Source organism: Adiantum capillus-veneris, chromosome 19 (assembly GCF_014529385.1).
Source record: "Adiantum capillus-veneris isolate H3 chromosome 19, ASM1452938v2, whole genome shotgun sequence".
Lineage (NCBI taxonomy): Eukaryota > Viridiplantae > Streptophyta > Polypodiopsida > Polypodiales > Pteridaceae > Adiantum > Adiantum capillus-veneris.
The window spans coordinates 98664567-98808745 of NC_140949.1; the positions used below are offsets into that span (position 1 = coordinate 98664567).

Below are 144179 nucleotides of genomic sequence, written 5' to 3' on the forward strand. Positions count from 1 at the left end.
CAAGGGATTAGTTGGCTAAGCATGGGCGCCCAAGTGTGAATGGGGTGAGCTCATATAAAAGCCAACTAAACCTAAAATTCACTTATTCTCTCATTTGTGCAATAGAAGAGTGCTCTTGCTCCATCTCCATCTCCATCTCCATCTTCTTCTTCTTCACCTCCTCGTGTGTGTGTGTGTGTGTGTGTGTGTGTGTGTGTGTGTGAGTGAGTGAGAGAGAGAGAGAGAGAGAGAGAGAGAGAGTGCGATCAAGCATTGCGGCGGCACGACGGCGGTGAAGCGGTTGAGCGCGACGTAGCGGCGTCTCCTTCTTCTTCGCGGCGAGGAATCCTCCACGGCAGGAGCATAGAGCGGTGAGTGACACACCATTGCCCTCTTTTGAGCTTACTAGTTAAGCTAGTTGTGTGCTTGGAGCCGTCTGTGGCTCGCACACAGTGTTAGGCAAGTCCCTTGCTTCGACAGTGCGGCAAGGAGCGCACATTTTTGGCATCGTTGCCGGGGAATCGCCCTGCACTAAGCCCAAGAGGCACTTTGTGCTTCTCCTATGAGTTGTTTGTAGTAGGAAAGAAGAGGAAGAGGAAGAGGAATGAGTTATTTTTCTGCAAGTTGTTAATTTCTGTATTGTCTGCAAGTTCTGTGATTTCTGCATAATGTTGTGTTTTCTGTTTGCACACAATCTTTGCACAATTAGTAGTCGTTAGGTTGTTCGTAGTGAATGAATAAGTAGGAAGGCAGTTAGCAATTTCTGTTTGCACACAGTCTGTACACAGTTTTCTGTCAAGGTTTGCCTGCACACAGTCTTTGCACAGTAAGGCAGTGAGAGAGGAAGTAGGTGGACAGTTAGCCCATTGTCAGTAAGCAGTTAGCAGAGTGGTTAACAGATTAGTTAGTAGATTAGTTAGTGGTTAGCAGCACTGTTAGTAAGTAGATAAGGTAGTGAGCTGTCTGTGAGCTATTGATAGAGAGGTTAGGTAGGTGTTGACAGTGTGTGTGGCCAAGAAAGGGTCACCTAAACCGCGCGCGGTCGTCGCCCAAAAATAATAATAATAATAATAATAATAAACCAAAAATATTTAAGCATGAGTGACTGGGGGGCTACACTAAAATTTTGATAGGGATCAGGATCATTTTGATCGGGATCGGGATCATTTCCCCAAGCCCAAGCCCAGGCCTCAGTCCTCAGTCTTATGATATATACTAAACTCACTCTTATATATATACCCTACCCCCTCAAGAGGGAATGAGAGCATGTGGGGCAAGTCCTCCACTCTCTTCCCTTCTCTTCCACTTGCACCCTTAGACTTTCTAATTTGGGCCTAGTTCCCTACTAGAAATTGACGGTTTTAGGGATTCCGAGGGCATAAAGTGACCGAACGGAGGGCTGTAAAGCACGGCACGTCCCTCTGACCGAGACGCTCGTTTTGAGCTATCATACGTTCTATTCTATAGCTGGGTCAGAAAAAAAGGACCAAAAAATCAAAAAATAAAAAAAAATTTAAGAAAAGACTTGGGTTGCAAAACACCCAAAAATACTAGGTGAGCAGCCTTCACGGGCACTCACTGACACGTCTAGGGGATCCAAGTCATATGAACCTACACTCTGGACGAGTGTTAGAGCACGAGCATATTGGTAGTGCCTTCATTTACGCGGGCACCCATTATTCCTCCACCCTAGGTTCTGGACTTTCGGCCGGGACTCAAGGTAGCGCGACCCAAGATCCTCATATTGCATCTAGTGATTCTTCCTCTGACTACGAAGTCATGGAGGGGTATCCTACACCAAACCCTAATAGTTCAAGTCAAGACATGCATGCCATGGCCCACGTTACAAGAGATCGAACGCTATATGCAAGCAACAAGGGAGAGGGAAATTGAGAACCTACGGAGGCTAGAACAAAGTCGAGCCCTCAAAGCAAAGACTCCTATGACAACAATCATGCCAGCCGAGCAACCGAGTGCTCCCAAGGTAGCAGTCATGGAGGGGCAAGCGATGGGGAGCAATAATGCTTCCACTTCGAGGGAAACCTCCAGCACGCCAGGCCTAGATGGGATATTCCTAAACGAAAATTGGGAGTATGACCTACAAGCAGAAGCTTTAACTGATCGGTACACAGAACACACCTATCATGTGGGTTGGTTAGATGTTCTACAATCCACATCGGGTGCTACTAGCATAGATGAGCAACAACAGAAAGTCTGTGATGTCCTCCATAGGATTGTCGAGTTAGAAAGACAGAACACAGGGATCAGCATGCCTTCAACAGGCCTAATGATATTCTTGGATACGGGAAAGGCCAACCAACCAACCCTATTACAAATGGAGACTCCCTCAGTGAGCGCCATTGATCCTCCATATGTTGTTTCGCCAGGAGCCTCAGTACAATCTGAGCCCACAAGTGGAAGCTTTACCTTCCCATATCTAGCTCATCTTTCTCTTAATGACACTACGGCTACCATGCATATCCCAGTGGTGAGCATGACAAGAAGTACACCATGGAGTTCATTTGTTAGCACTGCGCCGATGCCTAGTAGCACAGTGCCCCCAACTATACCTACATGTATGTATCAATCATGTGCACCTGTCGTACCTCAGCCTCATGTAGCTCCTACACCTCCGATTATTCCAAGAGCTTACAATCCACAATGGAATTATCCAAGTGGAACCATGCCATTTAATAATAACATGCCATATCAGGCACCCCCTATGCCTAGGGCCACTCCTGTAAACTTTGGACCACCGTCTGGTACACCACCATACGAAATATGGGACCCAAGAGCCGCGCGTATGCCAAGGCCAAGGCCAACTCCCATCTCACATGTGGTTCCAGGAGCACATACACCCATTATACCTGCTCAAATAGGAGATTGGGCAGCATTTTCTCAAACTATCGGTCCCTCTATTGCGGAAAACATGCGTAGTGCACCTGATAGAGAGCCTAGGAGCAAGGCAGTTCAAGTAGCTAAGCTCACACAGAAATTCAGTGGAGACGGAGATGCTAGAAAGCATATGGAAGTCTTTGAACATGTGTGCGATTCCTTGGAAGAGCACAATGAGCTACATAAGTGTAAGGCTTTGAGTTTGACCCTAAGCGGAAAGGCTGGAGATTGGTATAGAACCTTAAGAGTAGAAGAGAAAACGATCTACTCTACTCTTAGGAGACTGTTCTTAAAAGAATACATACGAGAGGGAGTACTTTGGGGTGTAGCCTCTCAGCTCCAGAAAACCCAACGAGAAGAAGGTGAATCCGTGAGAGACTTCATTAGTCGCCTAAAGAATTTGAATTCTCGATGCAATCCAAACGAGCGATTCAACAACAACCAATTGCTCGATAGATTCATTAGGGGACTACGACATGAAAGTATCTATAATGGCCTAGTCATTAGAGGTATCACTACTTGGGAAGCAGTCACCATGAATGCAATCCAATTGGAGGATAATTTAATGATTGCAGGAGAAAGAGTGTCCGCCGAGCCGAAGTCTAGTAGCTCGCAAGCGTCAGGGCATGAGCCAATGAAGATAAAGCCAATCGTGAAAGAGCAAACGATATCTGAGATGACTTTGGCAAATCTCACCAAGGCCATCCAAGAAAGCCTTCGGGGTAATCATGCTCCACAAAACACTCATATGTATCCAAGAAGGGAGCAGCAATGGTGCTCAATCTGCTTGGGCCCACATACTACGAGTGAATGCCCTACTTTCAAAGTAAAGTTTAACGGGACTTGTAACGCGTGTGGTAGGTATAGCCATCAAGCGAAGGATTGCCTAATGCTTAAACGCATCATGGAAAATAGACCGCCTATAGCTTGGGCAGACTCACCTTGAGTTCCTGCATTGATGCCTACCCCACCCATGGAGCAACAGTTGCCATTATAGCACATGGTCCCTAGATCCCAAAATGTGGTCCAAACCACACCATTTCCACCTCCAGTGCTAGGACCGCAACCCCCTCATCCAAGAGTTACACCTATGAACCAAATAGGTTGCGAGTCATCTAGTACTTATGTAGATTGCGAAGAGGACATAGACTCTAGTATCACCTATGGAGTCGACATGCTTGAGGAGTGTCCCATGTACTATATGGAAGACCATTGGGGACAAATCAAACCGGTATATCAAGCTACTGCACTAGCAGCAAGAGGCCAAAACATTAATAGTTTTGCACGGAGACCACCTCTTCAGTGCTACGAATGTGGTGGACCACATCGAGTAGCTGAGTGCCCCATTAGAATGCAAAGAATGCCGCACGAATGCAAACAAGTCGAGGGAGTGCATTGGCAATGCCAATACTCACTTGTAATCATTGTGGCATAGATCATTTGATCGCACAATGTCCTAACAATCCAAATGCACAGAAAATCACACCATTGAACATAATAGAGATTGTTGATGGGACACCACCAACTATAAACATAGCACCAGTGAATGCACTTACACGGTCGATGCTCCAAAAGCAAAATTACATCCTCGAAGAGAGAGATGCTGCATCCATTGGCCAAGTGAGAAAGAAGAAAACACGAAGAAAGAAATCCCTTAATGCTTCTAGCTCAAAACCTAGTTCAAAGACTAACATAGGGACAGGAGAGGATCCCGTGTATATGAATGACCCTGAGGATGACTCAGATTCGATAGAGACCACGGAGACCAAAACTGTTACTACGAAGGAAAAAGCCAGTGAGGAGGATCACGAGAGGGAATTACGACGAACACCAAAAGAGTATTCAAAGTTAAACCACCCAGTTGCGAACCCCCAAGATAAGCCACGAGAGACAAAAAATGAGGATTGCAAGAGAAAGATTGGAACCTATCCAAACCCAACAGTGGAAATTGAATGAGTCCAACAACTGAGGGGTTTGGTGGAAGAAACTCAACGAACATTAGAACCTGAACCCAAACATATCCAGATGTCGGACACAGTGTTTCCCACACAAGTTCAACCTCACAAGAACTACAGGCCATTAGCTATACCCAGTATCATTCGGGAAGAGAGTGAGGGTAGGACATCTGAAAGTGGACACACACCTTTCCTACTAGAGAGAATGTTTGGTGAGGGAATGCCCGACCCCCTTGAGGAAGTGGAGATTCCATCTTCACCATTCTCTTATCAGGGTCCTACGTCCCACAAGATGCCATTAAATGTTGCCAAATTGATGGATTTCATGTATTCAGAAGTTAGAACCACCATCATGTCCAAACTATGTAAAGACCCCGAGCTAGTCTCAGCTCTTCGAGCCTTCCTCAATGGAGAATTACAGGCCGGATTACCACAGTTTGCACATATGAACAAACCTGACTCGGTAATGAATGATGAGGAACATTTAGCACCACCATCTGACCTAGCGGGACATGAATCTGTAATTGAAGTACCCGTTAACAAGTTGGGGCAATACTTTGAAGGTGATGAATCTAATGCTACTCTACCAATCACTACTAAAGGATTAACTGTAAAGGGGGTCCTTGACGGTGGTGCGGGAGTCAGCATGGTGACAAAGAGTTGTTGGGAGTCTATGGGGCGACCTCACCTTGAAGCCACAAGCGTAGTGGTAAAAATGGCTAATGGATCTATTGTTATGCCTATTGGAATGCTAAAGGATCTCAGAATCAAGGTCTTGGGACACAAGGTAAGGCAGACTTTCATTGTTATGGATTTTTCCAAGCATCCTATGTCATTTGAGATGATCTTAGGGCATCCATTCATGAGGGAAGCAAAAATGGTGCATGACTGGTCCAAAAACCACGTCTACTTATAGTTCCAAGACTCTGTCATTCGAGTTGATCTTTTAAGTGGTCAAACGCATCCTCTAGGAAATAAATTCATCATTGATAATCGATCAGACACAACAATTCACTCAGCTCCATTACAGTATTGTTACACGTGTAACGAAGACACGGATATTGGGGAGAACTCTCCTTATATGGATATCCTACCTGGAATGGCTGAGTCAGACAATGTCGATTGGGTGCACCTAGCGGCAACTATAGATACATGGGGAGCTAGGGGAACAACCTGGGTAACACCAGATGGGGAAGAGATACCACACATTGCACCAGTAAACATGTTAGGTGTAGCGCATGTAACATCCGATGATAAGAAAGAGGCACACCTACCTGAGAGTGAAACCGATGATTCCTCAAAGGCTTCAGGCCAATACACATCAGAAACGGAATCTCAGGGAGAAATGGATTCAGAACCTGAGGAAACATCGAGTGAACCAAGTATAGAAACTGAACACTCAAGGCCTAGTACGACCATCTATGGTAATTTATATGAGAGTGAAGAAGATACAAGCGAAGACCTATCAGGCGACTCAAGTTCAAACATTTACCAAAATCAAAACCTTAACAAGAAACAAAGGTCATATAAGAGACGACGATATCGAGTAAATGTGAGAGCTAGGATAAACAAGGAAAGATCTACTGCAGAATGGCTTAGCTATCTAGGGGCATGTGATGCTCATCGAAAGCTAGTAGACAATTGGGGTGAACATCTCTAGAGTGTCATGTGGTGCAGCCCACAACCCATTGACCTCGCTCAATTGGAGGTTACAAAGCCGAAATTGAGTCGAACTATAAGAAGACGTCAAAACCGAGAGTTAGCTCAACAACAAAAGGAGGCAGAACTAAAAGAAAGGTCTCTGTCAGGACAAGAGCCTGCTGACTTACATACAGCTCATGAACATTTTAAATCTTATACCACGGGAGAGCGAAAGGTTGTGTATGCCAAAGCCCAACGAATACCTACCAATGGAAGCAGTGGAGTCTATGATGGTCCAACGGTAGTTAAAGAGATAGAATTAGCAGAACCAGGTGAGGAGTCTAAACTAGTCTTTATTGCTCAAGACCTTACCGAAACTAAAGAGGCTGTACTTAAGGAGCTCCTCAAGGAATACAAGGATATCTTTGCTTGGACATATCATGACATGAAGGGCGTTCCACCTTCTGTGGTGCAACATACAATTCCCATGATCAACACTGCTAAACCCGTCCAGCAACGACCCTATCCAATGAATCCTAAGTACGCCAAAATTGTACAAGAGGAGATTGAAAAACTTATCCAATGTGGATTCATATACCCTATTGAGCACTCAGAATGGGTTTCTCCAATAGTCATTGTGCCAAAAAAGAATAGTAAACTAAGAGTGTGCGTGGACCTCAAGAAAGTTAATGCAGCTACTAGGAGAGATCATTATCCCTTGCCATATTCAGAACATGTGCTTGAAAGAGTTGCGGGCAAGGAAGCTTATAGCTTTTTAGATGGGTACTCTAGTTACAATCAAATCACAATTGCATTAGAGGACCAAGCTAAAACTGCTTTTATCACAGAGTTTGGAGTGTTTGCATTTCATGTTATGGCTTTTGGCTTAACAAATGCCCCTGCTACATTCCAACGATTGATAAACACTGCGTTTAAAGAATTTCTAAGGGAGTTTTGTGAAGCTTTCCTAGACGACCTTTGTGTTTATTCTTCTTGGGAGAAGCATTTGTTATATCTACGAAAAATATTTGAAAGGTGCAGATTTTATCGCATCTCATTGAACCCTTTCAGATGCCAATTTTGGGTTAAGCATGGAGTCATTCTAGGGCATATAGTGTCCAAGAACGGGATATCCACAGATGAGAGTAATATTAAAGCCATTGCCGATTTGCCACGACCTACTAACTATAAAGGAGTTCAAAGATTTATGGGCCATGTTGGTTATTATCGAAGGTTTATTTTAAACTTTGCCGAGATAGCGCGTCCATTGTACAAGCTTCTTATCGAGTTTCACTGGACGGAAGAATGTCATCAATCTTATGAGTTATTAAAGAAGGCCCTAACAAGTGCTCCAATCCTGCGAACACCTGATTGGAATGTACCTTTTCATGTGCATATTGATGCATCAAATTTTTCTATTGGGTGTGTTCTAACTCAACTAGGAGAACATAAATTGGACTACCCTATTAGCTTTGCAAGTTGCCAATTAAATGATGCCGAGATGAACTACACTACTACAGAGCGCGAAGGTCTAGCTATGATTTACGCAGTAAAGAAATTTCGCTATTACCTTCTTGCTACCAAGTTTATGTTTTATGTTGATCATCAAGCATTGCTATATTTGGTAAACAAGTTGTGTTCCACAGGTCGAATTACACGATGGTTGTTAATTCTTCTTGAGTTTGACTTCACCGTTGTTGTGAGTCCTGGGAGGAAACATGTCATGGCGGATCATTTATCTCGTATCCCTAATGACGAAGCTCCTACGGGGGTTGATGATGAATTTCCTGATACTCCTTTGTTCATTGTTGAGACAATGCCTGAATGGAGTGAAAAGATTGTTAACTTCTTAGTTAATGGTTTTCCACCCAAAGAGCTGCGAAAAGATATAGCTCGAAAATTAATCAAGGAATGCGAACCCTATTGCTTACTGCGGGAACTCTCTATAAGAGAGGAAAAGATGATGTTCTTAGACGCTGTGCCCGCGAGGATGAGTATTTATATATTCTACAAGAAGCACACATGGGCGTAGCTGGTGGTCACTTTTCAGGAAAGTTGACTGTCCGAAAGATCTTACAGTCAGGCTATTGGTGGCCCACTTTGTTTAAGGATGCATCACTTTTTGCAAAGGGATGTGATGAATGCCAATGCTTTAAGAAGCCACAAAGAGGGGATAGGATGCCTCTACATCCCATCAAGGTAACCCAACCATTTGAAAAGTGGGGCTTAGACTTTGTAGGACCGATTAGTCCGGCTGCACGTAACACGCAATCACGATATATCATTGTGGCTACCGACTATGTAACCAAATGGGCTGAAGCAAAAGCAACACGAAAGGCGGATGCAAAAACAACAGCTAAGTTCCTCTTTGAGAACATTATCACACGTTTTGGATGCCCCTTTGAACTTGTGAGTGACAATGGAACTCATTTTATAAATGAAGTAATAAAAGAACTCACATCAAACTTCATGATATCTCACCACAAGTCTACACCCTATTATCCCCAAGCAAATGGCCAAGCTGAGAGTACCAACAAAACTCTCATCTCCATTTTGACAAAGACAGTCGAGGCTCATTGCACTGATTGGGACCTAAAGTTTACATCAGCTTTATGGGCTTATCGTACTGCGTATAAAGTTGCTATTAATTGCACACCGTTTAAGATGGTGTATGGCCAAGAAGCAGTTATGCCATGGGAGTTTGTCATTCCTAGTCTTCGAGTAGCTTCTTAAGAAGGTTGGGATGGTAACCCCTTAGTGGAGTGATTATATATCCTGGAAAGTCTAGATGAAGAAAGGCAATTAGCTGTGCAAAATGCTCTAGTGGAGAAGGATAGGAGAAAGAAGTGGTTTGATAGCCATTTAAAGGATAAAGACATCAAGGTTGGTGATAAAGTTCTTATGTATGGGGTACGTAATGAAAAGAAGAAATTGAAATACGCTGGTAAGGGACCATATCGAGTGTGTGAAATTACCCCGCAAGGTACCATTCGTGTGGAGACTCTAGATGGAGTTGAAACCATTGGATTCCTTAATGGGAGTAAATTCAAAAGTCATTATGATCCTCTAAGCCAGGAAGAGTTGCAAGCCATCCATCAAAAGAAGGCTGCCGAGGAACAAGCAGAGCTTAAAAAAATCCAAGCAAGAGTTGAGGCTCGAGAATGACAACAACGTCTTAGACGCAAACGAGAGGCTAATCTGGGAATCACGCAAGCATTTCTCGAGGACACAGATGATGACTCATTAGAATCTGAGCCACCCCTACAATACCCAATTGAGCTAAATAGCCCCTATGGGAAAGTACTATACAATGCCTTATTAGATACGGGAGCTAAACACAATTTGTTATCCTATGGAGTTTGGTGTCAATTAGGAAAACCGACCCTATCCCCAAGTACGATGCAAGTCAAGGGCATTAATAAAAAGAAAACTACTATTCTTGGAGTCCTTCAGACCCCTGTTGTCTATGACAATGGAAGCATAATGCAGAGGTTTCTAGTCATGCCCACGGGAGCTATGGAAGGCAACATAAACCTGGGACGCACGTGGATGTTGGCAACCAAATGCACTATTGATTGGGATACTGGTAGTGTCACGACGCGACCACCGACTCTTACCCCTATCATTCAAGCAAAGTCACCTACGTTGCAGACTCTAGCAAAGTTGAAGGATAGCCAACATTCACAAGCCAAGGTGGTTAACTCGTCTTTGCCGGCTACCCATGAACCTAGCACTTCAACACTTGTAGTTGCAGCAAGCAATAATATTGCAAGTACTCAACCTGCACGACCTAAGAGTACATATCAATGGGTCCCCAAGGCCTTACTTCCAACTACCTCAACCCTCCCATCCATTCCAAGAAAAAATTCCCCTGGAAAACCAAGAGCGCGCTCTAGGAGAGTCAAGACCAAATCACGATGGATTCCAAAACGACTATTAGAAGCCCAAGGCTACTATGATGGAAATGAGCAAATCTGGGTACCTAAACGTAAAATGTGTCCTTCCCTATCGACAACAAACCCATATGAGGCAAACAGTGTAATGCTAAAGCGAATGGCAGACCGTGGGAAGGGAAAGATCACAGAATGCTACACACCTAGTCCAGAGCTAGTTTGGGCTCCAAGGAAAAACCAATTTATTCCACCTAGCTCAGGAAGGGGGGAGTTCCATGAAGCTTCTAGCTCCTCATGTAATACATCCATAGAGGTAAAAGCTTCTACACAGCCTCCACCTACAATAGTGGACCTCCATGAAGCTACAAAGGAATCCACACCTTCCAGTGTTCAAGAATCACCTGATGAACCACTTCAAGTTCGATCGTGGGAGAGTACCTTACCACCCTTGCAACTCGACGAGGCACCTAAGGTAATAGAAAACTACTGGCAAAAATCTTCACCTATAACAACTTGGAACAACTGGTTTCAAAGGGTGACGACATCATTTCAAATGGTATGATCTACCCAAGGAAGGGGGGAGTGTTTGTGGACATCCATTATTCACTTGCTTCCCTCTCAACCTTTCTCCCTGACCTCTTAATCTCCAATCTTAGGGAATGTATATATAAAGCCTTATACTCACAAAAACAAGATAAAAAAGTAAAAGAGCAAGAGCCATAACACAAATCATAAAAACAAATTATGCACAAGAACACGACCCGTGTAATATTTGCACTCTAACCATCATCTATTTGCGTGTACAGATAAGGCTAGTACGCTAGAGTCATCCACTCCTGCCTTGGGCGAGAGGTACCCTCGTTACTTTTCACAAATATTTCACATGGTCTTTCCAGTGCTTGCATGTGAATGGGATTTGATAGGTACGCTAGCATGTGAGAGGAATTTTGAGGAGTTAGAATGGCTGGTACGTCTCTTGACCACGTCTGATCCATACTTAGTAGAGAGCGTTTCTCCCATTGCACAAGCCTACCCTTTTGACCAAGATGACTATAGGCGTCTAGTGACCTTCTTAGTAAACATGGGCACCTATGATGAAGAAGAAAATTTACAGGACTACACAGATGGCACATATGGTCTCATGGATGATGACTTTGTTTATCTCGACAACGAGGATAGGGGTTTAGCCTTAGGGTTTCCCCCCAACCTCTACAATATCCTATTCCCTTGACTCTCTAGGGGGAGTGCAAATAATTAGGTTAGGGTTCCTTATGTTTTTTGTTGTGTTCAATAAGTGTTGGTACCTTTTCCCACTAATGTGCCTCCTGAAGGTATTCCTTTTGTTTCCTAGTGTGTACAGGAGCGTGTTGCTATTGATAGGATTTGGACCTTCATGGAATCTTTATCTCGACTCACTCTTCAAATCAAGCACGACCATCGACACAAACAGGTGTTTCTTGTCCATTAGCATTGCCCTTTATCTTTTTTGCATCTATGATTATCTGCTTTAATTGTGATTGGTAGGATAATATCCAGCACATTTGCTTAGTAACAAACATTTAATTCAATGTAATTTTTTGTCATAATCACTTGTCTAGGTTTAAAAATCAACCAGTCCGACTAAGCTAGTTTGACCAAGTTAGGTGTTAGAGATCTTCTCTTAATACCATGGGGAATGCCTTCCTAATAATCAATGGTTACTTAGGTTCTTAATCCGATTTAGGCAGCATTGTGTGAAATGTACTAGGGATTTCTAGTGGGCTTGACCCTATTGACCTTTCGCTTAAGTATTATAAAGGGAGTTTACTAGTGTGATGAGCCTGGGGAGGTGTATCAGTGTTATATGACCCCCCAAAGTTACAAAATTAAAATGCTGAAAATGAACAAACAAAAAATCAAAGTGCCACACTATAAAATCTTAAGCTGGAAGAGAAATCTCAGCTTGATTTGGTACTTCACTCACATGTATTGCCTATGGTACTAGAGCCCTAGAGGTTCCCAGTGTGGGCACTTTTCCTTGAAAAGCAAAAAACCCAAGGCATACAAATAAGCACACACATCAAATTGAATCACTGTGAAAAGACTTTGGGGGGTCAAAGAAAAAGTAATCAGTCAGGCGATGATATCATGAGAAATTCCTTTTATGGTAGCTTAACTACAAGGTCTTCTAGATATAGCCTCTAGTCACCCCTCGAACATGAATACTTGGCTCTCGCGATTAAACAACTTAATTGACCACAGAAAATTAAGAAGCTTACCCATGGTATTAATATTCGATCTCTAGTGCCTTTCGACCGTCAAATTAGCGACCCCAGACTTGTTTAATTTTTTACCTTTACATCTGTTTATGCATTTGATTACATTGCAATTTAATGTTCATTGCTGACAAATTGTTTGAAATTCTTTTACCAATCAATTTGTCTACCTAAAACTGCATATGCTTTTTAATCACTTATGAGAATGCAATTACTGTGCCAATGTTGTTTTATTTTGCAGTGACTAAAGAAGGCTAAGGACATTCATCTCAAATGCTCTTCCACCTCGACGAACGAGCTTCAACTCAATAGCTTCCGAGGACGGATTCTACATCAGGAAGGGGGGCATGTTAACCCTCACGGCTCACGGACACCCCATCACCTACGACGGACGTGTATTATGTATTTGGTAGAGTCAGGTACCGGGCTTGTCGGACCAATAGGAAAAGGGTAAGAGTGATCGCCGATGAGAGGCACACTCTAACTGGGACATTCAAGGGATTAGTTGGCTAAGCATGGGCGCCCAAGTGTGAATGGGGTGAGCTCATATAAAAGCCAACTAAACCTAAAATTCACTTATTCTCTCATGTGTGCAATAGAAGAGTGCTCTTGCTCCATCTCCATCTCCATCTTCTTCTTCTTCACCTCCTTGTGTGTGTGTGTGTGTGTGTGTGTGTGTATGTGTGTGTGTATGAGAGAGAGAGAGAGAGAGTGCAATCGAGTATTGCGGCGGCACGACGGCGGTGAAGCGGTTGAGCGCGACGTAGCGGCGTCTCCTTCTTCTTCGCGGCGAGGAATCCTCCACGGCAGGAGCATAGAGCGGTGAATGACACACCATTGCCCTCTTTTGAGCTTACTAGTTAAGCTAGTTGTGTGCTTGGAGCCGTCTGTGGCTCGCACACAGTGTTAGGCAAGTCCCTTGCTTCGACAGTGCGGCAAGGAGCGCACAATGTGGCATGGAATGGAAGAGTCGCTGCCATCAAAATGCTCATGGGCAGGGGGGCTGCACTCAAAGAGGGAACAAATACCCATCTACAATTGGCTACCATTTTCTAAAAGAGTACGATGAAGAGGCAAGCTCACTATGCATTTAGCTGATGATCAAGGCCATGGTGATGTTGTAAGTTCGAGGGGGTCACTATATGAAAAACCTATATATTACATGCACTCAAGTACTATTTATAAAACCCCTTAAAGGTGATTTTTTCACCAATAAAATAGATCCTTTTCCTATTCAATCTATATAAATAAAAATTGAGATAATTTTTTCAACGCCCTTCTATGTGTGAAAAAGTGAGAAAATATAGAATAAAATGATCCTTACTATTGAACCATATGATAGGCATTTTTTTAGTGTAGTGACCCCCCCCCCCCCCCGGAGATTGTAAGAGCAGTTGTTGGTGTTGTAAAAAACTCTTGAGCTTTTTTTGATGGTATAAGACATTCGGAACCCAAGCACAACTAAGAGAAATGGAATTCATATGAGACATTGTTTTTCCTTTCTCTCAATGCCAACCATCTACATTTTGTGGAGGAGCTTTTGAAGCACTAGGCTATTTTCAATGGATGAGAAGCAAGGACATCTCTCTAGATGCAATCATCTGTGGTTGCATCTTGAAGGCATGTGGCACTAATGAAAAGAGATGTAGAGCATAAGCATCTACTCCTCCGGAATGGGCACTATGCAAGACATGGATATGGGCATAGCAGTTCATGTTTATATTGTTAGTCAAAGCATGTTGATCGCGCTTGGCAATGCCTTGGTTAACATCCATGCCAAATGTGATATATTGCTCTTACTACTGTGAGAAATTGATCTCTCTTACTCTCATCCCTATGCATGTATGCAATTGGGTGCTTGTCAGCCTAGGAAACTTTTCCGCAAATATGTTCACAATCCATACACCCACCTCCATTTGAGAGCTTTACTAGCTTCCCAACTTTTGACTCTATCAAAACCTCCTCCTAGGCCCCTTTCCCTCTAGTGTTGCCAATTTCTCTTTGCTTATGTGGATCTCAAAATTTTCTCAATAGGCACAGGCTCTTAGAAAGCACTTATGCGTAGAAAGTGTTTTTATTATTGGATGCAAAGATGTGGAGAGGACAATAGTGAGATATGGTTATTGAAACATCATGAAAGGACTTGCAAAGAATGCCTACCGTTTGCTCAGGTTGTGCCCATCCTCATGCTGGTGCTTTTTGTCTTTCCCCTGCTAGTTCTCTTCTCTTTTGTTGTTTTATGCCCACCTCCTGGGATTTTATTCACGGTCAAAAGCACAAGGTTTCTTTTTGGCACGCTTCACTATTATCAGCCCGCTTTGCTCTTACCTAGTTGTGACACGTGACTTTGGCATGCTTTGCGACACGTGGGTCACTTAGCTTTTCAGCATTCAATGGAACACCCCTATAGAATCATGGTAACAAAAGAATATTTTAATGCTTTCATAAGAAAAGGTAGGTCTAATAAGTATAAAAATTAACGAGACAATATAAAGAAATGGACCATTGATGTGAGGTGATGTCCATTCAATACGGAAATTAAGATATTCTCTATGGATGTATTTCTTGTGTGCTCTTTCTCTCTCTCATATGTTTCTCAATGCCAGTGAATGGAAAGGAAACTTATGAAAATAGTTGTGGCAGCTTGCCAAGGCCCCTTAGCTCTCTCTCTCTCTCTCTCTCTCTCTCTCTCTCTCTCTCTCTCTCTCTCTCTCTCTCTCTCTCTCTCTCTCTCTCTCTCTCAAATAGGGTTCCTGTAGGAAGTTGTTGTGCCAGGAGGGAGCCTTGGGTGGAAGGACAGGGTAGCAGTGTGCCATTGGAGGCTCTTGTTGCAAGGGTAAGATTCTAGAGAGCTATTGGTCATGACCTGTTCGTTGGCATTGCTGGTTGTGGTCTATTGTTGGCAATGTTGTTGGTAGGGGCTGTGAAGATGGGGAATCTTACTGATTAACAAATTTATGAGGTAGTGATTCATTTGTCATTACAAAGAGGAAGAAATCAAGTTTGTCATCATTAAGTTGCCATGTGGCAATTGCATAGGGATTAGTTTTCCATTAGAAAGAGTAAGAAAACAAGGCCATCAATGACTTTCCAAAGATGGCACTACCTCAGAGAGAGAGAGAGACACACACACACACACACACACACAGAGAGAGAGAGAGAGAGAGAGAGAGAGAGGCCTTTCAAAGCAAAGGTGGAAGAAGTCAAAAATACCAATGAGAGCATTGAGAGGCATGCATAGTAGTTCATCCCCCCCGCTTACTTTCCCTTCTTCATACCCTTTTTGGAAAATATATTGTGAAATACAAAAGCCAAATTGGAGATCATAGCACCCATAAAACCTGTGAATTGCATGCTCATGAACAATAGCAATCACACACTTAAACTAAGCACCTTCAAAAGCTTGACGTCTTTCTCAGGTGAAAACATAAGGAGGTCAGTTGCCTCTTTCAAATGTGAGTTGGACAATAACACTCTTAGTGAAGTTAAGTTCTATTAAAGCCGCAAGACCATAGTAGACCACAACCTCCAATAATGGGAATCAAAGATAGATACATTCAAAGAAGAAAGTGTTTTCTGAGAAGGATGCGTGAAGCCAACATGTTGAAGGTAGGCTCTACACTTTTTATGACATATGTGATCGAAATAGCTACCTTAAACATGCTCACAATGGCAACAACATGGCCAATGTTGTGCGCCAATGTAATCTTACACAAAGGTTAGCCCAAAGAGCTATAAGTGAAAATTGACTAATTCTCAAAGAGTAATATTCTTTTGAAACCAAAGCAATTCTGCATATCTATTATTTTTCCACTTAGCTATGATTGTTCACAAAACGCAATCAAGTTACAGTTACACACACAATTATTCTAGCAATTGTTTTTTAAATGATCAAAGCCAAAAGCCTTCAATGTGACCTAAAACTTCCATGTAGCTATTTTGAATCTTTAATATGATGTAAAGCCTAGACTCTAATGTTTCAAAGCATCCACTCCACTCCCCTAGACAATCAACATATATGCACACACATGAATCGTAGACCACTGCTGATCTAAATAGCGATGTGATCCAAGCTAATACACTCTATATACCTGGCAATTACCCACTCGATACCAGATGTACAACTCAAAAAGTAATGTCAGCATCTCTATACATTTCTTTCCATAGCTTTGAATACATTTGTGTTCGTGCATGTCTCGTCTCTTGCTAACATGTATCGTCTCGTAAATGTGGACCACAAAAGCACCAAAGAGTAACGGACAAGTACATAGAAAGCATGGCGAGAATGTGGGGAAAAATGGACAGAGATTTCCCTAAAAATTTAAGCAAAATTGCAAAAAAACTCATCAAAACCGCATAGATCATAAACAGACACTTAGTGTCTCAGTAGAAAATCCACGTATGGTATATATAAACTGCCAAAATCTTGGCAATCTAGCTCACTCCCAAATGAGCGACTCTATGGACAAATGTACCTATCCAAAATCCTTGTAAACCTATGAATATGTCACTTGAGAGCTATAATTAGGTCACTCAATATCCGCATATGCATACATAGCAAAGATTGCACAAAATCGTGCTAGGAAACTTTCTAAAGTAACCTACATGAATGCATTACTTGTGCCGCATAAACCACACTAAAAAAAATGAAACTTATGAGCTTAGAAACTTCACCCGAAAATATCTCAATCAAAACATACACAAAAATGGACTACATTTAAGTACATTGTACAAAAGAACCCTGAAAGCTATACCACCCTATAGTCAGATGCAAGAAACCTTCAGATTTTCCTGAAGTTTGCATGAAAATAGATCTACAAAAATTTGATGCTATGTACCCATGAATGCAGACAGTCGAACCAGTCTACAACAAAATTTGGAAAATTTTCCTTCTACAAAGTTGTAGACCACGTCAAAATAGAGGGGTTTTGTAGACAAATTTTTCAGATTTTCAATCTACAAGGAGAAAAAGGATTTGCAAAATAGTGCTGCTACACACACACAATTTTTAGGGCACCTTCACCTACACACTATCTTCCACACTCTGTTTTGAGCTTCTTCAAGAGCATACATCACTCTCAACTGGGCTCACAAGATCCTATTTCATTCTCACAAAGCTTCCAAGATTTCTTGATCTCTCCACCACCGAGATCGAGCAAGCTATCGCCTCAAAGCTCTGGACGTCTCCATGCTCCTCACCATCGCCGTGCACTCTAATACCAATTGAAGGGTGCACGAATGCGGTGCGTGTGCGTGTGCGGGGCGAGAGAGAGAGAGAGAGAGAGAGAGAGAGAGAGAGAGAGAGAGAGAGAGAGAGAGAGAGAGAGAGAGAGAACATGAGACATAGTATGTTGGTGGAGCTACTCACCACAATGTGAGAGAGCCCCTTATTCTTCTATCTAGTAAAGAATAAGGTGTATACAAGTGATGGGCGGTCGGAGGCCTCTGACACATCCGACCAAGGTAAGAGGCACACCGCCTTTACCCCAACACACTCTTTAGATCAATAGCAGCTTTAGACGACCCTTCAAAAATGCATCTGACTTCCCCACTTCATAAGCTTTTGCGGATACTTTGAAGATTGTTTTATGTGATGTGCCAAGCCTGTCCTCGCAAGAGATCAAGCTCTTGCATGGCATCAGAGTGCCAGAAAGAAAAGATTTGCAAGCCAAGCTAGGCAAACCTTGATTCTATACACATACAACAATGCACATGTTTCTGAGCAAGGACTTCAATAACAAGTTGGATTAAGGAGTAATTTGGGTCAAGGTTGAGCTTTTCCATGGTACTGAGAATGATCCACTTGAATTGAGTGTCTCCCCCATCATTATAAAACTACTTGCCATGACAATTATTTGTTTCATATCAAAAGAGTTGTGTATGTAAGACATCTTCACAAGTTACTTGCATGTAGAAGTTGCATCAAAATGGCATATAAAGAACAATTAAATGCAAGATGCAGATCATAGAGGCATGAGTTTGACCTAAATTCATGTTGAGTGCTAAACAGTAGAGAGATCTCCAATTTATTTTACACACTTAGCTTCAATAATTTACCTAGCCACAAATACCAAGCCAGAGTCCCTTATCAAAAAAACACACCACAACCAAAATTCTTCTTTCAAGCATCATATCAAAGAGACAACAAAAACTCAAACATACCAAAAAACAAAGGGATCACAATTAGGATGCTGCTTGATCATGAAGGACCCAAGTTACAACATGTACAAGAGCTTTGCAAATTGAAAACTTTGATGTGAAAATTAGAAATGACAGGATAGATCATCATTGAAATGCATAGATAATTTACGAAATGCGTAGAGAATATACAAGTGCCCAAAAAAAAAAGACAAGGTAAGAATGCAAAATCCCAACAAGAAAATTTTCTAATTGCACTCAATTATGCCAGAAATCATGAACAATAGATTGGAAGACATGGAGCAAATGGCAGAAAACAAGCATTACCTTCTTCTACAACTTCATTCGATTTATCCCTACAAGCATCATGCTCTCTGTGAGTCCTTCAATCATTATTCCTATACTTGCTATGATCCCTGATATATTCATCCTCTCTGTCATGGTCCTATGCTGCTCTTGCTCTATGAATCCTTTGATAATGGTGCTCATGAAGGAACCCAAGTGGTCACAAAGCAGATGACAAACATGGCTTCTGTAGTCGCAACGCTAATGGAGGGCTAAGGAAAGATAGGGCAGGTGGTGTAGTGGGTGAGGGCGTAGGCTCTTGAGGAGGATGGGCATCAGTCAAAAGGTGAATGGCAGAGGCTTGGCTATGCAGATTGAGCTCGAACATAGGCAGAGCATCAGCATCTAAGCAGTGTGATATAAAAATGCGTTTCAGTCCTCCAAAACTTTGAAATGGCTGAAACGTTTTGACGAATGGGGGAGATTATTTAAGCTTGGTATTTTGATTTCAGCTCTCACCTTGTTCACTCTTGACTCAAGTCTCACATCTAGATTTTGGTATTTCACATGTCTTGACAAGTGAATTTGTATGTATATTCAATGTATAATTATAGGTACATACATGTAAAACAAAACTTGTGTTTCTCTTTCTTTGAGCTCAGAAACGAAACGTTTCAAAAACCCCAAAACCCCAAAACGTTTCATGTCACACTGTATTGAGGGGCTTGTAGCTAAGCGGTTCATAGCAAGGCTTTGCAATCAAGCAACGTGGTAGTTTGTGATGTGATGAAGGGCTTGGGTGAGTGAACACTAGGAGGTTCAATGGCTGAACTATATATATGTGTGTGTGTATAATATGTATACACACACATGTTTATATATATGTGTATGTATATGTATATGTGTGTGTGTGTGTATTTATTTGCCAATGCAAGTTTTTTTGGCAAGCAATGTTGAAAAGCATAACCTTAAAATAATTTTAAAAAGCCTTGAAAATGTGCACAAGATCGAATGGGCTCCACACCTATATCACTAATGTAAGCAAGCAGTGGTGTGTGTATGTGTGTGGAGGTTTTCTCTATTGCACGCGATCTCTGTTGATCATCTGCGCGATAATTCTATCGCCAGCAAGCTTTGTTGCAGAGCCTTCAGTCGTTGTGGAGCAATCATTTGCTCCATGTGCGCGCGTTGCCTTTTGCTGCTCGCCTGCGTGACCTGCAGATTTGTAGCCACATGTCACTCTACATTTCACGTTACTGCTGCAGGTTTTGCACACCAGTTAGGGTGTAGGTGTGTGTGTTGGTGGTCAACTGCTCTGGCTGCGGTATTCGTCTTCAGTGTGCACGTTTTAGACAACGCAGAGTTCTGCTTCGGTTAATTCTTCTGCAAGGTTTTTGGTCTTTGAAGATTTTCTGTCAGCTTTAATGGTGCACGTTTTCTTCATAATTTTGTAGACCAGAGTCCCTTTTTTATGTACAGTTTTGAGGTTGGTACAGAGAACGACGGACAAAACAAAAAACAAAGTGATCATTTTGTGGAGTTCAAGCAATGATTTTTAATCGAAGTAGTCTTTTGTCTATACAAAGGTCGGGCTTTCGTTGGTCATGGCAGAAGAGGCTGTATATAAGCGTAGGAAACATGTTGACTTGTCCTCCATGGATGCTGCAAATATCATTAAAGAGTGTTTGTCGAAGGATTTTGCGGATGCTCGGGATGCCTGGGAAGGTTAGCAACCTGCCTACTGAAAGAAGTGGTTATTCCGGTTCAGCAGTTGATGGACCCTGTTGCACAGTATGCATTGAATGCCATTATTTTGTTCTTTCCCGGCAAGATGCCATCAACACAAGATGTAGGTAAATGGATTGAATTTATCTTGAAAAGACAAGCAGCCCGAGGGGTGTATTTTGGTGCCGGTGGGTTTTATGAGGTGCTATTGGAAGACATGGATGCTTGTTCGCGTTGTTGGAAATGTCGCCTTTGTTTTTCAGCATTCAAATGACACATGTTCTACCATGGGCACTTACTAAAGATTATCAGAATTTGATACGACACAAGTGCTCGCTTTGGGTGGAAATAATTGGATTTCCACGGGCTTGGAAGCGTTTCTGCCTCTTTTGGCTGAACAATTGGGCAAAGTGATTTGCCCCCCAAACTTGGATACTAATTCCAATAGATTTTGTGTGTTGTGGGATACAGATAAGACGACGCCGTCAGGAATTACGGTTGACTCGGATGATCCAATGGTAGACAAAAGTCCATTAAACTCAAATGGGGGTAGTTTGCATGTGCTTGTTTTGGTTGTGGCAAATTTGGCCATATGCAGTCTGAATGCCAAAAGTCTTTGTTTAAACTGTCACCATCCGTTGTTCCGATGACTGGAGCTCGTGTTGCTCCTCCCTCCTCTTCGTCCGTGAAGCAGAAGATGGGGGATTCTAATGGAATCATGCATGCCAAACAAGGTAAAGACTCCATTAAGAATCTGGCTAATGCGCAGCCTGCTGTAAAGGCTGATACCAAAGGTAAAGCCAAATTGGAAGATTCTACTGATGGTTGGCAAACTCCCAAGAAGCCTGCAAAACCTCGTGTTTTGCCTGTCTCAAGGAATTATGTGCCTGCTTTGGATGGGAGAGGTGGTAGAATCTCTGCATCCGCATCCCATAATCATAAGTTGCTACTTGAAGCGTGGGATAGAGTGGTTTATTCATACAAAGATGCTCTGCTTGGGTCGACATATGCGTCGTCGCTAATGTATCAAAATCCATGGAGGCGGATGTGTCTATGGGCATGGAGGCGGATTGTTAGCATGGAGGCGGATGTGTCTATGGGCAATCCCACTTGAGTGTGCCTCGTGGTTCTCTTGTAAATATTGTACAGATGCATTCTTCCATTAGATGTTTTACGTATAATGTGTGCGGATTGTGCAACCATGACAAGTGAAAGCTGATTTGGCACTATGTACATACAAATAAAGCAGATATAGTGGTATTACAGGAGCATAATCAACATGACTTTGTTGATCAATCATCGTATTATGCGGGATTCTGGATTTCTTATGCTGGTACTGACTCTTTTTCGGGAGTTTTAATGATAATACGTCATGAATTGCAGCCGGTTTTGGCCCATAATGACCCGACGGGATGTTGGATGGTTGTTCAATGTATCTTGCAAGGCAATATTCTGGAATTTGCTAGGATTTATGCTTATACTGCATCGGCACAAAGATCTCGTCTTTGACAAGATTTGGTCAAATATCCCTGGTGTTCACATGCTTTTTGATGCTGGGACTTTAATAATGCGCCGGCAAACACAGACAATACAATTGGCCATTCGCATATGTTAAACTTGGAACATTCTTCATGGGATGCTATGGTCAGTGACACTAGTGTTTTGGATCTATGGGCTAGTACTCACTCTTTGGAGCGAGCTTACATTTTTGCTCATAATGCTCGCTCGAAATATAGAGCACGATTGGATCGGTGGTATGTAATGGGCTCTCCGCAATATGATATGTATGCATGTGATATGAGGATTGATCGCTCCTTTACTCTATCTGATCATTTTCCTCTTTGGCTCTTGATCCATATTGAGGCATTGGATGCAAATTCCCAGCTTCTCACTAAGTGATTGCTGCATATTATAATGCATATCTCTCGCACAAGGCATTTCAAACCTTGATTGAAGCAGTGATTCCTCCGCTTGTCTCTCATATGTTTATCGATGTGGATGTGGCTTGGTATCGTTTTGTAATGTGGATCCAAGCAGTCATACATGCACCAGTTGAGAGATAATGTACATGAAGATAAGGTGATCAGTCAAGCTTTTGAAGTCTTGCAGATACTAGACGGCTTACTTAGTCGGAACAAGACAAATTCTGTGCAGCTAAAGCCTCTTTGATACATAATAACAGAAGGAAGCTTAAAAAATGGAAAGTTAGATCAAGATAGTACGCTTTTATGGATAAAGGTTGTTCATCGAAGTAGTTCTTTAAGCATTTGCATCATTCGCGACTATCCGTGTCTATAAAAAGGGTTAAGATTGATAGTGGGCAATGGACGGCAAATAAAAGTCAATTGGCGGATTTCATGGTGGATCATTTTCAACGGGTTTTTGCTAAGCCCGAGGCTCCCTCCAGTGAGGTTTTGCAAGCTAGACAATTACTGGTGTCATTTGTGCATCCTATATTGACAATGAGTGATTCAGCTACCCTTGAGGCTAGTTTTACTCAGGCTGAGGTGCATGACAGTTTGTTGCATCTTGACCATTGGAAATCCCCAGGATGGACGGTCTTACGATTGAATTTTTCCTTCGCTTGTGGGAGTCCCTTAAGCAGCCTCTACTTTTCATGATCAATCATGCATGGACTACAGAGTCATTGCCTAGTCGTGGAAAGAAGGATTGGTGAAATTGTTGCCCAAGCAAACATTATGTGAATATTTCTCGCATTCGCGTCTGATCATGCTTATGCGGGTAGTTTATAAATTGTTGTAAAAAATGATAGCTTCTCGTATTAACGATCATCTGCTCTCAGGCATACATCCTGCTCAATATGGATTCATTCCTCACCGGCAAATTCTGGATAATATTGCTAATGCTTTCGTTGGGATTGAATATGCGAAGTATACTGGACAAGATGTACTTATCATGCAGGTCAATATAGAGAAAGCATTTGACACTATCATTGGGACTTTATTGCTTAGATTATGACGGCTTTGGGCTTTGGTTCCAGAATGTGTCGAGTGGTTTACTTCCTATATGAGAATAGTCAATTGCTCGAATTCTTGATGGTGAGCTGACTCAGTTATGGGATCTTGGTAGATTGGTTAGGCAAGACTGCCCTTTGCGTACTATGTTGTATGCTATTGCTACGCATCCTCTATTGCTGTATTTGGATTCCTCAACCGCGTCCGGGCGTTTATACGGATTGCGACTGCATCTCGAGATCATTTTGTGGCGCAAGCATATGCAGATGACTCCATGTTTTGGCCTAGAAATACACCTGAGGATGTTCAATGCATCACGGAAGCATTGCATCTTTATGGACTGGTTGCAAGTTTGCAAGTGAACTTCCGAAAATCTAAATTGTTATCGTTACATTAAATGGATTGGCACTCAATATTATAGCCAGGTGAGATAGTAAAGCTTGATCAAATTGTGAGACATCTTGGATATCCGCTGGCTTGGTCAGTTAACAATGCAAAATTATTGGATTGGGTTGAGAACAAATTGAGGTCCAAATTACACTATTGGAAATTATCCACTTGGCCGCTACATGTAAGACTCAGAATAGTGCAGTCCATATTGGTGGCATACATGCAATTTTTCCTACCTATGTTGCATTGGTCACCCCATCGTCGGGTCTTGATGTCTCGGATACTGGAGCAATTCTGGTCTACTTCCTCTCAGAAAAAGGGTCTGTGTTTGCTGGCGATGGATAAGTTATGTACTTTGAAGCGTTGTGGTCTTCTGAATATTTTGCATTTGGGTTCTCATGTTATAGCAAGAAAGGCCACTTTGTTGTTAGTGTTGGTTGAGCAAAAGCAGCCTTGGACGCAAATATTTGCATTTTTGTCCTCTCATGCAATTTCTACACCTGCTTTTGGCCATTGGCAGCCGTCGTACTGGGATGTGGTTTTTGGTAAGTTTGAGGCTACAATACCTGGATGTCCTTTTGCTTCCAGTCTTGTAGTGGACTGGAAATTAGTCACACGGGAATTGTTGTCGCATGGTAGAGATGATGCCTGTGACAACTCACTTCGATTAGAAAGTTTACATTGGAGTCGGGTTTTTGATCAACTCTTGTTCAACGCTCTCCTAGACAATCTTATTTTCTCTCACAAAAAGGTATTGACAGCATAATTGATGTGATGGATGCTGATGGACAGGTGCTCTCATTCAGACAAGTTGCTCTGATATCTTTGGTCTTGGGATGCACTATAGGCGCATGTGGGACACCATCAAAAATCTGGTTGACTCCATATCCTCTATTCCACCGTTGTTGTGGAAAACCGAATTTGTGATTGGCGCTATGTTGGTTCTTCGGCGTCTTGATTTCTGCAAAGAAAGTGTATGGCCATTTGTAGTTGTTCTCCTGGAACCATGAACACTGTAATAAGGTATGGAATATGAACAAGAGTGTTACTTGGTGGCGGAGTAAAGTCATGAAAGTGTGGCATGTGAAATTGCCTCTGAAGGAGAGACTGTTTATGTGGAGATGCATCGTTGGGGTTCTCCCGACGATTGGCAAATTTGTATGATCTAGAAGATTGGCCTCTTCGCGATGTGTTCGATGTCGTGTAGCAATTGAGACCATTCCACATTTATTGTGGTCTTGTTCTCATTCACTACAGTTTGTGGACTGCATCTCTACGGCTCTTCGCATGCGTTTTCCTGGCATGCATTCCGATAGGCTTTCTGGATCTTTGGAGTACTTTCGCCATCAATTCGATCGTACGCGTACTTTTTTGGCTGGGTCAGATTCTGGGTGTTTTGGACGAGCACGTAATTCCCTCATGTTTTTCAGCAGATGCGAGTGGACTATGTTTTCTTCTTCAAGACATCTCTTCTATAATCTCTCCGAGTGGCCTATGACTTGGATGAGATACGTGTTAGCCATTATGAGATCTGCTTTGACTATTTCTGATTTCCCGTTTGTAGTATTTTTCATGGGTTTTCCTCGTCTTGAGGTTTGAGGTTTCCCGTTGGTAATTCAAAATTTGACATTACAAAAAGAGTGTGTAGAGAGAGAGAGAAAGAGAGAGAGAGAGTGTTAACCCAATGCTACACCACACCGCTTTCTGTAGTGGTATAGCGATCAAAGCTTCTCTCTGCATGTAAGCAATAGCTTGTGGTGTTCGTCCCGTTCTGTGTGTAAGCTACAATATTAGAAAATATCTTTTGCATCACGTTATGATTTTCCTTTTGGGTGCACATTAGACATGATTTCTGAATCAGTGCTCTCTCTCTCTGTCTCTTTCTCACACGCACACACACGCACACACACACACACAGTTCAGTTCTGTGTATAGTAGTCTATAAGGGAATATGTTAATGGCGGTGCATTACTGTGCTGATAAATACTCTTTCTGACTCTGACTAGCCAATGGTCTACTTTGAATGAAATTGACTGAACATCCGCAGACATAATATACCTCCGATTATGCACCGCCGTATGACAATGTGTAGAGGTATACATCCACTGTATTCATGCTGACCTCTTTGGTAAGCTTGCATACGACGCAACTTGTAAGTATCTTGCACGAACTATTTGTGTCTTTTTCTTTTTCAGGACTCATGCATTGTCTGTTTGCAAGCATGATCAAGTTTGTCTCCTGTGTATGCTTCTATGATGCTCTATTGAGACACGGTATTAGAGCTTCTGAAGTCTGTAGAGGTTTATCTTGGACAGTTTCTCATAGCATTCTTGGGATAGAGAGACGAGAAGAGTACTTGGGACTGGAAAGATCGACTCTTCACCCGAACATCTGATTAACGTGAATTCTTCAGCCATGATAAGGTAGAATCTCGGATTTTTTCTAGGCAAAGAAGATGGCAAAGTGGTGGTGGGTTGAGTAGGTGGCTGCATTTGTGGACATGCATCTATTTTCTCAAGCACAAGGTAAGCGTATGAAAGCCTGGGAATGATTGCAGCAATCTCCTAAGCATGTTCGGAAGATTTCATGTCTGGAAGAGATCATTAGATTAGTTTTCAATAGCGCATAACCCTCTTTGCATAAATGGTTGTGGTAGATCTTGTTGCGTGTGTGCTGTTACACTTTGGTGGCCATCATGCAGCGTAAGCATGTAGCTCAGATCAAATAGAACGTGTGATTTGATTATTCTTTCAGTCCTTGGATACTATGGTCTCTCATCTTTTTTATATTTGTGCTTTGGAGGCTACCTAAACTTGGTTGTATTTGTGCACATCTGAGTAGTGGGCCAAGGTGGATGCAGGCATCCACTCCTGCCACGTGTGCACTCTCATTGGGATGATGATAGGACAGTCCCCCTTCACACTCCACCATGCAAGATTTTCTTTAGTTATCCTCGTCTGTTGTTTGGGGCAGGATCTTGGAGTTTTCTTCTCTTGAGAGGGCCTTTTTCATGGTTCACTTATCTGATGCTTTGACAAGTGCTGGCAGGCTATTCCTCACTTCTCGATCACTTTCTCCTTCCCTGCCATTCGGTTCGAGCTTTGACCATCAGAAAAGGACTTTGCACAGCATTGGGGTACTGTCATTCCAGGATTCACTGTCTATGACTCGAACACTATGCATATCCAAGTCTATGTTCAGGGTTCCCCCAGTATTTTTGAGTTCGATTGGGAAGGTCAGCTTTGTACTTTTTGATGTAAGCGACTGATCCATCTGATAAGTGCTAGTGTTCTCATTAATTTGGTCATATGGTATGGAATTGCCCTACCTTACCTTGTTTCCAACAGCAGTAGGGCTCAAGCTCTCTAAGCAGGCATCCTCTCCCCCATGGGGCCTGACTGATGACAGCCTCTCTCTCGGCGCCGTACCTCTCAATGGAAGACTACTTAGCAAGAGCTTTTTGTTAGTTGATGGTTGCTTCCCAGAGAGCTTTCCAGCTCCTTCCCATGTTTGAGCCTATTCCACCCAGCCTTCTCATCGGCAGATCACTTTTCAGCTTTGGGCACCATCCTCCACCGCCCCAACGTTTGCACCCTAGTGATCCAAACCCCTTTTTCTCTGTGGATGCAGATTTTCCTGGCTTACGAGTCACCACTGTGCCTTCACTGACGCTTGTCGCTGTCTCCACCACCTTGGCCAGATCTTGCCCCTTGAGACGTCAGTTCTTCCACTGCTACTGATCTTCGTCTCTTCCTTTGGTTCCTACCCCAGTCCGTTACGTCTTACCTCTACGTTGGTGCCTGACTTGCGCTTCTGGACTGCAGTCCCCTTTCTTGGGCGTTCCCTGAGCTGAGATTAATGATGATGACCTTGCTCCAGTCCAAGTGCTCATGCACTTGTTGTGCTGTTCTGCAGGTTTAGCCTCTTTGTTGGACAGTCGTCAGCAACCTATGCTATTGTTTTACCTTTCTTTTACAAGGAAGGAGGTTTGGATGGATGAGTTAGTACTTTTGTCACATGCACATCTAACCCCATGTGCGTGTGACAAGCTAACTCCTATTTCTAGGGTTTAGGACAACCTAGGAAGTGTTTTGGCACCCTTGTGAGCCTGTACGCAGGACATGCATGTCTAAGCACTTTAGAGTAGTTGTATACCTTTTGATTGCACATGAGCATAGCTAGTGTCTGCTACTTGTAGGCATTGGGGAGTGTTGCCATGCAGTTGCATTAGTACCAAGCCTAGGTAATAGTTGCATGCGAAGCACCTCTTATTAGTAGTTCATTAACTTAGTGATAAGTGACATTTTAGCATCATTTTTAGAAATCGTGGGTTTTTATTGGCATTGCCCGACCTAGGCTTTAATTTCCTATACAAGTGATCCTAGGGGTCACTTCTCCAGCATAAGTCAGTACCCTCAGATAACCTTGTTGCCCGCCGTCGCAGATCTAGCCATCGATACTAGCGTTTTCATTTCTCAGCCCAAGACATTAGATCAGCCAGCGTTTTCAGATTCAACCCTCATCAGTTTTCAGCCCATCATTGGAATCGGCGACAGCAGATCAGCCCATAGCCTCATCGCAGTTGCAGATCCTAGTTAGAATCCCCAGCGTTTTGTATTTTCAACCTTTAGCACCTATAGCAAGATCCCATCAGCATCTCAATATCTAGGACCATTGTATCTGCATTTGTGCAATCTAAAGCAAATATCTCTCTAGCGATAGAGAGACTAGCCCTTGGAGGGGGATTTGGGACCCCATTTGGTGTCTGTCTTCTGTGTGTGTGTGTGTGTGTGATAGAACCTTCATTCATAGTATTACTCTCTCTTCTCTCTCTAGTCTCTACACATCTCTCTCAGTCATTGAAAGGAACCGTGAGTATGCACTGAGCACTTATCCTGAGCATACACCATCAATCACTTCCGCTGCACATTACATTGGTATCAGAGTTCTTTCGCAATGTTCGGTATCATCACTCAAGAAAAGAATCTAAGGAATCTCTCGCAGATTTGTTTTATCTTTCTATCCCTTCCTCGGATATACGAGCCACTGCCACTCTTAGTCCATCGCGCATCGGGCGTGCTCTCGTTTTCATCGCTCTATCTCAAGGGAAATTAAGCCATAGAAGACACTTTTTTTTTTCCGCTTGTTTGAGATTGCATGTAACCCAAGACCACTTGGACGTGTCGATCTCTCTAATCTTTGTTTTTGAAGAGGACAGAAAAGAAGGGCTTGTCTACTCTCCCCTTGTTCCTCTTTCCACTCATTGAGAGCGGACCTTGCACATTGCGGCAAGCCAATCAACGTGAGGTGGAAAAAAGCAACTTTGGTATAAGCGTAAGGTGCCAAGTGTTGCACCCGTAGGAAGGAGTTGAGCTTGGGTAAGAGAAAAGCCTTTTTAAACTCGAATTGCAAGCAGTACCAAGTGCCAAGAACCCCAAGTACCCCAAGTACCCCCAAGTACTCCAAGAACCCAAGTACACCCAAGTACCCCAAGAAGCCAAATACTTTGCATGAAGGTGATGAAAGTGGAATTGGAGAAGAAGAAGTCCCTACACCAAGAGGACCATTTCTTGATTCTCCTCGGTCCGCATCTTCGCCATTGTATCAAATGCTATGGAGGCTTTGGTAAAGTCTATGATGGAGATGATGCTACAACAAGAAGCTCAACAACTGCCGTGAAGTAGGCACGCGAAGCTCAACGCATAGCGGCTGAAGAAAAGAGGGCAGCTATGGAGCTAGAGTGTGAGGCGCTACGAGACCAAGGCATGCAAGACTTGGTACTGCAAGTGCTCTTTCTAAAGAGCGATCCATTCAAGCCGGCCGGCGAGTCATCTCGTAGGACAAGTAGAGATGAAAACTCCAACAATCTTGTCACTAAGAAGTTGACTTTCAGTAAGTATGATGGTAAGATGGATGCTTCTGTGATTTATTCTTGGCTGCATTAATTCAATGCTTACTTTGCGACTAACAAGAAGAGCAATAACAATAAAGTTTTGAAAGTTGCCATGTATTTGTCATGTGATGCCATTAATTGGTATCAAGCTTGGCAAGAGGCATAGTTGGCTGAGCATCTTGAGCATGCTGCGGATGGCGCCCTATTGTCTTACAGTTGGACCCACTCCAAGACAAGCTCAAGGATTGTTTTATGCCACCATAGTACCTTGATCATTTGAAAGAGGATTGGAGAGGCCTCAAGCAAAATGGCACTCGCGTTATGTCTTTCTACTTTGGTTTGGATGTAACAAAATTTGGACACTTCAAGTCAAGAATCTACCGCGACATGACAGGAATTCACTTCAAAACAATTCACAATTAGATTCTACATGGCCCGACGGAGTTTCGTGCCAAGAGGTATTGGCCCCAAAGACTGACGCCCCTTCCGGTATTTCTTTTTGTATTAATCTGTGCTCAAAGTACAAGGGAGTGGGAGGGTTCTCACTCTCAGACTCTGTGTCCAGATGCTCTGAAGAGTGGGAGTCTATTTATTAATTACAAGGGATGCCAAAAGCAGAGCCCCAAAAGCTGCCAAAATCAAAAGCTCTTTTAAAATAGGCTTAAAATAAAGCAAAGCCCAAAAGCTCTCCTTAAAAGCTTGTGTAGGATATTCAGCTTCTTTTTCCCAACGCAAAACGCGGAATTCCATACAGCATGCCACGTCAGCTTGCTTCCACGAATCACGTCGCAAATCTCGGGTCCGTACAATGTTGCCACGTCAGCAGTTCTCCGTAATTTTCGAGATTCTGCCGTACTGGCACGTGTCACTGTCTGTGGAAATTTCGGCTGCTAGGAATGTGTCCAGTGCATCTGGGTATGCCACGTCACTGATTTGTGACATACCCCCCTCTTGAAAGCATTGTACTCGCCCTCGATTACTGAAGGAGTACGAGCGGAAGTGCGACGCGAGAGAGAGTGCGAGAAGAAGAGCACGACGATATGGTGAACTCGCTCTACTGTAATGTGTAGAGCATAGTGAGTTCTTATTAGGTTTTTACAAAAGAATGTGTACATACCTGGTGGCCCGCCCACTTACCTGGGCGACCACATTGGGCTTTATACCCCAACAACCTCCCACTTAAAGTCCAATGTGGTACTTTAAGTGTGAGAGAAGCTACTATACAAGCTAATATACAAGAGATGTAGAGAAGTGATGTACTACCCTACACCTAACTGCTTGCGAAAATGCGCAAAGCTCTGTGAGGGAAGTCCTTTTGTAAGTAGATCAGCAGGATTTTCTGTGGTGTGAACTTTGACAAGCTGAAGCTGCTTATCCTCGAGCATTTCCCTGATGAAATGATACTTCACATCCACATGCTTTGTCTTTGAGTGATAAACTGGATTGCGAGCCAATTGTATAGCACTTTGACTATCACAATATAACACAGGCATCTCTTCTTTGATTCCCAAATCTGTTACTAGTCGATTAAGCCAAATTGATTCTTTGCATGCCTCTGATGTTGCAACATATTCAGCCTCTGTAGTAGACTGAGTAACACAATCTTGTAATCTAGAACGCCATGATACTGCTCCACCAGCCAATGTAAAGACATACCCTGACGTAGACCTTCGGTTGTCTAAGTCACCTGCATAATCTGAGTCTGTAAAACCCTTTACACTTAGCTCCTGACTCCCATAGCATATACGCATACTCTTTGTAGCTTTCAGGTATCTCAATATTCCTTTCACTGCCTCCCAATGTTTCTTGCTTGGGTTTGACACGTATCGACTTACTACTCCCACTGCAAATGCAATGTCTGGGCGAGTAGCAATCATTGCATACATCAAACTACCCACTGCAGACTCATATGGAATCTTATCCATTTCAGCCTGTTCTTCCTCAGACACAGGACAATCTTGTTTGCTAAGTTTCACATATGGTGGCAATGGAACACTCAGTGCCTTTCCCTTCTCCATATTGAAACGTTGCAACACCTTGTCAATATACTCTGTTTGAGATAACCAAAACAACTTCTTTGATCTGTCTCTCTCAATGCGCATACCAAGTATATGACTTGCCTCACCCATGTCTTTCATGTCAAACGATTTTGCCATCTTTGACTTCAAAGCTGAAATTTCTTCCAAGTGCTTGCCAACAATCAACATGTCATCCACATACAAAATAAGGATCAACCAACTACCATCCTTAGCCTTCTTTGTATATAGACAGTGATCGCACTCACTACGTTTGTAGCCTTGAGAAAGCATAAACTTGTGGAATTTATGGTACCATGCCCTCGGTGATTGTTTTAAGCCATAAAGACTCTTTAACAACTGGCATACCCAATCTTCCTTGCCTTTCTCAACAAACCCTTATGGCTGCTGCATGTAAATTTCCACATCTAAATCACCATGCAAGAACGCTGTCTTGACATCCATTTGGTGCAACACCAAATCTAATATGGCAACCAATGCAAGAAAGCATCTCAATGTAGTCATCTTGACCACCGGAGAGAAGACTTCATCAAAGTCAATGCCTTGTTCTTGCTTAAAGCCCTTGGCAACAAGCCTTGCTTTGTACTTTGGCTGACTATCATGAGCGGTGATCTTATACCTGTAAACCCATTTACAAGGTAGAGCCTTTTTGCCCTGTGGTAATTTAACTAGCTTCCATGTCTTGTTTTTATGCAGAGCTGTCATCTCTGACTGCATGGCCAATTGCCAATTCCCGGAGTCCTTCATTTGCACTGCTTCCTTGTAACATGAAGGCTCATTGCAATTAGTCAACATGACATAGTTCATAGATGGAACAAACCTATCAGGAGGTCACGTGACACGTCCAGATCTACGCACAATAGGTGGCTCAGGCTCAGCCACAACCTGTGGTTCCACTCTATCCTGTCCCTGCTCCTCTTGAGCCCTGACATTTTGTCTTGCACGTGCAGGTCCATCTTCTTGGAAGACAACTCTTCTAATCTCCTCAACCCTCTCTGGTTTAGAATGATATTTGGATTCATTAAAGTGAACATCATTGCTGCGGACAACCTTTCCGGATTCGGGATCCCAAAGTCTGTACCCCATCTCACCAGAATTACCATAGCCTAGAAAGATGCACTTTCTACTCTTTGGCTTAAGTTTGTTCCTAAATTCCTTTGGAACGTGAGTATATGCCTCACAGCCAAAGACTCTGAGATGCTTGTATGAGGGCATTTTGCTTGACCATACCATCTCTGGCACTGAATTCTTCTGCAAAACCTTGCTAGGAGATCTATTTATAAGATGAACAGCTGTTGATACAGCTTCAGCCCAAAACCCATTTGGCAGCTGTGCATTAGACAACATACTTCTGAGCTTCTCTTGCATGGTCCTATTCATCCTCTCAGCAACACCATTTTGAGGAGGATTGTAAGGAGCAGTAAGTTCACGGTTTATACCTTTTGACTCACAAAAGTCGTGAAAGGCCTTTGAAACATACTCTCCACCATTGTCAGTGCGTAAGCATTTAAGCTTCTTGCCACTCTGATTCTCCAAAAGTGTCACAAACGTTTTGAAAACTCTAAACGCTTCAACCTTGTGCTTGAGAAAGTAAACCCATACTTTCCTCGAGTAATCATCTATAAATGTCATAAAGTAAGAAGCTCCCCCTAGAGATAGGTTAGGCATAGGTCCACACAAATCACTATGAACAAGTGCCAACTGTGTATCTCTTCTACTGCTTCTATGCTTATGTGGCTGCTGTGTTTGCTTACCATACAGACAATGTTCACAGAATTCAAAATCATTAAATGAAAAGCCAGGCAAATAACCAGAACGAGACAAGATTTCCATTCCCTTCTTGGACATATGTCCTAACCGGCTATGCCACAAAGAAACGTTCGGCTGCTCGGTTACATTGATTACATTTTTAGAGACATTTGATACATAAATCATGTAAAGTCCTCCAGACTTTACTCCATGTGCTACTGTCATAGAACCCTTGGATATCTTCCACATGTTCTGTCCAAAAGTGGTGACGTAGCCAGCATCATCAAGTAAACCTGTGCTGATCAGGCTCTTTGTAATTGCGGGATCATGTCTCACATTCTTCAGCGTGAAAGAAGAGCCATTCTGAAACTTCAATTGAACATCTCCAACACCTAAGATCTCACATGTCTGCCCATTCCCTAGCCGAACATGATCTTTAGTGGTCACATAAGAAGTAAACCACTCCTTGTTTGGAGACACATGAAGTGATGCCCCTGAGTCTATAATCCAGTCACTCAGTGCATTTCCATCAGATGCTGTAAGAAGAGCTGAGTCCATTGTATTCTTCAAGAAGTAGATGTCTCCTGACACTAGACTGTCATCCTCTGCAACAATGTTTGTCACATTTATTTCTTGAATCTTCATTGAGGACTTGTTCTTCTCACCATGGTCTTCAGCTTTCTCTTTGCCTTTTTCTGCTTTCCATTCTCTGCAGTCTCTTTTCATGTGACCCTTCTTGCCACAATGGTAGCATTCTATGTCACTCTTGCCTTTAGCACTGCGGGACTTGCTACGAGACTGATTCCTCTTTTCACCTTTGTACTTTTCTTTGGTCCTTCCCCTGACAACTAAGGCTGTTCCTTTGCCTTTGTCCATTGTCTTTCTATTGGTTTCTTCAGTAAGCAGACTTCCTTTTACACCTGCTATGTTCAAACCATTTGGAGGTGCAGAATTACTCAAAGCTGTGCGAAAAGTGTCCCAACTTTCCGGCAATGTGATCAACAGGAACATAGCTCTAACAGGTTCATCAAACTTGACACCTTGAGCTGACAACTGACTATAGATTGTGTTGAATTCATTCAGATGATTAGACATAGGTGTCCCTTCTTTCATCTTCAAGTCAACAAGCTTCTTAAGCCAGTATACCTGTGAAGCTGCACTCTGCTTCTCATAAAGATCACTCAGCTTTAACCATGCTTGATAAGCCGACATCTCGTCTGCTACATTGAAGTAAACGCTTTCTGCCAAAGTCAGCATAATGGTAGAAAGTGCCAATTCATCCATTTCGCTCCATTCATCTTCGTCCATATCTTCTAGTTTTATCCCCTTGAGCTTTATAGGTTTTATCTGCTTCTTTTGTACCAACACGTGCCAAATCTGCTTCTTCCACAATGGGAAATTGGTTCCATCCAGCTTCTTGATATTGTAAAGAGCAGTGTCCTGTGATCCAGCCATAGCTACGCTTCACAGTGGTTTACTTTCCTGGGAAAAATTCGGCAGAGTTTCCCCTGTAAATTGACCTCTGAACCAATATCAACATGTCAAATGAACCAAGAAATCTTCAGATTCTGCATAAATTTCGGCAGAGTCTCCTTTGTAAAATGGCTCTGGTGTACTAAAAACAGACCAAAAAACAGCTCAAAAAACACTGTCTCTCTAACACTGTAAGCTGCGGGTAAACCTGTTCTGCACCTGTACTGTCCTGTCACTGTCCTGTGACTGTCCTGTAAGCATAGACTGTGACAATGCCTCAACGGCAGTAAAGCAAAGATGCAATCCCAACTGTCTAACTCACAGTCAATACATCCTAGCTGCCTATCTAAGGGTGCTCGAGGGATCGCTCCAAGACCTGTATCACCGAAAGGATCTCAACATTCGAGAATCCCCCAGCTCAATAAAACCTCACTCGACCCTCAACAAAGGCTGCAGTAAATCTGACAGTACATAGACCTCCCCCAAAGTCATACATCCACAAATTTCCCACTATATGCTATAACCGCTGCGGCGGTTGTTTGCTGCGTGACTCACAGCCAGCAAACCCTCAACAAACATACATCATCTCTGACAATACATCCCATGTGGAAGTACCTGCAATGTCAGGATGAAATCTTGAATATCAAGCAGCAAACACAAGCTACCTGATGAACTAGTGGATGTCGCCTCCACGTCAGCAGGGCTGCGTAATTTTCGAGAATCTGTAGCAGCCAGCATTTCCGGGACTGTGTGCCAAGGAAGGGTGTATGCCTGTGTGTATTGTGGGCACGCCACATTGCCTGTTTGTGACATACCCCCCTCTTGAAAGCATTGTAATCGCCCTTGATTACGCCTGCAAAACAGACAGAGGCCATAAACTGTCTTAGCAGACACTGACTGTTAGTACCGACGCACTAGGAACACACATTTAGCACATGTACCAATCGACAATCACATCACACGACATCATAGGACATTACTTGACATTACTTGACATCACAGAACATCACATGACAAATCACATTTAAAATTCATTCGGATCTCAGACCATGATTTATCGACAATGTATTTAGCAATCGCATTTAGATCCACTCAGGACCTCACAGATGCCCGATTGACTAATCCTTATTGCAACCATGTCTGTCGAGATTGTTCAGACCAAAATACTGCAATCATTTCGTCTATCAGTTCGTGCACTTAAACAAGTCAAGAACAAATTAGTATCATAATATCGGGAATTCCAGTTCATAAAGTCATTATAGCAGAATATTGTCAGCTCACAGTATCCCTGAAACTCAAAGAGACATCAGTGACTTTAGTATCAAAAATCGAGGCAATCTGTTGACAAAGGAGCAGAGCAACTCTTCTCTTGTGCATACCCGTTGCACCAAATTCCACCCAGCTGAGTTCGGGGTTCTATTTGGAATTGACTATGCTAAACCAAAAAGCTTCAAGGTGAAGATTTACAATCTGAGGAGTATCTGCTAGGTCCTCCTCCTCCATCCACTTCGCATCCAATGCAGGATAGTTCTTGAATTTAACCAAGAACCGCCTCATCACTTTACTCTTAATCTTTCTGTCTTTATGTGCCAGTATCTGTTCTGGAACAAGGATCTCCTCGTTTTCTTCCACTTTGGGTTGCTCATCAGGCTCCCCATCTTCGGGCACATCGCCTTTAAAAGGCTTTAGGAGAGTCACATGAAAAGCATTGTGAATTCTCTAAGTTTTGGGCAGCTTCAGTCTAAAGGAGACATCATTTATCTTTTCGGAAATCTAGAAAGGTCCGTAATATCGTATACTAAGCTTTGGAAAAAGCCTCTCCTTTCCCTTTTTCTTTCTCATGCGTGCCTTCTCAAAACGTAAGAGCACCCAATTGGTCTCCTTCAATTTCAAATCGCGACGATGGCGATCTGCCGCCTTTTTCTGTCTTTCTTGAGATTTCTGCAAAGCCTTGCGGACCTTGGCAAAAGTCGTGTCCAAGTCACGCGTGTACTCATCGGCTTCAAAAATCTTATCTTTCGTGCTTAGGAAGGGTGGAACCTTCATAGCACCTTCAATAATCTCAAATGGTGCCTTCCCCGTTGAAGAGTGTATCGTGTTATTGTAGGTAAATTCCACCAAAGGTAAATACTTTTCCTATTGAGTCTTCTGATCCAAGATGTAAGACTTCAATAAATCTAGTACCACTAAATTGGCAATCTCTGATTGCCTGTTAGTCTGCGGGTGGAAAGATGACGAGAACTGCAACCACGTGCCAATGTTTTCCCAAATAGCCTTCCAAAACAAACTTGTGAATCTGGGGTCCCTGTCCGAGACAATCGTCTCGGGCATGCCATGTAATCTGAAGATCAGGGCCACAAACAGTCTCGCTAAGTGATCCGGCTTGACTGTTTTCGTCATTGGAATGAAATGAGCTTGCTTGCTAAACCTGTCAATAACAGTCCAGATACCATCGTGACCACTCTGTGTTTTGGGGAGATAAAAAATGAAATCCATTGCAATACTTTCCCAGGGGCGGGTGGGTATGGGTAAAGGCTGTAACAATCCCTGTGCTTTATTGTAAGGTGCAGCGGAAGTGAATGTTGGACTTTGCTCAAGATGAGTGCTCTGAACTGTGCTCAAGGTTCCTTTTACTTACGGAAGGAAGAGCCTTCCGTTCCTTTAATGAGAGAGTACAAATGATCACAAACAAAGTGGATAGACAATGTGAATGAAGGTGCTGAGACTGAGAGATAGAGAGAGAAGAATACGACACCAGAATGTTGTCAAACCCTCCTCCGAAGGCCCCACTCTCTATGGCGAGGGCTGTCTACTATTGATTGCACAAATCTCTACAATGCTTTGGACTTGACGACGACGAGACGGGCTGAAATCTGAAAACGCTAATGGCTGAAATCTGCAAATCTTTATCTGCTGAATTCTAACTCTACGTCGGTGACGACAGCGATGACGACGATGCAACGACGACGCATTGAAAATGCAGATGCTGAAATCTGCGTTTTCCAGGCTCAATTTGCAAACTTTAGTGGATCTGACCGTGTGGCGAGGATCTTCTGCGGGAAGGTGAGATCTGTGAGGTTTGGGACTTGCGGTGCGGTTGCTCTACCGAAAATTGAAAACGCTAATGCATATGCTGAATCCATCGCGGAGGACTTGCAAAACTCTAGGTTGCTTGCTGCTCCAAAAACTCTAGGGCTGATCTGATGTCAATTTGCAAAAACGCTATGGTATCTGCTGGGTGTCTGTTGTCGCCAGGTTGATCTGCAATGCAAAACGCTAGGGCTGATCTGCAATGAGAAAAACGCTGGTTCTTTTGGCTGAAAACGCTAGGTTTGCTGCAAGGGGGTCTTGCTGAGAAGGTGCACAGTTGAACACTCGGTTCTTGCTGCCTCTTCTGCCAGAAAGCGCTAGCGCTGGGTTTTCTTATATACTTGCTTGTCAAAATTGCCCTACCTAGTTTCCCAACAAAAGTCACTTAAAAATAATAAGTGAAAAATGGTTAAAATAGGGAAAATAGGTCTGTGCACTGAAAAAATGCTCTTGATGGGTTCTGACTAAAATCTGATGGTCATGCTGTGTGCAACCAGAGGATATGCATCTACTCTAAGTGTCTGGACATGCACGGTTTGCGAACAGACTCATAAAAGTGTCAGAACACTTCCTAAGCTAACTGAACTGAACTGAACTGAACCCAACCCTAGTCATGAAGTAGCTTGTCCACGTACACATAGTGTTAGATGTGCATGTGACATCCCCTCCTTTTTAAAGTGAGGTACTGGTACCGAACTGTATGGCGTCGAGGGAGATCGCCAAGAGCGTCTGGATGAATCTTGGGAAGGACTCTTCGCCGGCCCACTCTGATGTGTGGGTCGTGCGATACTTGAACTTCATAAAGGTTTACAACGCTTGCTTCTTTGGGCCGCGCTGAAAGCGACACAAAGTCATCTGTGGCTTCTTCAATGCTTCAACTGCGTGTATAGTCATGCGTCTACCTTCTTCAAGAATCTTCGAGGATGAAAATTCATGAAACCACTTTTAACACAAAAACATGAACATACCCATTCCATCTAAAGTGATTGGAAAAATTGTAGTCTTCTTTAAAGACTGTGCATGCAATGTAGATAAACATATAGACGGAGTGCCAAACCGTTCATCAAACACACACAAACAATGGAATCGAAACTTGACTTTCGGGTCTAAATCAATCGATTGTGGCAAATCACAATGGAAATGCCTATGCTTGATGCTCAATCCTTCTTGTGCTCTTTCGGATATTGTGTCATGCCAAGGAAGAGACATGGAATGTGAATTCCTTGGGTGCAAACATTTCATCTTTTTATGAGTAATCCGCATACATTCGTGCTCATTCATGAGTGAATCGTGTTCATCGTGCAATTTGTCATGCCTATGAAAAGGGATTACATAAAGACGGTGACTAAAATACAGGAAAGCATCACGAATGACACACTTGAACAATACGTGCTGACTAATCATGCGCACACGGACTACTTCTTGTGGGGTTCTTGGGACCTCGACTCGACAGCCAAGATCGGTTCTTTGTGATTGATCGAATCTACAATGAGGTTAGCTTCACTAGAAAAAGTATCAACTAAACCATTATCCTTGTGAACAATCACATCTTTATCCTGCAAATCATCATGTTTGTGAATAATCACATCTTTATCATGCAAATCATCATGCTTGTGAATAATCACATCTTGATCATGCAAAGTATCATGCTTATCATTATTATGCAATTCATCATGCTTATCATTATCATGCAATTCCTGTGTCTCGTGCTTTGGAGAGGACGAGACTGAGAGAGTCTCCTTCTCCTGATTCTCTTTAATCTGCGCCTGCACATGAGAAAAAAGTAGGACCAACTTTTGCATGCGTCAGGCGCTCTGCGCTTCACGCTCTTCGCGCTCTCGATCCAATTCGGCTCTTCTTTCTTCGTGTTCACGATCCAATTCTGCTTTTCTTTCTTCGCGTTCTAACGTCTTTTCCATCATCATCTTGTCGAAAGCCTCCATAAGAGTTGGTGCAATCCTTTGCGTAGATGGGGAAGGGGGAGGGTTTGAAACATCTCCTGGTGGGGAAAATTCTTCGCCACTTTCATGCTCATCACCTCCATGAGAAGTATCCATTCCGCTTTGGGTGATGACCATACACTGAAGTCTTGGGTTCTGAAGTTCACGAGAAACTTGGGTTCTTGTGGTTCTTGATTCTTGAGGTTCTTGAGGATCTTGAGTCTTGAGGTTCTTCTTTCGCTTGCAATTTGTGTTAGAGAAGGATCTTCTCTTACCCGAGCTCTTCTCTTTCCCACGGGCGCAGCTCTTGGCGGCCTTGCGCTCACACCAAGGTTGCTTTTTTCCACCTCACGTCGATTGGCCGGTGCCAAGTGCACGGTCCGCTCTCAATGAGTGAAAAGAGAAACAAGGGGAGGCTGGACAAGCCCTTCTTTCTAGGGTTTCCTGTCACTCTTCAAAAACACGATTAGGAATCGACACGCCCAAGAGGACTTGGGTTACGTGCGATCGCAACAAGCAAAAAAATTCTTGTGGTTCTTTCCTTGAGTGATACAGAACATTGCCGAAGCTCTGATACCAATGTAAGGTGCAACGGAAGTGAATGTTGAACTTTGCTCAAGATGAGTGCTTCGAACTGTGCTCAAGGTTCCTTTTACTTATGGAAGGGAGAGCCTTCTATTGCTTTAATGAGAGAATGCAAATGATCACAAACAAAGTGGATAGACAATGTGAATGAAGGTGCCGATAGAGAGAGAAGAATACGACACCAGAATGTTGTCAAACCCTCCTCCAAAGGCCCCTCAACATGTGCGTTTTCCTGGCTGAATCTGCAAACTTTGGTGGATCTGACCGTGCGGCGAGGATCTGCTACGGGAAGGTGAGATCTGCGAGGTTTGGGACTTGCGGTGCGGTTGCTAACTACTGAAAACTGAAAACGCTAATGCATATGCTGAATCCGTTGCGGAGGACCTGCCAAACGCTAGGTTGCCTGTTGCTCATAAACGCTAGGGCCGACCTAATGTCAATCTGCAAAAACGCTATGGTATTTGCTCGGTGTCTGCTGTCGCCAGGCTGATCTTCAATGCAAAATGCTGGGGCTGATTTGCAATGAGAAAAACACTCGTTCTATTGGCTGAAAATGCTAGGTCTGCTGCCGGGGTCTTGTTGAGAAGGTGCAGTGTTGAACACTCGGTTCCTGTTGCCTCTTCTGCTAGAAAGTGCTAGCACTAGGTTTTCTTGTATACTTGTCAAAATTGCCCTACCTAGTTTCCCAACAAAAGTCACTTAAAAATAATAAGTGAAAAATGGCTAAAGTAGGGAAAATAGGTCTATGCAGTGTAAAAATGCTCTTGATGGGTTCTGATTGAAATTTGATGGTCATGCTATGTGCAACAAGAGGATATGCATCTACAGTGTTTGCACATGCACGGTCTGCGAACACTCACGAAAGTGCCAGAACACTTCCTAAGCTAACTGAACTAAACCGAATCGAACCGAACCGAACCGTAGTCATGAAGTAGCTTGTCCACGTACACATAGGGTTAGATGTGCACATGACATTTATACCTGTCAAACTTGACCTTTTGGCATACCAAGCAACTGCGTACAAAATCGTCCATGTCCTTCTTGAGTCTCGGCCAAAAGAAATATCTCTCCACACCTTTCAAGGTGATAGCAATGCCGCAGTGACCCGTAAAAGGTGGACAATGACATTCGGTCACAACATTTTCCCTCAATGGTTGTGTAATGCACAACATGGTTTTCCTCATCAATTAGCCATCCTGAATGGAATATCCCGCTACTATCTCCGCATTCCGTATCTAAGTGAAAATATATGCAAAATCTGTATCTGTATCCTCGAAAATATCTGCAAAATCTGTATCTGTATCCGCATTCCGTATCTAAGTGATCGACCATATCCTCGAAGCTCTTATGATGTATCGTGGAAATAGCCAGAACCAACGGCTTCCGGGACAAAGCATCCGCCACCCAATTCTTCTGTCCTTGCTCATGGACAATCTGGAAGTGAATCTGTGACAAGATGTTCGCCCACCTCATCTGCTTTTCCGATAGCTGCTTCTGTGACAAGAAGTGGCGTAAACTCTGATGGTATGTGAAGATAGTAAAATCTGCTCCGAGTAGGTAATGTCGCCACTGAGTAAGAGCATGGATAACCGCCAAAAGCTCTTTCTCATAAATCTGTGCTGTCAATTCCGGTGTCAGGTGCAGCGGAATGAATGTTGTATTTTCTCAAGATTAGTGATCTTTATTGCTCAAGGTTCCTTTTAGTTCTTAGGGAAGGAGCGAGCCTTCCGTCTTTATGGAGAGTGCTATGATCACGAACAAAGTGAGTGGATATTGCGCGTGCAAGTGAATGAGATTGAGAGAAGGAGAGAAAAGAGATACGACACCCGAGAGGTTTTACCTCCTCCGAAGGCCCCACTCTCGTCGGCGAGAGTGGTCTACTTTGATTGCACAAAGGTGTACAATGTGAATGCAATGGACTGATGCAAATGGGACTATGCCGATGACAATGACGGTGATGACGACGGCTTAGGCTGAAATCTGTGATCTTCTATTGGCTGAATTCGGGGTTGTCTTGGTGGCTGAAAATGACTGTTTTCTTGCTGTTTTAGGGCTGAAATCAACTGGTTCCGTCGGGGTTCATGCTGAGGTCAAAACGCTGAACTGTTGTACCTTTTTGGCTGCGTTTTCTGCTGATGTTGAAGGCTGAAAAACGCTGGTTACTGCAGGCTTTTCCAAGGCTGAAAAACGCTGTATGGTAGGTTATTCAATGCTGAGAAAAAACGCTGGGAAGGCTGATTTGTACTAACGCTGATGTCCTTTGCTGCTATCCAAAAACGCTGGCTAGAAGTCTCCAAAAAACGCTGATGGCTGAATTGGGAAAAACGCTAGCAAGGCTGGATCTGATGGCGACAATGGTAATCTGCAGTCGCTAGGGTGCTGATGTTGATGACGATAGCCTGCTGTGGAAGGAAGCGCCAAGGATGGGGTGAGGATGCAAAAACGCTAGAGGGTCATGAGGGGGTACTGCTGAGAAGTTGCCTGTTGAGCGGGAAGCTCCTGCTGCCTCTTCTGCCAGAAAGTGCTAACTTGGGTTTGCTTATATATTAACTTAGCAAAATTGCCCTACCTACTTTTGTTGGAAAGTCACTTAAAAATAATAAGTGAAAATAACCAAAAATAGGAAAATAGGCTAAATGCACTGGAAAATTCCCCTGACTGAATCTGATGGATCTTGAAGGGAATACTGATGATCATGCTGTGTGCAACCGGAGGATATGCATCTATGCTAAGTGACTGGGCATGCACGGTCTACGAATAGACTCACAAAAGTGCCAGATCACTGCTAATCTAAACTGACTGGACTGACTGAACCCTGCTGTGGTGTAGCTTGTCCACGGACACATAGGGTTGGGATGTGTCATGTGACATCCGGCCTTGAGAACAATCGGCTCTCATAGGCAATGACATGGCCTTCTTGCATTAAGACCGCACCCAGACTACGACCACAAGCATCACAATATACTTCAAATGACTACTACAACTCTGGCAAAGTCAAAACTGGTTCTATAGTCAGTTTCTCTTTCAGTGTCTGAAAGGCAGTCACCTCTGTGGGTCCCCACAAGAAAGGGACTCCTTTCTGTGTCAAAATATGCGAAGGGGAAGCAACCTTTGCAAACTGTCTAATGAATCGCCTATAGTACGAACACAAACCCAAGAAGCTTCTAACTTTATGGACATTCTTCAAATCGGTGGCCAATCACGGATAGTCTCTATCTTGGCTGGGTCCATCTGCACTTCTGCTGCTGAGACAAATGTGTCCCAAAAAGTGTATCTCGGGTAGGAAAAATTCACTTTTCTTCGCATTAATTACCAACTTGTGATCTCGTAATGCCTGAAAGACTTGTAGCAGATGTTCTCTATGTTCTGTCTCATCCTTGGAGAAAACAATGATGTCGTCAAAGAAAGTGCCAACAAATAGCTGTACTCTTGAAAAATCCTGTCTATCATCCGGTTAAATGTCACTGGAGCATTGGTTAGGCCAAAAGGCATCACAAAAAACTCAAATAACCCAAAAGTCGTCCGAAAAGCGCATCCTTTTCTTTCTTTTCTGGGTTGCTCTTCTTCTTTCTACTTTCATTGTTCCAAGTCTGTTAGGTCCTTTGCGTCATGATTTCATCTGTGGGTAGGTCAAACTGCCCGAGTGAATGGCAAAACCCCGTTTCGCATGACTCATCAATTCCTGAATGGAATCTGACTTTTGCTCTAAGCAGTGATCTTGGATCTCTGTAGGAAGTCCCAAGGTAAACTGCTCAATCTGTTCTTTGAATGAGATCTTCTTAAATGAAGAGGCTGGTAGAAAAGAGCTCCAGAATCTCTCGCAATATGCGTCCAATGAATCTCTCTTGGTCATCCGAAGATGGTTCCAAGGAGTTCGTATGTCACGTTTGTACTCTCGAGTCAACCAAGAAGAAATAAAAAGCCTTTCAGATTTCAGCCATTTAACTGACGCTTTCTTGTTCAATAGAAGTGTGGATCACCAAGTTTGAGCATTTCCCCTGAAGTAAGAGATAGCCCTCCGAATCTGGGACTGCTCTAAGTAAAGCCCTCCAGAGAAAGCTATGTCAAACTGTTGTATGAAGGCCAAAGCCTTCGAAGCATCTCGAAATCCAGAAAACGTGTTAAATTTAATTGACTATCCACCTTCTTTAAACTCTCGGACTTGCTTGCTTTTATCTTCCAAAAAGTCATACTGGTTGGCTTTGTAAAAATTCTTCTTCCTTGCATAGAATCTGCTGTCATCGGAGTCCGAACTATCTGAAGACGAGTCCTCTGTAGAACTGTCCGAAACTGGGTGAGATTTAGACTTCTTTGCCTTTTTCTTGCCCTTTCCGAAGCTTTGCTTTTTGCTTCGCTTTTTCCCTTTTCTGTCTTCTTCGCTCGAGTTAGAAGAGCTAGAAGAACTGTCAGAAGAGGAAGAAGAAGAACTGGATACTCCTTCAAATCTGACATACTTTTTCTGCTTTCTTGCCAAGGCAAAAGCAAATTGACGACCCAAATAACCCGGGAAATCAATTCCTTTCTTCTGCTTTTTGTCAACTTTGTTCTGCGCGTCAAAAAGCTGAGAAATCCGTATATCAATCACCTCTTCTAATTCTTGCTCTGTACACATCCTTAGAGTAGGAGGTTTCTTGAGTGCCGGTTTCAGGGGGGTTTCTGTGGTTTGTCGCCACTGTGTGTGCACCTCGTCGAAGGAGGTCTGGGTCATAAATTTTGCAAATTTCGGGTCCTTCGCAAAATTTAACATCATCTTTGCTGCATCGTCAATCAATCGTCAACGATTCATCTCTTCAAGCTCCGCCTGAGTAGGCCGACCTCGCGTGAATCTTCTTCGTGATCTCTTCCTGCATTTCCGGATGCAGAGGAAGTCGACTGATCTCTGTTTGAATCCATAAGTGTTGCTAGAGAAAGGATCGGATTTCCCGGTAGAAGAGAAATCGGCCGGGCTCTGATACCACTGTAACAGACTTGGACACTCAAAGTCAAGATTCTACCGCGACACGACATAAATTCACTTTAAAACAGTTCACAGTTCACAATTGATTCGACACGGCCCGACGGAGTACCGTGCCTAGAGATATTGGCCCCCAAGACTGGCGCCCCTTTCGGTATTTCTTTTTGTATTAATCTGTTGCACAAAGTACACGGAGCGGTTGGGTCACACTCTCAAGACTCTGCGTCCAAATGCTCTGAGAAGTGGGAGCCCAACAACACCTATAAAGAGTTACAAGGGATGCCAAAAGCAGAGCCCCAAACACTGTCCATAAAAAGTTGCCCCAAAAATAGGCTTACAAAATAAAGCAACTCTAAAAGAAAATAAAGCCCCTTTCTCTTTCTCAAGCTTGCGTAGAATAAAGCAAGCTCCAAAAGCTGCACACTGAAAATTTCGTACGCTGCTGCCACGTGTCAGTTCCGTAGAACGCGTTGCAAATTCCGCCGCAATTCACGGGCTTCCGTATAGCATGCAACGTCAGCAGGGTTGCGTAATTTTCGGGAATCTGTAGCAACCAGCATTTCCGGGACTGTGCGCCAGGGAAGGGTGTATGTGTGTGTGTGTGTACTGTGGGCACGCCACATCGCCTGTTTGTGACACACGTCCTTGAGTCTCCGCCAAAAGAAGTATCTCTCCACACCTTTCAAGGTGGTAGCAATGCCACGGTGACCCGTAAATGGTGGACAATGGCATTCGGTTAAAACCTTTTCCCTCAAGAGCTGCGTAACGCACAACATCATTTTCTTCATCAAGTAGCCATCCCAAATGGAATATCACGCTACTACCTCCCCATTCCGTATCTGAGTGAAAATTTTTGCAAAATCTGTATCTATGGCATACTGATCGACCATATCCTCGAGGCTCTTATGATGTATCGCGGTAATAGCTAGAACCAACGGCTTCCGAGACAAAGCATCTGCCACCAAGTTCTTCTGTCATTGCACATGGACAATTTGGAAGTGAAACTGTGACAAGATGTGCGCCCACCGCATCTGCTTTTTTGATAGCTGCTTCTGTGACAAGAAGTAGCGTAAACTCTGGTGATCTGTAAAGACCGTAAGATCGGCTCCGAGCAGGTAATGTCGCCTCTAAGTAAGAGCATGGATAACTGCCAAAAGCTCTTTCTCATATATCTGTGCTGTCAATTCCGGCCTTGAGTACAATCGGCTCTCGTAGGCACTGACATGGCCTTCTTGCATTAAAACCGTACCCAGACTACGACCACAAGCATCACAATATACTTCAAATGCCTTCTGCAAATCCGGCAAAGTCAAAACTGGTCCTGTAGTCAATTTCTCTTTCAATGTCTGAAAGGCAGTTACCTCTGTGGGTCCCCATGAGAAAAGGACTCCTTTTTGTGTCAAAATATGCAAAGGGGAAGCAACCTCTACAAACTTTCTAATGAACCGCAGGTAGTAAGAACGTAAGCCCAAGAAGCTTCTAACTTCATGGACATTCTTCAAATCGGGCCAATCACGGATAGTGTCTATCTTGGTCGGGTCCATCTGCACTCCTGCTGTTGAGACGATGTGTCCCAAAAAGCGTATCTCTGGTAGGAAAAATTCACTCTTCTTTGCATTGATCACCAACTTGTGATCCCGCAATGCTTGAAAGACCTGTAGCAGATGTTCTCTATGTTTTGCCTCATCCTTGGAGAAGACAAAATGTCATCAAAGAAAGTGCCCACAAAAGATGTGTACTCTCTGAAAATCCTGTCCATCATTCGGTTAAAGGTCGCTGGAGCATTGGTAAGCCCAAAAGGCATCACCAAAAACTCGAATAAACTGAAGGTCATCCGAAAAGCTGTCTTGTAGACATCTCTCGGCACGATTCGGATCTGATGATATCTGCTCTTCAAATCGATCCTGCTGAAACAAGAGGATCCCTGTAGTCGGTCTAGAATATCATCGATCCTAGGAATCGGAAATCTGTTCTTGATGGTGATTTTGTTGAGAGCTCTATAGTCAATGCACATTCTGTCACGTGACACATCCAACCCTATGTGTCCGTGGACAAGCTACAGCATGACTAGGGTTCAATTCAGTCAAGTCAGTCTAGAATAGGAAGTGATGTGGCACTTTTGTGAGTCTGTTCGCAGACCGTGTATGTCCAGGCACTTCGAGTAGATGCATATTCTCTGGTTGCACACAACATGACTATCAGATTACCATCTGAACCCATCAAGAGCATTTTTACAGCGCATAGACCTATTTTCCCGGTAGAAGAGAAATCGGTTGCTCTCTGATACCACTGTAATAAACTTGGACATCCCAAGTCAAGATTCTACCGCGACACAACAGAGATTCACTTCAAAACAGCTCACAAAATTGACACGGCCCGGCCTAGTTCCGTGCCTAGAGGTATTGGCCCCAAAGACTGGCTTCCCTTTCGGTATTTCCTTTTGTATTAATTTGAGTTCAAAGTACAAGAGAGCGGGTAAGTGCTCACTCTCATACTCTGCGTCCAGATGCTTTGAGAAGTGAAGCCCTGCCTACTTATTTTTAAGTACAATGGATGCCCAAAAGCAGAGCCCCAAAATCTCAAACTCAAAAGCAATTGTCCCAAAAGCAATTCTCTAAAAAATCTTCTATCCAAAAGCTGTCAGCTAAATTAACTAGCGCAATTTACGAAATTCCGTACGGATTGCCAAGTCAGCAGCGCGATTTGACGCAATTTCTGGGGGTCCGTACATTCGACCTGTCGGCGCATTTTACGACAGCTAGCAGTGTGTTTGTTCGGGGGACTTGCTGCCACGTCACCAGTTTGTGACACAATAGTCTCCGACAGAGATCCGATTCACGAGTTTGTTTTGGAGGGCTATTAGGGAGAACATTGGCACGTGGTTGCAGTTCTCGTTATCATTCCCTACAGATAGATGGGCAATCTGAGATTGCAAATTCAGTTGTTCTAGATTTATTGAAGTCTTACATTTCTGATCAAAAGACTCAATGGGATTTTTTTAAAAAAACCTTTGGTGGAATTTGCCTACAACAACATGGTTCCGCCATTTGAGATAATTGAAGGTGCTCTGCAGGTTCCACCCTTTCTCAGCACTAAAGACAAGATTTTTGAAGCTGACCAGTCACAAGAGACTTGGACACTGCTTTTGCCAAGGTTCGGGAGGCTTTAGAGAAATCTCAAGAACGACATCGACGAGATTTGAAATTAAAGGAAGACGATTGGGTGCTCTTACGTTTTGAGAGGCTGTACGACTTTATGAATGGAATTCCCGAAATTTAATATTATTGATTTGTACCCTCTCATTTGACTTGTTTGAGTGTAGGAACTGAAAGACGAAACGATTGCAGCATTTCGGTCTCATAAATCTCTATAGACATGATCGCAATAAGGATTAGTTAATCCGGCATCAGTGAGGTCCGGGATGGATCTAGATGTTGTCACTAAATAAGTTGTTGGCAGTCATGGTCTGAGATTTGGAATGAACTTTTCTGTGATTGATTTGTCATGTGATGTCTTGTGATGTGACTGTCGTCTTTGTAAGTGCTAGATGTGTCGTGTCTAGTGCATCGGTACTTAGAGTCAGTGTCTACTGAGGGCGATTACAATTCTTTCAAGAGGGGGGTATGTCGCAAACTGATGACGTGGCATGACTCTACGGACATCAGCCCCCTGTTGTACAGACAAAATGTACGGACATGCTGACGTGGCAGAGTGCCATGTAGCAACGTATGGATTTCCAGTTTCTGTGCTGATTGGCTTACGTCGCAGCGTATAGATTTCCGCAATTTGCACCGCTGCTGTTTACTGGCAGTTTTGGGAGCAGTGGCTTTTGGGACCCTAATGCTTTTGAGTTTAATGCTTTTGGGGCTCTGCTTTTAGCAACCCTTGTAATCTTTATAAGTGACCCAAGGGGGCTCACTTCTCAAAGCATCTGGACGCGGAGTTTGAGAGCGAGCACTCACGGGAAGTTGTACTTTGCTCACAGATTAATATAAAAGAAATACCGAAAGGGGCGCCAGTCTTTGGGGCCAATCTCTCTTGGCACGCAACTACGTTGGGCCATGTCGACTCGTAATTTTGTGAATTGTTTTAAGAACTCTGTGCTGTGTCGTGACATAATCTAGACTTGGGGTGTCCAAGTTTGTTACACAAGGAAGTGCCCTAGACGTGTGTGAAGCAGCATAGTGTGTAAATCTAACAGGCGTTTCAAAACACAAGTTGAAAGATGCCAACCCCAATGACATCCAAATGCGCTGACTTGTGTTGCTTCCTTTGCATTGCCTCTCAAAACGTTGACCTATGCAAACCTCTTCCCTCACAATCTTGTCCTGCGCAGCTAGCAACGCTCCCCTCTATGCTTGCATCTCAAAACGCTTGGCGAAATTGGGACTAAATGCTAGGTTGCAAAGGGCGCCTATCAAAACGTTGGGAAGATTGGATTGCTAGCTTTGCGGACGGCGCTTCTGAAGGCAGCAAAGCAATGCCGACCGATAACTTAGTCCTCTGCTGTGCGCCTTTCAAAGGCAACGGCTCAAGATGAAGATGTAGCTATAAACGTTGGGGCTTGTGGCTGTCGGTCGTCGCTCCCCAACTCCTTTCCTCGTCTTCGATGGGTACCATTCCTCCCATCGAGTTGTGATACCATGTCAAAGTTGACGATGTGGTCGGTCGTCGCTCCCCAACTCCTTTCCTCGTCTTCGATGGGTACCATTCCTCCCATCGAGTTGTGATACCATGTCAAAGTTGACGATGTGGAAGCCTAGAGCAATGGGGAGAATACGAGAGAGAGAGAGAGAGAGAGAGAGAGAGAGAGAGAGAGAGAGAGAGAGAGAGAGAGAGTTTTGAACCAACGAACTGGGCAATGAATTAGTGATCATACAATGGGGGACTCGGGTGCTCCTTATATACTTGCTTTGGGGGCCTTAAGTACATCTGGTAATACATTGTGCACTGACATATATAATGCATCTTTGTCTCTGGCTCTGGCTTTGTATGGCATAGGCGGCATATCCGGCTAGCTGTTTGTATCCCTCTGGATCTACCAGTTTCAATCTCAAGCTGGTGTGAAGATGTCTGTATTTGACCAATGGTACACTGTAACTCATGAGATAGATGTCTATCCATATAGCTGGGTCGAATCACAAACCCATCCCTTGTGAGTTGGAGAAGCTGCTCTCTATAGACAGCCATCTTCGTGCCCAAATCATGTGTTGGCTCTATCCATGTCCTCTTGTTGTCCAATTGGGTTAGATCCTGGCGATTGAGTCTAGTAACACCTGTGTAAGAGACAACAATGGTCCATCAAGGGAGTACTGGAAGGGAGGCAAGTTGTCCATGCTGAAGCCATGTATCCGGAACCATGATGACATCTGTGCATACCATGGTGTGTCCCCCTGTAAAGCTATCTATCTAGAGGACTCAATCGCCAATCTGGCATGTTTGTCTCTATTAGTATCCCATAAGCTGTGCATAAAGGAGACTCATTAGGTGAGCGCCTCTATCTTCATAGAGGGGGTTGCTGCTCCGCTCTAATGATCTTGTGTGGCACGGAGGCCTTGGCTCTAATTTGCCGAGAGACAATAGATGCCATGGGCCTCTCCATATCTTTCCACCTATCTTGACCCACAGAGGGTCCCCAGACGTGGGCCCCATAGAGCATAGCTGAGGCTACCAAGGTATCAAAGAGCCAAAGCTCTGTTCGGGGTTCTTGGAACTGAACGTGCGAACACATCCTCTCCAATCCTCTTTACCGCAGAAAGCATAATTCAGCCTAGCGTTTTTGGATTGCGGTTCAGCCCTTAGCGTTTTGCAATTCCATCGCGACAGATTCAGCCCTAGGATCAGCATTTTCAGTTTTCAGCAATTAGAGCCCGCAGAAGAAGTCCCGAACCTCGCAGATCTCACCTTCCCACAGCAGATCCTCGTCGCACGGTCAGATCCTGCAAAGTTTGCAGATTCAGCTCGGAAAACGCAGATTTCAGTATCTGCGTTTTCAGCGCGTCGTCGTCGCATCATCGTCATTGATATCGTCACCGACATAGAGTCAGAATTCAGCAGATAAAGTTTGCAGATTTCAGCCATTAGCATTTTCAGATTTCAACCTGTCTCGTCGTTGTCCTCATCGTCGTTGACATCGTCGGCAAGTCCAAGCATTGTAGATGCAATCAATAGTAGACCGCTGTCGCTATAGAGAGTGGGGCCTTCGGAGGAGGGTTTGACAACATTTTGGTGTCGCATTCTTCTCTCTCTATCTCTCAGTCTCATGCACCTTCATTCACAGTGTTCATCCACCTTGTTTGTGTCCATTGCACTCTCTCTCTAAAGGAACGGAAGGCTCTCCCTTCCGTAAGTAAAAGGAACCTTGAGCACAGTTCGGAGCACTCATCTTGAGCAACGTTCAACATTCATCCCGCTGCACCTTACACATTCTCTAAGATCCGTCTTTCTTCAAAACCAACAACACCGTACTCTGTTGGATAAGACACTTTTCCAAGAGGTCTTTCACTTGGTTCATAATCTCTTCATTCTGGGCTCGGCTCACACGGTAAGGTGGCAGGTTCGGTGGTCTGCTTCCAGGTATCAAATCAATGGTATGATCCTCAGGACGAGCTGGTGGCAACTCGCTTGGCAGGCCCTCAAAAAAGCAATCGGCATGAGTGTGGAGAAAGTCTTGGCGTTCTTTTTCTAGATCAGACATATTTGTCCTATGATCGTCATTCAATTCTTTCAAAAAGATCGAGTAAACAAACATACTCGATTTCATTAATTTTGAAACGGCCGAAGCCGATACAATAGGGACAAATTCGCCCTTAAGTTTCACATCAAGTACAATGGTTCGGCCCTTTTTTGTAGTTAGTGTCCCTTTCTTTGTCCGATAATCGACCACGATGTTGTTCTTATGATACCAAGGGACTCCAAGGAGAACATCACAACCTTCCAAGGGCATTATGTAGAAGTCCTCGTGCCCCAAATACCCCTGACAATGCAACCGAAGTTTGCTAATGACAGGTGTAATGGCTACGTCCCTGTCGGGTGCCGCTAGAACTGCCTTTGCTTGTGGTCCCATCCGATTGGGTGTAATCTCGAGCCGCGCCACCAATTCAGGTGAAATGAAGTTGGCCTTGGCTCCTCCATCAAAGAAAATCAGGGCTTCTTGATCTTTCACTTTGCCCCAAGCTTGGCAAAGTTCTGTACTCTCATCAATCGTGCTTGGGTCAGTACCCATGCAATCTGGAACCAGTCCTGCTTTCATCTTGCCTTTCCGTCCACGTTCCTCAGCTGCTTTTGAACTCTCTGGCCTTTCTTTATCTTGTTCTTTCTGTGCCTTTTTAGGGCACTTCGCGGAGATGTATCCTTGTTCCCCGCATCCGAAACACTTCCCCTATTTAATGTGGTTGGCTCTCTCGTGAGGAGTGAGCCGGGGTCGTGCATCCTTATCTTTCTAATCTTGGGCGACTCTTCTTCTTTCTACTTTCATTTCAAGAAGTCTATTCTGTTTTCTGTGTCATAATTTGATATGTGGGGTAAGTCAAACTGCTTGAGTGAATGGCAAAGCCCCGTCTCGCATGACTCATCAGTTCTTGAATAGAATCTGACTTTTGCTCTAACCTTGGGATCGAATATTCTCGGTAGAAGAGAAATTGGCCGCGCTCTGATACCACTATAACAAACTTGGGCACTCCAAGTCAAGAATCTACCGCGACACGATAGGAATTCACTTCAAAACAGTTCACAACTAGATTCGACACGGCCCGGTGGAGTTCCGTGCCAAGAGGTATTGGCCCCAAAAACTGGCGCCCCTTTCGGTATTTCTTTTTGTATTAATCTGTGCTCAAAGTACAAGGGAGTAGGAGGGTTCTCACTCTCAGACTCTACGTCCAGATGCTCTGAAGAGTGGGAGCCCTGTCCTTCTATTTATTGATTACAGGGGATGCCAAAAGCAGAGCCCCAAAAGCTGCCAAAATCAAAAGCTCTTTTAAAATAGGTTTAAAATAAAGCAAAGCCAAAAGCTCTCCCAAAAAGCTTGCGTGGGATGTTCAGCTGCTTTTTCTGAGTGCAAAACGCGGTATTCCGTATAGCATGCCACATCAGTTTGCTTCCGCAAATTACGCCGCAAATCTCGGCTCCGTACAGTGCTGCCATGTCAGTAGTTCTCCGTAATTTTCGGGACTCTGCCGTACTGCCACGTGCCATTGTTCGTGGAATTTCCGACTGCTGGGAATGTGTCTAGTGCATCTAGGCAGGCCACGTCACTGATTTGTGACATTGGACGAGTACAAACAAAACGATGCGAAAGTCTTACGACCCACTGACTACAATGACGCAGTCAGAATCGCTCTCGAGCAAGAAATGAAGCACAACAAAGGTAAGCCAAAGGAGAACAAGTCAAGTATCTCTTAGAACCAACATAATGGTAAGAACAATTGTAATTTTTCGCCTTCTCAATCTTCCAGTGCACCTAGAGCAGAGAACTCTTCACCTAATAATGATAATAAAGAAAAGGCTAAAACTGAGAAAATCCCCGAGTTGACACTAGATGAAAAATCTGCTCAAGGAATAGTAGCAGGTTGGTTGAGCCTTGAAGAAAGAACTGAGTATGGAAAAGAAGGAAGATGTTTTCAGTGTCACACTAAAAGTCGTATGAAAAGAGATTGTAGTAAGAAAGAAACCAAAGAACCCATAGAACAGGAGAACACTAATGTGCCTCAAGTTTCTAATGATCATCTAGATGATTCTCTCATGAAGTGTTATGGCCATGTGAATGGTCCACACATTGTGATCTTGTTTGATTATGACAATATGCATGATGTGATTAGCGATTCTCTTGTGAAGAGTGCTCGTTTAGAAGCTATTCCAATGGATCCCAATGTGGTCTGTGGATTTTCTCTTGGCATGCACTTCTCAGTTACGCATGAATGTTTTAAAGTAACAGTCTTAGTTCAAAACGTAGGTTTTTGTCTTAAGTTGTTGTTTCTCCTCTGTCTCTCTATTGAAGGTGTCTCTCTTGTGGTTATTCGCTACGAGGAGAGTATTCAATCTTTGCCATTAATCTCTCGCTCTCATGTTTTGAAAGGGGATAAAACACAAAATCCAGAAGCATCTCTCGATACACAGTCCCACAGTCCAGAAAAGAATCAATCATTGCATGGTAAGGAACCTCTCTCTGTCATTCATTCTCTAAAGCAAGAGAAGCATTTTGTGTACGGTAGAGATTTCATTGTCAGTATTGGTTGTCAAGCCCTTAATTGGCTCTAGCTCATGCTTAGTGCATTATGAAGTGATCGTCAAGCTAGATGTTCCAGTCTTGTGAGCAATTTGGTGGTTTGATTGATTATGTTCCTAGTAAAGCTAACCCAATTGTAGATACGATCGGTTACGAATGACAGATCTTGGCTCTCGAATTGAGGTCCACAGTATCCATTCAAGAAGTATCTTTTGTTCACATGAATCGTCAGTATGCATCTTTCGAGTCTCTCATTCGTGACACTCTTGTATTTTTGTCACCGTCTTTGTGTGTTACCTTTTTGTAGGAGAGCTATGTTGCATGATGCACATGATTTACTGACGGATGAGTACAAAAGCATGAAGATCACTCTAGAAAAGATAGAAAGTTTGCATTCAAGGAATACACAATGTTTCATCATTGTAGGTCATTCCAATAGATTTTGCATGCTCGTTCCTTGGCAAGACACAGTCGCAACAAAAGCATTAGCACGTTTGTCCATCAATCATTGGTATTCCCTTTGTGGTTTGCTAGAGTGATAGTTTCAGGTAGAAAAGTCAAGTCAAGATCACATTTTTGGCATGTACTCATTGAAAGGGTTGGCACTCTGTCACATTTTTCATTTACATTCCATCCACAGTCTTTTCCGAAGCATACTCCTTTGCTAGTGATCCGAAAAGTAAAAAAATTCTGGTTGAAGTTGTTTCAAGGAGATCCCTCGGAGGAGATTCTTGAAGAGGACGAAACTGAGTTCGTAGACAAAGTTGAAGACATGGAGCTGAAGCAGATTATTCTGCATCGCTCTCAGCGCGGCCCAAAGAAGCAAGCATTGCAATTCTCTTTTAAGTTCAAGTATCGCAACACCCATGTAGCAGAGTGGGCCGAAGAAGATTTCTTTGCAGTTCCCCGAAGTTGTTGGCGGACTAGACGCCACAGCTCGGTACCGGTACCTCACCTTGAAAAGGGGGGATGTTACGTCCACATCTAACCCCACGTGCATGTGGACAAGCTAACTCCCGTTTCTTGGGTTTAGGACAACCTAGGAAGTGTTTTGGAACCCTCGTGAGCCTGTACAGAGGAGATGCATGTACAGAGGAGATGCATGTCCAGGTACTCTAGAGTAGTTGCATACCCTCTGATTGCACATGAGCATGGCCAATGTCTGCTATGTGTAGGCATTGGGGAGTGTTCCCATGAAGTAACTTATTAATAAGTGACATTTTAGCATCAATTTTAGAAATTGTGGGTTTTATTGGCATTGCCCAACCTAGGCTTTAGTTCCCTATATAAGTGACTTAGGGGTCACTTCTCTAGCATAAGTCAATACCCTCAGTACCAACACCAAGTAGTTGCAATACCTCAGCTTCTTTGGCGTTTTTGCACCAGATCAACCCATTGGCACCAGCGTTTTCAGATTTTCAGCCAAAACCACGCTGCACCGTTGCAAATGCAGCCATCAGGACTAGCGTTTTCAGTTTTCAGTCAAAGACATCAGATCAGCCAGTGTATTTAGATTCAGCCCTCAGATCAGACAGTGTTTTTCAGTTTTCAGCCCATCGCTGCCACCGGCGAGAGTAGATCAGCCCATAGCCTCTCATAGTTGTAGATTCCAGCCAAAATCTCTAGCGTTTTGCATTTTCAGCCTTTAGCCTCTCTGATCCAAGCACCTACAACAAGATCCCATGAGCATCTCCGCATCTATGACCATCGTATCAACATTTCTGCAATCTAAAGCAAATATACCTCAAGAGCGATAGAGAGGTGGGCCTTTGGAGGGAAATTTGGGACCCCATCTAGTGTCAAGTTCTCTCTCTCTCTCTCTCTCTCTCTCTCTCTCTCTCTCTCTCTCTCTTATCACTCACATGACCTTCATCCACAATATCACTCTCTTCTCTCTCCAGTCTGTGCACATTTCTCTAGACAATAAAAGGAACCGTGAGTATGCACTGAGCACTCATCTTGAGCATACACCATCAGTCACTCTCAAGTTTCGTTGCATATTACAACTTTACTTTGTTTGACATTATACAACGGACTCACGGAGGTTATTCAAACTTGGCTATGAGACACCTTGATGAGTCTTCTTACTTCTTAGCTCCCTTCATGCACATGTTTTTTGGGCTGGTTGGGCGAGTTGTAGGGTTTCTGCTTGCCCATGCTCATTCCTACAGATTCGAAGTAGGAGTATTCTCCTGGTGTATAGGAGTGTATTTGACAGTTTGTTATGAAAGTTAGCATACTTATTTGGCGAAATAGATGTATGCAGCTTGCTATTTTTGGTTTGGCTTCAAAGTGAAGCCACTTCAACCAGATATGGATTTCAGATAGGTTTCCTCGTAAGGAGGCAAATAGAGGACGTAGTTAGACATTGCAGATGTGCTAGACAGACATATGGACAGATGTATGTAGATGTATTAAAGTTTTTCTTGTGCAGTTAGACATTCCAGATATGCTAGACAGACATATGGACAGATGCATGTAGATGTATTATTAGTTTTTTTTGTGGTTTTCTTATGGACTTGGATATTGTATCATGGAATACCAATGATTGTCAGAGTTTGGCATCTCTCTGGATTCGTCCAGTCAGTCTTGAAGTGTGATCGGGCAGCATATCTAGAGGGCTATATATGAGAGGGCAGGGAAGCTAGTGTGTGCACTCGGCATGATAATATGCTCGTATATGTGGGGGGGGGGGGGGCAGCCCTAGTGTGATGGGTGTGGGCAGTCCTATGGGAGGGCAGCCCCTTGCGTTTTTGGAGGGCCCCCTCTTGCGTTTTGGGCAGCCTTTGGATGGAGGTTACGAGGAAACACCATGGTTAAGCAACCTGTGGCAGCAGTTCTTTTATCATTTTTTCCTCAAGGCACTGATTCGGAGCTGATCCGTTCAAGATTAGTCTAGGTGCTAGGAGGAGATATAGCATTGTTTATTTCTCACAGTAGTTTAGGAATGATTCCTGTGTTGAGGCTGAATTTGAGGTCTTGTGTGCAATAGCAGATGGCAATAGCGGTAGCAGTCTTTAAGTCCGAAATTCTATTGATCGAGGGCATACCACATCCATGCCAAAGTCCGGACCGCCCTTGGGCACTTGTCGACACTACGTGCAAACGTGTCATCCGAACGATCTTGACAAATCTGCCGTCGGACATCTAGAATCTAGAATACTGCCCATGGGAGATTGCAAACCCGTCCGCCAATTGGTGATGACAAACTTATAAAAGGGCATAGGATTGACCAATTTGTAGGGTCACACTGCCGACGGGGAAGAGAGAACATGAAGATGGAAGTAGTCCACACTCCAAAACCTCCTCGAACTGTTGTCATAGTCAGCTAAGAAACTGCTCCACCTCTAGGCCTCATCTTTGATGTCGGATCATCATACATGAAATGGTACGAGAGAGAGAAGTATCTCCCTCTACATGCCAAAGCCAACTCTGTCAGGTGCAGCGGAATTGAAATGGTGAAGATCTAGTTTTACACTTCCACAAATCCTTCTACTTCTTTCCTTGCGCTAGTGATTCCTTTTAGCTTAGATGATGATTTCTTTTACTTTCCCTTAAAGAGAGGGGTTGAGAGAATGCAATAGAGATGTGTAGAGGGAGAGAGGAAGAGAGAGAAGAGAAGAGCGACAGCCGATGGGGTCCTAACCAACCCTCTCAAGGGCCCCTCACACCGTTACCAATGTGGTATTTGCTTTAGATTGCGTAATTGGAATGTATACACAATGCAATACCTCAATGCAGACTCTACCGACTTGATGACGACAAATTACCGCGGTAACTCCTCAAGAAGAGGCACCTCCGGGGCTGATTTGATGCACCTTGGATCCTTCTCGATGTGGGATTGCGGATGGCCGCCAAGATGTGAGAGGAATGAAGGGCTAAAAACGCAGCAGATGATGGATAGCAATGGAGCACTTGATGACGGCGAGGGAATGGCCGAGGTGAGGGTTCAATGGGCTGCCGAAGTACCGGATTACAATGGGAAACACGCGTAAGCAGCTTTCCAAGAAATTCCGTCACAAGGACGGGCTGAAAACTGAAACGCTGGCCTGATCTGCAAGCTTTTTTGGCGCTGTGACTGAGGACAGAAAACACTGGCAGATTCTGCAACCTTGCTAACGCTAGGGCTGCCAATGGAAAACGCTAGCTGATCTGATGTTTCTAGAAAACGCCAGGGCTGAAAACAGGCTGAAAACACTGATTGGGCTTTGCTTCTCTTGAGCGCTTCCTCCACTTCTTGCAAACGCTAGCAGATGGTCTCCCTTTACTATATCTGCAGGGATAAACTTATTAAGGCTTAGGTAGGGCAGCTGTCCACCATGTTTCCCAACAAATAAATCATAAAAATGATTTATTAAACAATAGGTCCAGGGTCCAGATTTGGGTGCAACTATCGCACATTTGCCCACCCGGGAATCCGATCGACGCGGGGAATGGCTCATTGGATTTATGAAGCATGGCATGATAAGAAGCCATCAATTGATCACATCTCGTTTTTAATTGTTTAGCTTATGCTTTAGTGCCACAAATGTACTGCAAAAAATTGGATGATAAGGTTGTCATACACATTTTTGTGCAAATTCTTTCTATCTTTTGTGGTGCGTATGCCCTATCAACTACCTCATCTATGTGCTAATTTTTTCGATTCAATGCGTCTCTTAGTGCTAGGCTTCATTATGGCTGAGGTCTGCCCTTGATCTTCGGAGTCATGACAGAAACTCAGTACACTGAACTTTGTGTTGATGTATGCTCATGTGTGCGCGCGTGTGGTGTGTGTTGTGTTTGGGAGCATATGTTAGTACCTAGTTCTACACCCACTATTGGGCAGTGACGACGTTAGCGTGGATGTCGTGGTATTTTGTCAATACTATGCATGACCAGCGTGTCCTTCACTCTCTGCAGCGCCTTGTCGCCATCGGGATGCGAATGTTACTCGGAAAGGGAGCAAGGTCAACCTCTGTAGGGACGGCAACTCTCCATCATGAGTTCAACATACCACCCGTACCTGCCTTTTGTGGGGGACAACGAGCGCGTGCCTTTGACAAGTACCGCTCGGTTTCATCCACTTGGATAGGCTCCTTGGTAAACAAGAAGCCTAAGAACCAACCGTTCAAGAAGTGGACTTGGACGACAAGAACCGAGAATTGGATGAATAAATATATCCCAGCGGCTGACTTCAGCTCAATACGCTATCATGCATGGGACAAGTGGGACGAGAGGCATTCGTGCCTGGCGTTGGAGCCCTATAAGGAGGCCCGGCTATGAACAAACACGTGGATACCTGCTGCAGCTCAATAATAGCACAGTAGTTACTAGGAAGGAGGAGAGAATGCTGTCTCTCGCGAGAATAGGTGGGCTCAAACTGGCTGATAGTTATATGCGCGGACATAGCATTTGCCTGCTGTGCTCCCTGTTAGAGGGTCGTTCGCTTTCGCATTTGCTGGTGAGGTGTCGGGCGGCAGATGATTCTAGGGGGAGATGGCTAGACCAATTCAACTCCGCCTTCAACGATCTCGACCCTTCGTTGGACCCTGAAGAAAGGACCGTTATCCTCCTTGGTGAGGCTCGTGGGAAGCGGCTACCCTTCTGGGTACGCCGTGATCCGCACTCGAGGGACGGAACTGCAGGGCACGTGCCTGTGGCGAAGTTCCTCGGTGAAGTTGTACCCCGGTATTTGGGTGCTCTGCATAGGCGGATGGGGAGATAATGCTTTCCTTCCTATGCCGTTATTTTAATCCGATCCCCTCCGGGGGAAATGACGTAATTCTCCCCAAGCGAAGCCAGATGAGCTACGAGAGCACCCAAGTGCCATTCCCCCCCGAGGGGGTCAACTTCACCTAAAAGGGGTTGGGAAATGCATAATGGGAGACATTACCAGCCTAAGCGGACGCCACCTGTGAGCCGACGCCCTTCCAAGCGGGTATGGCATTTCCTAGGGGAAAACCGTCGGGTTTCAAAGGCAGTTTAGTGAGGTGAGCGATAAGTTACCTGGAGGAGGCAACTCCAAAGGGAAGACCGAAGCAAGTCCGACAGTACCTGGGCCTCTGAACAGAGGTACTTGGTCGCTGTCACGCCCACCGAAATGGGTCTCTCAAGGGAAAAGTCATCGCCCTAAGAGTGTAGATAATTCTGGCCTTCCGAGTCCAGAGGAAACTAGTGACAAAAGCGTCTGCCTTCGGTTTCTCGGGGCATAGTCCTGTCATTCTTCTTGTTCACTTTTTATGGTGGATAAGGGGAGCGGCCGGGCTTGCCCCGCCCGACTCCGAAAACAAAACAAAACAAAACAGAAAAAGCAATTTGTATGTCAATGTGAGTGTAATGTATTTCTCATCGTCGTTTTGTAGATGATTTGCTCATTACTGTTCCGAATGAGACACATTGTTGAATTCAAGGTTGAATTGAATGCCACTTTTAAGATGAAAGATTTGGGGCTTTTGCATCATTACTTGGGAATACAGTTTTAGTAGTGTGATGGAGGGATTAGTAGTTTTGTGTCAAGCAAGATACATAGAACCATTACTATGTAAGTTTGGACTTACGGATTGTAAACCTATTGCTATTCCAATAGAAATAGGTTTGAAATTGAGTCTTCGTGATGTTGGAGATCTTGCTAATGTCACTTTGTCTTATTTATGTATGCAATACGAGGCCGGATATTCAATTTGCAGTCTCACAGGTCTGCAGATTTATGCATAGGCCAGGGTCTTAGCATTGCCAGGTTGTTAAAAGAATCTTTTGCTACTTGAGTGACACTTTACATCTAGGGTTGTTTTATCCCAAGGGGGATCATTGCCGCCAGTTTGCATGTGTTCTCGAATGTAGATTGGGTTGCTTGTTATGACACACGAGTGCCCACAAGTGGTTTTTGTTTCATACTTGGCAATTCATGCATATCATGGTTGAGCAAGAAGCAACCTATTGTGACGACTTCCAGTTGTGAAGCGTAACAATCAAAGAGCATTGGCAGTTGCAAGGAACCCAATTTCCATGCTCGCACAAAGCACATTGAGGTGCATTATCATTATGTCAGGGAGAGACTCTCACCAGAGGAGGTCAACTTGGCTTATATGCTGGCAATGGAAAACCTTGCAGATTTGTTCACAAAGGCATTGCCTCGTGAGAAGTTCGGAGCTTTCCGCAAAGCTTTGGGCTTGCTTCTCTTTGTGGATTGATCATGTTCTTAGGGCATAGCACTTCCCTTTACACTATGTGCTAAGAAGTGACCATATTTGATTTCTGATCCACAAATTGGACAACAAGACCAAGTATTGCAAGTGTAGATACAGACAAAAGTTTTTTTTTTTTCAATCCTTGGTACATAAAGTGTATCAACAAGTGGGAAGGAACTGTCATTCACAGTAGTTAGCACACTCTTTTGAACTCCCTTGACCGGATAAGAGGGATTGTTGGCATAGGTGACCGTATTCCCGTGAGGGACACCCTTGAGAGAGGCAAACAAGCCATGATGCAAAGTGATGTGCTTTGTAGCACAACTATCAAAGTGCTAAACATCAACAACTGACATACATGTATCATGGCACCTAGCAGGTAGTGTTTCCAATTTGAAAGCGCATGAATCACGGTAGTAGCTCTTTCTCATAGATTTGCATAGTCTTCTTTGGCCCTTGCAAGATTGTGCTCTCGTAAGCTACTACTCGACCATCTTGCATTAGTACTGCCCCAATACTATTGCCACACGCATCACATTGGACCACAAATGACTTCCTGAGGTTCGGTTAAACGATTATTGGATCCAAAATCATCTTTTCCTTTAAGAGATTGAAAGCTGAAATCTCTTTTCGTGTCCATTTGAAAGTGATCTCTTTCTTTTGCAAAGCTTGTAGGGGTGAAGCAATCTCGGCAAAGTTCTTGATAAACCTTCTATAGTAAGAGCATAAGCCGAAGAAGCTACGGACATCATGCACAGTCTTCAAATCTGGCCATGTCTTGATTGCTTCAACCTTGGCAAAATCCATTCGGACACCATCCTTTGACACTATATGGCCTAAAAAGTAAATCTCTTCCAAGAAGAATTCACTTTTCTTAGGTTTGACAAGCAATCTATGACTGTGTAGCTCTTCGAACACAACGGTCAGGTGACGCCTATGCTCCTTTTCATTCTTTGGATAGACTATCATGTCATCAAAGAATGTGCCAACAAACTTTTGATGTGGGCGAAAGATCCGATCCATCATCCTATTGAACGTAGCAGGAGCATTTGTAAGACCGAATGGCATCACTAAGAACTCATACAGACTAAATGTCGTCCTAAATGCAGTCTTGTGCATATCCTCTGGCCTGATACGAATCTGATAGTATCTACTCTTTTTTTTCTGAGAAAGGATCCTTCTATTAGTTAACAAAACTGCCCATAGGGCTACAACCACCTCTCCTAGAGAGGGCTACGTCAAACATAAGGGGAGACTCTCCCAATGAAAAAACAGCATATATAAAATGAGGGCTATATCAGGAGATGGGAGGAGGGAAAAACCACACAGGTGGACGGTAGTGCCATTTGAGCTCACCCTGGACCATGGTGAAAAAAGGCCCAGGTCGCCAGAGTCGAAGGAATGCCTCTCTGCGCTCCCCCATGCGGTCGGACCCCGAAGTCTCTCTCGAGAGTATGGATCAACTCCAGCCAAAAATCTCGAACAGTCTCTGCTGGCGGCACAAGGCGAGCCTCGAAGATGCGGAAGCAACGGGCCCGCCAAATGAAACAGTGTCAGGCCACATACGAGCTCCCAACACACCTCTCTCTCACTGTACCACTCCTGTGGGGTAAGCTCTGTAGCAGGTTGGAGTGTGGGTCGATTCTCCTATATCACTATCATCTTGCAGGTGGAGGATAGCTCAAACAGTAGTTCAGAGCCCATGAGAGTGGACCAAGCAGTTGTTCCCTAAGTGTACTGTCATGCTGTGGAAAGAGCTAGCATCAGTCGAAGGACCCGAAGCCAAACCTGCTGTGCCATAGGGCAGTCCCACTGACAGTGACGCTGACTCTTCAGGGGATGGTCACAAGCTGCGCATGTTGTCGAAAGGCCACTATGTACTAGCCAACTCCACACTATTGTAGCTCTATGTGCAACTAGCCACTGGAACAAAGTGACTCGCCGCGGCTATCTGGCATCCTACATCTTCGCCCAAAAGGCGGACAAGAACTCAGTTGTGAGACCCTCCTCCTGCCAATGAAGTGCTGCAACAGGACGAGCCTCTCTCCGTACTGCCAGTATGCGACGTCCCCGTCGCACAATGTAAGGGACCCCTGGATGGTCGGCTGAGGAGAAAGGGTCCCTCCAAAACCACTCTCCAGGATCCCATTGCACTCGTGCTAGTGGATAACTCTCCCAAGCCCAAATCCTCCAATGGCGTGTCTCAAGAGCTCCTGGGTCAAGATCGATGACACAAGTCCTCCCGTAGATGCCCACTACTCGGATCCTCTGAAAACAACACTCTGCAACCTGTGGAGCCTCTACTGAGACTGTGTAGTCGACCCTCGCCCTATATCCCGAAGAACATGGAGGGTACAGTCTCTGAACAAGCTCGAACTGTGATGAGGACCTCCAGTCGCGTGAAGGCCCCCATCCATGTGGAAGCTGTTGTCTCTAGAGGCGTGAGCCACTCAGTTGGTACTGCCTCTGTGATGTCCTGACACATACTTTGCACCCCTCTCATGCCCTGCTACTGGATGCTCTGTAACTCCTTTGGCAAATCTGAGAACTGAAGCTAGTCTGCTAGAGTGCGTGCTGGACCCTCTGCCATGGGACACCAAGAAACATGAGGCCTACTACCAACCAAGTTGCCTCTCTGAGTGCTGACCATGGGGTTCCAAACAAGGGACTGTCTCAAGCGCTTCTCCGTGCAGGTGGGTTGGTGCTGCTCGAGGCCTCTCCGTAGCCACTCTCAAGAGCGAAGCAGGCTCACAGCAAAACGATCCTCCAGTCTCTTGCTCAGACCAACTCTGTGCATCACTGTAAAGATCCATCTGATGGAAGGTCTCCAAGGGCCTCCTGCCCGAGGCACTCGAGCTCTAAGCCGTTGCAGCAAAAACTCCTTCCAGGGCTCCTCCCCTTGAAGCAGTCCTCTGACAACAAACTTCCCAAGAAGGGCTCTGCTCTGTTGTGCTGGGTCTATGATCCCCAATCCCCCCCTGAGAACAAGGTAGAGTGATGACCTGCCAGGCTACTTTGGCTTGGGCTATCTGAGTGTCGCGCCCTGACCAAAGAAAGTTCCCGATCAGCTTGTCTACCTGGCTGATGCAGGAGCTCGAGAAGATCCAACAAGATGTAATGTACCACATAGTAGCCAACAACACCTGGTTGGGCACTACAACTCTGCGTGCCAAAGAGAGTCGTGCCGAACTACAATGTAGCAACTTCCTCCTGATGGACAGGAGGAGGAGCAATCTGCTGCTCGGGAGACAAGTCCAGGCTAACCAGACAGGCCAAGTAGCGAACTGCAGTCCCTGGGGGGATCCATCTAAAACCCTCACTTGGCAGCCAATGAGGCGTAGGAGTAGTGCCAAGCCAGAAAGCCACTGTCTTCCTCCAGTTGATCAGTGCGCCTCATGCACAACAAAACGTCTCTAGAGCCTGCTCACACCTGTGCAGGTTGGCCTCTTGGTCCTCCAAGTACAAAGCTGAGTCGTCTGCAAACTCAACATCCAGTAGCTCGTTGCTCATCGCTTGAAATAGGGAGCGCTAAGCCACGTAGACCAACCTGCTATGAAACCAAGAATTTGCTCATCGCCTCAACATAGAACAAAAAGAGGAAGGGGGTTAGAGGATGGCCCTGTCTGACCGAGCGGGTGAGCATGAAACGGTCTCCTCTACCTCCTGCCAAAAGCACCTGATTGTGTGCACGTCTGTAGAGAGCTGACACACCTCTTATCCAAGCGTCTGAGAAACCCATCTTGCGTAGAGTGCCCTCCAAGAAGTCTTTGTTAACTCTGTTGTAGGCCTTCTCAAAATCGAGAAGAAGTATCACCAAATCCTCACCTCGGAGGCGCCGGAGGGCAGACGTCTCCCAAAAAGTGAAGATGTTGTCAAGGATACTGCGCTCCTTGACAAAACTTGTCTGGGTCCCTTGTATAATTCTCTCTAGAAGTGGATGAATCCTCAAACTCAGAGCCTTGGCTAGAATTTTGTAGGCTGAGTTGAGGATGGTGATGGCTGCCACTGCCGAATCTCATCCAAGGAGCCGCCCTCCTTGGGAATGTGTCACAAACTGGTGCCGTGGCTGGCCCCCGGACACATTTACACTGCTGGCAGGCCTGGAAAAGGAGTCGATAGGCTGATGTGGCAGATTTTCTATATATGCATAGGGTTGCTGACGTGGCAGATTTCTGCAGTTCGCGCTGACATGTTGATGTGGCAACTGTACGAAATTTCCGTAATTTGCGCTGACTGCTTTTGGCAGATTTTGGGAACCAGTTGCTTTTGGAACTTTTGTTTTTAAGTTCAAAGCTTTTGGAGATCAATTGCTTTTGAATTTGAAAGCTTTTTGGGCATCCTTTGTAAGAATAAATACGCCCAGGGGCCTCACTTCTTAGGGCATCTGGACTCGGAGTTTGAGAGTGAGCACCCGTGGACTCATTGTACTTTGCTCAAAAATTAATATAAAAATGAATACCGAAAGGGGCCCCAGTCTTTGGGGCCAATACCTCTTGGCACGGAACTACGCCGGGCCGTGTCGACTTCATTGTGAATTGTGATTAAGTTTGAAGTGAATCTCTGCTGTGTCGCGGTAGAATCTTGACTTGGGGTGTCTAAGTTTGTTATAGTGGTATTAGAGCATAGAAAGATTCTTCTTCTACGGTGGATCTGATCCTTTTTGCGGCACTCGCAGACTTTTGTGGAATCTTCGTGTCGCGACCCTATACTTATTAGCCACTCCCACCCTTCACACATTGCGCATCGGGAGCACTCCCATCTTCATCACTCTGTCTTATAGGGCATAAAGCCATAAAGAATCCCAGATTACACATGGGTTATCGTGAAGAATCTGATAGAGATGACACCTCTCTGTGGGAAGGCAAAGAAAAGTTGAAAGTCCGGCGTGGGAACTGAAGAAAAGAATGAAGATTCGGGCAAATTATTTTTCGACGAACAAGTTTGCCAGAACGGAGTACAAACGTCAACTACAGGTTGGCATATGTGTGTACAGATTGATTAAGTACTCCAAGGATCCGAGATTAGCGAAACACCTGAAGAATTACCAGACCGATACGATTTACTCGTGATGGCGTGTGGCCATTGCTTCTCCTCTCAGGTCAGGAGGTAAGCCGAAAGGACAGATGGGTGCAGAAAAGTAGAACCTGTACTCGCAGAAAGAGACGGACCAGAACTCAAAGGACCACCAGAAGATAAACTTGAGAGTTATAGAGCAGTAGCCGAGTGCGGAAGAAAAGGAAAGATGAAAGCAGAACTTGTACCACATTGAGTGGGGCCCGACCCGAATCAGATGAACGAAAGTACAAACTTTGCCGCACTTAGGGCAAAGTGAAAGATCAAGAAGCCCTCATTTTCTTTGATGGAGGAGCCAAGGCCAACTTCTTTTCACTTGAATTGGCGGCTCGACTTGGAATTACGCCCGACAGGCTGAGGCCATAGGCGGAGGCAGTTCTAGCGGCACCCGGACGGGATGTTTCCATTACACTGATCATTGGAAAACTTTGTTTGCAATGTCAGGGGTATTGACGGCACGAGGACTTCTACGTAATGCCCTTAGGAATGTTGTGACGTCCTCCTCAAAATCCCTTAGTACCACAAGAACAACGCCGTCGGGTTGAGAAAGCGACTTTGACAAACGAAGGGCAAAGAGATTATAAAATCAGTTTTGTTACTTGATTTTCTTGAGAGAACTGAATGATGATTGAAGGTCGAATATGTTTTGACCTTGAAAAAAGAATGACAAGATTTTTTGCATTAGAGGCTGACTGTTTACAAAGCGAGTTACCTCCTTTACGTTGTGAAGATCACATGATTGATTCATGGTAGTATACCACCAAAACGGCCACCTTACAATGTTAGCGGAGGCCAAGACAAAGAAACAATGAACCAGAACAAATTTCCACATCACGAGGATCGATGATATACTCGACAGACTTCAGAATTCTACTTGCCGAATTGATATAAAGAGTGATTATCATCAGATCTGTATTGCTCCTGGAACGTCTACAAGACAGCTTTCAGGACGACTTTTTGGATTTTCAGAGCGTACCCATTATTTGTGGGTTTCCAAACACCGAGGAAGCATAAATTGCTTATAAATGTGAAAAAGAGCAAGTTTTTCTTGCTTGAGATACATTTCTTGGGACACATCGTCTCAACAGAAAGGGTACAGATGGGTCTGGCCAAAAGTGACACTATCCCCGATTGGCCTGACTTGAAGAATGTTCATAGAATTAGAAGCTTCTTGGGCTTGTGTTCTTACTACGAGTGGTTCATTCGAAAGCTTGCAGAGGTAGCTTCCCCTTTGCACATTTTGACACAGAAAGGAGTCCCTTTATCGTGGGGATCCACAGAGGTGACTGCCTTTTAGACACTGAAAGAGAAATTGACTATTGGACCAGTATTGACTTTGCCGGGTTTGCAAAAGTCATTTGAAGTATATTGTGATGCTTGTGGTCGTAGTCTGGCAGCGGTCTTAATTCAAGAAGGCCATGTGATTGCCTATGAAAGCCGATTGTTTTCAAGGCCAAAATTGACATCACAGATTTATGAGAAAGAGCTATTGGCAGTGATCCATGCTCTTACTCAGTGGCAACATTACTTACTCGGAGCCGATTTCACGATCGTCACTGGTCATCAGAGTTTTTACTACTACTTCTCACAGAAGCAGCTTTCGGAAAAGCAGATGCGGTGGGCTAACATCTTGTCACAGTTTCACTTCTAGACTGTCCATGTTCAGGGACAGAAGAACTTGGTTGCAGATGCTTTGTCTCGAAAGCCGTTAGTCTTGGCTATTTCCGCGATTCATCATAGAAGCTTCGAGGACATGGTTGATTAGTACGCCACAGATCCGGTTTTTCCGAATCCGGAGTTGTGCCCGATCCTTTGGCAAAACTGTTCGAATATATGGCATGTCAGAGTCTATTGTTTCAAACAAAGCTCCCCGATCTACTAGTTGTTTTGGACGGCAATTTGGGAGAACATTGGCACGTGGTTGCAGTTCTCGTCCTCGTTCCACCCGCAGACAGATGGGCAATTTGTAAATAGCCAATTCAATAGTTTTGAATTTGTTGAAATCTTCTTCTTTGGATCAAAAGACTAAATGGGAAAAGCATTTGCCCTTGATGGAGTTTGCCTACAAGAACAGACGGGAAAGACGCCATTTGAAGTGTTCAAGGGTGCTAAGAAGCTTCTTCAATTTCTAAGCACCTAAGACAAGATTCTTTCAAAGAAGATTTTTGAAACAAAGTCTAGAAGGCATGAAAGGCCATCTAGCCGTTTAAAGGAGGAGAGGTTCTGAAAACCAAGGAGTTCAAGGAAGGGAGTCAGGCGAGGACACTCATCGAGCCCTTGAGTTGAACAACAATTTGACATCGCCTTCTCTAGAGCGTGGTTCTGAGAACATTCCAAGGAGCGAAAGGCGGCATCTTACTTGAAGAGAACGATGAATATGCAAGAGATGTCATCATGCCTTGGCATCACTTGAAAATGATTGAGAAAGATATATTGGTGGTGGATGACTACTGCCCAGAGCTTTTGGGATACTTGTCGAAGATTCTTTTGAACCACATTGAGCGGTTTTGCCATGATTCAAGACTATGCTTTAAACCAGAAGTCTGACTCCATTCAGAGACTTATGGGACGTGACTAAGCAACGATTTGGAATGCATGCCGGCTCATTGACTTATGCGACGTGTAGGATAGTATCCACCTCAAAAAGGGAAGAGTCTGCCAATGAAGAGAATAATTCAACGGAACCAAATGATAGTTCATCACAGGATTCTGGCGAATCAGAGGGTTCCAACGAACTAAGGAAACCAGATGCAAGTTTATCAAAGGATTCCAGAGAAAGAAAAATCAGATAATAGTGCGTCTTAGGGTTTTGATGATGTCCATGAGACAATCCTCATGGAGAACGAGAAAGAACTGATGCTGCAGCAGCGCTAATCGTGCTATCTTTCGAGGCTTGGCTTGGATGGGGAATAATCCGCATCCGAGAGTCCCCGAGATAGGCGTGACTGCAAAGAATGTCTAGCCTAGGCCCAAGAACAGCGTGCCGTGCGTATGGCAACCTCCTCTGTCCAGGAGTCCTCATGTATGCATACATAGCATGGTGGGATCTGCGTGTCAGCAAAGAACTGTACCACAATGTGTCTACATCTTGCCGAGTTTGGAGGTGTCACTAAGAACTTGGTTCGGCCACAAAGTCTGTATCAGGTCTGTAACCCCCAGGTCTCCCAAGTGGTGCGAGAACTCGAGGGCTTGTGTTTGCAACCACTCCATCACTGAGTCTGGAGTCCACTCAGACTGGTCCCTTCCACATAAGGGAAAAGAGAAGGCAACCGCTCAGTCCAGGGTCTCTATCCCTCTAGGTGTAAGGAACAATACATGAACTCTGGAACAAGCTGCCTCAAAGTCTGGTGAAGGGTTGCCGAGAAACTGAAACCGGCCCGTGGGGCGGTAGGCGTTGGCTTTCACCCGAAATTCTTTACTTTAGACACACACAGAGTACTTTGCAAAGGTAACTTGTAACGGGGATTAACACCTAAGTACACACAGCTCGGAAGCTAGAATGCTCCGAGCAGACGCCGACAACCTGTAGGCCCCAAAATTGGTGCCCCTTTCGGTATTTCTTTATTCTTTAACAGAGGGAATAAAACCTGTGATCTCCTACAAGCTGCCCCGCACAATCTAGGCTAAGAAACACCTGTTCTGGCCCGATTTCGGCAGCATAACTGTACTAGGACGCTTCACAGTCAGTATCCCCACGCAATAGGTGACTTTCCCGACGCATACGGACACTTTGCAAAACCTGGCGAGAATCTGCAGCACGCTGAATTCTCTTTTTTCTGCCCCGAAAATGCGCCAGTTCACCTGTACAGCAGTCCCCTCGTGTCCCCGAACCTCCTGGGGGTATTAGGGTCCATTTAGGGCCGAAACCCTAAACCTGCAAAAATACACAGCAGGCTGTAATTCCCTGTTTAGGGCTCCGTTTCGCGTGCCGGTCGCATCTGTAGCAAGACCTCGAGCTCCCGCACCTGTAGGGCTACTTGCCCTTTGAATCGGACGAGATTTTTGACGTGAAACCTCTCCGAATTCACCTGTACCTGCGGGGGGATTAGCCGCTAGCTAATCCAGTACCCGTGCAAGAGGCTCTTGCCTCGGCAATTCCGCATGAACCCACATAACTGTACATTGGTCAAATGAAAAGCCCACTAGTGGGGCATAACATACTGCTCGTAGGGGGGAGAGAGAGCAGTGCGTAGCGTGCAGGGCATCACTCCTGGCACCGCACTGTACATAAGAGGGAAAGGAAGCACTCCATAGCTCTTAACCTGTGACAGAGAGTGAATGAGGCCTCTCCTAGCATAAAAAATCAACGCCCTTTTTTCTGTAGGAGGAAAGTGCATAAAAATTTGACACTTGGCGCATTTACAAGCATTTTCCCGTTTCGGGTTCGCCGCTTAAAAATCTCCCGACCGGTTGCCCAATTGACTTCGTGGCAGAGTTGTAAAGTGTTCCCCTTGTCATACCGGAGGTAATGACGCAAACACATTTCATGGCCCAAAGTAGCAGTTCCCTAAATTTTAGGAAATGATTCCGTTGGGCTCCCTGTGGTCATCTGACCATCTATCCTCATTGGGACCGCATCCAAAAGTGCAATGTGGCCCAACTGTCGGATACTTTCTGTTGGTAGTCCCACCTTGACTTTATGCCTTTATTGAGTTCACTTCCTAGTATCCACCAACTTGCTAAGTGCGACGGGGGGACCTATATGATCTTGCTCTGAGCCTAGACATCCTCTTACCATACGAATTCCAGTGCCGACCACTACCCATCTGCGGGTGAAACTACCGTTCACATTGGCCATACAATGTCCGACCGTTTGCTACTTCAAGAAGAGGGTCTCAAAAATAAAACAAAACCCATTGGAAAGAAACCAACAACTAAAGTTAGCAGTTGCCACGTCCTCGTGACATAGTTAACAGTTGCCACGTCCCCGTGACATATCCCCCTCTTGAAATCGCAAACGTCCTCGATTGCATACCATAAATACACGCTGTTGATGATCTTGTGCTATCAACACTCTTTTATCATCGCATGTATCCGCAAGAAAGGTCATAACACATAGATACAAATGACTTAATGAGGCCCTTATACTTTTGTCATTTCCATCTATTAAACTGAATTCATATGTACATTTGATGTACTAGCTCTATCATTACCCCTCCTTTGCACACGTTGGGTTGGGGCATAAGTAGGCTGTAACCCAAAGGCTTCAAGGTAAAGCTGCAATACATTTGGTGACTCTGACAGTTCATGCTCTTCCATCGACTTTGCATCCATAGGCGGATAGTTCTTGAACTTCACCAAATAGCGTCTTGCAACTTGTCCTTTAACTTTTCTATCCTTATGTGCCAAAACTTGCTCAGGTACTAGGATCTCATCAAGTTCCTCAACTGCTGGCTGATCCTCATCTGGCATATCTTCTGGCAAATCACCATAGAAGACTTATGTGAGACGCATTATGAATCTTCCACACATCAGGCAATTTCAGCCTGTAAGCCACATCGCTGATCTTGTCAAGCACTTGGAAAGGGCCATAGTAACGCATGCTGAGCTTAGGAAACAGCCGTTCCTTGCCCTTCATCTTCTTTAACCTTGCCTTTTCGAACCTTAACAGAACCCAATCACCAGGTGATAACAACAATTCACGACGGTGACGATCAGTAGCGTTTTTTTGCTTTGCCTGAGTCTTCTCCAAGGCAACTTTAATCTTCTTATACATCTCATCCATGTTCTCAACATATCGATCTGCCTCAAAGATCTTGTCCTTTGTATGCAGAATGGGAGGAACCTTTTTGCCGCCTTCAACAATCTCAAAAGGTGCTTTGCCAGTAGACGAATGGACCGTATTATTGTACGCATACTCAAGCATAGGCACATACTGTTCCCACTTGCCCTTATTATCTGACACATAACATTTCAGCAGATCTAAGACAGTAGAATTAGCCTCTTCTGACTGTCATCAGTTTGTGGATGAAACGAAGACGAGAACTTGAGTGTAATGCCCATGTTCTCAAACAATCCTCTCCAGAACAAACTGGTCATGCGAGGATCACGATCACATATAATCGATTGTGGCATACCATGGTACTTAAACACATTGTACATGAACAAGCGTGCCATTTGGTCAGATTTTATCTTCTTCTTGACAGGGATAAAATGGGCTTGCTTGCTGAGCCTGCAGATAATGGTCCATATACCATCATTCCTTGTTGACGTTCTTGGAAGATCACAGATAAAGTCCATAGCAATGCTTTCCCATGGCTTATCCGGAATCGGTAGTGGTCATAACAACCCTGGTGCCTTTTGCTTGTCAAACTTGACCTCTTGGCAAACTATGCATGCTCGCACAAAGGAATCCACATCTCTCCTCAAGGTAGGCCAATAGAAGAATGTCTCTACCGCTTTAACTGTTGCATCAATGCCACGATGCCCTGCATACGGTGGGACATGACTCTCTTCCATGACCTTATGTCGTAGTGGCCTAGTGACAAAGTCTGCCATGCATCATCATAAAACCATCTCTGAGGAGGTAGTGCTCGTGATAATGCCCCTCTTGTAACTGTTCAAAGATCCTTGCAAAATCTTCATCAGCAGTATATTGTTCCTTCATGTCATCTAACTCATGATGATAAGGAATTGACACAGCTGAAATTTGTGGCTTTCTTGATAACGCATCAGCCACAACATTCTTCTTGCCTTCCACATGTATAATCTGGAGGTGGAACATGGAAAGAATGTTTGCCCATCGCATATGCTTTTTGGATAACTTTGACTCTGTCAAGAAGTATCGTAAGGTCTGATGATCTGTTTGGACAACAAAATCAGCACCTAAGAGGTAGTGCTTCCAACTAGAAAGCGCATGAATCACGGCCAAGAGCTCTCTCTCATAGACTTGCATAGTCCTCTCTGGCCCTTGCAAAATTCGGCTTTCATAAGCTACTACCCGTCCCTCTTGCATTAGCACTGCTCCGATGCTACTGCCACACGCGTCACACTTGACCACAAATGACTTCCTGAGATCTGGCAAAACAATAACTGGATCTAAAGTCAACTTTTCCTTTAAGAGACTAAAAGCTGAAATCTCTTTTTGGGTCCATCTGAAAGTGACCTCGTTCTTTTGCAAAGCGTGAAGAGGCAATGCTATCTGTGCAAAATTTCTGATAAACCTTCTATAGTAGGAACACAATCCCAAGAAGCTTCTGACATCGTGCACAGTCTTCAAGTCTGGCCATGTCTTGATAGCTTCGACCTTTGCGGGATCCATTCTAACACCATCCTTTGAGACTATGGGGCCAAGAAAGTGGGTCTGTTCGAGGAAGAATTCACTTTCCTTAGGATTGACAAGTAACCTCTGACTGCGCAGCTCTTCGAACACAATGGTCAAGTGACGCCTATGCTCCTCTTCATTCTTCGAATACACTATCATGTCATCGAAGAACGTTCCAACAAACTGTTGATGCGAGCGGAAAATCCGGTCCATCATTTTGTTGAACGTGGCAGGAGCATTTGTTAGCCCAAACGGCATCACTAGAAACTCATAAAGACCAAATGTCGTTCTAAATGCAGTCTTGTGCACATCCTCTGGCCTTATACGAATCTGATGGTACCCACTATTAAGGTCTATCCTGTTGAAAATTGCAGCACCCTCTAAACGATCGAGAATATCATCAATTCTAGGAATAGGGAACCTATTCTTGATGGTATTCTTATTCAACGCATGGTAATCAATACACATGCACCATGAGCCATCCTTCTTCTGCAGTAGTAGCACTGGGGAGCAAAAGGGTGAAGAACTAGGCTGAATCAGCCCCTTCTATAATAACTCCTCAACCTGGCTCATAATCTCTTTCTGCTGTGCCGCACTAACCTTGTAGGGAGGTCTATTTGGTGGGCTACACCCTGACACCAAATCTATTCGATGATCCTCAGGTCTCTGTGGCGGCAATTGCGACGGTAATGAATCAGAAAAACAATCACGAAACTTTTGCAAAAATGTTGACCTTTCTTTATCTAACATAGATAAATTTGACTGATCACTATCTGAGACATCACGTGCAAAAATCAAGTACACAAAAAGATGGTTCTTTATTATAGAAGTGATAGCAGAAGCAGATACAATAGGGACCGACTCTCCTTTAAGCTTTACATCCAAGATGTGAGTTTTGCCCCTATGCTGTACAGTGATCTTTTTGTTGCAGGCATCCAAGACTCCATGCACTCGGAACATCCACGGGATCCCCAATAAGGCGTCACAACCTTCCAGCGGCATGATGTAAAACTCTTCAGTGTCCACATACGACTGAATATGCAAACGCAGTTTTCCAATGATGGGAGTAACACACTCTGAGTGGCCAGGACATGCCAACCCTGCCTCGCCTGTGTACCCCATCTCTTCAGCTCTGATGCCCAGCTTCATAGCTAACTCTGGTGAGATAAAGTTGGCTTTGGCACCTGGATCAAAGAAGATGAGTGCTGTCTGATCCCTAACTTTACCCCATGCCCTGCATAACTCACTGGCAGGATAACTCACTGGCATATGTGCTGGGCTTGTCACCCACCATGTCTGGCCCTAAACCTGCCATGGGTTTACGCTTCTTGCCTTTCTGGTCTTCTTTATCCTCTGAGTCAGCGGGTCTTTTCCTTTGTGGACAATTGATAGAAAAGTGACCAGGCTGCTCGCATATAAAGCATTTTCTTAGCCATTAGGACCTTCTTTTCCTCGAGCGACTTGCGCACAAAAGGCTTCCTTTTCTGTTTCTTTGCCTGCGCTCCAGAAGTCTCGGCTGAATCCTTGTCTTTGGTGGCCTTTTCTGACCCCTGTGACGCATCAGGAGCCGTTTTCACAAAGGGCTTCTTCGCTGAATTTTTCTTTTGCTTTCCTCCTTTGTCACTGCTCGGAAATCCACTGTCCTCTCCTTTCAACAAGGCAAGACCAGTGTTTGCAACTTCCATAAGCTGAGTGAGGGTAGCCACTCTGTTCTTTGTACAGTAATCGCGAAGCCCTTTAGGCAACCCACAACAGTACTTCTCTATCTGCTCTGTCAATGGCACAAATGTGTAGGAGGTCACTGAGAGTAACGCTTTACAAAACCTCCTATTGTACTCCAGCAAGCTCTTGCACGAAGCTGAATTAAGCTGGTGCCAATCTGTCATGACGTCGGCTTCAAATTCATTTGATAGCCAAGCAGGTGCAAACATTTGCTTGAAGTAAACCCAAGTAGCGGGTGCCTGTCCTTGCATTAACAATGTCGTCCACCATGTAAGCACATTGTCCTGTAAGAAAGTGGCAGCTTTCTTGACCTTCGAGGCCTCTGTAAAATTCCCTCCCGCATAAGCTGTATCAAACTGCTGGAGGAAGGTAAGAGCCTTTGTCTTATCCTCGAAACCACTGAAGGTACTGAACTTTAAAGCTGCACCACCTTCTTTGTAAGCCTTCGGCTTCTCTAGTGCCCCCAAGTTGTTATAAGGGATGGTCTGCAACATGGGCACTGTAGTAGGCATGATCGGCACATCTTGGCCATTCACATTTTTGCGTCAGAGGTGTGATATCCGACTGCTGTCCAGAAAAACCAGCCATGCCAAAATGACCCTGTGGCATCCCAAACTGGCTCTGTTTGCAGTGAAAACCTTGCTGCATGCTGATACTACCATACATGGGGTTTGGCATGATGCCTTGCATAACCCCGAACACTGTTCTTGGCATGTACGGTTGACTTCCAGGCGCATAACCAGCCATACTTTGGAACATTGATCCACCCCCGAAATACCCAGGATGTACCGTGGGTGGTGGAAAAACTGAGTGCATAGCCTGGTATCGAGCTCCCTGTCCATTCAAGACAACATGCTGGCTCTGAAAGGTGGCGGGCTGAACTGGCATAACTTGTGGAATAGGCGTTCTAGCCACGTGTTCAAGCACAGGAGGAACCTCTTTTGGAGCCCCTGACTCCGCAACATGCGAGTGTTCCCTTTCCTCCTGAGCCGCATGAAGTACCTGGGCTTGAGCATCAACAAGCTCCGTACGCGGCGTAGGTTGCCTTTTTTGCTGTTGCACTGGTGGCGCTTGCAAGAACTCCATAAACCTTGGATTCTGCACCAACTGCGAAAAGACATTCACCGCGGCAACTAACTGAGTCTTGAACGCATCATCCTCAAGTTGCCCAGTCATAAAGCCCTGTACTACTGGAGGGACATTCACGTTGACAGGAGGTACAGACTGACGTGGCCGTGAGCTCTTGCCAATCTCGAAAACCATAGAGATCTCCTGCCTGTCCTTTGAAGAGGAACCCTCTTCCATAACGCCCTTCCCCTTGTCGGCCATAGTGTAATCCCGCGTTCCTGCACTCTGTGTCTTTACCCAAAACAATCCAGGCTCACTCTTTAAGGAAAAATTGATAGATGTCCCGGCAACGGAACCATGAAACCGGCCCGTGGGGCAGTAGGCGTTGGCTTTCACCCGAAATTCTTTACTTTAGACACACACAGAGTACTTTGCAAAGGTAACCTGTAACGGGATTAACACCTAAGTACACGGCTCGGAAGCTTGAATGCTCCGAGCAGACGCCGACAACCTGTAGGCCCCAAAATTGGCGCCCCTTTCGGTATTTCTTTATTCTTTAACAGAGGGAATAAAACCTGTGATCTCCTACAAGCTGCCCCGCACAATCTAGGCTAAGAAACACCTGTTCTGGCCCGATTTCGGCAGCATAACTGTACTAGGACGCTTCACAGTCAGTATCCCCACGCAATAGGTGACTTTCCCGACGCATACGGACACTTTGCAAAACCTGGCGAGAATCTGCAGCACGCTGAATTCTCTGTTTTCTGCCCCGAAAATGCGTCAGTTCACATGTACAGCGGTCCCCTCGCGTCCTCGAACCTCCTGGGGGTATTAGGGTCCGTTTAGGGCCGAAACCCTAAACCTGCAAAAATACACAGCAGGCTGTAATTCCCTGTTTAGGGCTCCGTTTCGCGTGCCGGTTGCATCTGTAGCAAGACCTCGAGCTCCCGCACCTGTAGGGCTACTTGCCCTTTGAATCGGACGAAATTTTTGACGTGAAACCTCTCCGAATTCACCTGTACCTGCGGGGGGATTAGCCGCTAGCTAATCCAGTACCCGTGCAAGAGTCTCTTGCGTCGGCAATTCCGCATGAACCCACATAACTGCACATTGGTCAAATGAAAAGCCCACTAGTGGGGCATAACATACTGCTCGTAGGGGGGAGAGAGAGCAGTGCGTAGCGTGCAGGGCATCACTCCTGGCACCGCACTGTACATAAGAGGGAAAGGAAGCACTCCATAGCTCTTAACCTGTGACAGAGAGTGAATGAGGCCTCTCCCAGCATAAAAAAATCAATGCCCTTTTTTCTGTAGGAGGAAAGTGCATGAAAATTTGACACTTGGCGCATTTACAAGCATTTTCCCGTTTCGGGTTCGCCGCTTAAAAATCTCCCGACCGGTTGCCCAATTGACTTCGTGGCAGAGTTGTAAAGTGTTCCCCTTGTCATACTGGAGGTAATGACGCAAACACATTTCACGGCCCAAAATAGCAGTTCCCTAAATTTTAGGAAATGATTCCGTTGGGCTCCCTGTGGTCATCTGACCATCTATCCTCATTGGGACCGCATCCAAAAGTGCAATGTGGCCCAACTGTCGGATACTTTCTGTTGGTAGTCCCACCTTGACTTTATGCCTTTATTGAGTTCACTTCCTAGTATCCACCAACTTGCTAAGTGCGACGGGGGGACCTATATGATCTTGCTCTGAGCCTAGACATCCTCTTACCATATGAATTCCAGTGCCGACCACTACCCATCTGCGGGTGAAACTACCGTTCACATTGGCCATACAATGTCCGACTGTTTGCTACTTCAAGAAGAGGGTCTCAAAAATAAAACAAAACCCATTGAAAAGAAACCAACAACTAAAGGTAGCAGTTGCCACGTCCTCGTGACATAGTTAATAGTTGCCACGTCCCCGTGACATATCCCCCTCTTGAAATCGCAAACGTCCTCGATTGCATACCATAAATACACGCTGTTGATGATCTTGTGCTATCAACACTCTTTTATCATCGCATGTATCCGCAAGAAAGGTCATAACACATAGATACAAATGACTTAATGAGGCCCTTATACTTTTGTCATTTCCATCTATTAAACTGAATTCATATGTACATTTGATGTACTAGCTCTATCATTACCCCTCCTTTGCACACGTTGGGTTGGGGCATAAGTAGGATGTAACCCAAAGGCTTCAAGGTAAAGCTGCAATACATTTGGTGACTCTGACAGTTCATGCTCTTCCATCGACTTTGCATCCATAGGCGGATAGTTCTTGAACTTCACCAAATAGCGTCTTGCAACTTGTCCTTTAACTTTTCTATCCTTATGTGCCAAAACTTGCTCAGGTACCAGGATCTCATCAAGTTCCTCAACTGCTGGCTGATCCTCATCTGGCATATCTTCTGGCACATCACCATAGAAGACTCATGTGAAACGCATTATGAATCTTCCACACATCAGGCAATTTCAGCCTGTAAGCCATATCGCTGATCTTGTCAAGCACTTGGAAAGGGCCATAGTAACGCATGCTGAGCTTAGGAAACAGCCGTTCCTTGCCCTTCATCTTCTTTAACCTTGCCTTTTCGAACCTTAACAGAACCCAATCACCAGGTGATAACAGCAATTCACGACGGTGACGATCAATAGCGTTTTTTTGCTTTGCCTGAGTCTTCTCCAAGGCATCTTTAATCTTCTTATACATCTCATCCATGTTCTCAACATATCGATCTGCCTCAAAGATCTTGTCCTTTGTATGCAGAATGGGAGTTCGGGGGGAGGAGGGGCTGTCGAAGGTGAGGTTGAGGTGGAGGGTGGAGCTGGGACCTCGTCCTTCTGAAGAGGGGTGGTAACGCACTGTTGCTGACTTGGAGCCCGACGACCACTCGGAGGGCCAGACTGACGTGGTGGCTCCTGCGACGGTGACCACGAACCTGCTACTAGCCCTCTTGTGCCTGAGCCCCAGGCTCCGAGGGTGGGTCTGCCTGAGTACCTTGTGACTCCGTCTGCTGTTGTTGGCCAGCCTAGGAGGTTAGCTTTCTACCTGTTTGGGTGATCACAAATGCATGAAATCTCTTAAACGCAGCAAAGGCTTCATCCTTAGACTTAAGCAAATAAACCCAAATTTTCCTAGAATGATCATGAACAAAGGAGACAAAATAACATGCATCACCCATAGACTTAGTAGGCATGCTACATACATCAGAATGTACAAGATCAAGCACATAAGGTTTACGAGAGACACCAGAGTAATAAGAACGCTTTACTTGCTTGCCATATTGACATTCATTACAAAAGTCAAGCTTTGTGCCTTTAGCATCAAGTTTGTTCAAAGTACAAAGCTTAGAAAGGCCCTTTTGGCTCATATGGCCAAGCCTCTTGTGCCACAACTCCATGTGAGAGTTAATTTCAGCCAATGCAATAAACTTGCCCAACACGGCCTTTCCATGCATGCAGTAAAGTGTCCCTTTCTTTGTGCCCTTTACAATCAGCCTTGAGCCTTTGGTCATTTTCCATGACCCTCTCTCAAACAAGATGCTGTAACCATGCATATCCATCTGACCAACAGAAAGCAGACTCTTCTTGATTCCCGGCACATATCTAACATCATGCAAGACAAGCTCATTTGTGCCATCTATGGAGAGATGCATAGTGCCAATACCCTCAATGGAACATGCATGATTGTTTCCAAGGTATACATGGCCACGCTTGCCTGCATCAAAAGTAGAGAAACACTCCTTGATAGGAGTCACATGAAATAAAGCACCTGAATCAACAATCCAAGTTTGGGACAATGCATCATTGACAGTCAACAAAGCATCAGTAAGATCACTCTTGGTGATCTGCATGTCGTGTGAATGAACATTAAGAGAGGCATCATAGTCATAAGCATCATCATCTGACAAAGTGGCACACAAGATGTCCTCTACATCTGACAGCTCCTCAATCACGACACTAGAAGCCACATTGGCCTTCTCTTTGTCCTTTGAGCTATCCTGTGCATCTGCCTTGACTTCCTTCTTCTCTTTCTTTTTGTCTCTGCCATTCTTTTTCCTTTCTAACTCAGCTTTATAGTACCTGCAATTGGGTTTCTTGTGACCTTTCCTGCCACATTGATAGGAAGTCACATCACCCTTGCCTTTGCTTGCATTTCCCCTTTCTTTACTCTTACTCTTACTCCTTTGTGCATAAGCATTCTTCTTTTTTGTCCTGCCTCTAACCATGTTGGCAGAGCTGCCTCCCTCTCCACTTGCTTTCCTCCCGATTTCTTCATTCAAGATAGAATCCCTAACACCATCAAAGGTCAAATTGGGGTTATTGGACAACGAAACCACCAAAGTTTCCCATGACTCAGGTAAGGTCATAAGCAAGAAGATAGCTTTCAACTTATCATCAAAAGGGGGCAAGCCAGAATCCTGTAACTGCGACAAAGTACGTACGAACAATGACAAGTGCTCTGCCGCGCTCTTGGACTCATCTAGTTGCATGCCAACAAGTTTTTGCATCAAGTGCACCTGGTTGACAGGCGTTGTATTTTTATACATTCCTTTTAACTTCTCCCACACATCAAAAGCAGTCGTGAGACCTTTCACATCGATGACGGTGTCATCTGTCATGGCCATTTTAATGTATGTGACGGCCTTCCTGTTCATGCTAACCCATGCTTCATCCGTCATATTCTGTGGCTTCACCTGTTCAAGTGCCCCTTCGCAATCCTTAAGGAATAGGATTCCCTGAATCCTATCTTTCCAAAGATCAAAACCTGTTCCATCGAATCTCCTAATCTCGAAGAGGTTCTTCACATCTGAAGAAGATGAGGCCATAGTTGCACGAAATAAGAGAGATAATACGCTGAATTTTTGAGCAAAATGCACAAAAATCGAAGTATAGCCTCACAGAAATGTGCACTACAGCTCCAAATGGTCACAAGAGCAATTTGGGGCAAAATAGGTCGTTTTGGGCACAAAATCCAATCTGAAATTTATGCGTAGGAAATTTCAGCGAGCGAATTTGTGCTCGAAAACAACAAATTTAGTTGTTTTTAACCTGAGAAGACATACATAAGGCTAATACACAGCCTTTAGAAGCATGTAACCGCAAAAGCCCCAATTTGTGGCATCAAAATTGCATGAAATTGAGCCACACATCGACAAAATTTGTCAAATGTGCGTAGATTGCATCAATTTGCACTTCCCCCAATGTAATCGCACCATAAAAACACTTGCAAAAACCTGCGTAAATATGAAATTTGCTTAAAACACCTGTTTTAGGGCTTGTTTTTCGGCAATTTTAGGGTTTTCGGGTAGCAGGGACTTAGCAAAAGTATTCCCTCACCTTAATACATCATTTGCAAAACCTGTATTTTGCTATCATGACTTGTAATTTTCTATTTTTGACCTAATTTCAGCCTGTTTTAGGTCAATTTTGGTTGCCGGGAGCTCTCTAGTGTCCGGGGACGAGTCCTTTGGCAACGAAATTGCAAAATCTCGCGTGAAAGTTGACCTTCTTGGCTGAAATTCAGCGTTTGCAGGTTTGGGACAAACCCTAATCGGGCTCTGATACCAGTTGATGAGCGTGTGGCGGTGTGTGCAAGTGAAAGAGCACGCGAGGAAGTGCAGTGTGTGTGCAGAGAGGGGAGGCGAAGGCCAGCAGGAGAGGAAGCGCTAGCAGAAGAGAAAGAGCTCACGTTTTTGGGGAAAAGTCAATAAGTGAGTTTTGGGTTTTCCCACTTTTATTATAAGTGACCTTTAAAAAATGTGTCCAGGTTCAATATGAACCTGGACAAAGTATAAAAATGTACAAAAAGGGGTTATTTAGGCCTTTAACCCAACATCAGAGAGGCCACTTGGTTGGTAGTAGGCCTTATATTTCTTGAGGTCCCATGGAAGAGGGGCCAGGACGCACTTTAGGTGACTGGCTACAGTTCTCAGGCTTGTCAGAGGAGCTTCTGAGCATCCAGCTATAGGGCATGAGAGGGGTGCAGAGTATGTGTCAGGACATCACAGAGGCAGTACCAGCTGAGTGGCTCACACCTCTCGAGTCAGCAGCGCCCAAATGGATGGGGGCCTTCACGTGATTGGAGGTCCTCATCGCAGTTCGGGCTTGCTTAGACACTGTACCCTCCCTATTTTTCGAGCTACAGGGTGAGGGTCGTTTACACCGAGTTTCAGTTTAGGCCCCACAGGATGCAGAGTGCTATTTTCAGAGGAAACGGGAAACGGAAACGTGGAAAAAACAAAAACGGAAAGGGAGACAAAGTTCGAAAGGGTTGAAACAGGGAAACGCCACGTCACTACTGGTGTTCTACTATACACATTTGGGAAACTTAATAAACTATCCTATACGATAATAAACATTGGGGAAACTATCCTATATGATAATAAACTATCCTACATTTGGGAAACTATCCCACATCTGGGAAACTATCCTTTATGATAATAAAGAAAGGTTTTAAAAAACATCCCTTTTACTGTTTCTCAGCTGCTTGAAACCTTTCAAGGGCCGTTTCTTTGTACCCAAAATGCCACGTCGTGTAACATAGGCTCATCTGAAACATTTCAGACACAAAAACCGTGTTTCAGGCTGCTGACTCAGTGTTTCGATGTTTCTTACATCCCATGCTGGCGTTTCTTGCTGTTTCCTACAACACTGCCTTGTTGTCTCGAGCCCCATCGGAATGGGATCTTCTTCTATGTTAGGTCATGGAGTGGTCCTGCTACATGAGCAAAGCGTCGGAGAAACCTCTGATAACAGGAACACAATCCTAAAAAGCTACTTACATGATGTACCGCAGTGGGAGTTGGCCATTCCTGTACCACTTGGATCTTTGCTGGATCCATACTCACTTGGTTGTGAGAAACTATATAGCCGACATAGTGTATCTATGTGTAAGGTGCAACGGAAGTGAATGTTGAACTTTGCTCAAGATGAGTGCTCCGAACTGTGCTCAAGGGTTCCTTTTACTTAGGAAGGGAGAGCCTTCGGTTCCTTTAGTGAGAGAGTGAAAATGATCACAAACAAAGTGAATGACATTGTGAATGAAGGTGTTGAGACTAAGAGAGAGAGAGAAAAGAATACGATACCAGAATTTTGTGAAACCCTCCTCCAAGGGCCCACTCTCTATGGCGAGAGAGGTCTATGCTATTGATTGCACAAATCTGGTACAGTGGTCTAGATGCAATGGACTTGCTGACGATGTCGACGACAATGATGACGGCAACGAGACGGGCTGAAATCTGAAAATTACACTAGGGGCTGAAATCTGCAAATCTGCTGAATTCTGACATTGTGTCGGCGAGGACGGCGATGGCGACGACGATGCGTTGGAAACGCAGATGCTGAAATCTGTGAACAGCAGGCTGAAACTGAAAATGTTGGTTGATCTGACCGTGCGGCGAGGATTTGTTGCGGGAAGGTGAGATCTGCGAGGTTTGGGGCTGCTATTGCGGAGTCTAAGGGCTGAAAATAGAAAACGCTGATGATTGGGGCTGATCTGTTGCCAGAAATTTGCAAAACGCTAGAGCAATGTGTAGTTTTTAAAAACACAAGGCTGATGTGGTACTGCTGAAAACGTCAGGTGCACTGTAGCAAAAATGCCAAGGCAGATCTGTTGCAGAAAACGCTAGGGAGTTCCGCCGGTCTTGCTGAGAAGGTGCCCTGCCGTATGTTGGATCTCTACTGCCTCTTCTGCCAGAAAGTGCAAGCGCTAGCTTTCTTATATATTAACTTATAAAAAATGCCCTACCCAGTTTCCCAACAGTCACTTATTAATAATAAGTGAAAAATGGCTAAAATGGGGAAAATGGATTCTGTGCACTGTAAAATGCTCATGATGGCTACTGACTGTAATGCTGATGATCATGCTGTGTGCAACCAGAGGATATGCAACTACTCTAAGTGCCTGGATATGCACGGCCTGCACACAAGCTCACAAAGGTGCCATAACACTTCCTAAGCTGACTTGAACCCTTGACTTGAAGTAGCTTGTCCACATGCACATAGGGTTAGATGTGCACGTGACACTGTGTGAAAAAGAACTCACTTTGCATTGCATTTACGTGCACTTCATGCTTTCGCTGTTCGTGAAACGTTGAATCCAAGTTCCTCCTCCATCTTCGAAAAGACGAGTATGTCATTAAAGAATACTCTTTTAAGAGCTCGGTGTAGAGTGAAAATCTGAGCCATCATTCGATTGAACGTGATAGGAGCATTGGCCAAGCCGAAAGGCAATAGCAAAAATTCATAGAGTCCAAAGGTAGTGCGAAAAGTAGTCTTATGGACATCCTCAGGGGCGATTCGTATCTGATGATACCCACTCTTTAAGTCTATGCTTGCACCCTACAACTTATCAAGAATACCATCAATCCGAGGAATCGGAAAGCAGTTCTTGATGGTGATCTTGTTTAGAGATCAATAGCCTATGCACATTCGAAGCGTGCCATCTTTCTTCTGCACCAGTTGAAATGGAGAGCAGGAGGGTGGAGTACTTGGTCGTACTAGGCCTTTTTCCAAACGCTCATTGACTTGCTTCCAAATTTCCTCTTGATGAGCAACCCGGTATGAGATCAATGCGATGATCTCTAGACATTCCAGAGGTAGATTATCAGGAAGAGTTTCCGTGAAACAGTCCTTGTACCTTTCAATAAATTGAAATGTTTAAATTTCAAAACTCGAGAGTGAATCCTCGTTAGTTTTATCGTTTTCCTGTGCAAAAATCAAGTAAGTAGAAATGCACTTCTTTATTTCCTTTCTAATGGAGATATGGCTTACAATAGGGAATAGCCAATCCCCATCATCAACAAAAATTTTAATGCTCTTACCCTCATGCTCAAAAATGAGGGCCTTGTCCACATAGTCTGGGACCAGTCGCATGTGGAACTGCCATGGCATACCCAAGATGATATCACATCCCTTGATGGGTGCCATCAAGAATGATTCTATGTCCTTGTACTTGCCAATCTAAAGATTGAGCTGTCCTTGCATGGGAGTTGCGTTGGTGTGAGCCCCTCAAATGCCAATCCAAATATGACCGCAATTCCTAGCTGAGGCGACGTGAGGCTCAAGCGTTCTGCAGTATCCAATGAGATAAAGTTGTCCATTGATCCTGGATCTTAAAGGATCAATACCGACTGGTTATTTAGAGATCCCGAGCCCTTTAGAAGGTGACTCTTCCCTTTCTTTGTTTCTGCATTCTCTTGTATGTCAGGAATAGAATTCAAGCTCGGTGGAGCGGGTTCCTTCTATCATTTGTTCTTTCTTCGAAGATGCGTGTTCTTGCCGTTGTTGTTGAAGAGGGTAGTCCCTTTCTCTCCTCAATAGAAACATTTTCCTTGCTTTTTGAAGGTTTGGACGTGGGTGGTTGAATGATACTTAAGTTGCTTTCCGGTCTAGCTTTTTAGGCTGGTCTGGGTCCTCAAGGGGACGCTCTCTTTGTCTTGCATGGTAGGTGCTTTGTTCCATCCTTCTAGGGGTACCGGTGGAATTTCGATCCTTGGCAATGATTGCCGACTCCATCATCCGCTCAAGGGTATCATGTGGATACACCTTCATACTCTTTGGAAGCAGTGGTTGAAGTCTCGTTTCGAATTTCCGCATCTTTTCCTCGTCGGAGATCTTCATGTGAAAGGATTAACTTTTATAAGAACCGACCATTACTTGTCGATATAGGCCATGACTTTCTCATGTTCCTTTTGGGCGAGCGCATCTTGTTCCTTTTGGATGTCCTTCTCGAAGTCGGGCGGAAGGAATTGTTCGTAAAATTCAGCTTTGAATTGAGTTCATGTTTTAGCTTGTGTACCTTCTTGAAAATCTTGGCCAACCACCAGTTGCTTGTCGTTTCCTTGAGATACATCCCGACATGACGCACCTTGGATTCTTCAGTAAAGTTTTCTTTGGCAAAAGCAACTTCAAACTGTTTGATAAAAGACAGTCCCTAAGAGATATCTCTCCATCCTGTGTAACTATCAAACTTGATGTCCTTATCATCGGATTTGAAAACAAGGCATCTTGTGGTGACGCTTGGAGTGGTATTTTTTGAACTTGAGTTTCTCCTTAGTATTTTGTAAGGAACTAGTAGACGTTCTCTTCTTAGAACAAGGTTCAGATATTGTACGAGAAGTAGAAGTAGTATAATGAGGAGAGCATGACGGGGAAGAGATGGAGACATCTTTGCTTTCATTCAACAAAGAAGTTCTTTTTCTTGGCCCTTGCTCTTCGTAGGCCATTTGTTTCGATCCAAAGATCCCATGAGCATTGTGACACCACCTTCCGTGTTTTCCTCTTATGGGTTGTTACCACCGGTAGTTTTTTCCTGACGCCCATCGGCATATGTTCCTTGCGTCTTCTTGATTCCGTCCAAAGCCTTCTAGACAACCGACATCGTGAGAAGTTGTTGCAATTCTGCTAGTTGAACTCATACCTGTTGAAGTTCTTCTTCAACAGTCTCCCTTGACTTGTCATGGTTCTTCCTGTTCCTTTCCCAGAATCGCTCTCCTTTGCAGAAAAAGAGAGGCTCTCTGATATCTTTAAGCTGAAAGTATATAGAATATTGATCAAAAGGGACGAGAGAGAAGATCGACATAGTAGTGGGGACCAGAAGATGGGTTGTTTCTTGCTAAATTAGCTTTATCTGATAAAAATATAATTCTAAATGAATTATTGGATTTGTAAGTGAGGGTTTTCTTGCTTGAGACACCACGAAAAATAATTCTAAATAAATTATTAGAATTATAAGTGAGGGTTTTTCTCATTGGAGACAGCCGAGTACATATATTTCTAGTACGTCATTTAGAGTAATGACAAGAGCACTGTGAACGGGAATATCTGTAGGGCCACCAAGAATGGGTACTTGTGATGCGCCACATTGGATGGGTGGCAGGGAGCATTGGGACGAAGTATTCGACCATCCGAAACGGACATCTGTGATGCATCATGGGATGGGTGACAGAGCATCATGAAGGAGATTGTACCGTAAGTTCGGTGAGAAGGGACTAGGTGATGGGTATTCCTGATGCGACAAGGTGGGTGACGGGGGCATCAGAAAGGGAATAGTCCATAGTTAGGAGAAAAAATTCCAAACTGAGTTAGAACTGTGCACAAGAAATGAGCAAGCACTTGAATGAAGATGGGTTCAGAAGAAACTTTGAAAAAAGCCAAATGCTTTTTGAGAAAGCAGATTGCTTTTCGGAAAAGCAAATGCACTTTTGTAAAGAGGTCTATGTTAGCATTGCATTTGTAGATGAGATTGCATCCAAGGAGGCTTGGGTTGTGATTGAGATTGAGATTGAGAGAGAAATGAAATGAAATGAAATGATATATTTACGTCTACAAAAGGCCAAAATGACCTATGAGACCATCACGGTTACAAAATGGTGTATCTGATACACTGTATGTAGAACTGAAAAGATGAAAAAACTATGAAAGAAAAACTAGACTGAAAGCTGTAGTGACAAGCGGGGGGGGGGGGGGCATTGACTAGAGACTCTCTAGCCAGTACAATAATCCAATGATACAAACTCATGCACATGAAGAAACTGAGGGTGAGGGAGCATCTGCACATCAGGGTCCCAAGATGTCCAGCATCGGCCACTGGCGAATCTCATCAATGTCCTCCATAGTAAGCACTCTGGCTGGGCGTCTCCCATATCGTGCTAGAATGATCCCGATCCTCTGATGAATCCTCCGTCGATGTAGTGATGATCCTCGCAATCGCGGGCGTCTAGATCTCTCGAGCTCCATGGCCCTGTCAATCAGTATACCTCTAGTGCAGGTAGGTCCTGGAGGTTGCCCTGGATCCTACTCCTCTGACTAGCGCGTCTCCACACGAAAGAAATCAGTGATCTCCCTCTGGGACTGTCTACCCCTATCTGATCTCCTCAAGAGGCTCTCTCTATGTCTGCGCAGCTCTAGCAAGAATAGCCCAAGGCATCTCTGATCCTGGTACCTCATAACTCGAGATAGCGGCCCAAAACCATCCCTAAAGAGGCAATGAAAACGGCCTCGTATCTCATAGTAAACTGGGCAATGGCATATATAGCATATATAGTGCAGCTCTGTCTCTGGCTCCAAATGGAATAACTGACATATCCTGGCCTCTGCTGGTACTCTGCTAAATCTACCCACCTCAATCTCCAGCTGATGAGAAGATGTGCGTATTTGACCAATGGCACATCGTAAGCCATATGACAGGTGTGTGTCCATGTAGCTAGGTCTAGTCACAAAACCATCCTCTGTGAGCTGGAGAAGATGCTCCCTGTAGAAAGACATCTTCGTGCGTAGCTCATGGGTCGGCTCTATCCAAGTCGTCCTGGTATTGAGCTGAGTCACATCCTGTCTGATGAGTCTGCTAACCTCTGTCCGAGTAAGGGACAAGGAGGGTGCATCCAGCGAATACTGGAAGGGTGGTAGCCTGTCTATGCTAAAACCATGAATCTGGAACCAAGAGGTCATCTGTGCATACCAACATGCTGTATCTCCCTGTGAAGCCAGCTGTCGAGAAGACTCCAGTGCTAAACGTGCATACCTGTCTCTGGGGAGCTCCCAGATGCTATGTAAAAAGGAGACTGATCTAGTTAGTGCCTCTACCACCAGCGGGGGGGCAGCCAGCTCTGCGCAGATAATCTCATGTGGTACTGAGGCTTTGGCTCTAATCATCCGCGAAATCATGGAAACCAGAGGTCTCTCCATGCATCTCCACCCATCAGTACTACTAGGGCGACTGCTATGAGCCACAGAAGGGCCCCATATCTGAACTCCATATAGCATGGCTGAGGTCACTAAGGTATCGAAGAGCCAAAGCTTTGTACGAGGTTCTTGAAATTGGATCTGTGAACACATCCTCTCTAATCTCCCCAAAGCTATATGTGCTCTTGTCAGTCTCATCTTTGCTGCTCTCCTCAAAGAAAACCCTGGGCTGCTAAAGACCAACCCCAGGTATGTGTATGCATCTGTATACTCCACTGGCTGATGGCCATAAGTAAATGCAGGAGCTGACCGTCTGACCCACTGTGGTGTGGAGAGAGAGAGAGAGAGAGAGAGAGAGAGAGAGAGAGAGAGAGAGAGAGAGAGAGAGAGAGAGAGAGAGAGAGAGAGAGAGAGAGAGATGAAATATTATATTAAACGTCTTCAAAAGGCCAAAATGACATGTGAGACAAAACTGATACAATCCTGGCATCAGGCGCTGTCCGAGGATGTATTGCATCAATCACTGAAGAGTCTCGGCAATGTCCATGCTAGTAAATAGGTGACTGGACATCTCCCATATTGTGCTAGAATAGTCCCGATCCTCTGATGGAAGCCTCCGTCGATGTCGTGGTGGCCTCGTAGACATGGGCGTCTTACTCTCCCAAGCTCAATGGCTCCATCATTCAATATTCCTCTGGTATAGGTGGGCTTTGAAGTCTGCTCATCTGATTGCTGAATCTCCGCTCTAAAGAATTCAATGATTTCCCTTTGTGAATGTCTCCCACTATCTAATCTCCTCAAGAGACTCTCCTTGTGTCTGCGCAGCTCAAGAGACTCTCCCTGTGTCTGCGCAGCTCTTCTTGAGCTCTTCTCCAGCTCTCATGGGATGAATGAGTGTCCATGTAGGCAAGTCTGATCATATATCCATCCTCTGTGAGCTAGAGAAGATGCTCTCTGTAGAAAGCCATCATCGTGCCAAGCTCTCGTGTCGCTCTGTCCATGTCCTCCTGGTGTCTAGTTGAACCAAATTCTGTCTGATGAGGCGGGTAATCTCGGTCCGTGTAAGGGCCAAGGAGAGTGCATCCACGAGTACTGGAAGGGGGGTAGTCTGTCCATACTAAAACCATGTAGCTGAAACCAGGATGCGATTTGTGCATACCAACAAGATGTGTCTAGACTCCAAAGCTAGACGAGCATATCTATCTTTGGGGAGATCCGAGATACTGTGTATGAAAGAGACAGATCTGGTAAGTGCCTCTATGACCAGCAGGGAGCAGCAAGCTCTGCACAAATAATCTCATGTGGTACAGAGACCTTGGCCCTAATCTTCCGGGAATTCATAGAGAGAGATGTTATTGTTGAAAATGTTGTGTTTGACCTCAAAATAATAATAATTAACCAAGCACGCGGATTCTGCTGCTCTGTGCAGGTAGGCAAAGCTTGGACACTTTAGTTTGAATTAAAATGGGTGATGAGGTGGTTCGCTTTGGCATTCTTGGATGCGCCACAATCGCGAAGAAAATGTCTGCAGCTATCTCTACAACACCAGGTGCATCCTTGTATGCTATTGGCAGCAGATCTATAGAGAGAGCACAAGGTTTTGCCAAGGAGGCTAATTTCCCAACTGGTTCAAAAATATATGGAAGTTATCAAGGTGTTCTTGATGATGAAAAGGTGGATGTGGTATATATTCCTCTTCCAACAGCTCTGCATTTAGAGTGGGCACTCAAAGCTGCTGACAAGAAGAAGCACATTCTAATTGAAAAGCCTCCGGCTTTGACAGCTGAAGATCTGAGCAGGATTATTACAGCTTGCAAGAAACAGGGTGTGCAATTGATGGACTGTACAATGTGGATGCACCATCCGCGGGCAGCAAAGGTGAAGGAGATCCTCAAAAATAGAGAGCTTTTTGGAGACATCTTAGAGGTGGTATTTTAGTTTGCATTGAATGATTTGTTTATTCAGCACATTCATAATTAAGAGGCATTTCAGTTTAGATGGGCACATGTGATGTTGGCCATTATTCATCATGGTGGCACTCGCCTCTTTACTAGCTCACTTTGCCTACTTATTTCAGGTGCATTCAACCTTTTTGGTTCCTATGGAAGCTCACTCACCAGGATTTTTCACGGAAAATATACGAGTGAAGCCAGATTTGGATGCATTAGGAGCACTTGGTGATCTGGGCTGGTATTGTGCTCGAGGAATCCTTTGGGCTAACGACTACAATTTACCCTCAAGTGTTACTGCACTCCCAGGAACCAAGTTTACCAAAGATGGGGTGATCGCAAGTTGTGGTGCTTCTTTTGCTTGGGACGATGGGCGGGTGGCTACATTTAGTTGCTCATTCTATGCAGATTTCAATGTGAAATTAACTCTTTATGGGAGTAACGGCACATTGGAAATGCCCAATATTGATACAGGAGACTTCAAGCTTTATGGTCTCAGCACATTTGAAGACATGGATATAGGCTGGGCACCAGACATCAAAGAATTTGAAGTTAACACAGATCGCTTTCAAGAGAGCCTCATGGTTGAAAGGTTCTTGAGTCTCGTTAAAGGGATCGAGAATGGCTCAACAGGTGTGGATCCCCTATGGTCCACTATAGCAATGAAGACTCAGCAGTTGATTGACGCTGTAAATTTGTCTATTGCGCAGGACTGTACAACCATTGCATTAAAAGGTTGAGGTTGTGCTAAGGGTATCGAAATGTTTAATCTTTATGTATATTGAGAAAAAGTCATTACTGATCCAGATCCAAAGGGTATTGTAGATGGTCAATTCTTCGATATGGCTCAACTATCTGATGCAGTTATTGCAGTAACTGCATGTATTCAAACTGGGTGCCAATGTTTCATTGTACTTATGCTTCTGCTATTGGTGGCAGGTATGTTCTTTGCAAGTATTCCAAAAGAGTGAAAATACTTGCATGATACCTGTTGCTTACCCTTGAGCAAGCTTTCTGGAATAGGAACACTTTTGTTGTTTGGTTGGAAAAAGTCCTTGTAAGATCTTTCATCACCCTTTCATTCTACAAGAAAAAGTTGCATTTGCTGTAAATTGTGAACCGTAAATGTGAAAGTAACTTGTGGGGGTAGCGTAATTTTTGTGTCAAATGATGCAAGCGTTTTAGACGAGGTGATTGATCACATTCCTCTTATGTGTTAAGCTTGTCATCCTCTTAAGCTAACCTTAAGAGGATGTTTTTGCATGTGCTTGAAACCGTCATTTCATGTCGTATGTCTATCGATCATCATGGACACTTCGTCTGTGTATGTACTAGCTGGATGTGATTTTGCTCGCTTAGCATGCAGTGCATGCCCCTCTTTCTCCGGGGAGGGGCATGTGATTTTTCTTGTGAACTCCTGAGTCGTGCATGCCTTGCATTGCTCATAGTTCTCTCTTTCTTTCTTTCTTTCGTTCTGCGCAAGTGTGAAGTCGTGCACAGGCTTACAGATTTTATTAGTGGCATTGACAAGTAGCTCTTTGGAGCAAACAAAAAAAAACCTAGCCGTTATGGGCCCTGCCTATTGTTAAACCCATTGTGGAAACACAGGTCTTTGTCAAGGAACAAGCACTGTGCCTCCAACACCACAGCAACTTGTATTTTATTTTAATTTCAAGTGAATCTGCACTCCTGCTATAAGTGTTTTCTTGCTCACCATGTTTACTGTTACGTCATATATTGGTGCTGCCCTTGTTTGGGGCGAGAAAATTTGTGAAAGACGGTGATAAAAAAGATGGCCAATGTTTCGGTTGGAACTTCCACTCTCGAGGAGATTATCTTAGCCGCTTGGTTCGCGGTTCCTGGTTGGCGAGGTTGGCTAGCTATGAATGTTGCAGAAACCATGTGAGTGAGCTTAGATGGAGAAAACCTTGCTTGCTTGCCGTTTTCGGGCTCCCGCTGCCAAACTCACCTTCAGCAGCTTCTTATGGAATTACTTTCAAACATGAGATTTGAATCTTACTTACAAAGATCACTCAAATTTTGGAAGGTGTTGGAACAGACCAAATTGCCATCAAATGGAATAGAGAGATCGCTTGCAGACCTTGCCTAGAGGAAGTGCGAGCAGAAGCCAAAGGGAGGACACCAAGTGGCCCTCAGGGACGATGTAAGTTGGGGATAAGCAGCCTGTCTTGTGGGGTGAGAAGGGGTACCCATGCCTGGTGAAGGAGGAGGCTGCCATCGATCCAATTGCTCCTAACATGACATGGCCAAGATCCAGCATTTCGTGCACTCATGGTGGTTGCTCATTAGTTTTTTGTAGGCACTGCCCTAACAAAAAGGGTAGTGCAATGGTTTCAGGTTGGTTGATACGAAGAAATGGCCTTCCACATTATGTGCAAATGAATTGCGGGTCGGGCAATGTGCACCCTGATTTCAATCAAAAGAGCCACTTAACTTGCCATATCTACCACTACAGACATATTGGATTGCAGAGCTGCATAACATTGTCCTACCCCATACCACTTTGAATGAGCATGATACTCTCCATGTTTTTGACAGTATGTTGATGGGGACAATGATTTGTATCTGTCGCGAAGTCAACACAGCTTTGTGCAACATCAAGGTCTTTGTCTTGCAGAAGTGGATATGTGCTGCAAATATCATAAGGCTGGGCTAAAATGGATATGGGAAGAGGGCTCTACAAGAGGAGGCCACATTTGCTCTCCGAAACCATGGAGAACCCACGTCTACGTTTCAGCTTTTCAAGAACTTATATTTCATTAAAATAGAGAAATTGTGCTATTGAGAGTGGCCACTCAAAGCTATGTGCCATGGATAGAGAGGTGTGAACCCATTGACCTGAGGCAGCTTGATACACTGCATATAGGGCCATCCTCAAGGGCTCCTTAGAATCATGCCTGTGAGTTGCCTTCTTCTAGAAACTTTGCAAGGAAGAAGTCCACTATGAAGCAAAAGAGAATTTCTACATAAGAGAATTTGCAAGCTCAATGACAACCCATATGTGCCTACTCCTTTTGCTTTGAAATTGTTGTCTGCATCGAAGGCATTTGCTTATTTAGAGAACTAGCAGGAGTGCATCCAAATCACATTGACAATCAAGCGTGTCTTGCATGCCTTAATTCAAATTCTTCCAATGTGTATGTAATGAGTGTGTTTAGCATGAAAATGCAGACTACCCTTGTTTTTGTGAAAGCTTTTGTGAATAACAAAGTTTTAGTTGCATTGTGCTGATTATGGGAAAGCAAAATACTCACTTCAATAATCTTGCACTTTTTATATTTGAATAGGAGAAACATGGATACATCCAAAGTGCAACTCTACAAAGGGATGAAATACCTGCACCCATAATTGAAAAGTAATCTTCATCTTTATTGGGAGGTAAAGTCTACTAATCCCAAAAGGGAGCTATGCTACCATCTTTAACATTCAGTAAAAATTTCTTATGCAACATATCTTGGAGCTATATGCCATCTTGACATTCAGTAAAAATTTATTTTGCAACACAATGGGACTTTGTTTTCTCATGAGCTGCGTTTATGGCAAAAGGCTTGCAAGTTTTGGCACTTGGCTTTGCTTTCTTATGTTTTTTGATAAGGCAGTACCATTGTGTGAACAAGGGCCACTTGTTACCAAGTGAATCTGTGCTCGTACTACAAGACTCCCTATACTAAGCTTGAGAGCTTCTTGCTCACCATGTTGATTGTTTTTTGTGAGTTTTGCGTCCCGGCCTTTTGTGAAAGATGGTGGTCAACAACTGTGTAGATGAAATGGCCATCCATTAGTAAGAAGCTTGGTTCCCCTTCCTCTCACTTTTTTGTTATGGATAATCACCACTTTTGCAAGTCGTATTTGTTTTGGGTTATTTCTTGTGTCATTTTCTCTTATTATCATGGATGCTATTTTAATTAACCCTTTCTAACCTAACAAATATTTTTCTTTGTTATATATATGTTGAACATTTTTGTGTATGATGTGAACTATAGTATGATTGATTCGCCGTTAGCAGACACAAACAATATAAACATGGATCTTACACATCTGTGGTGTACTTACAGAGTCCGATGCCAATGAAAGATCGTGATAGATATGACATGATTACTCTACTAATGATTTTCAACCCAATGTTGTATCAAATGAAGCCCATGATGTTTTGCTTATAGCAATGGGTTGAAATGTTTAGGTGCTACCTTAGACATGATTATGAAGTATGAGGGTAAGACCTACCCATAGCTGAGTGTTGTCTTTTTAGTATCCTAGCTTAGGCCAAGTGGGAGAATCTTCCAACCAAGGTATCCTCTATAAAAAGATTAAGGAGGTAAGACCATCCGTATGGATGGATCAAGTTTGATTTCTTATCCACTATCGATAAGTAAGGGGGAGGGAGGAAAATCCTATGGTCCACTCTTCTTAAAATTACGTGAGGAAACATAATTTTTGTTTGCTTGTTTGTTTGTTTGTTTGTTTGTTTGTTTTTTTTTTGGGGGGGGGGGGGGGGGGGGGGGGAAGTTTTGTGGACTACTCTTTAGTTCATGAAGTCTTAGTACTTTAACTTGTATCTAGTAATTTTGTGTATGTGTCAACATTGGCAACCACAATATATTCTATTCCATGCCCCGGTTCAAACTTGTGTGGCCTAGGGCTATGTGGGGAGCTCAAAGGATGGGGACCGATGTATGCAGACCTATGCTCAAGGTCTTGCTTCTCCACCATTACCCCTACCCCCTACGTGTCATTCACAATCATTGTGGTCGGTATACCGCATACAACAGTCATGCTAGAGGATAGTTATGAGGGCTAGACTTAGTACACTTCTCAAAGTCCAAGACTGGGGTATCTAGATTGGTGTGATGACCTTGGCTTCCAACATTGAGTGTGTGGTGTTAGGAAATAGCACGTAGCTAAGAGATATTAGAGTAATTTACTTAATGGAGAGAGATAATTTTCACACACACGAGATTATAGAGTAGAGAGAAAGAGAGAGAGAGCACAAATGATATACGTGGTTCACCCAATGTGGGCTACGTCCATGGAAAAGTAGCCGGTCAATGGCTTTAGTACTTCAAACTAGAAGTAGGTTACAAAGGGGTTATACCCTTAATGGAGCTCCCGCCTTGCTTCACTCTCACCACCTCACATCAACTTCACAATGCACCACAATACTACCCAATATCTTTTGTGTGTAGAAGAGGCCAAAAGGGCTACGTTAGCTGTGTGTAGACAAGTCCAAGTTGGACTCTCCAATGCGCCTATGTGTGTCCGCCCTTGAGAAGATAAGTCCGTCTTGAAATTGGCCACCGGCCATTGACTTCGAACCGTCGGCCACTGGTCATTGACTACTGGCCACCTGCCAACCGACCAACCGATTGGCCATTTTCCGACCACTTTTCGATCGTCGTCCGTCGTCCGGCCATAATATTTTATCAAAATGGAATATTCTAGTCAACACTAAAAGAACATTGTTTCAGGCCTCAAAATGCATCCAGAAGTTAGGGATGTCTAAAAGTGAAAAATTGAGAGACTTGAGAGGAAACGGTCGCGATTTTGGACATAGTTTTGACTTTTCCCTAACCAAAGCACTTGAACACATTGGAATAAGACTTCTTACATCAAGCTAGAGTTGTTAATCCCATCTATTATGTCTACTTTAGATTCAAACTCAGCTTATACAAGCTTAGGGATCCCAATGATATAGGAGCATCCGCCCATAATGGCTCTTCCAAACTTGCAGTTGATAAAAGACCAATTTTGTTGAGAGAGTTTGAATGATATCATGAGAGTGAAGGATTGTATAAATACATCGATGACAGTGAGGTCAACCTTTATAGGTGCTGAGAGCCATACCCAGAAGAGTTGACGCATTACAAGCTCTTATATGTCTATACATATGGAGTCAACTATCAATGAAAATCTATAGTTGTTGACAAGTATAGACATATAAGAGCTGTACAAACACAAATCCACGGCTTGCATTCAAATAGGTTGATATTTGCTCAATGAAGAACCACAGATACTCCCATCAAACACGAGGATTCCTACAAGAATTCTAAAGAGGGAGGCACCCGGATTCCCTTCTAGAGCGATAACAAGAGATAAAATGATCACAGAGATGGCAAACTTATCTCCTCAAGTGAATCCCCCTAATGGATCAATCTCCAAGAGAACGACCAATCCCTTTGAAGAAGAACCTAACCATAGTAGAAGGCTTGAAGTGAGAGAAGGATGTTACGAAATAGGACATAGCTAGGTAGATATTAGAGTAGTTTACTTAATGAAGAGAGATAATTTTCACACACGAGAGCTTATAGAGAGAGAGAGAGAGAGAGAGAGAGAGAGAGAGAGAGAGCACATGATATATATGGTTCACCCAATGTGAGCTACATCTACGGGAAAGTAGTCACTCAATAGCTTCAGTACTTCAAACAAGAAGTAGGTTACAAAGGGATTATACCCTTAATAGAGCTCTCGCCTTGCTTCACTCTCACCACCTTATACACACCTTGTCTCATCAACTTCACAATGCACCACAATCCATTTTTGTGTGTAGAAGAGGCCTTCTTTTATAGACCAAAAAGGCTTCCCTCTCTCATGAGAGACAGCCGTGTGTAGCCGCCCCTTGTATAGACAAGTCCAAGTTGGAATCTCCAATGCACCTATGTGTGGCCCCCCTTGAGAAGACGAGTCCACCTTGAAATCGGCCAATGGCCATAAGACATTGACTACGGCCGTTTTTCGGCCACTTTTTGGTTGTGTCTTGCCATAATATTCCGACGAAAAGGAATATTCCGACAAAGCTCGAGACCCCATGAATTTTTGGTTTTCCGGTGAGTGATTTTTCTTCACGCACGATGGCTTCTCCTCATAATGGCGACCTTAAAAATGTGCGGTTTCAATACAAAAAATTACAAGGGGTAAATCAGGCTCCATACTTAACATGTGGATGGCGTTGAGCCCCTAGAAGCCATCATAGCTTTTTCCACATATTCATCTCCAAAATATCTCTGGAGAACCCTCTTCCCCCTCGCGCATTCCCTAGTCAACTGTCACATTGGTAGGCAATGATGAGTCGAATTTCAAATTAAACAAAGTTTATGGGAAGTTAAAGGATGATCCTGACTCTCATGTGCGATGTTAAAAACAAGATCACTCTTGGTTGAAGAGTCTCCACTAGCGCGCGTGAAAGCAATTTTTTAATTTACTCTATACTATTAAGTTGCATTGCACGTTATACAGTGTAATGCACTTTAATCGAGCATATTGTACGTATTGCACGTTATACGGTGTAGTTGCATTGCACGCTATACAGTATAGTTGCATTGCACGTTATACAGTGTACGTATAGTGCACTTTAATCGAGCATATTGTACAACACCCCAGATTAACCAAACATATTATACGGTGCCACATAAACAAAACACCATCTCATATAATTTCCTAACAATTTGATCGAAATATAGTTTGATAAAAAAAAACCGATCATAATATGTACTTATATCAGAGGCATCCGCGGGCCTCTCACCATTGTGGGCATCTTTTTGAAAGGTTTTTCTTGAGTTCACTACAAAGGTGAACCCTAAAACCCAAGGAACAAAAAAAAAGATGATCTTTTTGTAGTCATTGAGCTTTAAATTAGAAATAAAGAGTTTGATTTGAGTTAAAAATAAAAAGTTAAATTAAAAGCTCTTCAGTTTTAAGTGTGATAGCTAGAAACAGTGGAGTGAATAGAAAATATTGTTAATAGGGCCTTGTGAGGAGTTTCACTCACACTTGGAAGTAAGTTAGTCAGAGTAGATTTAGTGATTGCTTACCATGTGTAGAAAAAATTCACACTTGAAAGTAATTTTAAATTAACTACTTAAATTAATATTACTTCTTTGTGTAGATCCATACTCACACATAAAAGTAACTTAGGTAAATTTATTTCATGGTTGTTTGCCAAGTGTAGAGCAATGCTCACAATGGAGGTGATTTAGGTAGGTAGAATAGTAATCTTTTGTCTTTTGTAGAGTTTGAATCACATTTGGAAGTGAAATGACTTGTCATGTATAGAGTTTGACTCACACTTGAAGTTCATTTACGTAGATTTAGGAGATTTGAAATTGCTTGTCATGTGCAGAGTTTACTCACACTTGAAGGTTATATAGATATAAATTAGGTAATTCCTCATCATGCATAGAGTGAAAGCTCACACTAGAGTTGGATTTTTAATATTTAAATAACAATATATTATGAAACAAAACTCAAGAACCAAGATTTGAAAATTAGAAAATGATAGAACTATTAATGATTATGTTTGTAGACGTAGTAAATGGTTGTTGATTTTAAAATCCAATAGCAATGGTAATGATTTGGTTTTTAAATATAAAAGAAATGGTTGATAAACATTGAAGCTAATTTGAGCTATAATGTTGATATATAGTTTTGTTGATGTTCGCATATTCCTTTACAATATGGTGAAATGATATGAGCGGAGCTACATAGATGAATTGATAGTCGGAAAGACTTGGAAATGTGCTAGCTTGCAGAAAACCTCCCAAAGATATTTAGGAAATTTATTGAATGGGCCCTCAAGGAAAAGAGAATACTTGCTCCCGGTCCAAAAGTGATGAATTCACCGATTGAGAGGGATGTGGAGATGACTTTCAAAGATGAAGTAAGCCAGTCCGTGTGTGCACAAGGGGGTGAACAATGCTCCCCCGCTCCTACTGCATACAATCAAGGGTATGGTAGCTCGAACCCCACACCTTCCACTTCTCATTTAAAAGGATGAGGTGTAGCGCTGAGTGGTTCCGCTTTTGCATCAAACATTTGACAAGCAATGGTTGCTTGAGATACATCTCAAGTGGTCCCAAGATTTTGTCCATACGGAATTCCCTTTAATGTTATCTGTAATCCTATCTTCAAGGATGATTTGATGAGCACAACAAAGGTAGGATTTGTGGCACTTAATTACAACAAGATGCGCACCAAATATCTAGATAAAGTGAAAGATTTATCAGAGAGTATTTTGAAGTGTACAGCTATTGAGTACGTGCCACAGTATGGATGTATAATTTCTCTTGATGGATGAATAAATTGTCAAAAGAAAACCCTTGATAAATGTGATGTTGATTTGTTCGAGAAGATCCATTTTTATTGAAGCAATTGATACATCTTTGAAAGAAAAAGAAAGTAATTTTCTAGAAAACATATATGAGCGTGCAATTCAAAAAGCTAATGACTCAAAAATATCATTTCCATTGTCATAAGACAATGCATCTAACTACAAAGGTGCAAGGCATGCAATTGAAATCAAGTATCTTGAGATTAGCTAGGATTACCTGGGTTACATGTGTTTCCCACACTTTGAATTTTCTTCTTAAAAGCTTTGGGAACGTGTCTTCAGTGAGGAAGACTCTAATAGATTCTAATCACATCATCAAGTTCATTAGAGAGCATACTTCTACTTATGCTCTATCTAGAACTAAATTACCCAGCAAGAATCTAGAGACCTTTTGTGAGGACTATGCAATACATTCTTGAAACGTTGTAGCAAGTTGTAAATCATTCATAGACAGACGATGAGATATTTGGATTCACAAGTACCCCTGTAATGAGGCTGCAGCCACCAAGTGCTATCAGCTTGTAAACTCTCGAACGTTCTATAGAAATGTGGAAAAAATTGTCACTGTTACAGAGCCCTTTGTGCGTCTAGTGTGCTTGGTTAATAAAGATGCGTTCATTTTTGGCGGGTCTATTGATACATGCATGAGGATGTTCACAAGCTAAAGGAGAGTGTGTCCATTGCAGCACGAGAGAAAAACATGATGGTGTCCTTTGTGGAGAAACATTGGGATCAATTACACACCCCTTTACATGGGACACGATTTGTGTTGGATCCAAAGTTTCAAATGCACAATCAATCTGCTAATAATGACATCATCAATAATTTTGAGAAAGTGTGTGCAAAGTTATTAGGTGATGCAGATGGCAAGGTAGCGTACAGGCAAACGATAGCTACGCCAACAGAAAAGGAATGCTTGGGATTCCATCATAGATGCGATCAAGACATTGAGTGCACCTATTTGGTGAAAGAGTATGGAGGGGAGAAAGTGGAGCTACTGTACATGGTTGTCAAGGTCTTGTTAGTGGCCGCCTCTAGTGGAAGCTATGAGCGATATTGGTCGTCTTTTGCTTTTGTGCACACGAAGAAAAGAAATCGATTGACTCCAAACCAAGCTGCAGACTTAGTGTATGTCTTTTGCAATATGAAACTAATGCACAAGTTAGAAAGGATAGCCACACAAGCTATAGCGCAAAGTGTCGGATATTTCCACAGACCCACACAAAAATTGTACATGAAGCCCATTTTGATATTGAAATTGAGTTAGATTTGGAAGATGTGGATCCAGACTGTTTAGATGTGGAGGAAGTGGATGATATCATGCATGCGATTGATGCTCCATATGATGTATAAGCACTCCATTTTTGTAATGACTAACACTTTTGTATATGATAGTTTAGAGATATACCAATGCAAACACATAATGACATATCTCTCCTTTAAAGATATTTGACTTGCAAAGTAGATTGGAATGATATCTTAGCACGGGAAGGGTGGGCAAGGGGCACCTACCAAATTGAGTTCATGATCGAGAGGCAAATCAAAGGAAGTCTCCATGCAAAAAGGGCTTCACCTATCTCCTCGAGGAGACAACAATCCTTGAGCAATTGGCAACTCAAGGCGCAACATTGCCAGCCAAGGAGAAATTGCACAATCATGGCACTAGAAGATGAGAATTCTCGATTGAAGCACAAACTAGAAAGATAAAAGGTAAAGTTTGGTCCCGTGAAAGAGGATATATTGGAAGCACGGACAAGCGGCTCCATGGAAACAGACAAGTTTTGGCTATCACATATAATGGGAGCTTACACCCAAGACCTAAACTAGATCTTTTTTATGTAAAGGAATCCTTCTGTACCTGCTCTTTTTAATAAAATCCTTCTCATTGTATAACAAAATCAATGAAATTTTTGCCAGTCGCAGACACACACACACACAGATGTCTAACACTAAAAAAATTACTTGATGACTAGTATGTTGTATTTCTCACCCACACATGGCTTTGAAATCATGACACAAATGGAGCATCTCCTGTTTGTCTATCTCCAATTTCAATGTGGATGATTACTAGCTCTAGCAATGACCAACAAAAGCGGAATGTACACCTAACCCACTTCTCTGGAGATGTTATAGGTGCTAAGCTAGATGGATCAAAGGGCGGTAATTATTGGGAAGGAAGGAGTATGTGGATGATTACTAGCTCTAGCAGTGACCAACAGAAGCGGAATGTACACCTAACCCACTTCTCTGGAGATGTTGTAGGTGCTAAGCTAGATGGATCAAAGAGCGGTAATTATCGGGAAGAAAGGAGCATGTGGATGTTTTTATCTCACCAATAAGACTCTTTCCGAGTTTTTCATACTAGTCTGTATATTTATTCCACTTTTGGCTTTTTCAATTACCAGGTTTGCCCCAAAAAAACCCCTCGGGAGGGGCCATAAAATTTAGCAAGTTACGAGTCAGACATTGAACCAAAGGGAGACACTTGGATAGTGGCTCTAAAATGTGTGCGATGGACAAAGTGGTTTGGACACAACTCTCTGCATTGCTTGTAGCTCAACAACTTTCCATCATGGTCTGAATTTTCTTGTTGGGACCTTGTCCTATTGAGACAAGGTCTGACTTGTCCAGTTGGGACCTTGCCAAACCTCTTAGATGACCTTCAGCAACCCGAATCTCCTCCTCTTTTAAGATTTGTTGCACTAGTTCATGGTTGAGGTTGGGATTCTAATGCGCATTTTGATCGTGTATTGGGAAGCATGTGCTTAATCCTAAGCACCCTTGATGTGAGTTATGCTATGGAGAATGGAGCCTTAGCTTAACCATGGTGCATTGGGAAGCGTGTGCTTAACCCTAAGCACCCATGATGTGAGTTAGGCAATGGAGGATGGATCCTTAACTTAACCATGATGTTAGGGTTAAGGGTAGAGATATGGAGATTAGGGTTAGTATATGCCAAGTGCAAGAGAATTAGGGTAGAGTATAGACACAAATAATAGAACTCAAAATCACGATTGATTCATTAGAGAATAGCCTCTTAAGTAGGTTTAGTGATTTACAGTCATTGGCTAGAGAGGTTTCACCCTCTTACTATTGGACCATCTCATCATCTATCCTTTGCTAGGTAGCTAGAGGGCTTTCTCATATGAGCCACAAGTTGGGATTACCTCAAAAATCACCCCCTTAAGCCAAACTTGGGGTTTTACAAAGATTTTCTTTTGGTTCATGTGGTCATGCCATGGTGTACTCCTAGGCTAACATGATTCATCTACCTGAATTTAAATCATAATTTTCTTTAAAAACAATTCTAAAAATATTTTTAAAACTAAACTTGAAATAATTTAAAGCTTGCGCTTGAAATTTTTTAAAGACCCAACTTAAAAAAGAATTACGTAGCAAGTGAAGGAAAGGGAGGATTAGGCTTTCATCCAAAGAAATTTCCTATGTGGTAAAGGGACATGTAGATGATGCAATTGCTATTGGAATTTGGGCTACAGGTTGAACGCTTGCTTCATAAGCAATGTGTACTTTCTCTTCAATCCTTGGTTGTTTGGAGGAATCTTCTATTCTATTTTTTTCCTTGAGCTATGAATGTAGCTATGAAATAAGCTGCATTCGATCTACAATCCCTGGAGAATTTTTTATCTTAGGATGTTGGATGCTCTCAAATGTCTTGACAATTTGTCCTAACATCCGCTTGATTGTTGCATGCATGAATCCATTTGTCAGCATGATTGGGTCAAATGATGTTAAAGAAAATGAGGCTTCTAGCTTGCTAAAACAATGTCTCACAAGCTCTGTACCGAAGTCCTTGAGCTTCAATACAAGTGGATTAAATTTTTGTCATATATGATCCTCTATATCATGATATAGGTAGAGTAAAAGAGCATCAATGAAGAATTTACGATGGGCACATGATAGCTTTGTCTCTACCATGGTTGGAATTTTGGAAATATATGAAATCAAATTAAGAAAATAAAACCTAAGCGTTAATGCATGAAAATAACTATTAATGAATAACAAAAATTGATGGCATCAAACATAAAGATAGAAAGATTTAAATTGATGCAAGTAATTTAAATGAAAAACTAAAAATGATTACAATCCTCTCTATAGTGCAATGCGGAGATCTGTACACTCAAGGAAAAGGTGTTTATTAAAACCACCGTCCTCCCTACAATGCGACGCGGTTGTTTACACAGTCATGGATTGAGGAGAAATTTTCAGACACAATGGCCTCTACACCATGCTTGACTTGCGGCCTCACCCTGAAAGCTTCCAATCCCAATAGGGAGGAGAAAAATTTGAATGAGGTGCACAATTTGGAGGTAATGAGTGTAATTATATCTATTTGAGAGAATGTAGTGCATTAGGAAGAGGATGGGGTCTAGCAGGGCTTCTTTATTTGCCATGAAATAATGGAGGTGATTAACATTTTGACGAATAGGTGCATGCCATATGTGCAAGAATGGTGGGTGTGTAAGAGAGGTGTAAGAGTGGTCAAAAGATGCATTTCCCCCCAAAAAGGATGTGGACAAATTTTTTATATAATTTTTAGCCTTGCATAACTCCCATCGTTACAATGTTTATTTTGAGCGGAGATTATAGATCTGTGCTCTACATGTAGAGCTCTTTCCATAGATATGCTACATGGTATGGTTTTACCCGCTAGATTTTAAATTTCATAAATTTGATTGCAAATAAAGTAGCCATTTTGCCTGTTTGAATTCAAAAGCTATCCCTTGATTACTTTCTTAATACTAAATATTTAACTCCCTTAAACTACCAAATAAAGAGGCTCTCCCAGACTGTTCTCTTCCTGATGGAGGGATAGTGCTGAAATTCTTGTTTGAAATGAGAGGCTTAAAGGGGTGCCTATCTCAAAACCTTAAGTGAGATGAGGAAGTAGAGATGTGAGCGGGTATGTGTGGGAGAAAGATATAAATTTATGAAGCTAAGAGACCATGAAAAAGCTAAATCACAATGCCTCACACCTCTTCTTGCTCACAGAACACACACACACACCAATTTTCTCAATATTTCCTCTTAAGAGAAAAAGAATATCTCACTCTAATCAAACAAGCATTGAACTAGAAGCTCCATAGAGACATGAAATTGGAAACCAAATGTTGCAAGAGCCATGCACAAGCATGGGAGAAACCTAACAATACCATAAAATAATACAACTAAGCTACATAAAAGAGGGGAATGTGTTCCCTTTGTGCTGAAATGGAGGCCATTTTATAGCCCCTCTCATGCTTGATTACTAGTAGTGGAAAGCCTTGATTAGGAAAGCTAATGAAGGGGATAAATTGAGATGCCTTGGAGACACTAGCTTGAGCTAGAAATGGCCTTCTTGAGCCTTCTCTTGCCAAGAGATTTAATGGAAATTCTCCTTTTGTTTGATGGGAAAAGATCTCTACCTTTCAATTGACCTCATCTTCACCTTTGTTGATTGAAAGAGTAAGAAATGCACATGTGAGGGGAGGAGTGTAAAGATCAAACTATGGAGAGTTGAAGGCTGATGAGAGTGCGTTTGGATTTATTTTGTCTTTGTGTATAGAGAAATAAAGGAAAAAAACTTCATGGTAATGTGTTTTACATGGTTTTTTTGGCTAAATTGTGGATATGTAAGAGAGTCCACACACACACACACACACACACACACACACACACACACAAGAGGGGGGAAGATGAAGTGCAGCCATGGAAGCTTGAGAGGGTGGATTATAGAAGGAAAAGAGAAGGGATATGAGCAAGAATAAGTATGTATGAGACAGAAGAGTGAATAGTGTAGAGAGGTGATGAATCATGATGACCACTTGAAGTCGAGGACCCTTGGGAAGTTTCCTCACACTAGACACAAAGCACTCAACACAATACCTTGACCTAGGGGTTTGATGACAATATGACTTCTCTTGAAGTAAAGATGGGTGTATATAATCAACCTTCTTTACTCGCATGCACGTTGTTTGATGATATAGACACTTCCTCTCTTGAGATTATTTTGGAGACCATAATGGTAGCCTTGGGCAATTGACCTCCTTCGTTAGAGCTTGATGAAGATGCTGCCTTGGAGAAATCTTAACAAGAAATTCTTGTTGAAGAAGTGAGAAACTCTTGAGTGGATCCCTTCTTCATAGAGCTAGTAGAGCATATCTTGAGAAATCCTCAATGGGACCACCATTCAATGAGGGCACAGTGGCCTGTACACCATGCTTGACTTGCAGCCTCACCATGAAAGCTTCCAAGCCCACTAGGGGGGGGGATAGACATATGAACGAGGTGCACAATTTGGAGGTAATGAGTGCAATTCTATCTATTGAAAGTGGTGTAGTGAGGGATAGTGCTGAAATTCTTGTTTGAAATGAGAGGCTTGAAGGGTTGCCAATTTGAAAACCTCCCTTAAGTGAGATGAGGAAGTAGAGATGTGACCAGGTATGTGTGGGAGAAATAGAGTAATGCATGCAGCTAAAAGAACCGGAGAAAGCTAAATCACTATGCCTAAATCCTCTCTTGCTCAAAGAACACACACACACACACACATTTCTCTGAAGATTTCTCCTTAAGCGAGAAATAGAGTAATGCATGAAGCTAAAAGAACCGGAGAAAGCTAAATCACTATGCCTAAATCCTCTCTTGCTCAAAGAACACACACACACACACACATTTCTCTGAAGATTTCTCCTTAAGCGAGAAAAAAGACCACACTCCAATCAAACAAGCATTGAATTAGAAGCTCCATAGATACATGAAATTAGAAACCAAATGTTACAAGAGCTATGCACAACATGGGAGAAAGCTAACAATACCACAAAATGATACAACTAAGCTACATAAAAGAGGGGAAGGTGTTCCCTTTGTGCTGAAATTGGGGCCTTTTTATAGCGTCTCATGCTTGATGACAAGGATTGAAAAGCCTTGATTAGGGAAGATAATGAAGGGGACAAATTGAGATACCTGTAGGGATTTTGTTAGGGTGGATGGGTGTTAGTAGCATTAGTAGATAATTAACACAATGTTACTAATCACAAGATTAATTAAAAGGTGGACTCAATATGGATGCTCAAGTAAAATGACATTGCATTATATTCATACCAAATGAATAATGTACATCAAGCTTTTATAGATAAAAGCTAGACTGCTTAAGGATAGAGATCATGGTCCGTCTTAAATGCAGTCTTGTAGACTTCATTTAATGGGGTATTCATGGATCATGGATGCATGCATGCATGTATGTTTCATACATTATGTATCATAGAAAAGAGATGGTTCCCATGAGGAGGTTTACCCTAACAAGCTCCCCCTTGAACCGAATCATGGTACTCTTTAGTGATTGATCTAAGGTTTGCAATGGTGCACTGATACATCATAGGAGCTTCAACATGATATATCTCACTATGGTTCACAAGGTGGCCATTTGATAATGCCTAGGTTCGATTATAGAGTACATCATAATCATAGAAGGGGTAAAAAGTTGTGTCATTATCGTCTTTGACTTCATGCTTGACCCGGGCTCATTTCTTTGTCAAATGATTCTTCTTCCTTCATATTGTGATGGTTCTCTGGTTCATTTCCATCAACTTCATAATCTTCTTCATAGGTTTCTGGTCTTTGACCATCTTTATCTTCATCATCTCCTTGGTTCATTTCTTTGTACAAGTCATAGATCATATAGAGCATATCATCTCCATATAGTAGAGTGATGCTCATTTTATTGTGCATAGGATGCAAACGCTAGGAATTATACAATATAAAATGGGGGTCTTACCAACAAAAGGACTCCCTTCTATGGCAGTATCGATTGATATACAATGGATGCTAATGCAAAAATGCAAAAGAAATAAAGCCTTTTGATGCCTAGACTTCCCTTGAACGAGATTCGAGTGCTAAGAATCCTTGAGGATAAGATTCTTTCGTGGAGGAGTGCCAAAATAAAAAATAAAAAAAACTTGATGATATCGATGAAGCTAGGTGGGAACGAGGCTAGGCTACAATGTTTCGAAAAAAAAAAAAATCACAAATTATTATTGGTTGCCGACTTGTGTTGAAGCCGTATCGCTGAGATCCACCCAGTAGTTCCAGCGGGTTGGCTAACAACAGCAGCTAAGACTGCCGACAGGAAGGTGAAGATGCCGGGTTTGAGTAGGGCAGCTCCAAGTGGTATGAGGCAACAAGCTGATGGGAGGCGAGCTCGAAGGTTTAACCATATATGAAGGAAGCAATATAGGCCGAGGGTATTGAGGACAGAGATATAAGCAGCTATGAGTAGCAGATAGCATTCCAGGTGTGGCAAGAGGGCTTATGGTGGTTGAGAGAAGCAGAGATCAACCAAGTAGCAACAGAGTAGAACGATCCTTCCGAGTTGTGACAAACGTTGAGTTGCAGGTGATAGGAAAGAGGTACTGCAACCGGACATAGCTATGTGAGCTTGGTGGTGAACATTGACAATGGGGAGCATTTACTTGTAGCTAGGCAGAGTGCAAAAGAAGGGCCAATCAGAAGGCTTGGCAGTAAGTGGGCAGAGAGAGACAAGGTGTGATGGGAGCACCTGTGCATCGAGTGGGGCTAGCGGGGAGACAAATGAGCGCCACATCACAGGGTTTGGAAGGTGTTGCTAGCCAGAGAGTTGTAAAAGAATTGAGGCATTCGAAAAACAAGCAATGAAAGCCGGACCTTGGGCGATGATAATGAGCAGCAACTGAGAGTCGAGAGGCTATGGGAGTGTAAGGTCTCAAGGGGAGCCAACCTCGTTTATAAGTGACACAGGGTGTCACTCATGGGATCAACGGCGGGGCTCTTTAACGGTGAGGCGGGGGGGGGGGGGGGGGGGGGGGGGAGAGAACTTCTACGCGCGGACTCCCATTGCACGCACGGATGCGTTATAGGCGAGCTCGATAGAGTGTGAGAGTCTCTAAGATGAGGTCGGGGGCTCGAGGAGTGAGCGCGGCGAAGAGACCTCAACTTTTTAGGTCACACCAGGAAGATCGACGGTGGATCCAATTGGCGCCGTTGATCCCTCGAGTCGACCCGGTGTTCACTATAAACGAGGGGGAGCCAAGGCTATGGGAGCACCGTGTAGCCGATGTAGGTGTGAGGGTGTGGCTAGAAATCTCACGCCTTGATTTGAGGAACTATGACTATCCCCTTTCAAGCTAAGCCAGTAAGATCAGATTCCGGCTCATTTTCTCTCTCTCTCTCTCTCTCTCTCTCTCTCTCTCTCCCCCCCCCCCCCCCCCCCCCCCCCCCCCCCCCCCTTTGAGCAAAGAAGCTACAATAATATCTCAACGACTACTACTAAATGCAAATGCAGAAGATAGTTATAAAACAATTAAGTCACTTAAAAAAAACGATTAGCTTAGGTGTAATGAATCTTAATGGATCTAGGCGGGTCTCTCTCTCTCTCTCTCTCTCTCTCTCTCTCTCTCTCTCTCTCTCTCTCTCTCTCTCTCTCCCGTGAGCAAAGAAGCTACAATAATATCTCAACGACTACTACTAAATGCAAATGCAGAAGATAGTTATAAAATAATTAAGTCACTTAAAAAAAACGATTAGCTTAGGTGTAATGAATCTTAATGGATCTAGGCGGGTCTCTCTCTCTCTCTCTCTCTCTCTCTCTCTCTCTCTCTCTCCCCCCCCCCCCCCCCCCCCCCCCCCCCCCCCCCGCCGTGGCTCATTTTCTCTCTCTCTCTCTCTCTCTCTCTCTCTCTCTCTCTCTCTCTCTCTCTCTCTCTCTCTCTCTCTCCCGTGAGCAAAGAAGCTACAATAATATCTCAACGACTACTACTAAATGCAAATGCAGAAGATAGTTATAAAACAATTAAGTCACTTAAAAAAAACGATTAGCTTAGGTGTAATGAATCTTAATGGATCTAGGCGGGTCCAGAGACAAGACTAGCCCTAGTGACTCTGATGTTAGTTGTAAGGATTAGGTTAGGGTGTTAGTAGCATTCATAGATAATTAATACAATGTCATTAATTACAAGATTAATCAAAATGTGGACTCAATATGGATGCTCAAGTAAAATGACAATGCATTAGATTCATACCAAATGAATAATGTACATCAAGCTTTTATAGATAAAAGCTAGATTGTTGAAGGATAGAGATCATGGACCTTCTCAAATGTAGTCTTTGTAGACTTTATTTAATGGAGACTTCATGGGTCATGGATGCATGCATGCATGTATGTCTCATACATTATGTGTCATAGAAAAGAGATGGTTCCCATGAGGAGGTTTACCCTAACAATACCTTGCGAGACACCACCTTGAGTTGAAAATGGCCTTCTTGAAGCTTCTCTTGCCAAGATGTTTAATGAAAATTCTCCTTTTGTTTTATGGGAATAGATCTTTACCTTTCAATTGACCTCATCTTGTTATGGCATAAGCCGGTGTGTGCCATGTGTTACGCCTTGGCCATATTGGATGGTCTTGAACCTTAGGGGGGATGCCAAGAGGCATGGGTCATGAGGAGCGAGGGGACACGACTAACCTATATGAAGGGCCTCTTGTGACCTTTGTAATCATACACAATAACCAATCTAATCAGTTATGGCTGCGGACGTGAACATCTATCTCTCTCTCTCTCTAATGTTGTGCGGTGCTTCTCTCTCTTGCATTTCTGTGAGCGCACTCTCGTAATAGGCAGCCATGCCTATTACACTTGGCGACCATAACTGCTTGCTTGAGTCTATTCGTACACGCACTATCATTTGGGAATTGCAGAAATAATGGGTGATGATGTGTGCCTGAAGACACGCCACCTTTCCCTCTTGGGGATGATGACAATTATGAGAGGATGATTTTCTGGAAGCGATTGCGCAGGCGGGCAAGGGTGGTCTATGGTCATGCAGATTCCATTCATTTGCAGACCAGGATTTCCACAGCAGCCGTTGGAAGGCATCGCGAGTCTCAGTCACCGAACTTCAAAGTGCTGCAGGGTATTTAATATGACTTTCCAGAATGATGTGGAAGTTTGCGAAGAGTGCAGCATCGGTGACGATGAAGTTAATGCGGCTGCATGTTTATGGATAACTGGTGCGGATCATGTTCGTCCGACGGACTGTAGGGGATACCTTTGGTGGGCCCATGCGGAGTCCTGGAGTCCTTGCTATGCAGACATTTACTGTGCAATTTTTTGTCGGGTGCAGTGTGCGGGCCAGTAGGTGAGTCATGGCGAGGCTGTGCGGTACCTTACGCAATGCGTAGCCGGGTATGCGGTGCCTGTGTAGCAAAGGACATCAGACGATCAATTCATTAGCAAAGCTTCAAATGCAGTACGGGTTCAGTTGCGCAGCTTTTCCAGACCAGTGAGCAAAGCTAATTGCAAGTTGCGGTTCCTCTATGATCAAGCCTGGCACCTACGACAAGTGCAGGATGGCCGGTGACGGCCATGGCGGTGCGGTACAATGAGTGGGTGATGTGGGAGTGGGCAGCGATGGTGGGCTGCTTGCAAGAAGGAGCACCAAGTGGCGTTGCTTGAGGAGGGCCACCCCTTGCATGGAAGCTGTCAGGGGCCATCGACGGGGGGCTGGAAGAGCAGAAAGGGACGAGGTGCAGAAGGGGCCGTTATACCAGGGCCTTGGCAGAGGAAAGAGGAATGGGGGCCGGCATCTGAGAGGGAAGATGGGGGCTGCAGCCTACGGTTACACAATGTAGACGGGATGAGGGTTGCCAATGATTGGGGTCACTAAGGGGGCACTGCATAGTAGAAGAAAGGGCTCGAGTGCAGAAGGCAGAGCCGCCAAGCCAGAGCAGGGGATAGAATCCTCCTTAAGGTGAGCAAGGCCGTGAGCAATCACAAGTAGAGCTGCAAGTGGTTGAGGATGTTCGGGATTCCGTGAGCAAGGGAGAGGCCTCTATCTGAATAAGGATGGGAATTGGGGACTATTGTACAAGGCAGAGAGGTGTCTTTGTGTGGAATTAAGAAAGCAATGGGATGCTCATGCGAGAAGGGATGCATGATATACGGCACGAGAGCAAAGTGTTGTGGAAGAGTAAATTGTGGAGATGCGGATTTTGAGGGGTGGAGGCAACAATGCTACAATGGGGAAATTCTTGTACTTGTTCTTCATTGTGCTCGAAGTCTCAAACTTCCATGTTCCTCTTTTAATTGCACCGAGGGCGGTGATGTCCAAGTGATGAAGGTTGATGCGGCATAGGGACATATCGATGAAGAGCGAATGGAGCGCCTATGACCAGGTATCAAATTCATGAAGGGACGGTCAAAAGTTTTTGCGGTTATGCGGCAAAGAGGACCATGCGATGTTGCGATTACCAGTGTGCTGTGAAAAAGACATGATTTCCTTTTTTCTTGTTCATGATATTGGAAATGTACTTCTTGCACTTGGGGTACTCTGCCTTGGCTATGCCTAAAACGTTCTGTAAAAAATCTTTTAAAACAAAGCACATGCACATAAGGCACTTGACTTCTAACCAAGGGACTCATAAACACTGTGAGTTCGCACATGTCCACCGTGCGTGCCAAGTGTTACGGCATAAGCCGGTGTGTGCCATGTGTTACGCCTTGGCCATATTGGATGGTCTTGAACCTTAGGGGGGATGCCAAGAGGCATGAGTCATGAGGAGCGAGGGGACACGACTAACCTATATGAAGGGCCTCTTGTGACCTTTGTCATCATACACAATAACCAATCTAATCAGTTATGGCTACGGACGTGAACATCTATCTCTCTCTCTCTCTCTCTCATTCTCTCTCTCTCTCTCTAATGCTGTGCAATGCTTCTCTCTCTTGCATTTCTGTGAGCACACTCTCGTAATAGGCAGCCATGCCTATTACACATCTTCACCTTTGTTGATTGAGAGAGTAAGAAATGCTTCTTTTAATTTATGTGTAGGTGATTGAGATGTGAGGGGAGGAGTGTAAAGATCAAAATATGGAGAGCTTTAGGACTGATGAGAGTGCATTTGTATATAGAATTTATTTTGGTTTTTTATATAGAGAAATAGGGAAAAGAACTTCATGTAATGTGTTTTCCATGTTTTTTTGGGCTAAATTGTGGGTATGTAAGAGAATCCACAAACACACATAAGAGGGAAGAAGATGAAGTGCATCCATGAAAAGATACACAATAATCAGTTAATTCACAATAATAGGCCAACAATGAGCCATACCTTTACAGTACCTATAAGTACCTTGAGCTTGGGAAAGGTACTTTCCACAAACCCTTAAGGTGTCCTTGACATGTGAATTGCCTTTACAGTATCCTTTCAAGTACATAAGAAATACCTTCACTACAACAGGTACCTGCTAGCATGTCCCTTTGCCATCATGGACATAGTACCTTTACAATATTTTTGGAAGTAACTATAAGCAATGTTTGGGAAAAATCATTGTCACAAACATACAAAAATCCCTCCAAGACAAATCTGAACCGGAAATTTTACAATACTGGCTAGTATTTTTGCAAAATTACACTATTTTTCATGTATTTTAAGTGGAATTTTCTCCTTTTTGTCCTCGCCTGAACCGGTTACTTTGATTTTGCAACCGGCTAAAGGCTAAGCTGAGGCAAGGCTTTTCCCGAACACTGACTATAAGTAAGTTAATCTTGGGAAAGTTACTTTATAGAAATCTTTAAGGTGTCCCACTATGCCAATCACAACTTGATATATAAAGTGCCTCTACAATTTCTTTTCAAATACCTTCCAAAAATCTTCAAGGTGTTTCACTATGCCAAACACATATTGACATATAAAGCGCCTCTTTAATTTCCTTTCAAATACCTTAAAAATACCCTAAGACTAGGAAAAGGACCTTCCGACATGCCCCTTTGACACACTAGACATAGTACCTTTACTGTACCTTTGGTACCTTGATCTTGGGAAAAATACTTTCCACAAACCCGCAATGTGTCCCACTATGCCAAGTACATCTTGACATGTAAAGTGCCTTTACAATATCCTTTCAAGTACCTAAGAAATACCTTTACAATATCCTTTCAAGTACCTATTTATACTATGCCAAGCTCCTTCCTTTCATGAAGAACCTTTGGAAAACCTCTACCAACACCTATAGAATACCTTTCATGTACCTTACATATTGTGACTTCATTACATGTTACCTTAAAATCCTTATGCTTAAGACTATAACCTTTCCCGCACCTTTTGAATACATTAAACAAATCCAAGTCCTTTTAACATACCTTAAAATTACATCAACAATACCTTAATATTGGGATAGCCACCTTTAGAGTAATTTAGTCAAATCAAGTTACCTTCTTAGTACCTATGGCAAGTTAAAAGTACCTAAGATTGCACCTATGGTTCCTCAAAATACACATGATGTACTATGAAGGTACTTTATATGTTACCCAAAAAACCTATTGTGGTACTATGATACCTAAAGGACACCTATGAAAGTAAGGACACGCTCTTCTAAGGTGCTTTGGGAATGCAAATTTGGGACAAAAAAGTACCTTTGGTACCTACAAAATAATGATGGCCAAACATAGGTAGTTTAGAGAGGTTGCTCAGGAATTTCATAGAGTGTAGGAATTTGAAAAGATCCCTATGAAAACATGTATGCATCACCTACAAAAAACACCAATGGCTCCAAAACAAGGTACCTTCAAAATGATGTAAGAATGCACCTTTTGTGCCATAGAGTAAGTTGTCCCTAAAATCATCTTTGAGAGTTGAACAAGGACCTTAGAGATGAAAACAAATTATTTACTTTCCAACAACTGAAAAGGAATCCATAGTATCTGGTTTTGGATAGATACATATATAATATTGATATTTGGAGATGTCAAATGGAAGCATATAAGTGGTTCATCAAGGAAATGCATTGGATTCCTTAAGAAAGAATGAACACCCAAGCCCTTTTGACATACATCTTTTTCATTGGGAGAAACTCGTACCTCAGATTGTCAAACTCGTGTCTTAGATTGCCAAAAATAAAAAAGAAGCTACTTAATGTCCATGATGATAATGATGCTACATTGTGAGCATTTGTGCTTGCATAATATGAAGGAAATTGTCCTTCCTCACATTGCTTCATACATATATTTGCAGCTCCAAATTTCTACAATGAACTCCTAAAAGTCGTGCCACTCAAGATTGACAAATGATTATCGCTCTCTCTCTCTCTCTCTCTCTCTCTCTCTCTCTCTCTCTCACACACACACACACACACACACACACACACACACACACACACACACACACACACACACACACACACACGCACACACACACACACACTCGTGAGCACAAAATGGAAAAGGAGATGGAGATAGGGAAAGAGCACTCTTCTTTAGCATGCACTCTTCAAAATGAGGGATGTAGGTCACAATGGCCCTTTTATATGGGTTTGGCCCATTCACACATGGGCACCCACACTAGCCAGTCAAAGTAAACATATTGTCAAATGAGATATGTGGTGCGCCTCTCATCCGACAATCACCTAAGCACCTATCCAAGAACCTATAGGACCGACAAGCCCGGCCCATGACTCAAAACAATGTGATAAGACATCCATCATCAGTTAACATGTCCCCATTCATCATGTAGATTATGTCCTTATGGATGAGTCTATCTATTAGCTAGCTATGACTAAGGTTAAAACAACTACTCTTATACTAGCTAAGTTAGAACGATTATCTAAATGCAAGGTTCCCTAATTGTGCCTTTTAGCTTTTATTAGCCAACTAATTCTCACAAGTCCAAACAAAAGCTTGAACTTTTCACTTTAAGCACAACGGAAGTCTTTTTCATGTCATTTTTAATTTTTTCGCCCTTTTTCTCTTCTCACTTTGGTGCAAAATTCTTTGATATGTGTGCTTATTTTGTATATCCGGGGCTTTTTGCTTCTCAAAGAAAAGCGCCCACATTGGGAACCTCTAGGGCTCTAGTACCATAGAAAATACATGTGAGTGAAGTACCAAATCAAATTGGGATTTCTCTTCCCGCTTAAGATTTTACATTTGTGGAACTTTTGTTTTTTGCTTCCATTTCCTTTGTATTCTCACTAGTGTCTTTTGTTGTTTAAATGAGGAAGGTTCTCTATGCCTAAAACACTCCTAAGGTCTCAAACACTCAGATAATTTTACCAACTAGGACTATGGTCAAGTAAATGAGTTAACCTCAAGGCTCATCTATAAGAATAAACTCTAGTTCAATCAAACTAAGCAAAGACAAATTTATACGTCTATAATGACAGATAAAAAAACATAACTAAATGCACTCATTCAAACCATGGAAAACCACAAAAAGCAAATATAAATATCCACAAGCATGAATCATTGAACACTTGGAGGTATGGAGTATCTCGTGTCGTTGAAGAAGATGTCATCAGCCATGTGGATGGATATCCATATAAGTTCTCTGAATACTCTGAGAGGCGGAAGTGAAAAATAGACCTGGTGGCCTCTACACCAAGACTATGGACAATGGCCTCATCATGGGGGATACACAATAGGGGCGCCACCTAGCAAGATATGCGGCTAGGACGCATACATATACACAATGAAGCATGCCATGGAAAACAATTTCAAGATCCACGCCCAAATGTGGAATGGGGTGGTCAGAGAATAAGGTGAGAGGAGTGGTGAATGAGTGAGAATGGGCTTGCTACTCGTGCATGTTAGTAAGGAAGATAATGAGGTAGGGGAAACTTGCGAGTATGCTCACTTATCATACAAGAGGTGGCGAATCCGCACACCTCAAGATGGAAGTAGCAAGATGATAGGAATATGAGAGGGAGAGAGAGAGAGTGTGTGTATGGTGGCGAATCCGCACACCTTTACATAAGCAAAAAAAAAAAAGGCAAGGAACAAGCATATACCATACTCACAATGAGATGTATCCAAAGCGACACAAAGTATGGCACCAAGATGGAGTGTGTTGATTGCTTGCAAAAGATGAATATAATAGGTAGCGTATGGCAGGAAAATGAGAAGGGGACAAGATCGTAGGAGGCATAATGGAGAGATGAGAGTTGATGGCGAGGAATATCATGAGTGTGTCCACCCTTCTTCTTCTTCTTGAAATTGTGCCTTCAACCCTTAATTACAAGTGGTGTGGAGGTGTGGTGCTCATCTTTTGTGCATGGTGATGGTGATGATGATGGTGTTGTGATTATGTGATTAGGGTTCATGCTACAAGCATGTAGCACAAGAGTGTGTATGGATAGGTGTGTGTGTGTGTGTGTGTGTGTGTGTGTGTGTGTTTTAAGTGAGCTCTCATGGCCTCCTTATATAGGGAAGGAGGGGAAGATTTAGCAATGTTTCTATTTGAGGTGAGTGTCCCACTTTGGTGACTAGGAAAATGGGGTGCATGTGACTATGGCTCCCATCTTGTCTCCTCATTATTTAAAATACCAGAGTCAATAGAGAGAGAAGATGAGAGAATGTGGGTAGGATGTAGAGGATAGGAGATATTTACAATAGTCTAGCTTTGGCTAGACATAAGCTTATTAGGGAGAGAAGAGAGAGGTAAGAAATTTACAAGAGAGATTGTCAAAGGTGGATAGTTGTTGATGAGGATGGATCCTCCAAAAATGGTGATAGAATCACTCTAGACTTGCCAAGACCTCATTAAAAGAGCCTTGTCTCTTGTAATCATGCTTGAAGACTTGTAGAACCATAGCCATTCTAGAGGGAAGAAAATTGGGGATGGCCTGTGTCACCATTACACAAGAAAACTGGGGTCCACTACAAAAATCATATCTCCGTGTTAATAACTCCAAAAATTCTGAAAAAAATTGAGCTAAAAGTTGAGATCACGAGCTACATCTTTCATGTTGAACAATCCTTCAGATTCGGGGTTCTTCTCTACTTAAAAAATTCAGCCAAATAATGTATTATTTGTGGCTGCAAAGGTCTTTTGGTGGTCCCCTTTGAGTGGACTTCTCTCTTGCCTTCAAGTGTAAGCTCCTTCATGTGTATGAAAACATGACCTAGAGTTTTGAAAAGATTGGCAATCATCTAGATGGAGGTATTATTGAAATTTGAAAGTGGGGTTGAGGTTTGAAAATGAAAACTAGTGAATAAAATATTTGGTAGGGTGGAATAATATATATACATGAAAAATATATTAGAAAATACTAAACTATATAATGTAATTTAGAATATATATATTTAATATTTAAGGTCAAAAGAGAGATCAACAAAGAAAGCTTACTTATTTATGCTACATCGTGATTGATTAGCATAAGTCTTATTTATTTAATAAAGGCTAAAACGTTTGTGAAAAAGGAAGAAAAAATCAAAAGTAAGTTATATAATAGGAAATATTTTGGTAAAAGGGCAAAAATATATGGGGGGTTCCCATGCATGGAAAAGCTTGCCTCATTAGCCCTCCCCCTAAGGCTAGAGGTATTCATGCCTCTAGCTCTATACTTGAGCATGTTGAAATAGAGTAGGATTTCTCCTTGGTGGCTGGTAGATCCTTGTAGGGAATAATGGATCCCTTGGAAGCATGAGGCTCCCTAAAGTTCTTTTCGGTGTCCTCTTGGGTCCCACACTAAGCGTAAATCCATTGTATGCAATAATGCCCTCTTCAGAAGATCACACTTATAATGATTCTTGAGTCCCCAAACTGCACAAGAATTAACTCTTGCATAAGTGATAGAAGGTATGGAAAGAACTTGATCAGTCCTTGAAAGTATTCCAAAGTGGGACCATGCATGGCTTCCTCGTCCAGACACATAGCCAAAAGGGAGTAAGAAACCATAATCCTCATATCTTGCTTGTTGTCCTTCTTCATGCCAAATTGATAGACACCTGTTGCCCACATGGATAGATTGCATGGTTGATGCCTGTTGCACAAGAGAGCCCACCATGTACAAAAGATAAACTACAAACCACATTTTGAAAAATGACTCCATGTTACCACTAGTATGCAAAACCATTCTTCCTTGATTGGTGTGTCCTAGATTGATTCCACTGGTTGTTGATGTCAATCCTTCCACTCTTGTCGTAACCCAACTTAAAGAGCTTCCCAAATTAATGTTACACACAATGTTCACAATTAGAAAGGAAAACCTAAAGTGCCAGTAGACCTCAATTGCATTTCTCTGCATGAGTCTTTCTCTAGAAAGGGCTTGCCAAGTGGTCGTCAATATAAATGTAGGGGTAGTTGAAGTGTCTTCACCACTTTCACCTGTGGTTGCAAATTTGAAGGGTCCACCTTGTTGTGGTTGAATGTGAGGCCCATTACCTCAATGGAGCTATCACTTCCTTCACTCCCTGTTGACTCCTCTGAAGTGGTTGAAGAGTCACCACTAGAAAACTCATCCATAGAGGTTTCTAGATCCATGTCACATTGCCAAACTTTCTTCATGTCGTAAAGTATTGGCCTCCCTTTTGCATCCTTCATTTGGATTATGCCGGTGTCCCAGTCCTGCTTAGCTCTCATAGCCATAAGCCAAGGACTCCCTAGAATGATAGGATAGCCCTCCCCTTTGTGTGGCATGACAAAGACGTCCACATCTACCTCGGTGTTGAATGCCTTTATCCTAAATGCATTTATGACACCAACACATTGAACTTTTAAATTATTTGCCATTTTGGCTCGGCATGGTGCCGGCCGACTCACCTCTAAACCCAAACGGTGCATCATTTTTTCACTCATGACGCATATTTGTGCGCCACCATCGATGTAGATATTGGAGATGTGTTGACCTTTGATGTAAGCATCCATCACTGGTAGTATGTCATCTAGATTCCTCCCAGAGATAGCCCCAGCTATCTTTGGCTTTGATCGTCTCGTGCTAACCATCTTTGTCCATTGTCTCCTCACCCTAGGTTCTAGGTGGAGTAACTGGGGCCAAGTGATTTTTGGGCCCTGCACAGAAACATCTTGAACCAAATCATATGGTTTAGAACATTCACCCAAAGAGAAATCTACAATGTCAATTTTACGTCATGACTTGGACGGCTTTTTGCTAGATTCCCCTTTAGTCTTCATCTTTTCTTCCTTTTGGGAAGATTCACCATGCCTAGCGCGTTTTACCCCTATGGCATCTACTCCTTTAAACTTGGTCTTATCCTCCTCCACTTTCTCCTTTCCTTTACCTTCAAGACTGATGACGCTTACTGTTTGATTGGCAACTGGTGGTGGGGGTAAGGGTGGAATGAGAGGTTGTGGTGGTGGTGGTGGTTGTGGTTGAATGGGTGGTTGTAGGATTTGCATGGGTGGTGCTTGTTGTGGTGCCCTCGGTGGTGGTGGTCTTGCTCTCGGTGGTGAAACCTGGTTTTGCCTGGCTCCTCTGTTGAAATTCTGCCTCCTTGGGTGTGGACAATAGTACATGCCATGACCATCCTCCCAACAATTGTAGCAGTGGTATTCTTGGTTTTGCCTTCGTTGTCCTCTTCCTTGCTCTTGGTTGCGATTGTGTGCATGCCCTTGTTGTATCAAATGGACTGAGAGATTCTCAAGTTGATTGGTGATTCGATTGAGCAGGTCTTACTGATCTTCAATTGGTTCTTGTGGTTGAATCCTCTTGGTGGTTGTTGTAGGTGGTGCTAGAGGTGGTCGGGTCCTAACGGCTTCCTCTTCATCGATATTCCTGGCTTGTAGGCGCAACTTCTTGTCTTTAAGGCGGGCCACTTCAACTGCTAGCTCATACGTAGCAGGAAACCTTCCCTTCACCTTCTCTTTAAGAGTTGGCCATAACCCAGCCACAAACCGATCCTTCTTTAGGAAATCAAGTGCCCCCTCATCCTCTCTTAGCGATGCAACCCATCGCCCCCATAAATCTACAAACTTCGACTCATATGATGCATATTCCAGCATACTGCCTTGCTTCAACTCTGTCAACAATTGCCATAGCTTCTCTGATGTTGTGCCCTCTCCAAAACGCTTGACAAAGGCTGCTCTTAATAAGTCCCACCATTCCTTGGTTGCTTGTGCCAAGGCATTGTACCATGATCTTGCCTCCACCTTCATTAGAAGTGGGAAGATGCGCAAGCGCGAAGCATCATCATCTCTCGCAGAGATGACACATGCTATTTCCAAGTTGTCTAGAAAGTCTGCAGCATCCTCACCCACCTTACCAGTAAATGTTGGAAATGCTACACTTGCCATTGTGAGAGTGAGAAAATTAACTCGTCTTAGATTTTTATTTTTATTTTTTAATTTTTATAGAGATTCCATACTTGGGTGCTCGGTGGATGGAAAACATACTATACAAGGATGAAAATAACTACATCAAAAGACACTTCATGATTAATCATAGGGAGGATAAAGGGTAGAGAAGAGGCGTTTATCTCTTGCAGTTGTTCTCTACCAAACATGGTTGTAATGATCTGCTGATAAAACATCTTGCGGTCCAAGATTACTTTGATTGATTGAATTCGTTGTGGTGCATAAGTTTGATTCCTTGCAAAAGGTTGATGTGCTGGGTCCATCACATGATAATTCGGAAAGGCTCTCTCCTTCGTGGTGGAAGGTTATAGTCGGAGGTGTAGAGATCTTGGTAGTCGAGGTCAAATTTATAGTACCACAGGACAAGGTTGTCTTCGTCTTCTAGCTCTAGGACTGCCCCTCTAGCAAGCTCTTGGAAAAGCTTGAACTCTCTCTCTCTTTGAGCAACTTCACTTTCCTGCAAGATAGAGTGCCATCTAGTGTATACACAGGTGTGATGAGGTAGGTGGTGAGTCTTACCACTTGTATTAATCCAAGTTGGATGGATACATAGCAAGCTGTAGCTGTAAAGTCGTCATCATAGCCTTGATTCACAAGCAACGCCCCTTGAAGGTGGAGGGTCTTGTCTTTCCGCCAAGCAAAACCTGTGTCAAAGACCTTGTCGATGACAAGCTCCGCCACTTCACTCGGTAGACGACGTAGAATCCATGCTGCTGTTTCTAGTTCCTGGGTCATGAGATGAGAGTGAGGTATAGAAAGACTTTGGAGGATTTACCCTTTTGTTTTGGAGACGGGGTGATTGTCGGCACTGGAAAACCCTTGAATCTTTTGGTGCAAGGGAGAGGGAGGGACCACGCGTTCATAGTAGCTTCCTCAAGTTGTGAAGGCTTGTTGTGGACGTAGGTGGAATAGGTGGCAAAGATGGGGACGTAGATGTAGAGAAGCCTGGTGCTACTTGAAAGCCTACCGTTGTGAGAACGCCTGTGCGGATGTCGAGGGAGAAAATGATGGCCTTTTCTTCACTTTGGGTTGCACTCATGTCGAAGGTGCGGTTTTTGGCTACAATGTGAGCATGATGCAGCTTGTGCCTTGCTTTTACGCTTGCGGGGATGATGAGAAATGTAAACAATCTGAGTAGGTAAAGAGGGTCTTACCACTTCTTCTATGCTAACAATACAACACCCTGGCAAGAGTTTCTTGATGACTTGTGTAAAACCGGCTTGAAGCTCCTCCTCTTCAGTGGTCCAATTAGAGAATTCAAGAAGCCACTCGTCCATGAAGAGAAGTAAACATGTCAGCCTTGTAAACTGAAGGTCAAGAGCCCTCCTCCGTGGGGGCACCAAATGAGAGGCGGAAGTGAAAAATAGACTCGGTGGCCTCTACACCAAGACTATGCACAATGGCCTCATCATGGGGGATACACAATAGGGGCGCCACCTAGCAAGATATGCGGCTAGGACGCATACATATACACAATGAAGCATGCCATGGAAAACAATTTCAAGATCCACGCCCAAATGTGGAATGGGGTGGTTGGAGAATAAGGTGAGAGGAGTGGTGAATGAGTGAGAATGGGCTTGCTACTCGTGCATGTTAGTAAGGAAGATAATGAGGTAGGGGAAACTTGCGAGTATGCTCACTTATCATACAAGAGGTGGCGAATCCGCACACCTCAAGATGGAAGTAGCAAGATGATAGGAATATGAGAGGGAGAGAGAGAGAGTGTGTGTATGGTGGCGAATCCGCACACCTTTACATAAGCAGAAAAAAAAAGGCAAGGAACAAGCATATACCATACTCACAATGAGATGTATCCAAAGCGACACAAAGTATGGCACCAAGATGGAGTGTGTTGATTGCTTGCAAAAGATGAATACAATAGGTAGCGTATGGCAGGAAAATGAGAAGGGGACAAGATCGTAGGAGGCATAATGGAGAGATGGGAGTTGATGGCGAGGAATATCATGAGTGTGTCCACCCTTCTTCTTCTTCTTGAAATTGTGCCTTCAACCCTTAATTACAAGTGATGTGGAGGTGTGGTGCTCATCTTTTGTGCATGGTGATGGTGATGATGATGGTGTTGTGATTATGTGATTAGGGTTCATGCTACAAGCATGTAGCACAAGAGTGTGTATGGATAGGTGTGTGTGTGTGTGTGTGTGTGTGTGTTTTAAGTGAGCTCTCATGGCCTCCTTATATAGGGAAGGAGGGGAGGATTTAGCAATATTTCTATTTGAGGTGAGTGTCCCACTTTGGTGACTAGGAAAATGGGGTGCATGTGACTGTGGCTCCCATCTTGTCTCCTCATTATTTAAAATACCAGAGTCAATAGAGAGAGAAGATGAGAGAATGTGGGTAGGATGTAGAGGATAGGAGATATTTACAATAGTCTAGCTTTGGCTAGACATAAGCTTATTAGGGAGAGAAGAGAGAGGTAAGAAATTTACAAGAGAGATTGTCAAAGGTGGATAGTTGTTGATGAGGATGGATCCTCCAAAAATGGTGATAGAATCACTCTAGACTTGCCAAGACCTCATTAAAAGAGCCTTGTCTCTTGTAATCATGCTTGAAGACTTGTAGAACCATAGCCATTCTAGAGGGAAGAAAATTGGGAATTGCCTGTGTCACCATTACACGAGAAAACTGGGGTCCACTACAAAAATCATATCTCCGTGTTAATAACTCCAAAAATTCAAAAAAAAATTGAACTAAAAGTTGAGATCACGAGCTACATCTTTCATGTTGAACGATCCTTCAGATTCGTGGTTCTTCTCTACTTAAAAAATTCAGCCAAATAATGTATTATTTGTGGTTGCAAAGGTCTTTTGGTGGTCCCCTTTGAGTGGACTTCTCTCTTGCTTTCAAGTGTAAGCTCCTTCATGTCTATGAAAACATGACCTAGAGTTTTGAAAAGATTGGCAATCATCTAGATGGAGGTATTATTGAAATTTGAAAGTGGGGTTGAGGTTTGAAAATGAAAACTAGTGAATAAAATATTTTGTAGGGTGGAATAATATATATACATGAAAAATATATTAGAAAATACTAAACTATATAATGTAATTTAGAATATATATATTTAATATTTAAGGTCAAAAGAGAGATCAACAAAGAAAGCTTACTTATTTATGCTACATCGTGATTGATTAACATAAGTTTTATTTATTTAATAAAGGCTAAAACGTTTGTGAAAAAGGAAGAAAAAATCAAAAGTAACTTATATAATAGGAAATATTTTGGTAAAAGGGAAAAAATATATGGGGGGTTCCCATGCATGGAAAAGCTTGCCTCAACTCCTACACAACAATATCAATCAACAAGGTACTATACCTCAAGGAGTCATGTCAGTGTGAAAAGACAAAAAATTCAAGGAAAACAAGCTGAAACAAAATCTAGACCCCTAACCAACCTATCTGTCATCATTTATCGAATCAAGAAAGTGGAATATTATATAGACCCAGTGGCATCCCTAATGCTAGGCCTCTATTCTCATCATCTAGATAAACAAAATCATTTTTAGTGAGGCCATAGTCTTCCTCAATCTCTATTATTGATTCTTCATCATCTTCTTGTGCACATATGTTAATCAAGAACCTCACTATGCATGGATACTCATCTTCTGCAAAAGAATAGGCATGTGCCACCAGAGAAACATATGTGCTACTAGGTAGGGATCGCCGCGGCATCAGTGGCGGCAAGGCGGTTGAGCGCGGTGATGGTAGCTCCCTCTTCTTTGTTGCGAGGAATACTTCACGGAGGCGAGCATAGAGCAATGAGTGACACACCTTGCTCTCTTTGAGCTTGCTAGGTTAGCTTGGTTGTGTGTTTGCATCCATCCGTGACTGGCACCCACAGTGCTAGGTAAGTCCCTAGCTCCGACACGTGTGGCAGACGCGCATAAAATTTATAATTGCTTTCCATTCTGGCATCTTATCCTTACATACCAATTGAAGATGAGCAAACGCTCATCTTCTCCTAGTTAACCACTTTTGTTAACATGTCTACAGGATTCAGGATTGTGTGCACCTTTCCAATATTTAGACCTCACTTATAGATGTTTTTGTCTTGAGTGAAAGACTGAATTCTTTGTAAGATGAATGATGCTTTGATTGTCACTATACAAGACACAATTGTCTTGCTTGTATCCAAGCTCCTTCAAAAATCTTTGAAGCCACAAAATCTCTTTGTTAGCCTCTATCTCGGGGGGTGCAATATGTAACCATGTTAATGTATAACATGAGTTTGAAAGGAGGGGTTTTAAAGAGCAAAAATTTAGCACAATTTAACAGAGATACATTAGGGGTCATTTTATTCATTCAAACATGTTAAAAGAGTGGTTTTTTTAATAACCCGCGAACGCACGTTATATAGGGGGGTACTGAATGGTGAACCCCTCGAGGCCTCTATAAGCACTACATATTTTGCTTCCATGATAAAAAGTGAGACCACTTTCTACAACTTTGAATCCCAACTTATTGTTGTGTCTCCAATGGTGAAGATGTAGACAATACTTCTTCTTTGAGTATCTTTATCACCGGAATATTTGCATAAACATATCATGGCAAACAAATGTAAGATCCTTCAAAACATAAATCATTTGTGGTTGTCCCTTTTAGATACCTAATTATCCATTTTACAACTTGCCAATGCTCTTTAAGTGGATTCTCCATGAACCTACTCACAACTTCTATGCATGTGAAATATTTTTCCTTGTCCATACTGAAGGTGCCACGGGAAGCATGTGTGAGAGCACAGAGAGAGAGAGAAGAGAGAGAGAGAGAGAGAGAGAGGAGAGAGAGGAGAGGAGAGAGAGAGAAGAGAGAGAGAGAGAGAGAGAGAGACTCACTGTTGGGTGGAGCGCATAACAACATTATCCTATTTTAGTTTCTTATTCTATTTGTATCAAAGAATAAGTGTATATATGGTTAAGCTAGTAGATGGGATGTTCGACCAGTTGGCATGAATCCCAACCAACTCCCACTTGAAGGCCAATGCAGCCCAAGTGACCTGGTATGTACAATCGTGAAGCAATCTAGTGGCTTCAACCTATACCCATGATCAACTCACTGCAATGTGTAAACTGCTCCAAAGCTAAGCCTTTTGTCAAAGCATCTACTGGGTTGTAATCAGTGTGTACCTTGACCAAATTAATGAGCTTTTTGGCCAAGAAATCTCTCATGAGATGATACCTGACTTCAATGTGTTTGATTTGGAGTGAAACACGGGATTCCTTGCCAATGCAAGGGCACTCTAACTATCACAATATATCACTCGAGTCTCATCAATGCCAAGATTTCTGACCAAGTGAGATAACCATACAGCCTCTTTACTTGCATCCGACAATGAAACGTACTCTGATTCTGTAGTGGAAGACAACGTACAATCTTGAAGACATGACCTCCAAGATACTGCTTCTCCAGCAAATATGAAGACATAGCCAGGTGCCGATCTCCTATTGTCAACACAACCCGCATAGTCAGCATTCGCATAACCCACGATGGATGCATCACTGTTCCTGAAGTGTAAACACCTGCCAACCGTACCTTTGAGGCACCTAAGAATGTGCTTCACTGCTTCCCAATGCTTGCTGCCAGGATTTTCCATATATCGGCTCACCACTCTCACTGCAAAAGCAATGTCTGGGCTTGTGGCCACCATAACATACATGAGACTACCCATTGCCAAAGAATATGGTACCTTATCCATTTATGCTCGCTCAACATCAGATCTGGGTGCATCTTCCTTGCTGAGTTTCAAGAATTCTTGCATTGGGGTACTCAGTGCTTTCCCCCCCTTGCATATTGAAATGCTACAAAACTTTCTCAATGTATGTTTCTTGAGATAACTCAAGAATACGATGTTTGCGATCTCTTTTAATTCACATGCCAAGAAAGTGTGTAGCATCCCCCAAATCTTTCATTGCAAAATTTTTGCTAAGTGTTTTCTTCAAGTTGGCAATCTCTGCAATGGATATCCTAGCTATAAGCATGTCATCAACATACAAAACTAGAATGATCATCGAGCCATCATCTAGATTTCTTGTGTACAAGCAGTGATCCTCTTCGCTCCTTTTATACCCTTGAGACCTCATACATGCATCAAATTTATGATACCACTACCTTGAACCCTGCTTTAAGCCATAAAGTGCCTTTTTGAGCTTACATACTAGCTCCTCACAAGATGCGTTCTCCTGAACAAACCCTTCAGGCTGCTGCATATAAACATCCTCATCGAGATCCCCATGAAGAAATATTGTCTTCACATCCATTTGAGACTTCAAGCTTTATGGTCTCAGCACATTTGAAGACATGGATATAGGCTGGGCACCAGACATCAAAGAATTTGAAGTTAACACAGATCGCTTTCAAGAGAGCCTCATGGTTGAAAGGTTCTTGAGTCTCGTTAAAGGGATCGAGAATGGCTCAACAGGTGTGGATCCCCTATGGTCCACTATAGCAATGAAGACTCAGCAGTTGATTGACGCTGTAAATTTGTCTATTGCGCAGGACTGTACAACCATTGCATTAAAAGGTTGAGGTTGTGCTAAGGGTATCGAAATGTTTAATCTTTATGTATATTGAGAAAAAGTCATTACTGATCCAGATCCAAAGGGTATTGTAGATGGTCAATTCTTCGATATGGCTCAACTATCTGATGCAGTTATTGCAGTAACTGCATGTATTCAAACTGGGTGCCAATGTTTCATTGTACTTATGCTTCTGCTATTGGTGGCAGGTATGTTCTTTGCAAGTATTCCAAAAGAGTGAAAATACTTGCATGATACCTGTTGCTTACCCTTGAGCAAGCTTTCTGGAATAGGAACACTTTTGTTGTTTGGTTGGAAAAAGTCCTTGTAAGATCTTTCATCACCCTTTCATTCTACAAGAAAAAGTTGCATTTGCTGTAAATTGTGAACCGTAAATGTGAAAGTAACTTGTGGGGGTAGCGTAATTTTTGTGTCAAATGATGCAAGCGTTTTAGACGAGGTGATTGATCACATTCCTCTTATGTGTTAAGCTTGTCATCCTCTTAAGCTAACCTTAAGAGGATGTTTTTGCATGTGCTTGAAACCGTCATTTCATGTCGTATGTCTATCGATCATCATGGACACTTCGTCTGTGTATGTACTAGCTGGATGTGATTTTGCTCGCTTAGCATGCAGTGCATGCCCCTCTTTCTCCGGGGAGGGGCATGTGATTTTTCTTGTGAACTCCTGAGTCGTGCATGCCTTGCATTGCTCATAGTTCTCTCTTTCTTTCTTTCTTTCGTTCTGCGCAAGTGTGAAGTCGTGCACAGGCTTACAGATTTTATTAGTGGCATTGACAAGTAGCTCTTTGGAGCAAACAAAAAAAAACCTAGCCGTTATGGGCCCTGCCTATTGTTAAACCCATTGTGGAAACACAGGTCTTTGTCAAGGAACAAGCACTGTGCCTCCAACACCACAGCAACTTGTATTTTATTTTAATTTCAAGTGAATCTGCACTCCTGCTATAAGTGTTTTCTTGCTCACCATGTTTACTGTTACGTCATATATTGGTGCTGCCCTTGTTTGGGGCGAGAAAATTTGTGAAAGACGGTGATAAAAAAGATGGCCAATGTTTCGGTTGGAACTTCCACTCTCGAGGAGATTATCTTAGCCGCTTGGTTCGCGGTTCCTGGTTGGCGAGGTTGGCTAGCTATGAATGTTGCAGAAACCATGTGAGTGAGCTTAGATGGAGAAAACCTTGCTTGCTTGCCGTTTTCGGGCTCCCGCTGCCAAACTCACCTTCAGCAGCTTCTTATGGAATTACTTTCAAACATGAGATTTGAATCTTACTTACAAAGATCACTCAAATTTTGGAAGGTGTTGGAACAGACCAAATTGCCATCAAATGGAATAGAGAGATCGCTTGCAGACCTTGCCTAGAGGAAGTGCGAGCAGAAGCCAAAGGGAGGACACCAAGTGGCCCTCAGGGACGATGTAAGTTGGGGATAAGCAGCCTGTCTTGTGGGGTGAGAAGGGGTACCCATGCCTGGTGAAGGAGGAGGCTGCCATCGATCCAATTGCTCCTAACATGACATGGCCAAGATCCAGCATTTCGTGCACTCATGGTGGTTGCTCATTAGTTTTTTGTAGGCACTGCCCTAACAAAAAGGGTAGTGCAATGGTTTCAGGTTGGTTGATACGAAGAAATGGCCTTCCACATTATGTGCAAATGAATTGCGGGTCGGGCAATGTGCACCCTGATTTCAATCAAAAGAGCCACTTAACTTGCCATATCTACCACTACAGACATATTGGATTGCAGAGCTGCATAACATTGTCCTACCCCATACCACTTTGAATGAGCATGATACTCTCCATGTTTTTGACAGTATGTTGATGGGGACAATGATTTGTATCTGTCGCGAAGTCAACACAGCTTTGTGCAACATCAAGGTCTTTGTCTTGCAGAAGTGGATATGTGCTGCAAACATCATAAGGCTGGGCTAAAATGGATATGGGAAGAGGGCTCTACAAGAGGAGGCCACATTTGCTCTCCGAAACCATGGAGAACCCACGTCTACGTTTCAGCTTTTCAAGAACTTATATTTCATTAAAATAGAGAAATTGTGCTATTGAGAGTGGCCACTCAAAGCTATGTGCCATGGATAGAGAGGTGTGAACCCATTGACCTGAGGCAGCTTGATACACTGCATATAGGGCCATCCTCAAGGGCTCCTTAGAATCATGCCTGTGAGTTGCCTTCTTCTAGAAACTTTGCAAGGAAGAAGTCCACTATGAAGCAAAAGAGAATTTCTACATAAGAGAATTTGCAAGCTCAATGACAACCCATATGTGCCTACTCCTTTTGCTTTGAAATTGTTGTCTGCATCGAAGGCATTTGCTTATTTAGAGAACTAGCAGGAGTGCATCCAAATCACATTGACAATCAAGCGTGTCTTGCATGCCTTAATTCAAATTCTTCCAATGTGTATGTAATGAGTGTGTTTAGCATGAAAATGCAGACTACCCTTGTTTTTGTGAAAGCTTTTGTGAATAACAAAGTTTTAGTTGCATTGTGCTGATTATGGGAAAGCAAAATACTCACTTCAATAATCTTGCACTTTTTATATTTGAATAGGAGAAACATGGATACATCCAAAGTGCAACTCTACAAAGGGATGAAATACCTGCACCCATAATTGAAAAGTAATCTTCATCTTTATTGGGAGGTAAAGTCTACTAATCCCAAAAGGGAGCTATGCTACCATCTTTAACATTCAGTAAAAATTTCTTATGCAACATATCTTGGAGCTATATGCCATCTTGACATTCAGTAAAAATTTATTTTGCAACACAATGGGACTTTGTTTTCTCATGAGCTGCGTTTATGGCAAAAGGCTTGCAAGTTTTGGCACTTGGCTTTGCTTTCTTATGTTTTTTGATAAGGCAGTACCATTGTGTGAACAAGGGCCACTTGTTACCAAGTGAATCTGTGCTCGTACTACAAGACTCCCTATACTAAGCTTGAGAGCTTCTTGCTCACCATGTTGATTGTTTTTTGTGAGTTTTGCGTCCCGGCCTTTTGTGAAAGATGGTGGTCAACAACTGTGTAGATGAAATGGCCATCCATTAGTAAGAAGCTTGGTTCCCCTTCCTCTCACTTTTTTGTTATGGATAGTCACCACTTTTGCAAGTCGTATTTGTTTTGGGTTATTTCTTGTGTCATTTTCTCTTATTATCATGGATGCTATTTTAATTAACCCTTTCTAACCTAACAAATATTTTTCTTTGTTATATATATGTTGAACATTTTTGTGTATGATGTGAACTATAGTATGATTGATTCGCCGTTAGCAGACACAAACAATATAAACATGGATCTTACACATCTGTGGTGTACTTACAGAGTCCGATGCCAATGAAAGATCGTGATAGATATGACATGATTACTCTACTAATGATTTTCAACCCAATGTTGTATCAAATGAAGCCCATGATGTTTTGCTTATAGCAATGGGTTGAAATGTTTAGGTGCTACCTTAGACATGATTATGAAGTATGAGGGTAAGACCTACCCATAGCTGAGTGTTGTCTTTTTAGTATCCTAGCTTAGGCCAAGTGGGAGAATCTTCCAACCAAGGTATCCTCTATAAAAAGATTAAGGAGGTAAGACCATCCGTATGGATGGATCAAGTTTGATTTCTTATCCACTATCGATAAGTAAGGGGGAGGGAGGAAAATCCTATGGTCCACTCTTCTTAAAATTACGTGAGGAAACATAATTTTTGTTTGCTTGTTTGTTTGTTTGTTTGTTTGTTTGTTTTTTTGGGGGGGGGGGGGGGGGGGGGGGGGGGAAGTTTTGTGGACTACTCTTTAGTTCATGAAGTCTTAGTACTTTAACTTGTATCTAGTAATTTTGTGTATGTGTCAACATTGGCAACCACAATATATTCTATTCCATGCCCCGGTTCAAACTTGTGTGGCCTAGGGCTATGTGGGGAGCTCAAAGGATGGGGACCGATGTATGCAGACCTATGCTCAAGGTCTTGCTTCTCCACCATTACCCCTACCCCTACGTGTCATTCACAATCATTGTGGTCGGTATACCGCATACAACAGTCATGCTAGAGGATAGTTATGAGGGCTAGACTTAGTACACTTCTCAAAGTCCAAGACTGGGGTATCTAGATTGGTGTGATGACCTTGGCTTCCAACATTGAGTGTGTGGTGTTAGGAAATAGCACGTAGCTAAGAGATATTAGAGTAATTTACTTAATGGAGAGAGATAATTTTCACACACACGAGATTATAGAGTAGAGAGAAAGAGAGAGAGAGCACAAATGATATACGTGGTTCACCCAATGTGGGCTACGTCCATGGAAAAGTAGCCGGTCAATGGCTTTAGTACTTCAAACTAGAAGTAGGTTACAAAGGGGTTATACCCTTAATGGAGCTCCCGCCTTGCTTCACTCTCACCACCTCACATCAACTTCACAATGCACCACAATACTACCCAATATCTTTTGTGTGTAGAAGAGGCCAAAAGGGCTACGTTAGCTGTGTGTAGACAAGTCCAAGTTGGACTCTCCAATGCGCCTATGTGTGTCCGCCCTTGAGAAGATAAGTCCGTCTTGAAATTGGCCACCGGCCATTGACTTCGAACCGTCGGCCACTGGTCATTGACTACTGGCCACCTGCCAACCGACCAACCGATTGGCCATTTTCCGACCACTTTTCGATCGTCGTCCGTCGTCCGGCCATAATATTTTATCAAAATGGAATATTCTAGTCAACACTAAAAGAACATTGTTTCAGGCCTCAAAATGCATCCAGAAGTTAGGGATGTCTAAAAGTGAAAAATTGAGAGACTTGAGAGGAAACGGTCGCGATTTTGGACATAGTTTTGACTTTTCCCTAACCAAAGCACTTGAACACATTGGAATAAGACTTCTTACATCAAGCTAGAGTTGTTAATCCCATCTATTATGTCTACTTTAGATTCAAACTCAGCTTATACAAGCTTAGGGATCCCAATGATATAGGAGCATCCGCCCATAATGGCTCTTCCAAACTTGCAGTTGATAAAAGACCAATTTTGTTGAGAGAGTTTGAATGATATCATGAGAGTGAAGGATTGTATAAATACATCGATGACAGTGAGGTCAACCTTTATAGGTGCTGAGAGCCATACCCAGAAGAGTTGACGCATTACAAGCTCTTATATGTCTATACATATGGAGTCAACTATCAATGAAAATCTATAGTTGTTGACAAGTATAGACATATAAGAGCTGTACAAACACAAATCCACGGCTTGCATTCAAATAGGTTGATATTTGCTCAATGAAGAACCACAGATACTCCCATCAAACACGAGGATTCCTACAAGAATTCTAAAGAGGGAGGCACCCGGATTCCCTTCTAGAGCGATAACAAGAGATAAAATGATCACAGAGATGGCAAACTTATCTCCTCAAGTGAATCCCCCTAATGGATCAATCTCCAAGAGAACGACCAATCCCTTTGAAGAAGAACCTAACCATAGTAGAAGGCTTGAAGTGAGAGAAGGATGTTACGAAATAGGACATAGCTAGGTAGATATTAGAGTAGTTTACTTAATGAAGAGAGATAATTTTCACACACGAGAGCTTATAGAGAGAGAGAGAGAGAGAGAGAGAGAGAGAGAGAGCACATGATATATATGGTTCACCCAATGTGAGCTACATCTACGGGAAAGTAGTCACTCAATAGCTTCAGTACTTCAAACAAGAAGTAGGTTACAAAGGGATTATACCCTTAATAGAGCTCTCGCCTTGCTTCACTCTCACCACCTTATACACACCTTGTCTCATCAACTTCACAATGCACCACAATCCATTTTTGTGTGTAGAAGAGGCCTTCTTTTATAGACCAAAAAGGCTTCCCTCTCTCATGAGAGACAGCCGTGTGTAGCCGCCCCTTGTATAGACAAGTCCAAGTTGGAATCTCCAATGCACCTATGTGTGGCCCCCCTTGAGAAGACGAGTCCACCTTGAAATCGGCCAATGGCCATAAGACATTGACTACGGCCGTTTTTCGGCCACTTTTTGGTTGTGTCTTGCCATAATATTCCGACGAAAAGGAATATTCCGACAAAGCTCGAGACCCCATGAATTTTTGGTTTTCCGGTGAGTGATTTTTCTTCACGCACGATGGCTTCTCCTCATAATGGCGACCTTAAAAATGTGCGGTTTCAATACAAAAAATTACAAGGGGTAAATCAGGCTCCATACTTAACATGTGGATGGCGTTGAGCCCCTAGAAGCCATCATAGCTTTTTCCACATATTCATCTCCAAAATATCTCTGGAGAACCCTCTTCCCCCTCGCGCATTCCCTAGTCAACTGTCACATTGGTAGGCAATGATGAGTCGAATTTCAAATTAAACAAAGTTTATGGGAAGTTAAAGGATGATCCTGACTCTCATGTGCGATGTTAAAAACAAGATCACTCTTGGTTGAAGAGTCTCCACTAGCGCGCGTGAAAGCAATTTTTTAATTTACTCTATACTATTAAGTTGCATTGCACGTTATACAGTGTAATGCACTTTAATCGAGCATATTGTACGTATTGCACGTTATACGGTGTAGTTGCATTGCACGCTATACAGTATAGTTGCATTGCACGTTATACAGTGTACGTATAGTGCACTTTAATCGAGCATATTGTACAACACCCCAGATTAACCAAACATATTATACGGTGCCACATAAACAAAACACCATCTCATATAATTTCCTAACAATTTGATCGAAATATAGTTTGATAAAAAAAAACCGATCATAATATGTACTTATATCAGAGGCATCCGCGGGCCTCTCACCATTGTGGGCATCTTTTTGAAAGGTTTTTCTTGAGTTCACTACAAAGGTGAACCCTAAAACCCAAGGAACAAAAAAAAAGATGATCTTTTTGTAGTCATTGAGCTTTAAATTAGAAATAAAGAGTTTGATTTGAGTTAAAAATAAAAAGTTAAATTAAAAGCTCTTCAGTTTTAAGTGTGATAGCTAGAAACAGTGGAGTGAATAGAAAATATTGTTAATAGGGCCTTGTGAGGAGTTTCACTCACACTTGGAAGTAAGTTAGTCAGAGTAGATTTAGTGATTGCTTACCATGTGTAGAAAAAATTCACACTTGAAAGTAATTTTAAATTAACTACTTAAATTAATATTACTTCTTTGTGTAGATCCATACTCACACATAAAAGTAACTTAGGTAAATTTATTTCATGGTTGTTTGCCAAGTGTAGAGCAATGCTCACAATGGAGGTGATTTAGGTAGGTAGAATAGTAATCTTTTGTCTTTTGTAGAGTTTGAATCACATTTGGAAGTGAAATGACTTGTCATGTATAGAGTTTGACTCACACTTGAAGTTCATTTACGTAGATTTAGGAGATTTGAAATTGCTTGTCATGTGCAGAGTTTACTCACACTTGAAGGTTATATAGATATAAATTAGGTAATTCCTCATCATGCATAGAGTGAAAGCTCACACTAGAGTTGGATTTTTAATATTTAAATAACAATATATTATGAAACAAAACTCAAGAACCAAGATTTGAAAATTAGAAAATGATAGAACTATTAATGATTATGTTTGTAGACGTAGTAAATGGTTGTTGATTTTAAAATCCAATAGCAATGGTAATGATTTGGTTTTTAAATATAAAAGAAATGGTTGATAAACATTGAAGCTAATTTGAGCTATAATGTTGATATATAGTTTTGTTGATGTTCGCATATTCCTTTACAATATGGTGAAATGATATGAGCGGAGCTACATAGATGAATTGATAGTCGGAAAGACTTGGAAATGTGCTAGCTTGCAGAAAACCTCCCAAAGATATTTAGGAAATTTATTGAATGGGCCCTCAAGGAAAAGAGAATACTTGCTCCCGGTCCAAAAGTGATGAATTCACCGATTGAGAGGGATGTGGAGATGACTTTCAAAGATGAAGTAAGCCAGTCCGTGTGTGCACAAGGGGGTGAACAATGCTCCCCCGCTCCTACTGCATACAATCAAGGGTATGGTAGCTCGAACCCCACACCTTCCACTTCTCATTTAAAAGGATGAGGTGTAGCGCTGAGTGGTTCCGCTTTTGCATCAAACATTTGACAAGCAATGTTGTTGCTTGAGATACATCTCAAGTGGTCCCAAGATTTTGTCCATACGGAATTCCCTTTAATGTTATCTGTAATCCTATCTTCAAGGATGATTTGATGAGCACAACAAAGGTAGGATTTGTGGCACTTAATTACAACAAGATGCGCACCAAATATCTAGATAAAGTGAAAGATTTATCAGAGAGTATTTTGAAGTGTACAGCTATTGAGTACGTGCCACAGTATGGATGTATAATTTCTCTTGATGGATGAATAAATTGTCAAAAGAAAACCCTTGATAAATGTGATGTTGATTTGTTCGAGAAGATCCATTTTTATTGAAGCAATTGATACATCTTTGAAAGAAAAAGAAAGTAATTTTCTAGAAAACATATATGAGCGTGCAATTCAAAAAGCTAATGACTCAAAAATATCATTTCCATTGTCATAAGACAATGCATCTAACTACAAAGGTGCAAGGCATGCAATTGAAATCAAGTATCTTGAGATTAGCTAGGATTACCTGGGTTACATGTGTTTCCCACACTTTGAATTTTCTTCTTAAAAGCTTTGGGAACGTGTCTTCAGTGAGGAAGACTCTAATAGATTCTAATCACATCATCAAGTTCATTAGAGAGCATACTTCTACTTATGCTCTATCTAGAACTAAATTACCCAGCAAGAATCTAGAGACCTTTTGTGAGGACTATGCAATACATTCTTGAAACGTTGTAGCAAGTTGTAAATCATTCATAGACAGACGATGAGATATTTGGATTCACAAGTACCCCTGTAATGAGGCTGCAGCCACCAAGTGCTATCAGCTTGTAAACTCTCGAACGTTCTATAGAAATGTGGAAAAAATTGTCACTGTTACAGAGCCCTTTGTGCGTCTAGTGTGCTTGGTTAATAAAGATGCGTTCATTTTTGGCGGGTCTATTGATACATGCATGAGGATGTTCACAAGCTAAAGGAGAGTGTGTCCATTGCAGCACGAGAGAAAAACATGATGGTGTCCTTTGTGGAGAAACATTGGGATCAATTACACACCCCTTTACATGGGACACGATTTGTGTTGGATCCAAAGTTTCAAATGCACAATCAATCTGCTAATAATGACATCATCAATAATTTTGAGAAAGTGTGTGCAAAGTTATTAGGTGATGCAGATGGCAAGGTAGCGTACAGGCAAACGATAGCTACGCCAACAGAAAAGGAATGCTTGGGATTCCATCATAGATGCGATCAAGACATTGAGTGCACCTATTTGGTGAAAGAGTATGGAGGGGAGAAAGTGGAGCTACTGTACATGGTTGTCAAGGTCTTGTTAGTGGCCGCCTCTAGTGGAAGCTATGAGCGATATTGGTCGTCTTTTGCTTTTGTGCACACGAAGAAAAGAAATCGATTGACTCCAAACCAAGCTGCAGACTTAGTGTATGTCTTTTGCAATATGAAACTAATGCACAAGTTAGAAAGGATAGCCACACAAGCTATAGCGCAAAGTGTCGGATATTTCCACAGACCCACACAAAAATTGTACATGAAGCCCATTTTGATATTGAAATTGAGTTAGATTTGGAAGATGTGGATCCAGACTGTTTAGATGTGGAGGAAGTGGATGATATCATGCATGCGATTGATGCTCCATATGATGTATAAGCACTCCATTTTTGTAATGACTAACACTTTTGTATATGATAGTTTAGAGATATACCAATGCAAACACATAATGACATATCTCTCCTTTAAAGATATTTGACTTGCAAAGTAGATTGGAATGATATCTTAGCACGGGAAGGGTGGGCAAGGGGCACCTACCAAATTGAGTTCATGATCGAGAGGCAAATCAAAGGAAGTCTCCATGCAAAAAGGGCTTCACCTATCTCCTCGAGGAGACAACAATCCTTGAGCAATTGGCAACTCAAGGCGCAACATTGCCAGCCAAGGAGAAATTGCACAATCATGGCACTAGAAGATGAGAATTCTCGATTGAAGCACAAACTAGAAAGATAAAAGGTAAAGTTTGGTCCCGTGAAAGAGGATATATTGGAAGCACGGACAAGCGGCTCCATGGAAACAGACAAGTTTTGGCTATCACATATAATGGGAGCTTACACCCAAGACCTAAACTAGATCTTTTTTATGTAAAGGAATCCTTCTGTACCTGCTCTTTTTAATAAAATCCTTCTCATTGTATAACAAAATCAATGAAATTTTTGCCAGTCGCAGACACACACACACACAGATGTCTAACACTAAAAAAATTACTTGATGACTAGTATGTTGTATTTCTCACCCACACATGGCTTTGAAATCATGACACAAATGGAGCATCTCCTGTTTGTCTATCTCCAATTTCAATGTGGATGATTACTAGCTCTAGCAATGACCAACAAAAGCGGAATGTACACCTAACCCACTTCTCTGGAGATGTTATAGGTGCTAAGCTAGATGGATCAAAGGGCGGTAATTATTGGGAAGGAAGGAGTATGTGGATGATTACTAGCTCTAGCAGTGACCAACAGAAGCGGAATGTACACCTAACCCACTTCTCTGGAGATGTTGTAGGTGCTAAGCTAGATGGATCAAAGAGCGGTAATTATCGGGAAGAAAGGAGCATGTGGATGTTTTTATCTCACCAATAAGACTCTTTCCGAGTTTTTCATACTAGTCTGTATATTTATTCCACTTTTGGCTTTTTCAATTACCAGGTTTGCCCCAAAAAAACCCCTCGGGAGGGGCCATAAAATTTAGCAAGTTACGAGTCAGACATTGAACCAAAGGGAGACACTTGGATAGTGGCTCTAAAATGTGTGCGATGGACAAAGTGGTTTGGACACAACTCTCTGCATTGCTTGTAGCTCAACAACTTTCCATCATGGTCTGAATTTTCTTGTTGGGACCTTGTCCTATTGAGACAAGGTCTGACTTGTCCAGTTGGGACCTTGCCAAACCTCTTAGATGACCTTCAGCAACCCGAATCTCCTCCTCTTTTAAGATTTGTTGCACTAGTTCATGGTTGAGGTTGGGATTCTAATGCGCATTTTGATCGTGTATTGGGAAGCATGTGCTTAATCCTAAGCACCCTTGATGTGAGTTATGCTATGGAGAATGGAGCCTTAGCTTAACCATGGTGCATTGGGAAGCGTGTGCTTAACCCTAAGCACCCATGATGTGAGTTAGGCAATGGAGGATGGATCCTTAACTTAACCATGATGTTAGGGTTAAGGGTAGAGATATGGAGATTAGGGTTAGTATATGCCAAGTGCAAGAGAATTAGGGTAGAGTATAGACACAAATAATAGAACTCAAAATCACGATTGATTCATTAGAGAATAGCCTCTTAAGTAGGTTTAGTGATTTACAGTCATTGGCTAGAGAGGTTTCACCCTCTTACTATTGGACCATCTCATCATCTATCCTTTGCTAGGTAGCTAGAGGGCTTTCTCATATGAGCCACAAGTTGGGATTACCTCAAAAATCACCCCCTTAAGCCAAACTTGGGGTTTTACAAAGATTTTCTTTTGGTTCATGTGGTCATGCCATGGTGTACTCCTAGGCTAACATGATTCATCTACCTGAATTTAAATCATAATTTTCTTTAAAAAACAATTCTAAAAATATTTTTAAAACTAAACTTGAAATAATTTAAAGCTTGCGCTTGAAATTTTTTAAAGACCCAACTTAAAAAAGAATTACGTAGCAAGTGAAGGAAAGGGAGGATTAGGCTTTCATCCAAAGAAATTTCCTATGTGGTAAAGGGACATGTAGATGATGCAATTGCTATTGGAATTTGGGCTACAGGTTGAACGCTTGCTTCATAAGCAATGTGTACTTTCTCTTCAATCCTTGGTTGTTTGGAGGAATCTTCTATTCTATTTTTTTCCTTGAGCTATGAATGTAGCTATGAAATAAGCTGCATTCGATCTACAATCCCTGGAGAATTTTTTATCTTAGGATGTTGGATGCTCTCAAATGTCTTGACAATTTGTCCTAACATCCGCTTGATTGTTGCATGCATGAATCCATTTGTCAGCATGATTGGGTCAAATGATGTTAAAGAAAATGAGGCTTCTAGCTTGCTAAAACAATGTCTCACAAGCTCTGTACCGAAGTCCTTGAGCTTCAATACAAGTGGATTAAATTTTTGTCATATATGATCCTCTATATCATGATATAGGTAGAGTAAAAGAGCATCAATGAAGAATTTACGATGGGCACATGATAGCTTTGTCTCTACCATGGTTGGAATTTTGGAAATATATGAAATCAAATTAAGAAAATAAAACCTAAGCGTTAATGCATGAAAATAACTATTAATGAATAACAAAAATTGATGGCATCAAACATAAAGATAGAAAGATTTAAATTGATGCAAGTAATTTAAATGAAAAACTAAAAATGATTACAATCCTCTCTATAGTGCAATGCGGAGATCTGTACACTCAAGGAAAGGTGTTTATTAAAACCACCGTCCTCCCTACAATGCGACGCGGTTGTTTACACAGTCATGGATTGAGGAGAAATTTTCAGACACAATGGCCTCTACACCATGCTTGACTTGCGGCCTCACCCTGAAAGCTTCCAATCCCAATAGGGAGGAGAAAAATTTGAATGAGGTGCACAATTTGGAGGTAATGAGTGTAATTATATCTATTTGAGAGAATGTAGTGCATTAGGAAGAGGATGGGGTCTAGCAGGGCTTCTTTATTTGCCATGAAATAATGGAGGTGATTAACATTTTGACGAATAGGTGCATGCCATATGTGCAAGAATGGTGGGTGTGTAAGAGAGGTGTAAGAGTGGTCAAAAGATGCATTTCCCCCAAAAAGGATGTGGACAAATTTTTTATATAATTTTTAGCCTTGCATAACTCCCATCGTTACAATGTTTATTTTGAGCGGAGATTATAGATCTGTGCTCTACATGTAGAGCTCTTTCCATAGATATGCTACATGGTATGGTTTTACCCGCTAGATTTTAAATTTCATAAATTTGATTGCAAATAAAGTAGCCATTTTGCCTGTTTGAATTCAAAAGCTATCCCTTGATTACTTTCTTAATACTAAATATTTAACTCCCTTAAACTACCAAATAAAGAGGCTCTCCCAGACTGTTCTCTTCCTGATGGAGGGATAGTGCTGAAATTCTTGTTTGAAATGAGAGGCTTAAAGGGGTGCCTATCTCAAAACCTTAAGTGAGATGAGGAAGTAGAGATGTGAGCGGGTATGTGTGGGAGAAAGATATAAATTTATGAAGCTAAGAGACCATGAAAAAGCTAAATCACAATGCCTCACACCTCTTCTTGCTCACAGAACACACACACACACCAATTTTCTCAATATTTCCTCTTAAGAGAAAAGAATATCTCACTCTAATCAAACAAGCATTGAACTAGAAGCTCCATAGAGACATGAAATTGGAAACCAAATGTTGCAAGAGCCATGCACAAGCATGGGAGAAACCTAACAATACCATAAAATAATACAACTAAGCTACATAAAAGAGGGGAATGTGTTCCCTTTGTGCTGAAATGGAGGCCATTTTATAGCCCCTCTCATGCTTGATTACTAGTAGTGGAAAGCCTTGATTAGGAAAGCTAATGAAGGGGATAAATTGAGATGCCTTGGAGACACTAGCTTGAGCTAGAAATGGCCTTCTTGAGCCTTCTCTTGCCAAGAGATTTAATGGAAATTCTCCTTTTGTTTGATGGGAAAAGATCTCTACCTTTCAATTGACCTCATCTTCACCTTTGTTGATTGAAAGAGTAAGAAATGCACATGTGAGGGGAGGAGTGTAAAGATCAAACTATGGAGAGTTGAAGGCTGATGAGAGTGCGTTTGGATTTATTTTGTCTTTGTGTATAGAGAAATAAAGGAAAAAAACTTCATGGTAATGTGTTTTACATGGTTTTTTTGGCTAAATTGTGGATATGTAAGAGACACACACACACACACACACACACACACACACACACACACACACACACAAGAGGGGGGAAGATGAAGTGCAGCCATGGAAGCTTGAGAGGGTGGATTATAGAAGGAAAAGAGAAGGGATATGAGCAAGAATAAGTATGTATGAGACAGAAGAGTGAATAGTGTAGAGAGGTGATGAATCATGATGACCACTTGAAGTCGAGGACCCTTGGGAAGTTTCCTCACACTAGACACAAAGCACTCAACACAATACCTTGACCTAGGGGTTTGATGACAATATGACTTCTCTTGAAGTAAAGATGGGTGTATATAATCAACCTTCTTTACTCGCATGCACGTTGTTTGATGATATAGACACTTCCTCTCTTGAGATTATTTTGGAGACCATAATGGTAGCCTTGGGCAATTGACCTCCTTCGTTAGAGCTTGATGAAGATGCTGCCTTGGAGAAATCTTAACAAGAAATTCTTGTTGAAGAAGTGAGAAACTCTTGAGTGGATCCCTTCTTCATAGAGCTAGTAGAGCATATCTTGAGAAATCCTCAATGGGACCACCATTCAATGAGGGCACAGTGGCCTGTACACCATGCTTGACTTGCAGCCTCACCATGAAAGCTTCCAAGCCCACTAGGGGGGGGGATAGACATATGAACGAGGTGCACAATTTGGAGGTAATGAGTGCAATTCTATCTATTGAAAGTGGTGTAGTGAGGGATAGTGCTGAAATTCTTGTTTGAAATGAGAGGCTTGAAGGGTTGCCAATTTGAAAACCTCCCTTAAGTGAGATGAGGAAGTAGAGATGTGACCAGGTATGTGTGGGAGAAATAGAGTAATGCATGCAGCTAAAAGAACCGGAGAAAGCTAAATCACTATGCCTAAATCCTCTCTTGCTCAAAGAACACACACACACACACACACATTTCTCTGAAGATTTCTCCTTAAGCGAGAAATAGAGTAATGCATGAAGCTAAAAGAACCGGAGAAAGCTAAATCACTATGCCTAAATCCTCTCTTGCTCAAAGAACACACACACACACACACATTTCTCTGAAGATTTCTCCTTAAGCGAGAAAAAAGACCACACTCCAATCAAACAAGCATTGAATTAGAAGCTCCATAGATACATGAAATTAGAAACCAAATGTTACAAGAGCTATGCACAACATGGGAGAAAGCTAACAATACCACAAAATGATACAACTAAGCTACATAAAAGAGGGGAAGGTGTTCCCTTTGTGCTGAAATTGGGGCCTTTTTATAGCGTCTCATGCTTGATGACAAGGATTGAAAAGCCTTGATTAGGGAGATAATGAAGGGGACAAATTGAGATACCTGTAGGGATTTTGTTAGGGTGGATGGGTGTTAGTAGCATTAGTAGATAATTAACACAATGTTACT

General features: G+C 43.1%; 2 protein-coding genes across 15 annotated transcripts; one reads left to right on the forward strand and one right to left on the reverse strand.

Annotated features, from left to right (window-relative positions):
* Window positions 1-25778: 25778 nt before the first annotated feature.
* On the forward strand, window positions 25779-93113 carry LOC147434532 (putative oxidoreductase At4g09670). 14 transcript variants are annotated; one of them, XM_086490987.1, is made up of 5 exons: window positions 25840-25871; window positions 26138-26259; window positions 26447-26554; window positions 91482-91978; window positions 92130-93113. In XM_086490987.1, the coding sequence occupies exons 4-5, from the start codon at window positions 91517-91519 to the stop codon at window positions 92739-92741; spliced, it is 1074 nt and encodes a 357-aa protein (XP_086347113.1). In that variant the 5' UTR covers window positions 25840-25871; window positions 26138-26259; window positions 26447-26554; window positions 91482-91516; the 3' UTR covers window positions 92742-93113. The 14 variants fall into 14 exon arrangements, with proteins under 14 accessions (XP_086347118.1, XP_086347107.1, XP_086347116.1 ...); XM_086490986.1 differs by having other exon boundaries at window positions 25842-25871; window positions 26138-26225; XM_086490981.1 differs by lacking the exon at window positions 26447-26554 and having other exon boundaries at window positions 25831-25871; window positions 26138-26283.
* Window positions 83079-91475, reverse strand: LOC147434533 (uncharacterized). Its single transcript, XM_086490994.1, has one exon. The coding sequence runs from the start codon at window positions 90248-90250 to the stop codon at window positions 89177-89179; it is 1074 nt and encodes a 357-aa protein (XP_086347120.1). The 5' UTR covers window positions 90251-91475; the 3' UTR covers window positions 83079-89176.
* Window positions 93114-144179: the final 51066 nt, after the last annotated feature.

Bases quoted from the DNA above. Each gene is read 5' to 3' on its own strand.
- LOC147434532 (XM_086490992.1), top strand. From the start codon at position 91,517: ATGGGTGATGAGGTGGTTCGCTTTGGCATTCTTGGATGCGCCACAATC. The intron at 91,979-92,129 runs GTGGTATTTTAG...TACTTATTTCAG, and splicing joins TTTTTGGAGACATCTTAGAG to GTGCATTCAACCTTTTTGGT.
- LOC147434533 (XM_086490994.1), bottom strand. From the start codon at position 90,250: ATGAGACTGACAAGAGCACATATAGCTTTGGGGAGATTAGAGAGGATG.